Here is a 144,179-nt window from a genome sequence, read left to right as displayed (position 1 = left end):
TGTCCACTCCCTCTTAAAATGCTCAGTAACACCTTTCGTTTGATACCCATATCGTACAAACATTCTAGAGTCACCCCTGGCCCACCCTAATGGCGATATCTCGAAAAGGCGTCCACCTATAGACCTAATGTACACTCCCTCTTAAAATGCTCAGTAACACCTTTCGTTTGATACCCATATCTTACAAACATTCTAGAGTCACCCCTGTCCCACCCTAATGGCGATATCTCGAAAAGGCGTCCACCTATAGACCTAATGCCCACTCCCTCTTAAAATGCTCAGTAACACCTTTCGTTTGATACCCATATCGTACAAACATTCTAGAGTCACACCTGGCCCACCCTAATGGCGATATCTCGAAAAGGCGTCCACCTATAGAACTAAGGATTACTCCCTTTTAAAATACTCATTACCACCTTTCATTTGATACCCATATCTTACAAACACATTCTAGAGTCACCCTGGCCCACCCTAATGGCGATATCTCGAAAAGGCGTCCACCTATAGACCTAATGCCCACTCCCTCTTAAAATGCTCAGTAACACCTTTCGTTTGATACCCATACCGTACAAACATTCTAGAGTCACCCTTGGTCCAGCTTTATGGCGATATCTCGAAAAGGCGTCCACCTATATAACTAAGGATTACTTCCTTTTAAAATACTCATTACCACCTTTCATTTGATACCCATATCGTACAAACACATTCTAGAGTCACCCTGGCCCACCCTAATGGCGATATCTCGAAAAGGCGTCCACCTATAGACCTAATGCCCACTCCCTCTTAAAATGCTCAGTAACACCTTTCGTTTGATACCCATATCGTACAAACATTCTAGAGTCACCCTTGGTCCACCTTTATGGCGATATCTCGAAAAGGCGTCCACCTATAGAACTAAGGATTACTCCCTTTTAAAATACTCCTTACCACCTTTCATTTGATACCCATATCGTACAAACACATTCTAGAGTCACCCCTGGCCCACCCTAATGGCGATATCTCGAAAAGGCGTCCACCTATAGACCTAATGCCCACTCCCTCTTAAAATGCTCAGTAACACCTTTCGTTTGATACCCATATCGTACAAACATTCTAGAGTCATCCCTGGCCCACCCTAATGGCGATATCTCGAAAGGGCGTCCACCTATAGACCTAATGCCCACTCCCTCTTAAAATGCTCAGTAACACCTTTCGTTTGATGCACATATCGTAAAAACACATTCTAGAGTCACCCCTGGCCCACCCTAATGGCGATATCTCGAAAAGGCGCCCACCTATAGACCTAATGCCCACTCCCTCTTAAAATGCTCAGTAACACCTTTCGTTTGATACCCATACCGTACAAACATTCTAGAGTCACCCCTGGCCCACCCTAATGGCGATATCTCGAAAAGGCGTCCACCTATAGACCTAATGCCCACTCCCTCTTAAAATGCTCAGTAACACCTTTCATTTGATTCCCATATCGTACAAACACATTCTAGAGACACCCCTGGTCCACCTTTATGGCGATATCTCGAAACGGCGTCCACCTATGGAACTAAGGATCACTCCTTTTCAAAATACTCATTAACAGCTTTCATTTGATACCCATATCGTACAAACACATTATAGAATCACCCCTGGTCCACCTTAATTGGGACATCTCGAAAAGGCGTCCACCGATAGACCTAAGGCCCACTGCCTCTTAAAATGCTCAGTAACACCTTTCATTTGATACCCATATCGTACAAACAAATTCTAGAGTCAGCCCTGGTCTACCTTTATGGCGATATCCCTAAATGGCGTTCATCCATAGAACTATGGCCTATTCTCTCTTAAAATACTCTTTAATACCTTTCATTTGATACACATGTTATACAACCACATTCCAGGGTTACCCCAGATTGATTTTCCTTATTTTGTCTCCATAGCTCTCAACTGAGTATGTTATGTTCGGTTACACCCGAACTTAGCCTTCCTTACTTGTTAATTTTTGGCTTCGCTTTTTCCTGGATATTCCGAATGCTTTCTTCTAACTGTTTCTTATATGGTGATTTTGTTAATACTGTCGCTTTTGACTTTTTTTCTCTTCCGGTAGCTACTGGTTTTCTAATATTTGGCAATGGTAAAATCCTCCATGGTGATACGTCTTGTTTACTGATTGATGCCACAGGTTTTCGATAAGTCACTCGATTTGTATTATATGTTTGTGAAAAAGAGTACGTCCAGTCTTCGAAGTTGCATTATTTTGCTCGGAAACTTCCGAGTTTTCGGAGTTACGTGTTCATACACATCATTTGCAGCAATAAAGTCTGCATCAGTAAAAATATTTTGATCGAATTTACACCTGAAACCGTTAACTGCAACCTAGCCAGTCTTAACCTTATAATACGCTTTGGAAAAGAGACCAACTAAATCGAGTTGAGTAACTTTTTGTCCATTTTCTTTCATAAAATCCTTTAATTCGTTACTGTAATAAGTCTTGAGTGGGCTCATGAACGCTCTATCTAGCGTTTAATATTTTGGATACCGACAAAATCCCGAAGCTTCCCTCATATACGACCTTAATTGCGGCAGTCATGTCAGAATGATTCCACTTCCTAACTTGTCCGTTTTTCGGCATCTATAAGTGCTTTTTACTTCTTCGGAAAAACATACTATTTTTATGAGGGTAATGTGGTATATTACCACATTAGCCACCATCAAATGTATTACAAAAGCCGATTAGTCGCAATTTAACAAATGAACAAATAATATCACTCACACTCAAAATTTGCTGATAATAATACTTTTTTTAACAAAATATAATACTTATTTTATTACAAATTGATTTTACAGAGCACACTTCTTTTATGGAAAAAGACGTTTAGCTCAACTAAAAGGAAGCGTGTTTTGTAATAAGGTGCTACCAGATGTCACATATATTTTTTTTAAATTCCACACCAATTGTAGAACGTGGAATCTTCAAAAATTAAGTGGAACGTGAGATGTCCCTCTGTACCGGATTAGCCGCCAATACCACAAATATCGTACTTCCTCTAAAGATATATTTATGTTTTCCTCTTCCAAAACGATCCAGCGACATCTCAAATTGATACTTCTTTGAGGTCTGAAAGTAGATAGCAAAATAATATGCCTGAGCACAGTACAAACAGCAGCGAATAGCAAGAACACGTATGAAAACGGTCCCTCATTTAGAACTCCTTTGAAAAAAGGTCAACTTTCCGTAGAAAGACTGAAAAGCAATTTATACAAGAAAATCCTTGTGAAGTTATGAAATGAGGACGTCATAGTTTTGGCATGCAAAATTGTTGATTTCATATTTTTCAAATGTTTGTGTGCATGAATGTATTTATAAGCACTTGTACGTAACTAAGTTGACGTTACTACCTCATGAACTTCATAGAGCTACCCTGAGATATGAAAAATTGCGAATGGGTAATATGGAATGATGCGCTGCGCTGGCGGTATACAAATAAAGCAATTTGTATTCAAAATATGAAAACAACTTTCTTTTTGTCTTTTGTCAAATAGCAGGGACAGCAAATGACGACAACAACAATAATAACAAGAAAGCAATTGCGACCCTAATGCGACTATATAAATAGCAGCAACAATTTTGAAATTTTTTTTTTTATAATTTTTTTATTCACTTTGTTTAGCTATGAGTTAATGACATCCGTACATTGGGAGCAGCAGATGACAAGTTATTTGCAATGGCACCGGTAGCACTTTGGTCGCATTTTTAGCATTTTGCGGTTGGCATAGTTCTCAGTCAATAGGATTACAAACATACCCACTTGTGAACAAAGAAAGTAATGCGAAAAAAATCGCAATCGTCAGATATGATATTGACATCAACAACAAATTACTAGGAATGAATTTTTATATATTTAACCGGCATGCGGCCTTTGGGACTAAGAAGACTTTTTCATACAGTAAATTATTATTATTTTCTTTTTGACTTTACGCCCTTGTGCACAGAATCTTCTCCGATCCAACGTGATACGAAATAGGAGAAATGTGAGAGAAACGTAGGAGAGCCTAGACAGGTATTTCTTCGAATACTATAATCTAGACTAACGCTCCAAACCTGGAAAGAGAATATGAAAGTGTACAATTCTCAAATAACTGGATATCAGCTAACGACATCCAGGCTGCTGCAGTGCCTTTCACAAGGATGTCTTTAATATTGGAAGATATGCTCAACTGCGGCAGTATTGCATAGTAAAAACAACAAATGTAAAGACCTATGGTCCAGCAGACTTAAATGAGATACAATATCTTTGCAATACAATATCCTGAGGAAAATGAAATGGAATAGTATAGAGCAATGAAATTGGTACCTGCGAACTAGATAGTCGTGAAGTATTTAAGTATCAAAAGCCATTGATACTGGGGTGACTATTTCTTAATCGGAATTAATGAGAGTCAAGCGAGACCCCTAGTGAAGTTTCTCCTTAACGTAGGTGCAACGATTGCACGAAACTCTCTCCCTAGGGTGCTTGAGGAAGTTAGATGGTAGGTGGACAGCTCTTGGCGAGGAATAGTTAAAGTTTATTTGGAAACTCACTTTCCGAAGTGGTGGTTGCATTGAAGAGGGTCGCTAGTTATCTTCAACTCGACCATGTTCAAAAGTCTTGTAATACAAAGTTTCTTTCATTTCAGTGGTGGAGAAGAACTCTGCCGTATATTATAGCACAGCAGTAGCCCAGAGAAGGGTGATAAGGGGAACGCCGCAATGTTTTTCTATTTCCCCTGTTATGGTTCGTCATTGAAACTTCTCCAACACCACGAATGAAGGGTCCAGCAAAACTATCTATAAATTCTGATAAATCTGAGCACTTATGTATAGAAACAGAGGACTTTTTTCCTCTTTCCCCCCCCCCCCCCCCCCCCTTTCTCTTGGGAGGACTAGCCAGAAAGTTACTTACGTTCTCTTCATTTGTTTAGCTTGACGGCCAAATTACCAAAATCATTAAGAAATAATTAAAGAAGAAAGTTAGTTACAATTACTACAAGTTGAAGTATTCCTGGTTTGAAGTCATCCTAAGCGGAGTGTCGCTGTTATTATTCGAATTTCTGCCAGAGGTCTTCGGCAAGCGCTAGGCTGCACAAGGGATCTAATGTAAAAAAGCTGAAAACCGTACATAAGCACTGATTGAAATCAGCGGAGCCCTTCATGCAACACCGGCCTTGGCTTTGAATGTAGGTACTTAATTGATTTGTTTAGATCCAACTGGATGGAAAGGTGTATGGGATGTTGACGGTTATAATAAAGCTTGGCTTCAAAACTGTGCGCTCGAGCATGCCGAGCATGTCGATTGCCTGAGCTCACTCGTACTTGAATCCAGGTACTTTCGTTAAATATTATTTATGTGACAGGTGGAGTTTAAGAAATTTTGTAGCGGAATCTTTTCCAAGGGTTTCCAGTGCAATTCGCAGCTTCTCCAACCGAAATTTAAGGCTCTGGTGGCGGATTTGGAAACCCTAGAAAGTTTAAAGTAATAATATCAAATCGTTCCCGTAATAGACGTGCAAATACTTTAATTGTGTTTTTTTCCGGAATGTACTCCACGTACACCCAGCATGACCCATTGATAAACATCTATTCAACCTTTGGGGTAGCCTACTTAACGCTACAAGAATAAGAATAATAAGATGGCAGGGCATAGTAACGTCTCTGGAAAATTTAACGCAGATTTCTTAAGCCGAGCTTTTATGTGCGAACGGGTATTATACACTAGTAGAAATTTCAGAAAACCACTGGTCACTTAGGGACTCACCCAAGAAAGAAGAAACGACTTCTTACCAGATATCACTATCCTACTGGCTAACTCCAATCGCTCAGACTATCTGATAGGACTCATTTATGTCCATTTGCGAATAGTGTTTGGAGCATGACGGTACACCGTCTGATAGAAATCCATACGTTGCAGCTAGGTGGTTATTCAGCTCTTTCGTTCTTAACCAACCAGGTTTTGTAATTACCATAATTAAATATCTCGGAAGGGATGTTTAAATGGAGAAATTTTCGATCGATATTTGCCTTGATCGGAAGTGCGTACATATATCGTTTCTACCCAGCGATGATCAAAAACTAATGTCAAGAAATCTTACATCACAACAAGACTGCCAAGCTATTCAAATGAGCTTTTCCCACTCAACTTGAATAGCGGTCACTCACGCTTACATAACCTAAGCCCAGGTTTCGATAAAAGAAGGACGAGGTTTCTGCTGATAACAAAAAAAAACTGCAGGAAAAATAGTTGGGACATTAACAATTTGGCGCAGTATTAGCTAACGAACTTAAGTATTTCGGGAATCGTCTAAAGGTTAAAATGTGTGTTCGTAGGTAGAGCCGTGTGAGAATATGTGTGTATGCTTCAAGTGGCTGACATTTTTTGTAGCATTTTGAGAGGCGCATAGTTATACTAGACCGCAATTTTGTTGTTTAAAAGTGTGCTGTTTCTAACGTTCGTTGTTATTAGTGTTGTTTTTTTTTTGTTATTGCAAAACTTTCTTCGCACTGTCATTCATATAATTTCATACATACTTTGTTGTTGTTGTTGCTGCAATCAGCTGCTGGCGCCATTGTCATTTTGTCATCTAACAAAGCTACGGTTTTGTTGTTGTGCGATAAGTTTGGATATTTCCACGTTTTTAAAAGAATTTATGTTTAGTATTGTCTTATATATATAAAAATGGTTATGCTATTCGCACTTTATTATTCTAAATTAGGCAACGAACTCATTCCACAAATTTCAGTTCCGGTACATTTCTTACTTTTCGATTTGTTGTCATTTCATTTGTTACTTCTCTCATTCGAAGTTCCTAAGCACATATTTATGTATGAGTACATAGAGTATGTACATATATACATATGTATGTATGAACTTTTCAGAACTTACGAGATTTAAAATGTCAGCAAAATTTTTAGAAATAATTTAGAACTTGATAACAACACCAGAATCGGAAAATAGTTTTCTTGTTGTTATTCAATATTTTACTATAATAAAGCGAATTATGCGTTGTGAAACCATTTTGTTTTTAGGTTAACTGATTTCGGAAACAAACAACAGTTGTTTCTTGATGTGAAAACAAAAAATTTTAAAATTAACTTCGAATATATACTCAGCTGCACGCTACAGGAATAGCTCACGTTAAAGAAATATTGGACCTAATACATAAAAACTAAGAGTTTGCTCAGACTCGACGTTCTGAGTAAAACTTTGGATTTTGTTTCTATAGCAAATATAAGAAAGCTACCTTTTACATTAAAAGTTTAGGCTGAACAAATGCTCGCATTTTTTGCATGGGCATCGACATATCGATATAAGAAGCTTTAAGGACATACAATATGGGGGGACATTTTTTTCAACTAAAGGAGTTAGGCATATTAGGTGTAGTGAATACCGCTCGAGGAAATAATGCCCGCTGGTATTAAACACTTTAATGGGAAATAATGCTTTGGGCCTTTTTTCCTTTTCAAAATGTAAATAACGCCAGCTGACAAAAAAATTTAAAAAAATAATAAAATAAAAAAATAAAATAAAGTAGAATACAAGAGAATAAAACAAAATAAAATAAAATTAATAAAATAAAATAAAATAAATTAAAAAAGGATAAAAAAAAAAATAAATTAAAAAAATGAAAAGCAAATAATAATATAAAATAACATAAAATAAACAAAATAAAATAAAATACAATATAAAATAAAATGAAATAAAATAAAATAAAATAAAATAAAAAAATTAAATAAGATAAACTTAAAAAAATAAAAATAAATATATAAAATAAAATGAAACAAAATAAAACAAAATTAAATAAAACAAAATAAAATAAACTAAATAAAATAAAATAAAATAAAATACAAAAAAAAAAATAATATAAAACAATAAAATACGTAAAATAAAATAAAATAATGTAAAACAAAATAATATAAAATAAAATAAAATAAAATAAAAGAGATAAAATAAAATAAAATAAAACAAAATAAAATAAAATAAAGTAAAATAGAATAAAATAAAATAAAATGAAATAAAATAAAATAAAATAAAATAAAATAAAATTAAATGAAATACAATAAAATAAAATAAAATAAAATAAAATGAAACAAAATAAAAAAATAAAATAAAATAATTTAAAATAAAATAAAATAAACTAAAATAAAATAAAATAAAAAAAAATAAAATAAAATAAAACAAAAATAAAATAAAATAATATAAAATAAGATAAAATAAAATAACACAAAATGAAATAAAATAAAATGAAAACTTTTGATATAGAGTCGACAAAGTCAAGAAGAAAATATCTTAAACGAGCTCACATTAGCTGACAGTGAATGTAGCCGTTTCCTTTGTAATTAACAGAGACTTGTTAGGTTAGGTTAGGTTAAACTGGCCGATCTAGAAAGTCTTCATATAGACTGAATAAGTCCGTAGTGTTACCATAAGTCATGAGTCATCAGTCCAATTTTTTAAATGATAGGAGTAACTTTGTTAGTCTAAGGTTGTAAGATCTACACATGATCGTCGACACTTTACAGATGCGCGCTTGGGTCCACGCCTTTACCGCTTGGTCGAACTTATGCAAATCTCGTCTGCTATTAATCTCGCCCAATATAATGGGCGTCTGCGGAGCAAGCTTCAAGGAATGCGCCCTTTTTTGTTTGCTCATCCCCTTTTTCGTTCCCATTTATCCCCATATGCCCTGGGACCCAAAATGAATGTATGCTTCTCCCTATCTGGACTCTTTCCAAAGATTGCTTCCATTTTGCGAGATTCTTGCTCTAATTGCTACTTGGTTGTCAATATCAAAATCTGGCAGCTTCATTCGTCATAAGCTCAGTATACCGCAGACCCTACTCCTTCTATTACTTTAGAACCATAGGTGTATACATGTAGCAGCTCGTCCGCTATTTGGGCACCCCTGCGTCAAGCATCCACCTCTAGAGCCTTGTTTTTTAATGAAAATTTTTGGTATGTCTGTAAACTACACCGATGAACTTATCAAGTCATATAATTTATTATTTTTTTCTTTTTTGTAAGCCTGTAGCGTTGAAACCGACTCTGACTATAAAGTCTGTATAAAGAGACATCCACCGCCCGAACTTCGCCCATCAGATTATGAAACTATCTTAGAAATTGTAGTCGGCCTTTTTTAAATTTAGAAAAATCCCTTTCTCCATAGTTCAACCGATTTCTTTCTAGAGCTGGTAATAATTAAACTTATATCTACAAAGATCTCTGGATTATTTTGTGCTGTTAAAACCCATCGCCTTGAGATTAAGATTTGTTGTGAATATAGTTAATTCTAGTTGTTTTGCTTTTATTTGGTTGGATGTATCTCCATGAACGCAAACTGTGGATAGTGAGAAAGGCAAGGGGTATTCACCTATTGCAAAGGTTTTGGAATTTAAAAAAGTTCGCTAAGTTAAATCATCCGAATCTTACTGGGGTCATATTTACTTAGCCGTTTGCTATATTCCACCGTCTTCTGATCTATCAGTGTTTATGCACCATATTTCACTGTTACAATCAGTCAACTCGATGATAAAGCCCACGGACTCAATGATTGTTTTAGGCGACTTTAACCTGCCACATATATCTTGGAATACCGTTGATCACAATATTGTCCCCGTATCATCCAAGATGCATAACAATGACTTTTTGGATGGAATTACTGATCTTTGCCTTAATCAGATCAACTTCTTTCCGAATAAGCATGGAAAATTCTTAGACTTAGCATTTGTTGACGACATATCTAAATTCTCTATAAATCGGTGTGAACCTCTTATTTTGCCAGAAGATGTTTACCATTCTTCTCTTGAGATAACTTACGAAATCATAAGCAACGAAGTCGGATGCACTAACAAAACACGTGTCTCTACCAGATGCTTTGATTTTTCCAAAACTAATTTTAACAATTTAAGTAAAGAGCTTTCTGAGATAACGTGGCCTCGATATAAAGAGGATGTAGAGGAAAACGTTTTACATTTTAATAAAACCATTTATACTTTATTTGAAAAACATGTGCCCAAACGCACATGCTCGTACATTGAACCAGTGAAAGCTTGGTTTACTAAAGATTTAAAAGCTTTAAAAAATAAGAAATCACGTTTATTCAAATTATATAAGAGAACTGGTTTACATTCTCATTATGTACAGTACGCTATTTTCCGTCATAAGTATTTTGAACTTAATAAAAAGTGTTATAAAGCTTACATATGTAAAATTAAAAGAAACATTATTTGCCACCCGAAGTCTTTTTATGATTTCGTAAATTCTAAACGCAGAACTAACGGGTTTCCTTCTGCCATGAAGGTTAGAAATAGCATTTCTAGCGACGATCAAGAGATTGCAAACTTCTTCGCTCACTTTTTTCACTCTAATTACTTGCTGTGGTTGATTCATCACCTACAAATTATCCGTATGAGCTCCATTCTAGTAACTCAATATATTCCCCATATTTGCTGCCTGAAGATGTTCTACTACATCTAAAGACCCTAAAAGAATCCTTCAATTACGGTCCCGATTTGATCCCAACATGTTTTCTTAAAAAATGTGCGGAATACATTTACCAGCCCCTTACTGATCTGTTTAACCTCTCTTTATAAAATGGCATTTTCCCGACGGCTTGGAAGGAATCTTTTCTTATCCCACTCCATAAAAAAGGAAGCAAGTCGTCTATTGAAAACTATCGTGGAATACCAAAGCTCTCCGCTATCCCTAAGCTTTTCGAAGCAACGTTACTAATCACTTTACATTTTCGATTTCTACATTGATAGATAGTTCTCAGCATGGCTTTTGTAGAGCCAAATCAACCACAACCATTTTGCTTGAATTTACAACTCACGTCTTTAATGAGTTTAGAAACAATCATCATACCGACGTTATATACACTGATTTCAGCAAAGCATTCGACAAAGTACGCCACTCATTACTTGTTTATAAACTCGAATTGCTTGGTTTTCAACCTGGCCTAACTCGCTGGATCTCCTCCTATCTTTGCGGTAGAACTCAAAGTGTCATTTTTAAAAACCTTTGTTCGAATGTCATCGATGTTCCCTCCGGTGTGCCTCAGGGCAGCCATCTCGGTCCTATTTTGTTTTTGATCTTTATAAACGATGTTTCCACAACTATAAAATCTTCTAAAATTTTAATGTATGCCGACGACGTAAAACTTTTTAAGTCATACGCGTCGGTTGAAGAACGTTCTGTACTCCAGGCGGATTTAAATCGTTTAGTTACTTGGTGTAATGCGAATTTTATGCCTCTCAACATAGAAAAATGTAAATCCATGTGTTTTTCACGTGGGAACATACAGCCAGCTTCCTACACAATTAATGGCCAAACTCTGGAAAGCTTTGATGTTTTTGTCGACTTGGGAGTTACAATGAATTGCAAACTTAGTTTCAACCCTCATATTAATGCCACAGTCAATAAAGCGAGGGGGGTTTTAGCATTTGTGAAAAGATGGGCAAAAGAGTTTGGCGATCCCTACGTTACAAAAACCCTTTTTACATCATTGGTGAGGCCGATATTAGAATATGGATCGATAATTTGGAATCCGCGTTATCAAGTTCATGTGGATATACTAGAATCAATTCAAAAACAGTTTTTACTTTTCGCCTTGAGAAATCTTCAATGGGACTCTCCGTATAATCTTCCTCCTTACACTAATCGATTAAAACTTATAAATCTTCCTACACTTGCAAGTCGTAGAGAAATGCTAGGTGTACTATTTATGGCTAGACTTTTAAATGGATCGATTTCAAGCCCATTTCTTTTGAACGAAGTAAACTTGAATATTCCATGCCGATTTTCAAGGCATTATAAACCTATAATTCTTAAACAATGCAGAAGCAATTTCCAACTACACGAACCTTTTCTATGTTTGTGTGAAGATTATAACTCTCACTCGAGAATACTTGATGTTTCGGACTCGCTCTTTGCAATAAAAAAGACGGTTGTATCTTCTCTTAATAATTAAAAAATTATATTTACTTTTAGTCTATCGTATTTCGTGAATCTATATTTCTCAGCTGATGAGTTTCTCTGTAGCTGAGCGGTTTTAGATCTCGGCGCTTAAGAAGCCACTGCCTCTCAAAGACTCGGTAACAAAAAAATTATAAATAACACATAAATTAGAATTAGGATACACAAAAAAAAAAAAAAAACAGTATGTATGAATTAATAAAACCAAAAACAGGATTAGCCTGGTTTCATCGGGCCACTTGAGGCCAGTGCGCTGCCACAACGTCCGAGATAAAAAAAAAAAAAAAAATACGGTGAAGAATTCCTCACTAAATTTTGTAATAATTTTAATAAATAATTGTTATAGCAGAGTTTGAAAAACTTGTACACTGATTTGTTTATTTATCACAAGGCCCTGTAAAAATCCCATTAATAAATCTTTTCGTTTTTTAACTCCAACACAATTTTTTACCCTGAGTTAAACTGGTAATTATAATGAAAGCCGCATAATATTTCGCGGACAAATAAAGCACTCACTGGATCACATACATCAAATAAGCGCGACACCAACGTGCTTGCCCACATCCCAAAAAACGGAGAGTAAGAGAGAAAGTTAATGGCGAATTACAACTACAAACAACCAGAAGGCACAAAACACATAAACAAGCAAAGCAACGGACGGACGTGCGCCTGCAATTAGAACATTTCGCGGTTAATTTTTATAATTTCTATGCCGTGCTGGTCATCCGCCAAACTCGCCAACTAAAATGGGAGTAAATGGTGGTTTAAGCTACCAACAGACCTCCAAAGATAACCAGATATACAGATCATATTACTTATTAAGGACATTATAGAAGTAGAAAGAACGCAAACGGAAGGGGTAACGCGTAAAATGGTAGGAGACAAAAAATATGATTTGGGAAAGGACGCCACTAGTGCGGATGGCGGCAGTGTTTTTTTTTTTTTTTTTTGTTTTTGTTTTTGTTGATAACTGCCGGCTCTATTAGTTGGTGTCGTAGCGTCTCTGCCAATGTAAAAGCCCATAATTCTCTTTTATGACCTTTTCATGGCATCTATACGCCCGCACGCGCTCAGACAGAGACAAAGCGAAGCGTGAACGCGGAAAACGCGAATTGCCGACACGGACAACGGTGGCACATTATGACAGCCACAAAACGCGACCAAGATGCAACATTAATTTTGATGCGCCGTAGAACGAGGCACGTGGCAGAGAGGGTGTACTGTGGATACATGTTGTCACGAATGTTTGTGTATGTGGGTGTGGATGAGTTCGGGAGACAGACAATGGCAGTTTGAGAAGGCTCTCTGTGGTATTGTGGCGGTAAGGTGTTTTTGCTAATATAATCATTTAAAATCGCTAACGTTATTAGCGCGACCGGTATGCCAGAGCTATGGCTTTCACCATCAGTCAGTACGATTAGCTCGCTCTACCCACCCACTCACACCAAAAGAGCGCGAAGTTTACAATTACGTTAGTTGATCATTTATTTATTTGTTGTTTGTTATTATCATCGCTTTTGGTGTCTATAGTCTTCTTTGCGTGGGCATAGCTTGGGAGCAGCGTTGGGGGCACTGATCCTCTCCAACTCAATACAGGTTTACTTTTAAGTTCTCCGCTAACCACTCCACTTACTATTATAGAAGAATTTCTTCTGTGCTACTGTGGCGATACTATGAATTGTAGAGAGTGATCGTAAGATCGCTAGAAAGGGTCGTGTTAAAAGGATCAGATATTGTATAAGATAGGGTCATTGACTGAAGCCTTAACTCGACGCATTCAGGGTTGACATCAATTGTAATTACAACTTCCTGATATTGTGGAACATCATCACTTTCTCCCTCTCGTGCGCTGGTGGAGCTCCAGGACACAAATTAGTTCCCTCATATGTTTTAAGTTCGAAATCCTGTCTGATTTTAGCATTTTTTCTTCGTGTTTTGTACTTTGGTAGAAATTGCGATTATGTGCACAGAGTACTGGAACAGTAATGCTTTCGACGAAGTTGCCTTAATTAGTTCGGTACGATGAGCTGATTTAATCTACCTTTAAGGATATATGCGCAGCGATGATAAAGTTTCAAATATGGTAGATTTTGACTTTATATACATTTTCCAGGGATTCAAGGAAAGCGTGGTGGAAATACTGCAGCCTAATTATGACAAACCTGGACAGTTAAGCTTGAAGTGACTCGATGATTCCACCTCATAATCGTCAATGCAGTTGCAGTTGAGGCGTTTCACATGTACTTCCATTACACAATGACAGATCAGAGGGTCAATTATCTAGGAGAAATAAGCCGTATTGACTTAAGTTTCGGCAGACCTATGCTATCCATTTCTGACCGGAAAAATCTCGCAACTTTACAAGGCGAGGTATCTGTACAGCATTTGCATCGCTGGGGAATATTTGAGGGTAGAATTCGCGCATAAGATTTTTACTGCTTGAAGTACAAGAAAAAACTGATTGTATACATGAGCGCCGCATAGTTTCCCGAAGCTCTACTAAGCTTTCAAATGCACTACTGACCTAAACCAACATTTATTTGCCTCAGCTTAGCTACGCCTATGTACCCACATTTGTATGTATGTATGTAGGCGCTCACTACACGATGTTGCACGTAGCCAATTATTTGCCTTCGTTCATTGTCATTGCTTTAGTTGTATTCATAACATTATTATTGTTGTTTCTGCTATTACTATTAACGTTATTACCGTTGTAATGTTCTTCTGTTTCGTTATCAGATGAAGTTTCGGCCACACTGACTACCGTTTGCCGAAAATATTGCCGTTATCGCAGACATTTACGATAATTTACGTATGGCGGCGGTAAACGACTGCCGACAACATAAAACAGGTGTTCGTTATTTATTGATTTCGATATTCTGTTCCAGCAACATCAGTGGGTATTAATTTATATAAAGAGGACAATAAATGATTTTTTTTTCAAATTTCACCATCAACATTGCAAAGTGGCTAGAATGCTTGTTTTCTTGCAAAACCTATGTACTTATTCGTGGAGTTATATTTGTGTACATTTTGGGTCTAGGGAGGTAGTAGTCGCTCAAAAAGTTTAGAGAGACTAGAGCGATGCCGATGAAAGAAGTAAAATTTAATTAAATATGTTTTTTCTTACTTTCTGACACAGAACCGAATTTATTGCCACCACGTCTACATAACTAAGCGGAATATCCATACAATAGTATAACCGCAAGGCATGCCTCCCGTTAGAGGTGAATAAAACATACATTAATCCTATATGTACCCGCTTGCGCTGGCCTCAATACTTGCGATGCTGATGACCACGGCAATATTTTTGAAGACTATTATTGGAGAACATGTATCTGTATCGTCCTAACTCTTTCACTAGAGGATTAAGCAAAGCAAAAGGGCAGTGGGCTTGGAAATGTCTGCCGGAGGGGGCCGATACAGGGATCTTTTGTGATATGAGGGTCGCTGGTGATATAGGTACCTTTGATGATACAAGGGTATTTGGGGATATATGGTTCTTTAGTATTATAGTCGGTTTTTGTAATTCAGTCGTCTCTGGTAATTCAAAGATCTGGGAATACATGGTTATTTAATGATACAGGAGTATTAGGTGAGCCACGGCGAAACCAAATCGATAACATCATGACGATCAGCAAGCATAGCTAGATTCCTACACGTGGGTACTCTACGAGGTTCAGATATCGACTCGAACGATAACCTTGTGCTCCATTACCTGCACGCGGATCTCCCAGTGAAGCTGCTTACAATGCAGGCAACTGATAGTTACTCCACTCGGCTTTCATACTTGCTCACTGAGATAAATCTTTGACCTGATAAGGTAGCGGAACTGAGGGAGCAGACTTTTCGCGTATTACTAACCGCCAGTATAGGTTTCCAACGAACATGGATAAAGCACTGGTACGATGAATGCTGTACGATGAATACAGTAAGATACTGAGAAACTCTCTTGCAAGAAGGATACAAGACGAAGAATTGTAAGGAGCTGCCGGCGCTGGGTGATTGAATTAATGTCCAAAATTTCAAGCACAATGTAATCTTGAACGGGTAACTGACGTAATAAAGTTGCGAAGGGAGCACTTTTCATTGGTCCCTGGCGCCAAAATATCAGGTCAGAGAGAGACGTTATTTCCGTCGAACTTTTCAACAAAGCAGGCGAAGTGTTGGTAAAGAGCATGTACCAACTTTTAATATGGTCTGAAGGGCGCATGCACCAAGATTGAAATTTAAGTGTGCCATGGCCAATTCAAGATTGAGACGCTACGACAAGCTTACTACTTCGGTAGCATATTTTGCAAAATACTAAATCCCAAAGTAAATGAAATGGTATTCAGTGCTTCTTTAGCCTTTTTTACACTTTGTAGCCATTTTTGGCATTGAGAAAAAATGTTGCTTGCTGGAGAAGAAAATCCTAGTAGCAGATTTAACAGCGGTGGTACAATATTTTAAAGGAGCATGCACCTGCCCGCAAATTCTTTAAAAATTTTCCGTATCTCGATTGAATGAAAAGGCTAAAAAATTTGAAGAACAAATGCTCAAAGGCTTCGCTGGCTAGGGCATTTTATACAAATGAAAGAAGATACTCCAGCTAAGAAAATATTATTATCAACACCCGTTTTTGGAAGGGGCAACCATCACTGTGTTAAGACGGATAGATATAGAAAAACTGGAGTTTACCCTGTGCTCCTAATTGTCATCAGCAAAGGCGCTACAAGAATAGCCGATCAAGGCCAAAGGCGCTGGGGCGTTTAATTGTCCATGATTATTTTTTATATTAATTAATCATGAATACTGCATATGAGGTGGAGCTTTTGATAATTGACTAATCGATTAGTAGATTAACAAAACTTCTTTAATAAAATATTCGACATGGCAAGCCATTTGCATCTCACATGTTTTGCACTTTTCTTCTTTGGCATATTCGGAACTATAATATAAATTCCATACCCAGCCACATTTCCGGAAATTAATTTGCAACAACAAATTTAATTTTCTGAACTTTTATTACAAAAAATTCTATCTTTGCGATTTTTAAATTTTAAATTTTAAATGACGAAATATTGAATTTATGAAACCATCAGTATTCGAGTAATGACAGTGAGTGGATTATGTTGAAATCGAATACCAACTAGTCCATTTTCATTCGGTGAAAAAGTTCCTACAAGATTAGTCGATTAGCCGAATCGTTGATTGTAAACGGGGGTCCTACTGTTATGACTTGAACATGAATAATTATGAGTTTGATTTATTTAGATTTAATTATTAGCACGAGTAACTACGGTAAATTACATTAGATAGTTCTTCTCGATATATGTACTTATGCCACTTATGGCCTAACGGAGTCAGAAATAAACCCAAACGAGTAAACATGATGTCAAATATTTAAAAATTTATTTTCCTATGGGTGTTTATGAAACAAGATGATCACGGCAAAATTCAAAATTTAAATAAAGCTTTGATTGCATTTTGATAATTTAAAATATTTTTACTGCACTTACATAAATTTACAACCTCAGTCCAAACATATCCCAAGCATCACTAGATATTCATCAACCCACCTCTCTTACCCTAACATATATCCTTACTTACATAAATCACCCATTATATTTAAAGCAACAACAACTTGAACCAATTTCATGCTGAATTAAAGTTGGAACAATAGTTGAAGTGTCCTGTCAACAATTGTGCAATTGCGTTTCCCAATCCCATAGCAGCGAGCTCCATATTTCTTCAGAGCGCAATTATTGTTGTCTTTGTTGTATGTGTTACCGTTGACGTCTGTTGACACCCTTCGCACGTGAGTGTTGGTTTTATTTTTTATTTTTAACTCACAAACACCGTACTTCATAAACGAAAAAACACCTTTAGGCTATTTTTAAGAAACTTTTGTATGCTGCTCATCATCAACACCGTCGACGGTATAGCACAGAGGATGTAGTCGAACGCAACCAAACAACAAAACTGCAAGCCAAATAAACCAGGCAACAATGCACTAAAGGACCTTTTGCGGTTACAGCCACTACAGCCCAAGAAGGTATTCAGTGTTTACTTGGTAGTGAATGAAATTGAAGGTGTATGTGTAAGTAGTTGACGTGTCTGTTTTGTGGGTTGTTGCATTTGTTGTAGCGTGAAATGAATAACGAAGCGAAATGAAGTGCGCCTCAGGCGCATTGATGTCTCACCTAAGATACTTGTCTGGCATATTTCAAATTGGTTTGCGCAATCATGATGGCAGGGGGCTAAGATACTTGGCTTTGATATCATAAGTGGTTCCAGGCTCTGGATCAGTCTTGACGAAATGTAACGCGCGATTAGTTATCACGTCCTGCAGGAGGTGCCCCTGCTTCTACTGATAATGGCGGATCTAGAGTGGACAACTCGATAAAACCCGCACCCATGAGCTATTGTGCCGAGCTCAAGGGAGGGAGGACTCTTTAAGAGTCAAGATCGGTACACAATGGTGACGAACTGGATTGTTAGGGCTTTTGATTATTGACATTGAATTTTTACCTGATGACTTTGGGCTGTTAGGTGCAGTATTCTGCCACCTTAGTAGGTCGGGGTGAAACCCTACCGAAATGGCTGGTAGGCTAATGCTGCACCTGCCAACGTCCCGTTAAAACCGTGGCGGGCCTCAAGGTATGTTTCGGCTCCATTACCCATAAGGTAATGCGTCAACCCTCGCAAGGCCTCCCTGCATAGCATAGATAACAACGAGACCGTTGACAGGCGACTACACAATCTTCTCCGGATAGCGGCCTTGAGGGGGACTTTTTAATATGGACACGACTAACAAGAACCCGCCAAGGATGGAGTGCGGAAGAAGAGCGGTTTTGATGGAAATCCGTCAAATCAATCCTCAGCACTCTAAGGCGATTTCTGCAAATTTGGTGCTCTGCCTTGAAAAGGCAGAGTGGATATAGTCCTTGTCCAGGAGCTGTGGCTGAGTAGTAACGGCAGTAAGATTTCTGGATTAAGGACTGGAAAATTCAACACCTTGGTTCATGGGGAGGCAGGTAGGCCTAGATCCTGTGTGCTTGTTAGAAAAGATATTAAAGCTTTTATTCTCTCTAATTTCTGGAATGCTGACGTAATCACGGTCTGCCTCGAGCGAGGCAGTAATGAAATATGAGTGGTCTCAGCGTAAATACCCCATGGGGACGTAGCGGGACCACCACCTGCGAAACTGGGCGAAATCAAAGCTGAAGTAAGGCGGAGATGTGTTGGCGTGATCATCGGTGCCGATGCTAATGCCCATCATAGCATCTGGGGAAGCTCGGATACCAACACTAGAGGTGAGTCTTTATTTTCTTTTATTGTAGATGAGGGGCTTTGTATATGTAATAGGGGGACTGACCCGACTTTTATTATGCGGTAAGGGAGGAGGTCCTGGACCTTACTCTGGTTAGTAGAGAACTTGAAGGTCGGATATCTGGCTGGAGGGTTCTCAGCGAGCACTCCTTCTTTTATCACCGATATATTCAGTTCTCGGTGAACGAAGAACGTCCCGGTAAAATATATTTTAGTAACCGTAAAAGTACTAACTGGGACTTGTATTGTAGGAAGCTCGGAGAGCTATTGCCTGCGGCGCCTACCGTTAGTTCGGACCTGTCCGAATCTGAGATGGACGTTCTGGTGGAAAACTTCACCTCGGCAAGCAATAGCGCCTTTCAACTGTCCTGCCCATTGAAAACTTACAGGGGAAAGGGCAATCCGGCCTGGTGGTCGGATTCTCTTGACAACCTAAGAGCGTCCAGTCGGCGGCTCTTCAACAGAGCCTGGAGGAGTGAATTACTCTCGGACTGGGAGCTCTATAAGGTGAGTCTGGGGATTTATAAATATGAAATAAGGATAGCTAAGCGAGATTCATGGCGAAGCTTCTGCGAAAATGTAGAAGGTTGCAATGAATCCACGAGGCTTAGAAAAACACTCTCTAGGAATACCGCTCCTCTGGGGTATCTGAGAGATGATGGTGGGGACTGGTCGATGAGTAGCGAGGAGTCCCTAAAGCCTTTATTGGACAATCATTTTCCCGATGTCCCAATTGCGCAGGGATCTTCGCCTGCATGGTCGGCAGTCGTTGGTCATTCCACTACGGGAAAGTCAAATAACCTAGGCTATAGGGTCGTCCAAGCCCTATAAGTATCCGAGCCCGGATGGAATCATTCCTGCGAAACTTCAAAACTCTTTAGGGATTTCCTTCCGCTAGTTGGCCATCATCTACATTAACTTAGGAGTCCCTAAAGCTTTTATTGGACAATCATTTTCCCGATGTCCCAGTTGCGCAGGGATCTTCGCCTGCATGGTCGGCAGTCGTTGGTCATTCCACTACGGGAAAGTCAAATAACCTGGGCTATAGGATCGTCCAAGCCCTATAAGTATCCGAACCCGGATGGAATCATTCCTGCGAAACTTCAAAAGTCTTTAGGGATTTCCTTCCGCTAGTTGGCCATCATTTACACTAACTGCCTCAGGCTTAACTTTATCCCGAAGTCTTGGCACACGGTTAGGATTATCCTCATTCCGAAGGCCGGCAGAAGCTCTCATGTATCACTTAAGGATTTCAGGGCAATCAGTCTCTCGTCGTTTCTTCTTAAGACATTTGAGCGGTTGATTGACCTGTACCTACGGGGAAGGATACCTCGGGGGTTATTGTTGGCTTCACAGCATGCGTACTGAAAGGGCAGATCGACGGAAATGGCTCTCCACTCGATTGTAAAGCAAATACAGGGGTCCCTAGAACACAAAAAGTTTGCTCTGGGTGCGTCGAGGGGGCTTTTAATAATGGGTCCTTTGTCAAGAGCTAAATGTAAGCCGCAAGTATAAGTTGGCTGATCGCTGCAGTGTATTCCAAGCGGAAGTTGCTGCGATTAAGGATGCGGTGGATGAAATGTTTTGCTACTACGGTTAGGGAATTTAACATCTGCTCTTATAGTCAAGCGGCTATCAAGGCCTTGGGCCTTGACCTCGCTTGCGATTGCATCGGATTATTTTAAAATTAAGATTATCTGGGTCCCGGGTCATAGTGATATCTTGGGCAACTCTCAAGCGGATCTCTTAGCCCGCACCGGTACAATTGAACCGGATGTAAATGGCTGTACGGATTTCGGGATTCCGCCAGCCACCTGTGGATTGCTCCTCCGTAACTGGGCCTCGAGTCAGCTCAGCAAACGTTGGGCAGACAGAAAGTGGATGGCAGGAGGTCTGCTGAAATAATTGGGTTCACTAAGGCTCACCTATCAATGGTCATTGGGGTTTTGACAGGGCACTATCCCATGGGTATCCAAGCGGTTCGTCTCAATATACTGGAGACTCCATCCTAATGCAGCTGTATAGAGGATGATGAGGCGGAATCACCAAATCACTTTCTGCTTGATTGCCCAGCTTTTGCAAGAACTAGGCGAAAGTACTTTGGTCGCGACTCATTTGGATCTCCCGAGGATTTATCCAAAGTTGAGATCGGTATCATTCGGAGCTTTATCGTTGCTACCCGACCATTCTCTAAGTAGCTAGATCTGAGTCACCGTTAATTTTGGTGAATGTGGTATCACAACGGACCTTCGTGTTGTCCAAGTGAGCTTTCCTTATCAGGGCAGCTACCACCTAACCTAACCTAATCTAATCATGATAGCAAAGAAGGCAGGAACGTCTTTAGGGGAGGAGTAGGCATGCTTAAAATGACAAGAAAAGAGAGTTAGTGAAAAGTTACGGAAAATAATATTTAAAAAGGTTTTGCTGGTTTTGTGTTTAACCATTTTTAAAGCCTACATATATCTTATATATAAAATGCTTACTCTGGGATGGACCAGCAAGGCGCTAGGTGGAATTACGCTCCATTGATTGGAAAGTATAGGCTCCATAGACTGGCAACTAGAGAAGGTCTCCATCCGCTGCTTTGGGAGGTGAGCGTTAACCAACTGCTATGATTCATCGGATAGAAGGACCATACGGCGATCGCCTACGCGGACGGTAGGTATTTTATTATGCAGGGAAATGTCGCCCCAAACTCTATGCAGTCTATTGAAGATGGCATTGACAACAATTTGTAGCTGGGCAAGCAGTTCAGAACTCGGGATAACCCGGAAAAAAATTAAATGGTCCTCTTCACAAGAAAATACAAACCACCTAATCTTATACCGCCCCATATTTTATAGCAAATTTCTCTGGATTGACAATATAGTAGAGCGAATAAAGAAAGCAAAAACTGCATAGATGTTAAGTGGGGTTTTTCTTTCAAAGTAGTACACTGAATCTATACAGCCATTGTATGCTCATTAAACTGCATATTATTCTGGTTTAGAGGCCGCTTCTTACATAGGCCACGAGCCTCAAATGCTAACAAAAAAAACCAGAGGAATTTAGAGCTCTGTATTAGCACTCCAAAAGAAGGCAATCAACACTATCCTACACCTACCTCACTGGAATGTTTATGAAGCAAGTAACCGTTATCGCAGCTCTGCCAATTAGAGAAACCGGCTGTAGGAATAATCGAGAAAGTGGTCATAATACGATTTTGGGTAACCAAGTTTCAATACTATCGATGATCCTTAGCTCGATGAGAAGTTGGGGGTGGTATCTTTTCACTGGACTTGGGACGAGAGATCTCCTTCCGCGTTGCAGCGTATATCAAACGAAAATGTTTGGAATACGCGAAGCGCTAAATTGTTTGGATCGTATAGGTTCAGCACGGGAAAAGGATTGTTTTTTTTCAGTCAGCTAGGTGGCGGTTGAGGCTTTTGACTCATGTGTTGACAACATAAAGTCGATCACTGAATGCCGCTGATGTCTCTAGACTTCAGTACCAGCCTTATGTGGGTACATACACGCAAGGATATTGATGGGAACTTTTTCAGTATGTATGCCTATGGTACCTTTTAAATTCAGTGCGAGCACGAACACTATATTAAAACAAATTCCGCTTCCTACATGCGAGTCATCTTGGCCCTAAATAGGTCAGGGAATTGTGCCTGGTAAGTGCTCTCACTGGTCAGTGTTTGACAGGTATTCCTGCCACTAAAATCGGCAGAGAAAAATTGGGTTTTTGCTGCAGCTGCACAGGTATTGAGTGAAGAAAAGCGTGCAGCATATTCTGTACCACTGGCCGACACTAAGTAGGCAAACGCTGGATGTTCTCGGCCAACTATTTTGAAATGATCTTGCGGAGGTATCCAAGCTCAAAATAAAGGCAATAGAGGCCAGGAATTACAGTGCCACTTCTTTTAATCTGAATATACCTCCGTTTCTCTTATTCTAGTAATGGCAAAAAAAATTAGAGAAGTGATGTCGATGTGTGTGTGTTATCAACTCGGCTACAGGACGAGAAATATCTTTTACCCCGATATGTTCGAAGTTTAAAATGTAGCCTTAAATCAAGAATATATATATTTACATATAAGGAGAGTGAAAGGCGTCACATTTGCAGATCGGCCACCAAGCTACAATGTGTCTACATGTGCGGTACCCACAGCTGATATACCGTTGCACAGTGGCGCCTTTTGAGTTTTTTCTTTGCAAAAATCATAAATTTTGAATGAATGAATATATTTTTAAAATTTTACATGTTTTTTTTTTTTTAATTTACAAGCCAAATATGTATTTTATTAATAACTAAAAGTTATTGAAAGTGGTTAAATGAAATATTATTTAAGCTAAAGATTAAACAGCCCACGAATTTTGGAAAATGGGGGTGGCACTGCCCACATATGCTAAAAAGTTTGATCTTAGTAACCGCTTTACAAATTTGTACCAAACTCGATAGACGTATAGATTTCTATAAAAATTTAATACTCGTTTGAAGGCGAAATGCCCAAGCTTTAAAATAAAATTGATAATCTTCAGAGAAATGCAATAACGAAAAGTATATATTTATAAATTACTAAATTAATTATTTCTTTTATTTGAAATAAAAAATTAAATTGTACATAGATATTTTATTTTTCAATAAAGTAACAAAATTGATTAGTAAATCTCTTTTTCATTGTTGTGACAAAAAGTGAGACACTTATTCTATCTTAACATAGTCATCGTCACTGGAACATATATCTCACAAAGGAACCATTTCTGAGCTATACGCATCTGTAAGATCTTTTTATGTTCTTACATACCTCATAGATGATATGACTGGATCAGAAGAGATAGCTAACATGTTGAAAAGGTCTTCGTTTTGTATAACTCGTGATACTTTGCAGGTGTTCATACATCTATATCTTTTGTAGACCTTGTTCTTAGATTCTTGAGCTCTTTCGGACAATTCTCCTAATGGTAAGCACTGGTACTCTATTAAATCTTTTCCATGTGTTAAAATTGTATGTACCGTTGGTGTAAGTTTCTTCTCAGGATACTTTTGATGCAGCAACTCTGTAGTTTTAGATGCATGTTCTCCAAATTTGGGTCCATTAACTTGTTCATGGCAGTTTAAGATATTTTAGATTACTCCCAATCTTTTCACAATATCTCTATCAACTTCTTTTATGTGAGCAGTCACTTCATCGTTTTCAAAAAATCTTCTTGAGGAGTTACCATCATTTGTATTTCCGTATCCATACTATGGACAGTCAACTCTAAGGCCAATCTCTTTATAGAATGCATCCTGAATTATTTTTTTTCTCCTGTTTTGTTTCTCCTTACATGTTGTATTGTCGTCGAAAACTTCTCCTTGTTGTGGTAGTGTATAAGCCAGCTTCAAAACAAATTCCATACATCTTATCCTAGCAAAGGAGATATTCCATACTCATTATTTAGTCAGTTATTGAATCATCACGATTTTCTAAGTCCTTTTGGCTCTAACAAATTGGATACTTCATTGTATATGTCGTATTTGTTATTAAGTTCAAAACTTTTCCATCGACCAATGTTAGAAGAAAATCATGGTTTATTTTAATGACATTCCCCTCTTCAATTTAAATTATTGTTAGTTCTAATTTGGCAATTTGATTTTTTATATCACTCACTGTAGCTTTTATGAGTTCCGAAGACTCCTTCTCGTATTTAGTATCGGGTGGCACAATATAATTGACGACGGACGTTGATTTTTCCAATATTCTGAAGCTTCATCTTTTAGTCGTAATGGAACTTTAGAAGCCATAAACATATCACTATCTGTAATTATTTCATCGTCTACATTTTTTCTTTGTTTATATGCGCTTTGTACTGATGATCCATCACATCCCACTTAGTTATCAATGCTAGCTCCTTTGGCAGGAATTTCAACTTTCCTTCAGTAAAACTTTGAAGTAGTCGTGTAGACGTATGATCCTATAAGTTTTGTAGCTCAATTTCCTCTGACACTTCTGTCATTTTGGGACTTAGAGGAACTGCTTCTTTCTTGGCTTAAGTAATTTTTTTGTATCCAGGTAAAATATCGGCATTACGTTGCAATAATGACTTACGCAATATAATATATTTTTCTTCGTTAAGCCTAGATCTATAAACAGAGCCAAAGCTTCTTCGGGAGTGTATTTCCTAGGTAGCGCATTTGATGGTGTGGGAATCCTGTTTTTGATCCCCATCAGTCGCACTGGACTTGCTACCACAACTGTTTCTGTTATATGAGACTTCACGTTTTCTTCGTCTTTCTTATATTTAATAGCCAGTACTTCTGAAAGATGAGTCGTGACCATTGCTTTTGTGGTATCCTTTTCCTTGTGTAGGTAGAACACTCTTCTATGGGTTTTGTTGGTCTCCCTCTAGTTGGATTGGTTGACGTGCTAGGCGTTTTTTTGTCCAAAAAATTTTGTCGGCTAGCCACTTTTCATGCTTACTTAGAAATTTTGAATTGTTACGATAGACGTGCTTCCATTTTCTTTCTATCATAATGTATTGTAAACAAATTTTTTCTTCCAGGCCTTCCTTTTCTTTAATGTTTGTTTCACTCGCTAATTCTCTCATAATAGCCTCAACGAAGTCCCAGCTTGACTTTGTAGATTTATAAACACCGCAAATAGTTTCGAGTTTTCTAGATACATATTAGAATTGGCTTCGAGTGTATCTGACTAAATATTAAACTGTGAACTATATTTAAAAATACTATTCACTTTATTTAAGTAAACAGAATACTTAGTTCCTTAATCTCCAAAAGACGAATGATAATATGCATTGTATGGTGGATAGTTTTATATACCTACTCAAATTTTTAAAATGAATTTCAGGTATACAATTCGTAACTAAAAAAATGTATATTTTTAACAAGTTCCAATAACACAAACGACCATACGGCCGTACCTAATTATATATACCTGCTCAGGAGCGTATTTATGCCCAAGGTTGTTTAACTTTATTTGATGTAAAAAGTGAAGTTGCAGCTGGACGCAGGTAGACTTTATGAATTTAGGTAACTGAATTTTCACAAATAGCTACTGTTAATTTGACGAAGCATATATTTTAACATTTTTTTTTCCATCAAAATTTTAAAAAGGGCCTAAAAATAGGCATTTCGAAAAACCGGTATATCCGCCAACTTTTAACAAAAAAAAAAAAAAAAATTACAATATTTCTTTTGTTTCAATCCTATATTAAATTATCTTTAATTGTTATACAAGAAAACGACAACCGGCCGCCTTATTTACTCACAAAACCATTTTAAATACAACGAAAAAGAAGAAAAATTTCAAATTTTTCCCAATGTTGAAAATTGGTCAATTTTGAGCGGCTCTACCTGGTAAACTATAATTTTCTGGGAAACAACAGTTGAATATTCTTGATTCCTGGAAAATTCTCTATTAGAAACATGTATTAGATTTTGCGAACGCTTTCATGATTTTTTTGATTTTTGCCATGCTTTAACGGCAGAGGCGCCACTGTGCGTTGTAAAGGATGATGTTAAGACTCCCATGATGAAAATTTGTATCCTCTAAAATTCATCAAATCTTTACCAAAAGAAGTTTTTTATTTTAGGGGAGTTATTGGAATTTTTTTTTTCGACCCAGTCTAATGTTGTTGTCGTTGTTGTATTCGGGGAGTGTTGTAGCTGTTGATGAACCTTTGCCGAAAATAGATACGGTACGTTCCGGTAACAAAGCATCATTAAGTTACTACCCCGACCATCTCGGGAACGATTAATATGACCGCATTAATCTTCTAGGCCATAACGCCCCCATCCCCTAGTTATATGAGGAACTTGGGGTGGCTCGAGCCTCGCCTGCTAATTATGTGTATGACAGATTCATATTTGTAACAGGATTCCCTTCGCGAAGGTGAGGTTGACAATTGGGTTGCGGAAGCTTTGGAAGCTATAAAGCTTTGTATTGCGCTTATAAATCCCTTGAATCCCACACAGTCTAATGTACTGTACATGCGATATGGCTGCAGAGCCTAAACATGTAGCTTGTTAAGATCCTCAGAGAAAAGCGGCATAAAAGCCAGAAGCAGTACTGGGTACCTATCTGATTGCACTTGGAGCATCAATAATTTTAGCTGTTTAGCGTGAAACTGAAGACAAGCCCGATCATATCTTTGAATAGGATAGAAGTAGGTACCGTATTATATATACTCTGAATAAGTATAACTGACAGAGTACTGGTGACCGATTTAAGTATAAACTTCATTATCCCTATTCCCCAAGCAGTCCTGGCAGTTTTGTTCTTAATGAGATGAAAAATTCGCGAAGTGCGGTCCTTTAACGATTGATGCGAGAAATCTAATCAGTGCAAAGTCCGCTAAGCGTTCAAAAAATTAGAACCAAAAGTAAGCAAAGGGCTTATTGACTAATAATGTACTGGGGCTCCGCTACCCTTTTGGTCATGACTAGTCAAGTCTTCGAATGCCATTGCTCCTGGGTAATATAAGATAAATGTCAAATTTCAGTAAGACGGTGTGACGCTTACTTTTTTCATAGCTTATAGGGGAAGGCGTATTGTGCGGGAATGTTAGGAACTTACATTTTTTTTTCTTTTTTTAAACAAACTCAAAAATAAGCGCGTTGTTTTATTAAAGCCGAAACAAATACACGCAAACATTTCCGTACCAACTGAAAAGACGGTCACCGTTGGGTATACGTAAATATTGTTTACTATTTGATATAAAAGAGTTACATTCATACAAACATACAAGTCAGGCTATTTTAAGCGTTTTAAAGACTAGCAAAGACCTTCACATAAGTTTGGAAATTTAAACAAAATTTTGTTGTGGACACAAAACGGGCAGTTTTTTTTCTATTGAACCGGAACATCGAAACTTGACCCTTTTTTACGAGCAACTTCTCTATAGAAACTTTGTTTGGCTAAAAGGACTTGTAGTTATTGTTGCAATAGTGTCGCTTCATAGAACTTTTCTTCTAATGGGAGTCCCAGGCAGCTTTCAGGTTCGACTTTTGAAAATATAGGGGAGAAATCTAGAATGCGAAACATATTTCTGGCAAGTCTGTGTTTAATGTGAATAGATAATAACTTGGAAACAGCGTGTTCCAAACACCGTGCTCTATACACCGAAGGTCCAAGGTTCAGCTCCTGGGCAAAGTAACATCAAAAATTTTGAAACAAGTTTTGTCAAATACAAAAAAGTTTTTCTAATCGAGGTCGCCGGTTTTCAGTGATTTGGCAAAACAAACTCCGAGTGTATTTGTGCCATGAAATCTTCTCAGTGAACATGTATGCCGCGTGCTTCCAAATTTTATGGAAATTTACGAGGGGCACGACGCAAATTATAAGAGATTCTCAGTCTAAATCTCTTCGGAGATAATTCGCGGCAAATAATTATTTATTTATTTTTAGTTATCGTTTATGCTGTCGGAATAGACGTGATTCCGAACAGCAGGGTACAATTTTCAATGAACAATTATGGTAGCGCTGCTTGGGAGGTTCGAAATTATAGTAATTATGGCTGCCTTTATGGCAGGTTGTTCATAGAAATTAAGGAGATCGGAAAACCTTAATTGAGCATTCTGATAGGTACATGTACTGATCTAGTGAAATGGGAAACCATGTGGCGTTCAGCGATTGCGGAAAGGATAAAGGTTATTTATGGAAAAGTTTAAACTTTTGTTTCTTCTCACCTTCACGTATAAAAAAATGTATACATTTTAGGTAGAGGTACATCATTGTGTAATCATAAGTTTCCCTACTATAAAAAAAATCTCTAGACAAACCATACCTCGCTAGCCATTGTTGCGGCAAAACCGCAGCCCTGCTGTCTGCACGCATTAAAATAGAATTCTGCATTATGCAAACGTGTTGTGCATTTCATGTTTAACTGGTTGGAAAAATAAGGCGATATTATAAATTGTTTACAAATGCAAAGACAAGGGGGGCTGAGTTTAATAGCAAAACAAGCGTTGGAAGCAGGCAAATAAATGAAGAGAGTAACAACAATGCATTGTTTCCACTTCAACTAAAATATAAAATATTAGAATTTGACGGCCTACTTGTCTGCACATTTGCACCGCACTCCGCTACTTCCATCCATCCATATGTTGAGCTAAAAGTTGCGCTGTACGCTCATATATGTACATAAATTACAAAGATGGCAATAAACACACTGGGAAACATCCGCCGTAAATTCGTGTCTTGCGCTGCTGTTTGCCGTTTCAATTGCTGCAGCAAAGCATTTTTTGGCTACAACAGCAAGGATTTCCCACCTTCGTTGCTGTATGTTAGAGTAAGCTGCAATAGGCTATAATTGTTATTATTGTTGCTATTGCTATTGTACCTTTTGATGCCATAAAAAATATTGTGTACAAAATAAAAGCAAACAAGTGAAGCGCTGAAAATGGACAAAATGGAGTGGAGGGACATCAAAATTTAAAGTCTAAGCAAAATAAGAATTATCACTAAAGTCACACAAACCATAACACATACACACATGCATATGTACGTGAATACAAACAATGAAAGATTTATGTGTGCCATTCGCATTTAAATTCACGTAGTCGTTAGTCAGTCAGTCAGTTTGGTGCTACGTTTTTCCAATGCCTACTTTATATGCCGCAACACTTGCAACGCTATATACAGTACTGTGCAATAAAATAGGTTGCTATTGGTCTGTATGTAATTTCCCTGCATTATAATTACTTCAAGTAGCTATTCAACAGCCGTTTTGATGCCATAAGCTCATCTAAACTTACTGAGCATGAAATGAAATATACGATTCTACTTTTGCTGGCTTCATATTCCTTTTCTAAGCACAAGCTTATAAGTCCTCTCACTGCTAACGATTTCTGTATATTCCGGAATATATTTAATGGTGTGGAGTGGGTGTAGGTTAAAGTTTATAAAAGTTTCTTTCATTCTCCAAGTTTCCATGTACCGCGGCTACCACAGAAGTTACCTTTGCCAATTTTATTGACTTTCAAATCTCTCTAGTGTTCGAGGGGGCTTCCGCTACTCCTAAGTCCATCTTGGAGACATTGGTGTTCACTTCTTTGCCGATAATTACTAGGATTGTTTTTCTTTTCCAAATGTTCAAGCAGCAATGGTTTGAGTTGCCCTCAAATTCCAGTTCGTGACGATAATAATCTATTCCGGAACTAGCTATTTATGCATATATTTTTATTTGTTTTTATCTCTTTTTAACGGCGTAATCTGATCCTGCCAGAGGATTTGTTTGCGTTACATTTATAAAGTAAGCCCCGCTTCCATTCTTCACTTTCTATCTAATTTTCTTTTACTTTATCTTCCATTTCCCCTCTTATTACTAACCATCTTCTGTACCTTTATATCCCTTCAACCGCCAAACCTTTTCCCAATCCCACATCCACTCCCACTCCCATTCCCACTCGTACTCTTACTCCCATTCCCATTCACATTGCCATTTTAATTCTCATTCCCATTTCCATTCACACAACCACGCCCACACTCACCCCGATCATAATCCCACTCCAAATCCCACTCCAGTACCCATTTCTATTACCATTCCCACTGCGTCTACCTTTTTCACCTCAATTGACGCATATTTGCAATTTATTTCCCAAATATCGAGTACATGCTTAAAATAATTGCGGAGTCAGAGCGAAACTAAATTGACTTAATGGGGCGTGGCATCGTCCACTTTACCAATATTCGATACAGATATACATATCAAGGACCTGTACTCAAATCTCATTAGTTTGAGTTAAGCAGACTCGGATTTTTGGAAAAAGGAAATTAATATTGCCTGGGGCGTGGCTCCTCTCATTTTTCAAACAGTGTTTCCAATCCTCCCCTGGCTAAATTTTTTTGTCGGCTTCTTATTCGCTTTTACATCACATTATATAATTGATGTCACAATGTAAGGCACACTAAACAGCGTAGGAAATATCGGCTGAGTACAGATTGAAGGGTTTATAAGGTAGAGCGGAAAAAATTTAAATAAGCACGACGAAAATTGGAGAAGGAGCTCGGCCCATATCTTATAGGAGATTAATCGCCCCATGAATTTACCTTTTTTTACCTTGAATCAAATTCTCTGGTTCTTCTGGGAAGAATAGCATCTTCGCTCGGTGATTTGAATGACGAGAAGCTATTTATTTCGCAAATAAACCTTCGTTTTCTTTTTGTAGCGATGACCATACTTCCCTAAGGTTTTGGTCATTTGCCAGATAAAGATCCAGTAGTATCCGATAACAAGCACGAAAAAGGAACAAATCCGACTATTTCAGCAACAATTTAATATGGTCACCTTGAACCTTCTAGGCCATCCCTCACTCCCTTCAGTTTTATTACAAACTAGGAGTAGCCAGAGCCTCGCCTGCTAAATATATGTATGAATCGTTCCTATTTGTAACCGGATTCGCCTCAGGTAATAGCCCTCAAGTTTTTTTTTCCTATGAAACCTTATTCTACTATTTTAGTGCACTACACTGTACACTATTCATAAAGTTGTTTGCTAGCAATCCGCTCTGTATGAGAAAATCGCATTTAGGGTTCAAAGTCACAACTAGCACTTTACCAAAGATCTTATACATACTAACTATATACATATGTAACGTGCATTTCACCTCGTCCTTTAAGCCTATCATCACTATCATGTGAGTCGTAAAAATTATGAATTTCAATGCGTTTTACAATGCACGAAAGCCAAGAAACACTAACGCCGCCTATTCTAGCCACCACCAAAGACCACACTATGAGTTAAACGCCATTATTACTATATTGGTGAGTATTATTGCAAGTGTAGCTACATAGTAAAGGGCACTTGTTGTTGTTGTGTTTTTGCACGATGCGCCTTAGCTTTGCCAACGCGCAGCAGTGCGTTCCTTCGAATTATTATTTCTGCTGCCTTCGCCAGGCCATAGCTCCTGGCTCGAGGTGGCGACTAACGACATCATGTCCCTCGATGAGCAGCGATAAAACTACATTGCAATGCATGCATGTATTAGTGCGCGTTTGTACGTTTGTATTTGTGCGTATGTAAGTGTGCACTTAAAGTCGCTGCGATGCTCTGTTATTTTTACACATTTTTCGCATTTGTGTCCCCAGTAAAGGTAATTTATAATTACTTTAATGGAATTTTAGTACAATCGTAAATGTTATTATTTTCTTCCACTATGTTGTAGTTGAAATTAATGATGCTTTTCTTTTATTTATTTATTTTATAAATATCATTTACTTGTACTACTTCGGTTAAGTTTTGAAACTTATGTTTCGTACAATTTAATTTGCAGTTTTATTACATGAATTTTTTCTATGAAGGTTTAATGTACTCAATACATAAATATTAAAGTTAAAGTAATATTCTTCTAAGATTGAAGCAGTTCTGAGTCAGGCGGGACGTACCTTGGCCCCACAAAATTTTCACAACACGCATAGAGGATAGATTTTCTGATGTATATTGGAACGATTTTCCGTCATCCTTTGTCAAATTTGTTATGAAATAAACCGGTTTCGGCATTGTGACATCATCAGTGTCGATTTTCGTTCTTCGACCAAACCAAATTTGACAAGGGATGACGGAAAATCGTTCCAATATACATCATTTATCCACCCTGTCGGAAAATCAACAAAACAAAATAAGTCATGTAGAGTTTCTCATCGATATACATGTCAATAGGTCCGACTCGGTCACCGCAAAAAAGACAAAATATTCCCGCAATTTCGCGTAGCGGTCTATCTGTAAATTTCCGCTTAAAGGAGTCTTGATAAATTTTTCCGGTTCTCAACAATGTTTCTAAGCAGGCGAGCACAGGTTATGTACATTGAAGTACATCCTGCCATAACCAGATGGATTGGATACATGTTAAATTGCAGAAAGATTACTTCGCAATGCGGATTGTATAGGGCTACGAAATCAGTAGACAGCGTCACGCCGCTGGACGTGGTGTGGTCACTTCTGCTGTGGAGGCAGGCTATCAACCAACTGTTTAGGCGGTTCGGTGAGGGACCCGTCAAACTTACGGCTTGCGCAAATGAAGTTGCAATTGTATAGTCGATAGTAGATTCTATCCCCTCTCTCTCTTTCATTGGGTATTTACATCGATCGTAAAGCCTATCGCATTCTATGGAGTCCTTGTTTGAGGGATAGCCACACAAAATAGAACCTAGCTCAAAAAATTAGATCAATGCTTAGAATTACAGGAGCCATGAAAACAACCCCGATGACTGCACTCTATGCTATTATGCACATCGCACCTGCATACCAGGTGGCAAAGACTATAGCGTTAACTACTGTAACGAGGCTCAGTTCAGGGCAGCTTGAGTGCAGACCATACGGCCGTAATAGTATAGCGTCATCAATTATCGAACAAACAAATTACCTGATTCCATATCTTCGCTTCGAAGGGGCTCTTAGAGCCACAATAGATGTGGATGGTTGGCGCAAGGTGCTGAAATGGCGAACAAGGCGATACTTATGTGTTCCAAAGTTGGGGAAAGAGTAAGGTGTGCATTATACTGTGCTGATCCGGATTAATCAGTTCCGGATCAGCACAGCATAATGCAATAAACCGCCAACTCACTGTAGTATTTTCAGGCGGAAGTAGTAGCAATACTGGAAGAAAACTGCCTAAGCTGCTGCCACGTCAACGTTTATATTGCCATCCCAGCAACAACTAATGCAATATACTCGTATAGCACAACATCCGACAGTGTTTTAGTGTCTGAGCAATCCCTGGAAATAACCGAGATAAGAAAATGCACACAATTTATATTGTGTCCCAGGGCATGTGGAAATAGATGGGAATGAAAAGGCGAATGAGCTAGCTTAAAGAGGCGCAACCCACGAAGCTTGCATACACTTTACAACTAGATTGGCTGAGAATAATATAAGGCGAGAGTTGTCCTGATCGATCAAGCAGAAAAGGTGTGAACCAAAGCCCGGCGCTGTAAATTGTCGAAGATCATGTGTAAGTCTCACAATGTTAGACCAACATAATTACTATTATCATTAAAAGCAGAGTTCCAGTCATCTCTGATGATGGGTATTTAAACTAGACACTCTCTTCGGGAGTCACGTGCTCTTAAAGTAGGTCTAGTTAATGCTAGCAGAGGTAGGAATTGCGGTTTGGAGGATAAAGCGATCAAGCACGTTTTGTGCTCGCACCCTGCGCTCGACGTATTAAGACTTTAGCTAAAAGTAGTGACACAGCGATCAGATAAAAAAGCAGAAAGTTTCGTAGGTCCTTGACAGCTTCCAATAGTTGCAAAGAGGACGAAGTAATATTATAGCTCAGATCCTAATTTTTGAATTTGGTCAATAAACGAACTTTTAGTAACACTATGAACTCATTAACGTTATGTGAGTACCTCACGGACCTTGCCTACTTTTACAAACTCTTATATCAACGCTACCGAATGGACCTATTGGATTTTTATACTCAGTTGAGCAGAGCTCACAGAGTATATTAAGTTTGATTGGATAACGGTTGGTTGTACATATATAAAGGAATCGAGATAGATATAGACTTCCATATATCAAAATAATCAGGATCGAAAAAAAATTTGATTGAGCCATGTCCGTCCGTCCGTCCGTCCGTCCGTCCGTTAACACGATAACTTGAGTAAATTTTGAGGTATCTTGATGAAATTTGGTATGTAGCTTCCTGAGCACTCATCTCAGATCGCTATTTAAAATGAACGATATCGGACTATAACCACGCCCACTTTTTCGATATCGAAAATTTCGAAAAACGGAAAAAATGCGATAATTCATTGCCAAAGGCGGTTAAAGCGATGAAACTTGGTAGATGGGTTGACGTTATGACGCAGAATACAAAACTATTAAGATTTTGGACAATGGGCGTGGCACCGCCCACTTTTACAAGAAGGTAATTTAAAAGTATTGCAAGCTGTAATTTGGCAGTCGTTGAAGATATCATGATGAAATTTGGCAGGAACGTTACTACTATTACTATATATGTGCTAAATAAAAATTAGCAAAATTGGATGAAGAACACGCCCACTTATTAGAAAACAATTTTTTTAAATTCAAATTTTAACAAAAAAGTTAATATCTTTACTGTATATAAGTAAATTAAGTCAAAATTCAACTCCAGGAATGATATGATGCAACAAAATCCAAAAATAAAAGAAAATTTCAAAATGGGCGTGGCTCCGCCCATTTTCATTTAGTTTGTCTAGAATACTTTTAATGCCATAAGTCGAACAAAAATTTACCAATCCTTCTCAAATTTGGTAGGAGCATAGATTCTATGACGGTAACTGTTCTCTGTGAAAATGGGCGAAATCGGTAGAAGCCACGCCCAGTTTTTATACACAGTCCACCGTCTGTCCTTCCGCTCGGCCGTTAACACAATAACTTGAGCAAAAACCGATATATCTTTACTAAACTTAGCCCACGTATTTATTTGAACTCACTTTATCTTGGTATAAAAAATGGCCGAAATCCGACAATAACCACGCCCACTTTATCGATATCGAAAATTACGAAAAATGAAAAAAATGCCATAATTCTATACCAACTACGAAAAACGGGATGAAACATGGTAACTGGATTGGTTTATTGACGCAAAATATAACTTTGGAAAAAACTTTGTAAAATGGGTGTGACACCTACCATAGTAAGTAGAAGAAAATGAAAAAGTTCTACAAGGCGAAATCAAAAGCCCTTGGAATCTTGGCAGGAATACTGTTAGTGGTATTGCATATATAAATAAATTAGGAGTACCCGACAGATGATTTTCTGGATCACCTGGTCCACATTTTGGTCGATATCGCGAGAACGCCTTCACATATACTTCTAAGGGCCACTCGCTTTTAAAACCCTCATTAATACTTTTAATTTGATATCCATATCGTACAAACACATTCTAAAATCACCCTGGCCCACCCTAATGGCGATATCTCGAAAAGGCGTCCACCTATAGACCTAATGCCCACTCCCTCTTAAAATGCTCAGTAACACCTTTCGTTTGATACCCATATCGTACAAACATTCTAGAGTCACCCCTGGCCCACCCTAATGGCGATATCTCGAAAAGGCGACCACCTATATACCTAATGTCCACTCCCTCTTAAAATGCTCAGTAACACCTTTCGTTTGATACCCATATCGTACAAACATTCTAGAGTCACCCCTGGCCCACCCTAATGGCGATATCTCGAAAAGGCGTCCACATATAGACCTAATGCCCACTCCCTCTTAAAATGCTCAGTAACACCTTTCGTTTGATACCCATATTGTACAAACATTGTAGAGTCACCCTTGGTCCACCTTTATGGCGATATCTCGAAAAGGCGTCCACCTATAGAACTAAGGATTACTCCCTTTTAAAATACTCATTACCACCTTTCATTTGATACCCATATCGTACAAACACATTCCAGAGTCACCCTGGCCCACCCTAATGGCGATATCTCGAAAAGGCGTCCACCTATAGACCTAATGCCCACTCCCTCTTAAAATGCTCAGTAACACCTTTCGTTTGATACCCATATCGTACAAACATTCTAGAGTCACCCCTGGCCCACCCTAATGGCGATATCTCGAAAAGGCGTCCACCTATAGACCTAATGCCCACTCCCTCTTAAAATGCTCAGTAACACCTTTCGTTTGATATCCATATCGTACAAACATTCTAGAGTCACCCTTGGTCCACGTTTATGGCGATATCTCGAAAAGGCGTCCACCTATAGAACTAAGGATTACTCCCTTTTAAAATACTCATTACCACCTTTCATTTGATACCCATATCGTACAAAAACATTCTAGAGTCACCCCTTTCCCACCCTAATGGCGATATCTCGAAAAGGCGTCCACCTATAGACCTAATGCCCACTATCTCTTAAAATGCTCAGTAACACCTTTCGTTTGATACCCATATCGTACAAACATTCTAGAGTCACCCCTGGCTCACCCTAATGGCGATATCTCGAAAAGGCGTCCACCTATAGACCTAATGCCCACTCCATCTTAAAATGATCAGTAACACCTTTCGTTTGATACCCATATCGTACAAACACATTCTAGAGTCACCCCTGGCCCACCCTAATGACGATACCTCGAAAAGGCGTCCACCTATAGACCTCATGCCCACTTCCTCTTAAAATGCTCAGTAGCACCTTTCGTTTGATACCCATATCGTACAAACATTCTAGAGTCACCATTGGTCCACCTTTATGGCGATATCTCGAAAAGGCGTCCACCTATAGAACTAAGGATTACTCCCTTTTAAAATACTCATTACCATCTTTCATTTGATACCCATATCATACAAACACATTCTAGAGTCACCCCTGGCCCACCCTAATGGCGACATTTCAAAAAGGCGTGCACCTATAGACCTAATGCCCTCTCCCCCTTAAAATGCTCAGTAACACCTTTCATTTGATTCCCATATCGTACAACTAGAGACACCCCTGGTCCACCTTTATGGCGATATCTCGAAACGGCGTCCACCTATGGAACTAAGGATCACTGCTTTTCAAAATATTCATTAGCAGCTTTCATTTGATACCCATATCGTACAAACATATTCTAGAGTCACCCCTGGTCCACCTTTATGGCGATTTCTCGAAAAGGCGTTCACCTATAGAACTAAAGCCCATTCCCTTTTAAAATACTCATTATCACCTTTCATTTGATACCCATATCGTACAAACACATTCTAGAGTCAGCCCTGGTCCGCCTTTATGGCGATATCCCTAAATGGCGTCCATCCATAGAACTATGGCCTACTCTCTCTTAAAATACTCTTTAATACCTTCCATTTGATACAGATGTCATACAACCACATTCCAGGGTTACCCTAGGTTCATTTTCCTACATGGTGATTTTCCTTATTTTGTCTCCATAGCTCTCAACTGAGTATGTAATGTTCGGTTACACCCGAACTTAGCCTTCCTTACTTGTTTCAAATATTATTAGTTTCGCTGAAATTTTACCTGACTCACTGTTACCACAAAATCCGGTGAGTTTTTGGTGTCCCGTACATACCCATGCTTACTTATACAAATATTTCAAAAGTAGGTTTCTTTAGTTAAGATCGAAAGCTGGGAAAATGTGTACGATTTGCCCCGTACCAACAATGAAATTCTCCTCTTGTATTTCAGGCCCAAGAGTTTATTTGCTTTAAATTATTAATTATATTTTTCCATGGTATAAAATTAAAAGTTTCTAAAACTTGTACTTTAAATGAATTATCTTTTTTTGATTTAAAGTATTCGATATATGTTTCAATGCTTTACTTATTTTCCGAAAATATTTTTAATTTATTTCCATCTCCTGTAACTGTGTTGGTGTTTCAGCTTGCTTGTATGTATTTAGCAAGTCTACAGTATATTATATGAAGATATCTGTGTTTGAAAGCCGGTTTTGTTCCTGTTTTTATATCACACTGTCAGATATGTTGTTTTTCAATTAGGTACGTAAAGGAAAGTGAAAGCAAATTAATTAATACCCCAACATAACCAAGCCATTCATATATTAAGTAAGGCAATTGAAAGAATATGTATCCTAACAATGCTAAATCAACCTACAAATATGTCCTGACATGTTCATATTTATATACTCATATACAACCAATTACCTCTCGCTTGTCGAGCTTATAAAAGTGACTTATACATATATAACACATATATAACAAGTAAGGAAGGTTAAGTTCGTGTGTAACCGAACATTACATACTCAGTTGAGAGCTATGGTGACAACATAAGGGAAAATAACCATGTAGGAAAATGAACCGAGGGAAACCCTGGAATGTGTTTGTATGACATGTGTATCAAATGAAAGGCATTAAAGGGTATTTTATGAGGGAGTGGGCCATAGTTCTATAGGTGGACGCCATTTAGGGATATAGCCATAAAGGTGGATCAGGTTGACTCTGGAATGCGTTTGTACAATATGGGTATCAAAAGAAAGGTGTTAATGAGTATTTTAAAAGGGAGTGATGCTTAGTTCCACAGGTGGACGCCGTTTCGAGATATCGCCATAAAGATGGACCAGGTGTGACCCTAGAATTTGTTTGTACGATATGGGTATCAAATTAAAGGTATTAATGAGGGTTTTAAAAGGGAGAGGTGGTAGTTGTATAGGTGGTCGCCTTTTCGAGATATCGCCATAAAGGTGGACCAGGGGTGACTCTAGAATGCGTTTGTATGATATGGGTATCAAACGAAAGATGTTAATGAGTATTTTAAAAGGGAGTAATCCTTAGTTCCAGAGGTGGACACCGTTTCGAGATATCGCCATAAAGGTGGACCAGGTGTGACCCTAGAATTTGTTTGTACGATATGGGTATCAAATTAAAGGTATTAATGAGGGTTTTAAAAGGGAGAGGTGGTAGTTGTATAGGTGGTCGCCTTTTCGAGATATCGCCATAAAGGTGGACCAGGGGTGACTCTAGAATGCGTTTGTACGATATTGCTATCAAATGAAAGGTGTTAATGAGTATTTTAAAAGGGAGTTATCCTTAGTTCCATAGGTGGACGCAGTTTCGAGATATCGCCATAAAGGTGGACCAGGGGTGACCCTAGAATTTGTTTGTACGATATGGGTATCAAATTAAAGGTATTAATGAGGGTTTTAAAAGGGAGAGGTGGTAGTTGTATAGGTGGTCGCCTTTTCGAGATGTCGCCATAAAGGTGGACCAGGGGTGACTCTAGAATGCGTTTGTACGATATGGGTATCAAACGAAAGATGTTAATGAGTATTTTAAAAGGGAGTAATCCTTAGTTCCAGAGGTGGACACCGTTTCGAGATATCGTCATAAAGGTGGACCAGGTGTGACCCTAGAATTTGTTTGTACGATATGGGTATCAAAGTAAAGGCATTAATGAGGGTTTTAAAAGAGAGTGGTGGTAGTTGTATAAGTGGTCGCCTTTTTGAGATATAGCCATAAACGCGGATCAGGTTGACTCTAGAATGCGTTTGTACGATATGGGTATCAAATGAAAGGTGTTAATGAGTATTTTAAAAGGGAGTAATCCTTAGTTCCACAGGTGGCCTCCGTTTCGAGATATCGGCATAAAGGTGGACCAGGTATGACCCTAGAATTTGTTTGTACGATATGGGTATCAAATTAAAGGTATTAATGAGGGTTTTAAAAGGGAGAGGTGGTAGTTGTATAGGTGGTCGCCTTTTCGAGATATCGCCATAAAGGTGGATCAGGTTGACTCTAGAATGCGTTTGTACGATATGGGTACCAAATGAAAGGTGTTAATGAGTATTTTAAAAGGGAGTAATCCTTAGTTCCACAGGTGGACTCCGTTTCGAAATATCGCCATAAAGGTGGACCAGGTATGACCCTAGAATTTGTTTGTACGATATGGGTATCAAATTAAAGGTATTAATGAGGGTTTTAAAAGAGAGTGGTGGTAGTTGTATAAGTGGTCGCCTTTTTGAGATATAGCCATAAACGTGGATCAGGTTGACTCTAGAATGCGTTTGTACGATATGGGTATCAAATGAAAGGTGTTAATGAGTATTTTAAAAGGGAGTAATCCTTAGTTCCAGAGGTGGACACCGTTTCGAGATATCGCCATAAAGGTGGACCAGGTGTGACCCTAGAATTTGTTTGTACGATATGGGTATCAAATTAAAGGTATTAATAAGGATTTTAAAAGGGAGAGGTGGTAGTTGTATAGGTGGTCGCCTTTTCGAGATATCGCCATAAAGGTGGACCAGGGGTGACTCTAGAATGCGTTTGTACGATATGGGTATCAAACGAAAGATGTTAATGAGTATTTTAAAAGGGAGTAATCCTTAGTTCCAGAGGTGGACACCGTTTCGAGATATCGCCACAAAGGTGGACCAGGTGTGACCCTAGAATTTGTTTGTACGATATGGGTATCAAATTAAAGGTATTAATGAGGGTTTTAAAAGAGAGTGGTGGTAGTTGTATAAGTGGTCGCCTTTTTGAGATATAGCCATAAACGTGGATCAGGTTGACTCTAGAATGCGTTTGTACGATATGGGTATCAAATGAAAGGTGTTAATGAGTATTTTAAAAGGGAGTTATCCTTAGTTCCATAGGTGGACGCAGTTTCGAGATATCGCCATAAAGGTGGACCAGGGGTGACCCTAGAATTTGTTTGTACAATATGGGTATCAAAAGAAAGGTGTTAGTGAGTATTTTAAAAGGGAGTAACCCTTAGTTCCATAGGTGGACGCCGTTTCGAGATATCGCCACAAAGGTGGACCAGGGGTGACCCTAGAATTTGTTTGTACAATATGGGCATCAAACGATTGGTGTTAATGAGTATTTTAAAAGGGAGTGGGCCTTAGTTCTATAGGTGGACGCCGTTTCGAAATATCGCCATAAAGGTGGACCAGGGGTGACTCTAGAATGTGTTTGTACGATATGGGTATCAAATTAAAGGTATTAATGAGAGTTTTAAAAGGGAGTGGTGGTAGTTGTATATGTGAAGGCGTTTTCCAGATCGCGACCAAAATGTGGACCAGGGTGACACAGAACATCATCTGTTGGATACCGCTAATTTATTTATATATGTAATACCTGCCAAGATTTTAAGGGTTTTTTATTTCGCCCTGCGGAACTTTTTCATTTTCTTCTACTTAATGTGGTAGGTGTCACAACCATTTTATAAAGTTTTTTCTAAAGTTATATTTCGTGTCAATAAACCAATCCAATTACCTCACCATGTTTCATCTCTTTTTTCGTATTTGGTATAGAATTATGGCATTTTTTTCATTTTTCGTAATTTTCTATATCGAAAAAGTGGGCGTGGTCATTGTCGGATTTCGTTCATTTTTCATACCAAAATAAAGTGAGTTCAAGTAAGTACGTGAACTAAGTTCATTAAAGATATGTCGATTTTTGCTCAAGTTATCGTGTTAACGGCCATGCGGAAGGACAGACGAACGACTGTGTATAAAAACTGGGCGTGGCATAAACCGATTTCGCTCGTTTTCACAGAAAACAGTTAGCATCATAAAATCTATGCCCATACCAAATTTCAAAAGGATTGGTTTATTTTTGTTCGACTTATGACGTTAAAATGTCCTAGACAAATTAAATGAAAAAGGGCGGAGCCACGCCCATTTTGAAATTTTCTTTTATTTTTGTATTTTGTTGCACCATGTCATTACTGGGGTTGAATGTTGACATAATTTACTTATATACTGTAAAGATATTAAATTTTTTGTTAAAATTTTACTTAAAAAAAATTTTTTTTAAAGTGGGCGTGGTCCTTCTCCGATTTTGCTAATTTTTATTAGGCGTACATATAGTAATAGGAGTAACGTCCCTGCCAAATTTCATCATGATATCTTCAACGACTGACAAATTACAGCTTGCAAAAGTTTTAAATTACCTTCTTTTAAAAGTGGGCAATGCCACGCCCATTGTCCAAAATTTTACTAGTTTTCTATTCTGCGTCATAAATTCAACTCATCTACCAAGTTTCGTCGCTTTATCTGTCTTTGGTAATGAATTATCGCACTTTTTCGGTTTTACGAAATTTTCGATATCGAAAAAGTGGGCGTGGTTATAGCCCGATATTGTTTATTTTAAACAGTCATCTGAGATGAGTGCTCAGGAACCTACATACTAAATTTCATCAAGTTACCTCAAAATTTACTCAAGTTATCGTGTTAACGGCCATGCGGAAGGACAGACGGACGACTGTGTAAAAAAACTGGGCGTGGCATCAACCGATTTCGCCCGTTTTCACAGAAAACAGTTAACATCATAAAATCTATGCCTCTACCAAATTTCAAAAGGATTGGTTAATTTTTGTTCGACTTATGGCGTTAAAAGTATCCTAGACAAATTAAATGAAAAAGGGCGGAACCACGCCCATTTTGAAATTTTCTTTTATTTTTGTATTTTGTTGCACCATGTCATTGCTGGAGTTGAATGTTGACATAATTTACTTATATACTGTAAAGATATTAAATTTTTTGTTAAAATTTTACTTTAAAAAAATTTTTTTTTTTAAGTGGGCGTGGTCCTTCTCCGATTTTGCTAATCTTTATTAGGCGTACATATAGTAATAGGAGTAACGTCCCTGCCAAACTTCATCATGATATCTTCAACGACTGACAAATTACAGCTTGCAAAATTTATAAATTACCTTCTTTTAAAAGTGGGCGGTGCCACGACCATTGTCCAAAATTTTATTAATTTTCTATTCTGCGTCATAAATTCAACTCATCTACTAAGTTTCGTCGCTTTATCTGTCTTTGGTAATGAATTATCGCACTTTTTCGGTTTTACGAAATTTTCGATATCGAAAAAGTGGGCGTGGTTATAGTCCGATATCGTTCATTTTAAATAGCGATCTGAGATGAGTGCTCAGGAACCTACGTACCAAATTTCATCAAGTTACCTCAAAATTTACTCAAGTTATCGTGTTAACGGACGGACGGACGGACGGACGGACGGACGGACATGGCTCAATCAAATTTTTTTGCGATCCTGATTATTTTGATATATGGAAGTCTATATCTATCTCGATTCCTTTATATATGTACAACCAACCGTTATCCAATCAAACTTAATATACTCTGTGGGCTCTGCTCAACTGAGTATAAAAATCTACATATCTACTGTATAACTAGACGTATCATAGAAAACACTAACATTTTCTCCGCGTTCTGATTACTTGACAGGATTTTCGTGAAATTGTTTTGCGGTGAGTGTGAGTGTATGAAAGGATTACAATAATAATTATGCTGAATTGTGGTACCATGAGTTACAAATCTATATTCTCATTCACATAGAGATATATATTTGTATGAATATGTATGTACAATTGTCAGAAAAGGAAGTTAAATCTGTCGCAAAAAAAAGTGTGACTCTAATTAAGTGCCGACACGAATGTTAACTAAAATACGACAAGAGAACAACCACAATGTGCTTAAATATGTACGTATGTAAGTACATACTTGTGCGATAGTTACTACTGGTTATGTATCCGAAGCTTCGGTAAGAGTTCATATTATATAAATATTTTAATAAATTAGTATGCAGATTGTTCATGGCTCTTTGAAAAATTTAAAGTATAATTAAAATTAAATTAAATAAAACAAATAAAAAGCATCGCATGAAAAGTGCTGATTTATCACAAACTAGCAGACCCGGCAGACGTTGTTCTGCCCTAAATTTGGCTTTTCTGCATACATTTTAATAAGCTTTTTCCGTCTAACTCTGCCTTACCCTTCTACACTTTTTCCTAATCTCTTTATACACTCCTCCCTCCGTCTTTTTCGCTACACCCTCAGCTTCGCCTCATTCTATCTCTTTCTAAGTCTCCTTCTCTCCTTTCTCTTCTTTCAAGTTTTTCTCCTTCTTCTTCACCTCTTATTGCCAGTCCCAGAGGGTGGTATGTATTTTTTTCAGTCCCATTTCGAGTCTCAGTCCCAGTCCCATTCCGAGTCTCAGTCTCAGTCCCAGTCCTAGTCCTAATCCCAGTCCCAGTCCATCTCTATTATACTTCCCGGAAAAAAGCATCGAAAATATTAATATAGGCAAATTTATATACGAAATTTCAGGCAAATCGAATAGAACCTATGCAAATAAGTATGTGGGTATTATTAATTCATGTCTTTATTTCGGCTTCGCATGCATATTTATAAGTTTTGCCAGGTTGATGCGCCTAAATCGAATATCACAATGAACTTCAGAGCTCTCAGCAACAGCTTTCATTTGATATCCATAATACACACACATTCTAGCGGTATCCGGGTCCATGTTTTGGCCTATATTTCGAGACCCTAGTCACTCAGCGGTGTAAAACTTACTCTGTATTATATCACACATCAACAGCTTCAATTTGGAACCCATAATGTAAAAACACATTCTAGGTCTATCCGGGTCCAAGTTTTGGGCTATATCTTGAGACCCTAGCCTCCCAGTTGTATGAAAATTATCCTGTACTATAGCACTCATCAACAGCTTTCATTTGATATCCATATTGTATAAACACATTTTAGCCTCCCAGTTGTATGAAAATTATCCTGTACTATAGCACTCATCAACAGCTTTCATCTGATATCCATATTGTATAAACACATTCTAGGGGTAGCCGGGTCCACGTTTTGGGATATATCTCGAGACCCTAGCCTCCCGGTTTTATGAAAATTATCCTGTACTATAGCACTCATCAATAGCTTTCATTTGATATCCATATTGTATAAATACATTCTAGGGGTATCCGGGTCCACGTTTTGGGCTATATCTGGAGACCCTAGCCTCCAAATTGTATGAAAATTATCCTGTACTATAGCACGCATCAACAGCTTTCATCTGATATCCATATTGTATAAACACATTCTAGGGGTGTCGGGTCCACGTTTTGATCTCAAGACCCTAGACACGTAGCGAAAAAAAGGTAGACGTTGGCCGATTCTCAGACCTACCCAATATGGTCACAAAATTTCATGAGAATCGGTTCAGCCGTTTCGGAGGAGTTCAGCCTCTAAAACCGTGACAGAAGAATTTTATATATTAGATAGAAGTGAGCTATAGGCTATAGCATTTACTAGTCAAAAAAACTACAGTTGGGGTAGATCTAAGATGTAAATGGATTTTAATCTATAAGTAACTAGCAGACCCCGCAGACGTTGTTCTTCCAAAACCCTGGTCTATCGGTTCTAGTTCTAGTTCCAGTCCCATTCCCACTCCCAGTCGGTCCCTGTTCCATTACCTGAAAAAAAAAAGTTTTGTAAATACTAATCTTGGCAAAGGTGTACCAATTTACAAAATTTTAGGCAAATCAAACGATTAATACAATTTGTTTGAACAGATTGCTCCCTGGTCCACTTCCCGAAAAAAAAAAATTGTAATTCCTAATCTAGGCAAAGGAATACCTGAATACCAAATTTCAAGAAAAAAGAACTATGAACAAAACTTGTTCGAATGTATCGGTCCCTGGCCCGAAGCGTCGTTAATACGAATCTAGGCAAAGGTCTACCTATATACTAAATTGCACGCAAATCGAACAGTGAATAGAATTTTTTCGAATGGATCGGTCTCTGGTCCACTTCTTAGAAAGAATTTATCCCTCCGTAAGGATCATCCTCGTACTTCAAGGAATATTCTAAAAAAAGAAATAGCTAAATCGGTCCAACCATTCTCGAGTTTTGCGCTTAGCAGCGACTCATTTTTATATTATTATATTAGAGCTTTTATCGGTTCAAAACGAAAAAAGTGGAAAGGCATTTCATTGTACATTACAGTAGTTAAATAACTTAACAACTGAATAATATATAACACCCTTTATTTATGTAGGTATGTATATAAGCGTGTATATACTAACATCATAGTTAATTAAGTAAAAGCGTCATAATTTACAAAATCTACTTAAACTCAAACAAATATAGAAATATCGGTGTTTAAATGCTGCAATAATTTACGATTAAGTTGAAAAAATTGTTTAACACACAAAAAATAGAAAAAAAATTAAAAAACAAGTAAGGATGGGACTGTTTTCGGCTGTGCCAAACACTTCATACCTCTCATGAATGGGGCTGAACAATAACTATATCCCACTCGTAATATCCAAATAATCGGCTATATAATATATGAAATATATAGTGAATAGATGTACATACCTAAGCGATTTTTAAGATACATATAAATAAAAAATAAATAAGTGAAGAAGTCTAAGTTCGGGTGAAACCGAACATTAAATACCCAGCTGTACACTTGAAATGTTGTTGTTGTTTGTTTTGTGTGCTTAATAGTGTTAAAAGGCTGCGCAATAATACATATGGGGTATTCCATCCCATTTCGACCAATTTTGAACCCGACCCCTTTAGAATTGGCTGAAAGTTTTTCTTCTTTTTCTAACTTACGAAAGACGTTTTTCAGAAGTTTTTCAAATTTTTTCATCCAACTCAAAAAAAGTTATGAATTATAAAAAAAAACACCGTTTTTGTTTTCAAAATGCTATAACTTTTTCAAAAATTGACCGTTTGGCATCTTTGTTTTTTTCATACCCCTGGGTGACTAGGGTCTCGAGATATAGGCCAAAACTTGGACCCGGGTACCTCTAGAGTGTGTTTATATAATATGGATATCAAATGAAAGCTGTTGATGAGTGCTTTAATAGAGGGTAATTTTCATACCACTGGGTGACTAGGGTCTCGAGATATAGGCCAAAACGTGGACCCAGGTACCCTTAGAGTGTGTTTATAGAATATGGATATCAAATGAAAGCTTTTGATGAGTGCTTTAATAGAGGGTAATTTTCATACCACTGGGTGACTAGGGTCTCGAAATATAGGCCAAAGCGTGGGCCAGTGAATGCCCAGAGAGTGTTTATACAATATGGATATCAAATGAAATCTGTTGATGAGTGCTTTAGTACAGAGTAATATATTATCCAGAGACGGACTGGGACTGGGTTTAGGACTAGGACTGGGACTGAGACTCGGAGTGGGACTGGGACTGGTACTGGAATAAAATACATACCACCTTCTGGGACAGGAAATAAGGGACGCAGAAAAATGAGAAGAAATTGAGAGAAGAGAAAAGAGAGAAAGAGAAGAAGATTGAGAAAGAGATAGAATGAGACGAAGATGGAGATAGATGAAGCGAAAAAGACGGAGGGAAGAGTGGATATAAGGATTAGGAAAAAGTGAAGAGGGGGGAGGGCAGAGTCAGACGGAAAAACCTTATTAAAATGTATGCAGATTGGCCAAATTTAGGGCAGGGCAACAACTGCCGGGTCTTCTAGACTTTTATATAAAAGTGTCCGTGGTACTTAACCGATTTGGTTAATTTTTCTTCAAAGCATTCCTTGTTGCAAAGACAACGATTTTTGATTTTGGATTAATAATATTTGTAAAATTGATTTTATCACAAGTGGGCGGTGCCGCACCTATTTTAAATTTTTTTTTTTTAATTTTTTATCAAGAGTACCAATATCAGTCCCCACGTCAAATTTCAACATTTTACGTGTACTATTTACGAAATAATCAGGTTTTTTGTGTTTTCCAAAATATTATATATATAAAAAGTGGGCCAATACCAATCTATTCTGGGCCCAGATAAGCTTGTGTACCAAATTTGGTGAAGATAGCTCAATATGTACTCAAGTTATCGTGTTAACGGACAGACATGGCTCAATCAAATTTTTTTTTTCGATACTGATGATTTTGATATATGGAAGTCTATATCTATCTCGATTTCTTTATTCCTATACAACCAACCGTTATCCAATCAAAGTTGTAATGCCTTGTGTACAAGTACACCTGTGTATAAAAATGGGTAGGTTTTATGGCCTGCATGAAATAGCTACGACAATGAATCACTTATCTCAACAATATATGACGTAAGCGTAAGTATTTGATGAAATTTGAAGCTTCTATCTGTTAAAATGCTGTAGAAATTGCGAAAAATTTCTTATCTCAACAATCGATTGTAGGGGACATATGTTATATGTATATACGACCGATCTCTTCGATTTTTCTAAACAATAATGTGTGCAATATACGAAAGCATATGGTGAAGTTTTAAGCTTCAATCAGATAAATTGAGGAAGATTTAACAAAAATCCTCGATTCTGAAAAATCGATTATATCGGGGATATATGCTATAGTGTTCCGATCTGGCCGGTTCCAATAAATGTCTAATTGGACACCTAAATATACTCGCTCACCAAATTATATCAAGACATCTCTAAAATTGAGGGACTAGTTTGCATACAAACAAACAGACGGACATGGCTAAATCAACTCAGCTCTTCATCCTAATCATTACGGTATACTTATTGATGGGTCTATCTCTTCTCCTTTAAAGGCTTAAAATTTTGAGATTCGTGACAAACTTAATATATCATTTAATTTTCATGAAAGGTATAAAAATGTTGTTGAAAAAGTGGGTGCCAACAAAATTTTGCACATTCTTCAATTTCGCCTGATTAATTTGGCCACGCTTCGGCCAACCAACCGCTGGCATGATATTGCCCCCTAACATTAAAGGAGCTTTATATGTGAGTATGCACGAAAAACAAAATAAAAGTGAATAATGAATAAGTGAATGAAAAGTGAGTTATTTTACAGTGTGCTAAATAAGCACTAAATCTGAGTATGGGTATGAGTACCATAACATGGGACAAGCATTATATGCTTCCATTCCCTAATATACAAATGTATATACATATATCTGACATGATCCTCAACTGTCCGGTTTGTGTCCACTTTGTAGCTATGTACCGTTACTGTCACTGCAGGCTGCGCAAACGTAAGCGATCGTTAATTAAAAAATCCTTTTTCCGTTGAATAATTTTTGTGCTGCTTTAGTAAAGTAAAGCTTTTGGAAAATGTAAAAGAAAATGTTCATACCAGTGTTTTTAGAAGGACATTGAAATGCCACGTATCCACATTCATGTAGTATGTATAAAAGTACACGTGTGTGGGTTGAGGTAATAGGTTACAATGAATTTGTGTGGCAAATGCAAATTAATTATCGCGGTACTTGAGGACATGTATGAGACCACCTACTGACAAAGTGCTTTATGTACTGGAGATCATTTAATTTATTTCGGGCAACTGCAGAGATATTCTTACTTGAGGTGAGCACCCATTTATCGATGGTCATACATGAGTAGGTCGCAAATTGATACAGAAAGGAAAAAACAACTTACGTTAGAAATTTAAAGATACTTGCATGGAATATCTAAATAATCCCAAGGTAGGCAGACGTTCTGATCTTTTTTCTTTCAATATCTTAAGTAATGCAATAGTTTATGTAACAACCCAGCAAAAAAAGAAGCCAACGCTTCCGCGGCAGGTACGCCTGTCATATGAGGCGAATAAACTACCCATATGATTTAAGGGGTTGCCAGCGCAATTTATAGCTTGTCGTATAGATTTGCCAAACTTACCTATCCGTGTCGAAACCTGTTTATTTAACAGCCGAGGCCCTAGCGATCCCATGCTCCTCGTGGAACTAGGGTGTGGTGAGCGGGATGACCTAGAAGATTCAAAGTAGTCATATTAAATCATTCCCGGGATGGGCGGGCTTGTACCTTAATGACGCTTGTTACCAGAATGTACCGAATCCATATCCGGCAAAGGACAATAACATCGACGGCACTCTCCAAACCCTTCGGGGAGTGTTTTTATCCCTACAGTAACAACAAGCTAGCTATAATCTTTTTACTTTCTTTGAAAAAAGGCTAACCAATTTTGTATAGCCATGGCCGAATAAAAGTCAAACATGGTTATTTTTCCACTAATTGTCAACTAACTGGGAGTCGGCTAATTCTTGTCCAAATATAACCTAGCCTGATACCTACCAATTTTTACATGTAACTGTTATAAAAAACATTTAAATCCAACTAAGAGCCAACATATACTTATTTACTTAGGTAATTTGCGCTTAACTTTTAAACGGTTATGGCCATCCAACAAGACACGCCAGTGGGTTCTCCGTTGGGCTAACTAGAGCCAATTGGTCACATCAAGGGCGTCACATAGACTGCATAGCTCCACCGGGGTACCAGAATTTGTTTGACCTCAATTATATACCAGGACTTATGTCCTCTAGAATTCTGATTACTCAGCCCCTTCTAGTAGCAGAAGCCTTGAGCTTGCGAGTACCGGTTACGAACACAAAACGTGCTCAGCCGTTTACTTTTCTAGGGTTCATGAGTGATGCTAACCATTTTTTTTTTAAATCAGATGAAGGAAATCTTACAACTGTATGTAAAAAGACTAAGTTTTACACCCTAGCGTGCGCCGTCTATAGCAGGGAAGTGTTCCCACTTAGTACTTTTTGGATCTCGGTTACCATCGCAGATTTCGTTTTTGCGGAGGTTGCCAAGAGTTTTTTGATAAAATTTTCTGACAATATTCTCGCAGCATATGCAGCGGAACTACTATATCTCATTACCCGCCGCATTGTGTCTGTTGCGTTGTTCAATATAAGATATATATGGACTAGGCTCTAAGCTGTTGTTTATTGGCTTTTAATTTCATAACAAAGGAACGACTGGCTTTGGTTATACAATCCAGAATATTTCGTTGTTTGGGGGCTAATGTAATAGGAAGATAATGGGCTCCACATATATTAGGAATTTCATATAAGGGAATTTTATTTTCCGTGTTGGGATGGAAAATTCCTAACGCACAGGGCAGCGTGTCCATCTACTATAAATCACAACTTTTGAGAGCATCGCTTCATATATTCTCGTTTTTTAATAGTCTTCTGTTACTCCTGCGCCAGATCCCGTTTTTATTGGTCTGAGTGTGATTTCTACGAAGTTACTGAATTTTTTCCACTCCTCTGTGCTGGACAGCATTTTTGCTGTAAAATTATATGCAGGGATTTGTTTGACTCGCTCCTCAACCAGTTGTCGGTTCTGGCTCGCAGTAAACGGACTTAGGTTCTTCGTTATATTATAATATATTGGTGAACGCTGGCAGCGAAATCTTCAAGTATTTTTCACACATTTCTCCTGAATGCCAGCGTGATATCCGGTGTTGTTTCTTCGCAGCCTGGTCTCCTAAAGGAAACCGATGAGCCAGAGTCAATGACTGGTGATCTTAGCCTAGCCACAATGTCCACTATCCGTCTTCCACTTGGGTTAGTCGTTGATATTCCCTATTCAATAGCTGTCAAATTGAAGTCACTTGCTGACGGATTACACTGGACGGACCTCCATTTCTCGGGCCGTGTCTTAGATGTCGTCAAGCTTTTGTTAGAACTACAGTATGCTATGGCTGGCTGTCAGGTGGCAATTGGTTATTGTGGCGTTCTGATATTGGGACCAGACGTAGCTGGTTCCACTTCCTTTCCTAGTATAGAAAATCCTGCTTTAGGGCGGAATTCAAAGTGCAACGGTTCCAGTGCGGTCTTCCAGCCATCAGACGGCGTCTTTTCGTTTATACTGCCTGCTGATTATAACAACATCTGCGCTTCTCTACTTTACCAGTTGCGCCAGGAATGCAATTATACTTCTGTGCATGTTGTCTTGTAGTACATTCACTTTGGTTTTCCGTGACTTTCGTACATTGCGCACATCGCTGAGCACGGTATATGGTATCTCCTGTTTAGTTCAGCTGCAATATACCAGCAGGTGACCTCAGAAGGTCAGGGGCCTTAGAATATACCCGCGGTAGGTATGCCTGTCGTAAGAGGCGACTAAAATACCAAATTGATTCAATGTGTTGCTGGTGCAAAATATTGCTTCTCCAACCCAATTGTCAACCTCACCTACTCGTGACGAATCCTGTTACTTTAACAGCCGAGGCTCTGGTGACCCCAATTTCCTCACGGATCTAGGGGGTGGGAGGGCGATATGGCGTTCAAGGTTTCACGTGGTCATACTAAATTGTTCCCGAAATGGTACCCTAATGGTGCTTGTTACCGGAACGTACCAGATCTGCATCCGGCAAAGGACCATCAACATCGGCAACACTCCCCAAGGCCTTCGGAGAGTGTCCTTATCTCTACAACAACAACAAGCAGCATTTTAGGGGTTTTATGAACTCTTTCAGTTTATGTTTGGGTTTCCCTCACCGGATGCAAAGACCTTGGCCTTTTAACAGCATTTTTTCCCTTTCAAGTGATGTGATTTGAACCAAAAAAGGTAAGCAGCGCTGTATACATTCATTTTGCTTCATTGTGCAATACACCTAGCCGGTTTTTATTCGGGATTTGCTGATGAGAATGTTCGCTCATCTGTGGTAAGTTCCATATAGACTGGCTCCTCTTCTATAGCATTTGGTGGTGTGATGTTTACTTTTACCTCTTCCGTCTACGTACATTCCTTAATACTCATAATAGCGAAAAATTAGTTGATTCTTATTCTTTTGTTTGCTTTTATTTCTATCGGAATATAATTAATTGGTTGGACAGGACCTACTTGTTTTATGCCGACTCAGAACTTCATCGCGAAGGCAGATGAGTTTTCACTGAGCAACTTTTTATTTCTTACATATACTCGGAGTGCTTGCCAAATCACTGCCGAGGGGCGACCTCGGATAAAAAAATTTCTTCTAATTGAAAAAACTTCTTTCTAAAATTTTGACGTTGCTTTGCCCGAGGTATGAACCCAAAATCTTCGGTGTGGTAGGCACAGCACGCTACCATCACACCACAGCGGCCACCAACTTTTCTTATTCTTCTTTTATATCAAAATCTTCACTTCACAAGCCCCCCATTCCCCCATTTATTATAAAATATCTCCTAATTAAAAGTTGTGCGCCACTAATGAGCAAGAAAACAACGTGTTGCCCGCCTATTAAACGCTGATAACCAACTAAAGGTACTCAGTCCAATTCATTGCAACCAACTTCAAGGCAATTATTCCTGCGATTATACTTTTTTTTTGCAAAGTAATTGGTTAATGGAAGGTGATTCAAGAAATCTTCAATCAACATCATCACAAACGCTTACGTCACCTTTTTTTTGTAATTTTCTAAATTGCTTTGCAGGTTTTTACTTTTCTCTTTTATTTCGTACTTAATGGGGTGGCAAAGCAATTCAGTAGGCACTTGTACACTTCAACATTTGCCGCCATCCTCTTTCCTTTTCTCACTTACATAACAATCTTTGGGTTAACGAATGCATCAATTAAAAATCAGATTTAAAACTTTTCTTACATTTTGTAAAACTTTTATTTTTTTTATTTTTGCTGCCAAAAAAAAAGGTTGTTATTCTTATGTTTTTCTACTTTTTAAACTCATCTATTTCGTTTGAATATTCATTCAACTCATCACTTTAAATGGCTTTTTAGTTTGGTAAGGCAGCAAAAGGGTGAGTTTTCTCGTTTTTATTTCCCTTCATTGCTAAATGCCAAACGTCAGTCATTCTGAATGATTTTAAGATGACCGTAAAGAATTGGATTTTATTGCTGGCAGCAAGGATGATGGGATAAGATTTTAATTTAAGAGGAGTACTGTTAAGCTATTGGTTATCAGTCGGTAACTGTAGATTGGCTTTTTCGCCATTCAATTAGCATAATTAAAGGAGTTATTTTTGTGTAATTGAGTGTGACTTAGAATTTGAGAACTTAAAATATTTTAGTGAAATAAAAAAGCCCTTTGAATGTTTTTAAAGAAATCTGAACAGAAGTCCATTGAATGCCATGCGCAGGAGTTTAAAATTACTCAGAGGGCTAAGAATCGTATCTTGTTAATTTTTGCATCTCATTGGTGAATAGAAAGAATAATGAATTGTCTTCAAAATTCGCCCTGCTAAAACTTTTCTTTCAATTTACCTGGCATTCGAATCGCTGATCTGTGATATGGAAGAGGAACATCAAAGTAATCTTTTTTGGAATCAGTCGTTTTTGCAATAACTTACGCCGATTGTGAGCACCAAGGAACATTAAGTCATCCTCCATAAGTCACTCCCAACTCTGGTTAGGTCTTCCCGTTCCTCTGCTTCCACACTGCGGTGTCCATTTAAATACTTTGTTGGCCGAAGAGTTTTCGTTTTTGATCTTTTATTCATTGCATTCAAACACTCCAAGCGCCATCTCATCTTCTCTCGACACCGTCCATGATTCCGATCCATATATCAAAACATGTACGATGATCGACTTGTACTTTGGATTACTTCAATGGAGGAGGCTTTATTGCCGTAACCAAACACCTGGACTGTGAGATTGACGTACGCAAGAGATTGTGAAGCGCATATTTTTAAGGGGATTGCCAGCGTAATTTTAGGTTTCTCTAACCAAATGTAAAACTTTAATTAACAATTTCATATCCTGTTTGTTTAGCAGCCGAGGGTCTGCCTATTCTAAGCATCTCACGAAAGGAGAGGGTTGGATGACCTAGAAAGTTCAACATAGTCATATCAGATCGGCTGACTGTTCGTTTAGCAACTGTCAGCAACTTTTTGTTACATTTGAGCAAATGCTGCTGCATTGAAGAGATTTGATTGCCATCGAGCAGCCTCCTTTATGGCTATTTGTCTACCTGAAAGATATTTAATACTAAAGGAAACCGAAAGATCGTTTGAGTATATACCACTGCGTGCATTGCCATTAAATTTGGAGGCATCAGTGAAGAATACTGTGGCTTCTGATTTAACAATTGGTCGATCCCACTCCATGTAAAATAACGAACCGACTACGGCTTGCGCATAGACCGTGGTAAATGCTTCCTCTTTGTTGAGAAATATACTTAGAGTGAAGTCCTTGAAAGCTTGAATTTAGAGAGGTTGACCTTAATTTAGGCGGCCACCGTGGTGTGATGGTAGCGTGCTCCGCCTGCCACACCGTATGCTGTGGGTTCGCACCCCGGGAAAAGCAACATCAAAATTTTAGAAATAAGGTTTTTCAGTGTTTGGCAAGCGCCCCTAGTGTATTTCTGCCATCAAAAGCTCTAAGTGAAAACTCATCTACCTTGCCGGAGTCGGCATAAAATATTAATATAATTTGTAGGGAAAATCAAGAGGAGCACGACGCAAACTGGAAGAGAAGCTCGGCTTTAGATCTCTTCGGAGGTTATTGCGCCTTACATTTATTTTTTTTTTTATGACCTTAACTTCGACGATTCAGTTTAAGCTCGGAAAGTGTTGGGTAAGCTAGTCGGTATATTATTATATGTTTTTGTTCACTACTATGATCATTGATTGACACATAAACTCCGAAGTAATTTTTGCCGTTTCGAAAGAAGTAACGCCAGCTATTCTTGTTTCGCGATAACTGACGCTAATTGTAAGCTCCAAGAGCGGTTAAGTCTCAATTGAGTGCTCTCTGCTTTCAAACTGTGGTCTCTGTATAAATACCTTCTTGGCGGGAACGTCTACTTCCCTATGCCTTTCATCGATCCTATTGACTTATTAGTAGGTATGTCCATTATAATTTCTGCCTAAAATATAGTTATCCAGCTGCCGTGTCTATAATATCCAAAGAAAGTGAATAATTTAATTGAGCAATAACAATAAGTAGCTCAGCTCATAATTACGTAGTACATAATAAAGTAATTGAATTAATGTGAACTCTTGCTTCTCTATTAAATTTTTTCACACAACTTCAACATTTCCCCCTACTAGTTCGAACACTAAACTTTTCACCTCACATTCTATCAACAGCGTAAATAAATTACGAAGCTAAGGAAAAATTGCACACTATTTGGAATCAATTTTATTGCCAAACTTCTCATCCTGTAATGGCGGGATTTTTAAGCTTTAATTTTTCATCTTCCAACAAGATACTTGAATCAACTTATCGAGCGGCGAATGTTGGTGTAATTGAGTAAGTAAGATGAGTATGTGAACTTAGATGTGGTGAAGCACTCACATATGTATGTGTATGTGTGTATTTCACGTTTTGTTGTTGCTCGTAAGTTTTTCTAATTGCCTTTTCGACATCCATTTAATCCCTATTAGTCCTTTACCTATAACATCAGTGGAACTTTTGTGCTATGGAGCTACGTGCATATGTGTAGGTGTATGTACTTGTGTATAACTTATCAGTAGCTATCTATTGGCAGCGAGGGATTTCCACTAAACTAACTCAACAAATGTCGGCTTATATTACCTCTCCACCTCTCTGTACTCAAAAAACACATTTATTTACCTTTTTGGGGTTTGATTTTTGTCCGAACAAATGCTGTGGCCGTGTCGTTTCGACACTTTAACGAATTGCTTTGTGTACTTCGATTACTTATTTGGCGTATAAAAAAAACCAAATTAACAACAGAATTGTTGTTAGAAACAACAAAAATCATACGTACATTAGTGTGCAGTACGTCACATGAGCAAATAGTTTAACATTGTTTTAACACCAAAGTGTTTTGATACGTACTTGAGCATTGCTGATGTACTGTGGGTTATTTTCAAAAAATTTTTCCTTAAAATCCAAAACCAATGTCGTGAAGTGATAATTAAGCGCTGAGACGTCAAGACTATATGGAACAAGCAGAAAACAAAGCTATTTCTGAAGTAAATGTATTCGTTTTCGAGTGCAGATTATTTCATACAAAAGAAAAAACATTCAACGAATCCACTACCTCTCATCTGGTGCAGGGGTATACTCAGTATATCCCCAGTGGTCCTTGTAAGATTTATGTATACTTTTTTAATTCGCTTATCTATATCTGATAAACTTCCGAAATTCTCGATACCTCTCTCCTAGTTTAGAGGCTCGCCTCACTGAGCAGTTGAATTAATGTACTACAAAATATTTTACAACAAAATTCTTTTTATTCACCACAGATATGGTATTATAAAACTTTACAATTGAATGTACTAAAATTAAATTGATTTATTAACCAACTGAGTGCCGATATTATTTTCCCCCAGGGTGTATGTAGACTTTTCGCGAACAGTCTCCCTGAATAGTTGCTCAAATAATTATTTTCGAAAGATTTGTGGTATCAGTTCGTGGTTGTTCCAAAATTGATAAATAATATATTTTGGCTTTTTTTTATTATTTGACGATTGATTTGATGATAGTTTCAGCAAACATGTTGGAATAATTTTCTGATTATTAAGAAATTATTTTGTGACAGTTTTGAGCTAGTGATTGTTTTCAGAAACATTCTGGTGCAATTTCAGAACAGGTTTAGTATTCTGCTGGTTATTATAATATTTTTGGCATTTTTATACTTTTGTAAGTATTTTAGTAAAATAACCGAAATCGGTTGTGTGGCGAAGGGATAAAAAAGTGTAGTAATAAAAATATGCCACTAATAAAAATTATTTTTGTAGAAACGTATAGAATGATATCTACTATCTCGCCTTGTCACTCACTCTGCTTCTTCGTTTACTTGACTTACCGTATTAGTTGTTTCTATCATTCAAGATAACATGTTGGTGGATATTTGTGATGGCATTTCTGTTATGCGTGGTTCCTGTGCTTCCATCTTAAATGCTGCTGTCGATGTTTGTGCAGATACTGCAGCCAACATCATGTTCAAGTCTGTATTCGCCATTGTCTGTGGTTTTTCATTTTTCTCCTCCAATTTTGTTGTCTCCTCACAATCAAGATGAAAGACATAATCTTCCACGTTAATTCCTTCTGTTTCCATTTTCTCTCGTAGTCGTGCCTGAAGTTCGAGTTTATTGCCGGTTGTATTCAATCCACGGCTCTCCAACTCCTTCTTCAGTTGTGGGATCTTCAATTCACTCCACTTTGCCATGTCCAATTTGTATTCGAAGTCTTCGGAATTTATTTATTAAAGAATTCCTCTTCTAAAATCAATTTTTAGGAATTTAGGGAAACTCCGCTTATTTTACAACTTCTACTAACGTTCGTATCGCTAAATTGTTGAATAACTAACTCCAATATTGAATAATCCAAAATGGTCTTAGACTTCTTTGCAAATACTTCACAATAACACTTATACTTCGCAACCAATAGCGTGCTTAAATCAAACTGATTACTGACCACTCAGCTTTCGCTGCTATTATACTCTCTGTTGTCTCGTCCACCCATTTCTCCTTAGGTCTAGTAACTTCTCGAAATTCATGATTCGTTATAGCCACAATGTACATGTATAATTGTAGTTTATAGTCTCTCGCATAGCCATATGCGTGCGTATATATGAGTACTACTTCTGCTGGTGATTACATCTGTGTGTGAGTTATCTCTTCGTTGCCTTAGATGTATTTAGTAAATGATGATTAATATGTTTATGTAGCTTGCTTTAATGTTGCTTGCTCGCTGTTGTGATTAGTTTTAAGTCCGAAGTTATTTGATAATATTATAAAGATCAGAATATCGTTACAAATATGTAAAACTCCCAAGTTAGTGGGTCTGTCAGTTTGCAATATATAGTGGCCAAAGTTATACATGTTTCTCTGCAGGAATATTTCCATAAAAAATTAGCCTGTTTCAAACTATCTGAACGGTCCAGGTCTACTGGCTATGCCCCACCTGTATATGTATATAAACACATTAGCATTATATGCATCAACATCATACCAATGGAGTTTACGAGATGCGAATTTAATTTGTAAGCAAATTTTCTCAAACTATACCACTGCATTCGTATGAGTGATGTGATGTCCTTGCTCGTATGTGTGTCGTGGTGGGAGTGTGTATTTGGTATTTTGTCTTGCCACCCACTTTGTGTAGTTGGCCAAAGAGCACACGTGTGTTGGAAGATAATTTAGTTTTACTCGTATCTATAGGTATCGATGAAATGCTGCAGCACATATAAATAGATATCAATTCCAACTTGCCTTCAAAACCTCCATCATTCCAACGATGAAAATGCTATTTGTTAAGTTATATATGTAATTTTTATAGCATACTTGTATATGGGAGTAAAAGATATTGTGTTGGTGGTTGTTGCTGCACAGAAGCTGTGGCAATAGTTGATGACCTTATAATTGAAGTTGTACACTTTGCACCAAACGTGATTCCTAGTCAGTGTGTGTGTGAATGCGTTGTGATGTATTTTTAAACTGCAACAATTGCTGTGTAGGGAATTGCCCAAAAGTCACATACGGATGGGTGTTTATCATTTCCGAAACGTTCAAAGCACCAAAATCAAAATAACTGTAAGTATTCGTGCAATTATTTACTTTAAGCGTGGCAATATTTTCATTGAAGCGTGCCTTTGTTGTTAAGACATGAGATCACGTGACATGTTCCCCTACTTTCCTGTAATTCATCTTCATCTGCCATCAATGATCAAAAGACATTGAAATGTATCCGCAATTGTTCTATTAACGTGATTATTTATAAATTTTGCAAATAATTTAGCTTTGCATTTTGATTTGATATTATCGTAACTATGCATAACTTATTTTTGTGATTTCATTTTAAGTTGCTTAATTTGAAAGAAAGTATCATGCAAATCAAGAATTTTTCATAAACAAAATTTTTGGCTTATCTTATTTTATCTCACTAAAGGTTTTCCTAGCACTAAATTTTATGTGGGTTAGGTTGAACTGGCCGGTCCATGAGGCCCTCACATAGACTGAATGAGTTCGTAGTGTTGCCATAAGTTTATTTAAACGACCAAACTGAAAAATCTTATCAAAAACCTGGACTTATGTTGTGGCAAATATTACAAGCTTTCTAGTCCCTATGCCACTTGCTGCTTCTAGATCTGACAGCTGTATCACTCTCAATAGCTGGAATTTTAGCCCGGCAAACGCACGAACACAGAACGGGCTCGATCGTTTCCTCCTCCAACTCGAACTTCCTACATCTGCTATCACTGACCAGACCTAATTTAAAGGCATATGACACCAGAAGACAACGTCCAGTCAGAATACCCATCATGAGTATACAGTCCTCTCTTTTTAATGATAGATGCAACTTTGTTAGTCTAAGATTGTAAGACATAATTTTCGACATTTTACAAATCCGCGCTTGAACCCCCGCCTTTCTCGCTTGGAACGGAGCAAGCTTCAAGGCATGCGCCTTTTTTAGCTAGTTCATCTGCTTTTTCATTCCCATCTATTCCCATATGCCATGGGACCCAATATAAATGTATGTTTCTCCCTGTCCCGATTCTCTCCAGAGACTGCTTACACACTAACATGCATTTAGATACTGTGGCTATGCGAGATTATTGCCTGAACTGCTGCTTGACTGTCAATATAAAAGTTAACACGGTTGCAGCTTTAGCTATTCTCTTCCAGTGTTTCTACTGCTTTGCTTACGGATTGGAAAATGCTACAGTAATCCGGCAGCCTGTAGGGTCTGTTTATTTCAGGATCAGCACGGTATACCGCAGACCATACTCCTTCCACTCCATTGGAACCATCTGTGTACACATGTATCGCCTCGCCCGCCATTTGAGTATCCTTGCGCCAACCGTCCACTTCTATTTTGGCCTTAAAATCTCCCCTGAAACGCAGATAGGGAATCATGTAGCCTGTTCGTCCTGTAATTGATGACGTTATAATACTATGGGTATATGGTAAGCTGCACCGAGGCACCGAGCCTGGCTGTAGTTGTTAACGCTATGTTCTTTGCTACCAGGTCTACAGGTGGAATGTTCAGAATGGCATACGGTGCAGCCATCGGGGTTGTTTTCAGGGCTGCCGTAATGCTAAGCATTGATTTTCTGCATACTCCGTATAATTTTTGGGGTAGGTTGTTTTTTGTGTGGGTTACCACCAAACAAGAACTCCATAGTTTAGAATAGGGCTTACAATATCTGTAAAAATCCAATGAGAAAGAGGGTGATAAGTCCTACGTACACCCAACATTCCTTTGCATGCATAAAGTTCCGTTGACGCCTTCTTCACCCTCTACTCCGCGTTGGGCTTCCATGGCAGCTTACTGTCTACGATGATTCCTAGATACTTGTGCAAGGTTTCTCCTGTAGTGTCACCCCTCCTAACTTAGGTTTGGAACAATTTGAGACCTTTTATGTAGCATGCATTTAATTTAAAAATTAACGCTAAGCAATATTTTGAGGGGGCATAACTCATTTATTGAACAAAAGTAGAGAAAGAGGAGATTTTAGACCGAGCTTTTCTTGCAATTTACGTCTTGCTCCTTTTAGTTTTTCCTACAAGTTGGCGGGAGGAGACCTAAATGTTTTATGCCCATGCCGAAGGACAACCGCAAGGATCATGAGGTTTCACTGATAAAATTTTCATGGCAGAAACACACTCCGAGTGTTAGCCAAATCACTACCGAGGGCGGCGACGCTTAGAAAAACTTCCCTCTAAATGAAAAAACTTGTCTTAAATTTTGAGGCTGCTTCACCCGAAGCGTGAACCCAGGATCTTCGGTGTGGTAGGTGGGGCACGCTCCCACTACACCACGGCGATCGCAAAATTTGCTATAGCCAAAGGAATATCATGCATTACAAGACACTTACGGTCTGAAGAACATTCAATGATAAGCTTCAAGAGCGTTATGCATACATCAACATAGCCAGAACTAAAACACAGCGGCTACGCAGGTAAGGTCATGTTATGCGCTAATGGAAGCAGAGGAAGAGGGTAGCTCTGACTCCATCGGCAATACTAGGCGAAAATTATCTAGGTTCCCTTCATATTACCAACTGCCGTCAGTTTACCAAATTAGGAAGTGATTGGGGCCGTTTAAGAGACATTTAAGTAAATAAGTAACACAAAATGTGCAGATATACATATAATGCCGAATCTGAAGGTCGTCTACAAGGGTCAACGATTTTTACACCCAGCTGTACTTGATATGGGAAAACTTTCGGGAGTGTGTACAGATGGTGCAAACATTATGGTCTGTAGGCACGAAGGCTTCGTAGGTCAACTAAATTATAATGGAATTCCAGTTTCAAGGTTTCAGTGCCTTATACGAGGTGTGTTCAAAAAGTATCTCGAATTTTGTGTTTTTTCAAAAATTATTTATTTATTCATGAATATCTATTTTCAAAGTAATCCCCATGAGATACTATACACTTGTACCAACGGTTTTTCCAATCTTCGAAGCACTTCATAAAATCACTTTTTTTATCTTGTTCAGTTTCTCCTTTGATGCCGTCTTTATCTCGTCGATCGTAGCGTAGCACCGTCCTTTAATGGGCCTCTTCAGTTTAGGTAACAATAAAAGGTCACAGGGGGCCAGATCTGCGGAATACGGTGGCTGCGGCATCATTAGTGCGTTGTTTTTGTTCGTACGAATTACGCGGCGACCCTTGTCATGCCAGAATCATTGATAAATATCGAATGGCACGAGCCAATCGATATGCCTAGCTCCTCAATAACTTCTCTAACGGTGATTCGACGATTGGCCAATACAATTTTATTCACTTGATCAATTTTTTCGTCTGTTGTTGAAGTGCTCGGGCGTCCGGCATGCTCTTCGTCGTTCACCCCCAGAATGTTGAAATTTGACGTGTGGACTGATATTGAGACTCTTGATAAAAATTTGAAAACATTTTTTAAAATGGGCGTGGCACCGCTTGTGATAAAATCAATTTTACAAATATTATTAATCATAAATCAAAGATCGTCAAACCTATCGTAACAAAATTCGGCGGAGAGGCAACATCTCTATAAGAAATGCTTTGAAGAATAATTAACGAAATCGGTTAAGAACCACGCCTACTCATTTATATAGAAGAAGGGTCGTGGACGAATAAAATTAGCTGCATATTTGCAAAAAAGAACTTTATATCAAAGGTATTTCATTTCCCAAGTGGATTTATAACTGAAATAAAAAATAGAAAAAAAAAACTAAATTGGAAAAACCTTTTTTAAAAAATGGGCGTGGCATCGCCCCTTTAAGGACTAAGCAATTTTCTATGCTTCGGGAGCCATAACTCGAAGAAAAAAAAGTTCAGAATAGAACCATATGTATATGTATAATTGCGCAGCTTTGTAACACTATTAAGCACACAAAACAAACATCAACAACATTTCAAGTGTACAGCTGGGTATGTAATGTTCGGTTTCACCCGAACTTAGACTTCCTTTCATATCTATTAGTTGTAAGTTAGCAACTAAAGTAGATCCTATTTGAAGGAGAGAAAATGGGCTTGTTTTAAAATTTTTTGATGGACGAAGAGAAATAGTTCCGCGCTTTACCGAATTTTATTGTACTAAAATCACACGAAATCTGTATAAGTTGTCTATTTGCGATGGCGATGTCATTTCGTTCTAATCGCCCGTGTTCGATCCATGGAGCTAAGAGTGCAAAGTTTGGTTAAAAAAGGGAAAAATATACTAACTGGGGGAGTTCCTCCTGTAACATAATGCCACAAATGTCATCTCAAAAAACCCATCTAATGGGTAAGATTATTATTGCATTTAAAGGACTTATGCCTTAAATTAAAGCTAGCAATGCCACCCCCCCCCCCCCCCCCCCCCCGCCCATAAAGGTGTTAAAAGCTTAAGGAAAACTTTTCAATAAGTATTTTCAAATAAAATTGTATGGGTGAACACGGAAAATGTGTAAACGTGAAACTTTCAACTTGGGCAATACCTTTTAATAAGCCCAAATTCTTGCGAAATGCCGTTGGGCATAAATGTTCCAGCATAATTGTAATTAACAACAACGACAACAGCGCTACATACATATAACGCGGCAAGGTAGAAGCAATCACAGCGCGTAAGTAAAGAGAAAGGGAAGAAGCGATTGAAACCATGGCACGCGGAAGCTATTGGTGATGCGAGTTGAGTTTATGATATTAATTAACCCTTCAACAATAAAATCAGATAACTAATACGTATAGCAAACCACAAATAGCAAAACGGTATTGAGGAATGCTTTTCCTTCACATCATGAAAAGTTAAAGCATTATATGAAAAATCCGCAGGAATGAAAAGCGAAAAGTAAAAATTTATGAAGCGTTTAATTGAATAAATTAAAGAAAAGTTATATAACGAAAATTTCGAAGGAAGCAATAAATGGTGAGTTACAGACGAACGGACAATTTTGATAGAAAGAAAAGTTTACATGGACGAGGTGTGTGCAAGAAATTGAAAAAGTTTAATTACAAATGAACAGATTTAAATGATAAAAGTCACGAAAGTGAGTAAATTCAAGAGGAATACGTAATTAGCTGCAGCAGCGAGTGGGGAGCGGTGGCGTGGAAGAACGTTACATGCAAATCAATTTTTCTTTACTTATAACGAAGAAGAGTAAGAGATTTGCGAAACGCATACAAACGCAAAACACACAAATCATAAGTCAAATATGCGCAATGAAAAGGACTGCTCTAGTAACATAAATCAATAAAAAGGACACTGGGAAAAGACTCACATATCTACACGAACCAGTGAACGCAAATAGCAGTCCTGAAACCGTGTTTCCAATTAAAACAGTTACTCATGGTGAAAATATAATGATGGAAAGGAAAATAAGAGGAGAGGAAAGATGAAAAGGAAGGGAATGGATAACAAGCATCGTCGACGAGTTATCGGATTGTTATCGATGGATTGTTGGCGATTTAAAGGCGACTTAGCGATTTAATATCGATGGAGTAAAAATTTTTTTTGATAGCAAATGTTATTGATAAGCTACTGGTTTATTATCAAAAAGTAATCAATTTGTTATCGAAAAATATCGATTTTTTATCAAAATGTAATGTTTGTGTTATCGAAAAATTACCGGCTTGTTATCAGGAAGTTATCGAAGTTTTATCGAAAAATTATTAATTTGTTAATTTTTCGATAACAAGTTGATTCCAAATATATATTTTTTCAAAAGCCGATATTTTTTCGAAAACAAATCAATATTTAGTTTCGATAAAAAATTGAAATTTTTTAGATTATAGATAGAGTTAATTTCGATAATAAATCGATATTTTTACGATAGTTAATTGAAAACTTTTCGCCAAAAAATCGATAGTTTGTGAATAACGCAGCGAAAAAATATCGATAATTAAGCGATAACTCGTCGATAATTCACCTGTAATAACCCGATATCTCTTCGACATCAGTTATTATCGATAACAAACCGATAACTCTTCGATAACACAACAATAATATGGCAATAAAAACAGCCCGATAATTTTTCATATTCATAAATGAATGTTTCCGAAATCTGCCAAAATATTAACTAACACATTCTCGTAATTATTTAGAAATGCCTCCAGAATGGTCTTTCATTGATTCTGTAACGATACCTAAATAATCACGAAATAATCCCGAAATGTTCCCTAATACGGCCGTTGTGGTGTGGCGGTAAGTTGCTCCGCCTATCACGCTGATGGTCCTGAGTTCAAATCCCGAACAAAGCAAAACGGAAAATTTAAAAGATATTTTTTTGTTCAATAAGAAGAAAGTTTTTCTGAACGGAGCTGCCCCTGGGCAGTGATTTGGCAAACACTCGTGATTGGCAGCCAATGTGTTGGAAAAAGTAAAAGGAGCACGACACAAATTGGAAAAGAAGCTCGACCCAAATCTCTTGGGAAGTAAGTAGCTCCAAAACGATCTGAAAATAGTATCTAAAACAACCCCGAAGTGATCACAAAGCAGTCCCGAAATGATCCAAAATTATAGCCGAACAGTCCAAAAGTTATCTAAAATTTGTACTGGAGTTAGTCTCGCATAACACAGAAAATATACGATCGGGACGAAGTGTGGGCTTCTGCTTAAAATTTTGGTGAATAACAGCTAATTTACATTAAATTTGTTTATTTTAGCAGTGTAGACAAAATATTTACTATTGTAAATGTAAGGTGCGATAACCTCAGAAGAGATTTTAGGCCGAGCTTCTCTTCCAATATGATCCTTTTTTTTAATTTTTCCTAATTTGGCGGTACAGGACCTACTTGTTTTATGCCGACTCCGGACGGCATCTGCAAGGCAGATGAGTTTTCACTGAGAGCTTTTTATGGCAGAAACACACTCGGAGTTCTTGCCAAACACTGCCAAGAGGCGACCCCGCTTAAAAAAATTTTCTTCTAATTCAAAAACTTGTTTCTAAAATTTTGATCTTGCATGCCCGGGGCGAGAACCGGCGAAACCTATTTCGGTCGCATAATAACAGTTTTATAGAGAAAGCGCTTCAAAATTAAAATTTATATCTTAGAAAGATCGAAAAGATTCAAAAATAAACATATCTCACTGAAAAGGCCCTTTTTTGTTATTGGATATTCCCTGTTGTCCATTATAAACCGAATTGCTTATTCTGGTTAACTGTTAAATGCAATCTCTGACACAAAATATAATTTTTGATGACCAACTAGCATTTGCTGCTTCCGTAATAAAATTTACGCAAAAGGACACACGAAGTATGCGAAAGAAATGTGTAGAAGCAAAATGGATACATAGTAATGTCGGAAGAAGAGAAACAACGGTGTTGTGTCACAATCACACACGGCGTATACGTAACCGCAAAAGCAAGGCGAATCTTCGTGTGTGATGCGCTCTTATATCCCTACAGACAAATACACAATCATACCAAAACTTCATTCTCATAGTTACAACGTAACAAATCGCCAACGTTGTGAGCATTCACTGCACGGGCATGAAGTAAAAAGTGTCATAAGTCAAATTTATCAACAAGCCAAAGCTCTGCATTAGAAGAATTATGCTTGAAAGTTGGATTGAGAGCAAGATTGAGATTAGAATGTGTGAGACAGCATATGCGCTATGTAGTCAACATACATATTTATATCTGAAACACATTCTTGTCAAGTCAACTCGCCGGTGCGTTACTGCGTACATTCTGGTTGACTTCTGCTTTTGCGCTTAAAGATGGATTACTTGGCATCACTTGAGCGATTCCAAATGCGAAGTGTCGTTAGCCAATTCAACTAAATCAACGCGAGCCTAAAAGGGTCACGTACGTTGCGTGCTATATGCCGAAAAAATATGCTTGTCTTTGATGTCATAAATCAATTAAGGTTTGATTCTGTAACTGAAGCTCAATTTGAAGTAAATATTACAGAAGTAAAAATTGTTAGTGTAGAGAATGATTGCGATAGTCGGGGGAATGCGTTAAGAAATAATGAAGTAGAGGATATGAGGATTATATTGGGATGCCTTGCATTTAAGTTTTGCTGGTTTTTTAAAGAAAATCAGTTTTTTTTTTGTTAATTTCATTATTAGTCTATTCAGTGGTCGGTATATTATTTTAGAAGAACGGGACGTGGTTATCTCCTGCTGCACCTTGGATTTTTTTTAATGGGGCGAGGACCGCGATTTAGGTTACTAAACTTCAACTATGCCTTAAAAGTATTTTATCAACCAGTTGAGAACTGCAAGCAATGAAATAAACTAAAGAAAAATGTTCACAGCGTAAGTTATTTCAACATACTCGTCTGCCTGTACCGCTAAAATGTCTAATATAACTTCCAAAAAAGCCGGTTGTTATGGCTCTCTCTAAGGTTCATAACTAGACAATGGGGGTATGGAGGTTAGGCATTTCTTTGCCACAATGTATAAAGTTTGAATACATAGTACATACATAAATACTACCTCTGGCTAAGAAGGTGCGCTAATTGTGGTCGGCTACTCATTAAAGACGGGTGAGATTCCACACAATTGACAAATTTTATTAAGATAAAACCTTTAGATAACTTTTTTCCGAAGGGTAACCATCATCAACCGTTTTGCTTTGGTCCATATACATATTATAGAGTTTTTAAGGAATGCAATCCTTGCACTCTTAATCCTGGATAACACTTTTATATTACAGCCCTTATTCCTTTTTTTTTGAATAATGACCCATTTTTTAGTCACAATTCCTTTTGGTCATTCGGGACTAATTATTCCTTTTTGTACTCCTCAATCTGAATAAATAAATTTAAAAGCATTCCACAAGGAAATAATGACATTTAAAGGCAAAAGGAATGCACAGGATTACGGAGTGCATTCCCCCGGGTCTTTGAGCCCAATAAATGTAGCCCATGGAATAAAAAAAAGAGGATTGCAAAAAGGAATAATGAATAAAATTTTTCATTCATTATTCCGGACTAACAAAAATTTCAACATTATATGAGCCGCCTCGATTTACAGCTTGCAAAACTGGCGGCAATCAAGGTGTGGTGGTAGCGTGCTTCGCCTAGCACACCGAACACCCTGCATTCAAGCCCCGGACAAAGCAAAATCAAAAATTTAGAAACAATTTTTTTTAATTTAAAAAAATTTGTTCTAAGCGAGGTCGCCCCTTGGCAGTGATTTAGCAAGAACGTCGAGTTTGTTTCCGAAATAAAAAGCTTCTCAGTGAAAATTCATCTGCCTTGCAGATGCCGTTCGGATTCGGCGTAAAACATGTAGTCCCATACCAACAATTTAATGAAAAAATTAGGAGGATCACGACGCAAATTGGAAGAGATGGTTGGCCTAAAATACCTTCAGAGGATATCGGGCCTTGCATTGATTTATTTTTTGCAAAAATTTTAAGTCCATTTTTCAAAACTATAATTTAATTTTTTTTTGCTTCATAATGTCAACCCATTTACCAAGCTTTATTGCGTTGTGAGTATTTGGTAACAAATAATCCATTATTCTTAACTTTCAATACCGAAAAAGTAGGCCTGGTTATCATCCAGCTTTCAATACCAATATGTTCTGAGTTCAGATAAGAGTTGTTTTTCCTTTGGTTAAAGCATTTAAATTGTTGCTCAATGTATCTTGTAAAGAAACAGAAGACTGGGAATCAAAAGTGGACGTAATTTCCAACTGATTCACACCGTTTTCACAGGAAGAGGTTATGCTTTTCAATGGCACTTTTACGCGTAAACCTTAAGCTGACTATAAAAATGTCTCGCAATCCGGAAGTCGTTCGAACTATATCCAACTGACGTTCAGGCTGACTTTTGCAACTGTGAAGCCAAAAGCACCTTCCTTGCTATAGTTTAAATAAAACTATTTATTTTTAATTTTGAATTTAGAAAATATTTAACTTTATTTATTTTAAAAGATGTTTTTTTGATAACTTCCAATATTTTCATTTTGAAATATTTTACAAAATAAAATGATTTAAAAATAATTTATAAAAACAAAGTGTATGTAACTAAAGTAGATAACCCTATATTTACTCCCCCTCCAGTGAAACGAAAAATTAATTTTGCTTGGAAGTAGTTGTGTAAATATTAATTACGGTGTATATTAATTACTGTAAGAATTTTGTGTTGTAGTTTGAAAAACATTTGAATTGTGTGTTAATTGCGTTAAAAGTTTATGTTAGTATTGATATAAGTACTCAATCTTTTGATGATTCGACGTACTTGATAGTTTATTTTAATTGGTGTGATGTTTAGTTATTGTATTAATATTTTACGTATATCAATATTTGGTTGTTATTGCTGTTGTTGAGGTTAAAAATAACGTAATAGCTGTATGTTAAATATTATTGTTGTTGTTGTAGCAATGTTAAATATTGTAAATTATAATTATGATTTTCAAGAACCTAGAATGAGGTTGAATTATAGTAGTTGGCAACTTTGTGTGCACAATTACTCAAAAATTAAAAACTTGTATTATGCAGAATATATGTTCAATATATAATTGTACTCTGCATAATGTATGTCCAAGTTGTTGATAAGGAATCAAAAGTTGATTCCTTTATTCGTTTGAGGTTGACATGAAATTGTTATTGATTCATGTCATGTTAATGAGTATAATATTGAGTTTTTAATATGATTTTAATTTCAATATGAAATAATTGATATATGTCAATAAAAATAATTTTAAGAAATCTTTTGAGATTTTTTAAAATTGATTGTACTAATTAGTTTTATTTTAAAAATTTAAAGTTGTTTGTTGTTTTGAATTGGATATGAGATTGACTAAATATGAATTTGAGTTTATATGTCTGTTGTTGTAAATTTACTTACATGTGTTAATGACATATATTTTTTGATTATAAAATGGAGAGAGAGTGTATATAATTAAAATATATTTAATATAACTGTAATTTTAAATATTTTAACGCTTGTTTTTTTTTTTTTTTTTTTTTTTTTTTTTTTTTTTTTTGTATACATTTTGTAACTTCACTAATAATTCATATAAAAGAAATATAATTTGATTATTTTGGTTGTATATTGATTCAATGAAAGATTTAGATAAAAAAATGTTGAAGGTGGGAAGACGGTAAACTTAATCACTCACACTGACACTGCAATAATGTGTAGAAAATTTATCAATAATCTGCTTCATAACTTTTGTGGTAATCTTAAATTTAAGTAAATTTTTATATGTGCCGTTTTGCTATCACTGACGTATGACTGAAAGAAACTCGATGCAACTTAAATGTCAAGCGTCTCGTTGGTCATGCACGTATTGGTTTGTGGTGCAATGCTGGTAATAAAATGGAATGTACCAAAGAGTAACACTAATAAACGTTGAGTGTATTTCGGCAGTGATGTAGATAATTAAAGCGTCCAAAAATTCCATTAAGTATTGTACGTAGAAAATTTTTTTTTTTTTTTGTGTAAACTTGTAATTGTATAAACGGAGTAATTGTCCACATTGACTAACTGGCCAGTTTGCAGAAAATGTATTAACTTTTATAGTTCCTTTATGATTCGAAGCGGGATCGCCAATATAGTTTAAATAAAACTATTTATTTTTAATTTTGAATTTAGAAAATATTTAACTTTATTTATTTTAAAAGATGTTTTTTTGATAACTTCCAATATTTTCATTTTGAAATATTTTACAAAATAAAATGATTTAAAAATAATTTATAAAAACAAAGTGTATGTAACTAAAGTAGATAACCCTATACTTGCCTACCCTGGCGTTGAAGTCGCCAAGCACCACGAAAATAATCTTAAAAAGATCCTAGAATGATAAAAATATAGTTCCAACAAGTAAGAAAGGTTAAGTTCGGGTGTAACCGAACATTACATACTCAGTTGAGAGCTATGGTGACAACATAAGGGAAAATGACCACGTAGGAAAATGAACCGAGAGTAACCCTGGAATGTGTTTGCATGACATGTGTATCAAATTAAAGGTATTAAAGAATATTTTATGAGGGAGTGGGCCGTAGTTCTATAGCTGGATGCCATTTAGGGATATCGCCGTATAGGTGGACCATGGGTGACCCTAAAATTTGTTTGTACGATATGGTTATCAAATGAAAGGGGTTAATGAGTATTTTAAAAGGGAGTGGGCGTTGGTTCTATAGGTGAACGCTTTTTCGAGATATCGCCATAAAGGTGGACCAGGGGTGATTCTAAAATGTGTTTGTACGATATGGGTATCAAATTAAAGGTATTAATGAGAGTTTTAAAAGGGAGTGGTGGTAGTTGTATATGTGAAGGGGTTTTCCAGATATCGACCAAAATGTGGACCAGGGTGAGCCATAACATAATCTGTCGGATACCGCTAATTTTTTATATATATAATACCACGAACAGTATTCCTGCAAAGATATCAAGGGTTTTTTATATCGCCCTGCAGAACTTTTTCATTTTCTTCTACTTAATATGGTAGGTGTCACATCCGTTTTACAAAGTTTTTTTCCAAAGTTATATTTTGCGTCCACAAACCAATCCAATTACCATGTTTCATCCCTTTTTTCGTATTTGGTATATAATTATGGCATTTTTTTAATTTTTCGTAATTTTCGATATCGAAAAAGTGAGCGTGGTCATAGTCGGATTTCGGCTATTTTTTACGCCAATACAAAGTGAGTTCAGATAAGTACGTGAACTGAGTTTAGTAAAGATATATCGATTTTTGCTCAAGTTATCGTATTAACGGCCGAGCGGAAGGACAAACGGTCGACTGTGTCTAAAAACTGGGTGTGGGTTCAACCGATTTTGACCTTTTTCACAGAAATAAGTTATCGTCCTACAATCTAAGCCCCTACCAAATTTCACAAGCATTGGTAATTTTTTGTTCGACTTAGGGCATTAAAAGTATCCTAGACAAATTAAATGAAAAAGGGCGGAGCCACGCCCATTTTGCAATTTTCTTTTATTTTTGTATTTAGTTGCACCGTATCATTACTGTAGTTAAATGTTTATATAATTTACTTATATACTGTAAAGATATTAAATTTTTTGTTAAACTTTGACTTTAAAAAATGTTTTTTTTTTAAAGTGGACGTGGTCGTTCTCCGATTTTTCTAATTTTTATTGAGCATACATATAGTAATAGGAGTAACGTTCCTGCCTAATTTCATGATGATATCTTCAACGACTGCCAAATTACAGCTGGCAAAGCTTTTAAATTACCTTATTTTAAAAGTGGGCGGTGCCACGCCCTTTGTACAAAATTTTACTAATTTTCTATTTTGCGTCATATGTTCAACTCACCTACCAAACTTCATCGCTTTATCCGTCTTTGGTAATGAATTATAGCACTTTTTCGGATTTTCGAAATTTTCGATATCGAAAAAGTGGGCGTGGTTATAGTCCGATATTGTTCATTTTAAATAGCGATCTGAGATGAGTGCTCAGAAACCTACGCACCAAATTTCATCAAGATACCTCAAAATTTACTCAAGTTATCGTGTTAAAGGGCGGACGGACGGACGGACGGACATTGCTGAATCAAATTTTTTTTCGATCCTGAAGATTTTGATATATGGAAGTATATATCTATCTCGATTCCTTTATACCTCTACAACCAACCGTTATCCAATCAAAGTTAATATACTCTGTGAGCTCTGCTGAACTGAGTATAAAAAAAAATTCTTTAACAGTACTGGCGTAATTCCGAAATGATCCGCAAATTATCAAGGAGGGGTTAGGCAATCATCTCGAAAGCAAAAAAAAATGTCCTTGAAGTTATACTGAAATACTTCCAAAATGATTCCTAAACAGTCCCGAATTTATTCTGAAGTAGCCTTGAATTGTCCCCCGAACTAGAGTTCCGAATTGATCTAGACAACAATCTTGAGAAGGCTCCGAAGTGATACGGAAAGAGTCCCGAAATCATCGGGAAATAGTCCTGAAATCACTCCAATACAATATTAAATTTGTCTCGAAGTAGCCCTTGAGTGTTCACGAAATATAAAATAATAATGATAATAATATCAATTCCGTCACCAAAACAATCCCAAACAGGTAGCAACCTAAAAGTTTTTAGTTAAAGACGAAGCAAATGACCTTTTCAGCTCCCTCGGTGAAAGGGTTTTGATTTCAGTAGGTATAGCAAATATTTTCACACTTGATTTGAGAACTGGATAATAAAGTCTTGCGTCATAAGTTCAACATCAAAATTCAAGTATCTAATAATATTTTCTGGTTGTGTAAACAAATAACTTTCCTTAAAGAAAAAAAAACATAAATTTCTTGCTTAGTGGATACCCTGCAAAAAATTGTGCGCTTAATCCCTAAAGAGAGTGGTCTGCGACTGGACTCTTTTAGATACATTGGGGTATAATTGATCAGCTCTAGTCCCTTTTGGTTACAGATGGGTATAATAAAAAAAATTCAAAGTGACTCAATCGAATTATTTAAAAAACCAAACCAAAAATACTAGAATCCTATGTTCCATAGTCGTAGTATTTGTTTTATTTTTATACAACACCAATATGAAAGAAATAAAAATAAAAATATTGTATTAGAATTTAAAGAATTATTAAATTCTTAAGAAACCCGTACGGGTCGAATGAGGACTTGTCCGAAAGTACCCATAGGCGAACAAAGAAAACTTGTCCCAAACTAATTGTAGGGTACGAAGAGTATTTGTAGTGATACAAAAAAGACCTATCTAACACTACCTGTACGGGTACAAAAATGCTGCAAAGAGTGGCTGTCCGAAACCACCCGTAGGGTTACGAAGAAGACATGTAAGACATTATCCATAAGGAAAAAAAGATAGTAGAAAAAGGATTTGTCCGATAAATAGAACTCGTCCGACACTACCCGTTCAGGCATAAACAGGTGCAAATGGCCTCTCCATAAAACATGCTCAAACAAACGTTAATTCCAACACACACACATATATATAAAGATATCAAATTTAACTATAGTCGCATACTCCTCTGCGACTCATCTCGGATTCATTCTAGACTTATTGCATTTTTTGCAAGGTATGTTTGTATGCACCTTTAATATAAATATATGATATAATTTCTATTCTTCTTATTACGTTGGTATTATGTTCATTCAAAGATTCCTGTTGAATGTCAACAAACGTCTGGCTGTCATCTTGCAGGCATCTGTCGTTGGCATTATTTAAGAGTAACTGTTATTTGCTCTTTCTTCACTTTCATTTGCACAATAAGAATTTCTTAATTATACTTCAGTACTTCCATACCTACATTGGGAAATATTTAAGTATCATTAAGCCATATGTATGCATGTTTATATTTAACATATGTTTGTATATTTGCGCTTCAATGTCACTTATCAAAGTCAGTCTGACATATAACAACTGGTAAATAGATTTATAGGAATACCATATTCACATACATACATACATACATACATAATACAATGCATAATGCCTAACAATCTTAGAAAGTACTTATATATGTATTATATGTAATAAAATATATACATATATACATTGTATGACAAAGGTATTTTTACTAAATACACAATGATGAATTTAACTTTTGTCTAAGCTTCTTCATTTCTGATGTGAAAATTATTATTTATCATATGACAATAAGCCAAAGGGTGAAAAAATATTTGAATGAATTGAAAAAACGGTGGTTGGTGGTGGCAAGTTAATGATGCATATATGTTGCGAAATTGTGTGTTGCTTTAATGAATATAGTACATACATACATATAAGTAAATGTAATGTTGTTGCACGTGTATGATCATAAGAGTTTGTTTCCTCAAGGGAATTGAATATGACTTATGTACATATACATACATCATTTTAAGTTTTTAACTATATATCCATATCTAACTGAAACTACTTAGATAAATACCGAAATTTATGCAGGTACCGATACAAACTTCTTTTTTTTTGCGTACTCCTAAAAGTTCCGGTATGACTCTTAGTATTTTGGGAAAAGTCATCGGACATCACTAATGCAATCTTAAAGTCATACCACAAAAAACAAGAAAAAAACTTATAAGGCAGCCCAAGCTCGTACGAAACCGAACATTATATACCCAGCTGTGTGCTGTGTATGTTTGTAAATTAACGATACCATTAGAGAGGAATATTACGAACATTAAAAAAAAATGAAATATTCCGACTAAAAAATCAGAAGATGAAAGACTCAAGCCCATAGTTATAAAACTAATTGGACCTAATCAGTGCTGCTTCATACTTGTTAAATCTACTATCGATCAAATTGTCACGACGCACCATATTCTTGAGAAGATTCGCGATAAGAGAACCGGCGCTCATCATTTTATTGCCGAATTTAAGTTAGCTTTTAACAATGAGAAAAAAGGCTGCTTGTATGCTAATAACGATGAGTACCACCACCGGGTCCGTAAGGAGCGAGAAAGACCTCTCTGAGCAATTAGAAACCAAACGAGGTTTCAGGCAAAATGAGGTTTCGTGTAACTTCTTATAAGATTTGTTCTATTAGTGGCGTATGCTGATAATATTATTGGCTTGAACAAACGCGCTAAGAGTTATCCTTCTTTCATCCAAGAAAGAATCGGCGCCTTGTCAGCAACGTTACTGTTGACGGACATTACATCAAGACTATGAAGAATTTCGCCTATTTGGGAGCCAGCATTAACAGCAAAAAACAATGTCAGCTTAGAAATTAAACGTAGGATAACACTTGAAAACGAGTGCTACTTTGGACTGAGTTGGCCATTGAAAAGTAAATTCCTCTCGCGACGAACAAAAATCACGCTCTACAAGTCGCTCATCGTATTTTTCCTGATGTATAACTCGAAACTATGGACGGTGACGAAAGACGATGATATGGCTCTTGGAGTATTCGAGAAAGAAATTCTACGGAAGGTTTATGGTCCTGTTCGTGCTGACGACGGTGAGCATCGAAGGAGGACGATGGTGCAGCGGATAAAAACCCAAAGACTTCGCTGGCTAAGCCATGTTATGCGAATGGACAAAAACGCTCCGACCAAGAAAGTATTTTAAGCTACACGGCAGTTTGGAAACAGAGGCAGGGGGAGACCTAAACGGATGATGATGATGTATTTGCGAAATAATTTCCTAGGGGTGACCCCACTTTGGAAAACTTTTTTCTAATTGTAAAAGCTTCTTTCTAAATTTTTGATGTTTCCTTGCTTAGCATTTGAACCCAGAAACTTCGGTGGATTAGGCGAAGCACGCTACGTACAAACCATGGCATATTATACAAACAAGTAAAAAATAATATATAAAATTTGGCTTTGATGATAAAAGTCAAGAAGTAACTACTAAATTTTCCTTTTTATTTTAAAAGTCATAACCGTTACTTTCACTCCTTTTTTCTTATTTTCTCCCAATATAATTTACTCGTTTTTGTAGATATTCTCTAAAATTACTATAATTAACATAAATCAAGTAATTAGTCACACTAACAGCAATACGTTAACCCTTTTTTTCCACATACATATTTTCTACACCAAAAATATAAAAAAATTTCATATTTTCACTTCGGTAGCAAGTTTTCTTATAATTTTACCAATTTTTATGTTTCCCAAAGGAGACATATTGCTGTCCATTTGTGCCTAGTTTCGAAACTATTAATTTAACACGCTATGTATATATTGATATTATGTTTGTGACTTGTAGCTGTGCCAATGGAGGCTATATATATAAAATTTAATAAACTTCAAGTTCAATATACTTATTTATATATGTAGGTATATGTGTATGTGATCAGTATAAATTGTCTCCTAAGATATTGTGTACTCTAACATACAAAGAACAAAGAAGTTCGGTGATAACTTTGAATTTACCTTCATTTTTCTGCTCATAACTCTATTGGGGCTATTTTCACAAGTTTTAACCCTAAGACGTAAGAAGTTTCATATGAACCATTAACAGCTTATGTCCACCGCAAAATAATTTATGGCTATACCTTACATACGTAGTGGGAAATTAAATTTGTCATATAAATAAAATGTTATAGTTCACAGCTGGGTGTACATTCTCCAACCAATAACTTCTCCATTCCTCCAACTTATGATACCAATGGCATTCACCACTCCTACTTTGGCTAAAGTAGAAAACATCATATCATTTCATGTTCATACAAGTTCATTTTTCTTCATTGCACACGGAGGATGGGCAAATTCATATGGAAAATTAGCACAATTGTGAAATGAGTATCATACGATTCCATAAAAAATCATGTCTCTAATATCTTATGATGTAAAATACTCTATAAAAATAAAATCACTGCAAATAATTGCAGGTCACAAAAAGTTTTTTTAAATCATATGAATTTGTTGAAACTTAACATAACGCTATAAAATCATGTTATAGATAATATTGTAACGATTTTACTGCAATTCCCCTTATTTGCAATCTTCTGCCCACGTTCGTATCGCTAAACTGTTTAATAAATAACTCCAATCTTGAATAATGAAAAAATGGCCTTTATTAAAGTACTTCACAATAACACTTATACTTTGCAACGAATAGCTTGCTTAATAACCAAACTGATTGATAGCTCAAATGACACTCTTCTATTGCCCGACAGATTGCGTGCTTGATCAAAACTGCTTGATAGCTCAAATCAAACTGAATTCCAGCGCCTCTACATTTGCTGCCTTTTATACTCTCTGATTTCAACGTTCGCATCTTCTAGGCGCTTCCATTTCCAGAATCTACTAGTTGGCCATCAGCTCTTAAATTTCTCAGCTGTAACTACAATTGCACGATTTTAAAGCTTCTCTCATTGCATACTTTCAGGAGTATCTCAGATATATGCATGTGTTTGTGCATCTCTTCGCTGCGTGTACCTACATATGTGTAGACATAATGATTGATTCGTTTATGTAGATACAAGTGACTGTCTGCTTTATTGTTGTTGTGACTTCATTTACTTAGCATCAGGCTAGGGATGTGAGCATCACTTAGTGTCACTCATAATCGTCACAATATCAAATTGTACATGAAACATCAAATCAATGAATACGAAGCATGTGCAGTCAAACATTTAGTTATCATGTGGCACAATAACATAATAATAAAGTAATAATATCATACCACCAATTCAAATACATCATATTAAGTCATACGAAAATTATTCATATTGTACAGATCTTTTTTAATAATAGCAAGTCGAAAATACATTACATGTAGCACAAAATCGTATGAACTCATATTCGATTACATCAAATCATATGAAGAAACGTCAAATGAAATTTAGTCATATCAAAATATACAGGTAAATATCAAATGATATTGATAAATGTGAAAACATATACAATCCTATAGAAATATATTATATTATAACCAGCATTTATGATAATATCACATCACGTTATTTATGAATCATATAAAGTTTCAAGAGAGTAAATCATGTAATGCTATTAGTTAAATATCACATCATCTTTGATGGAAGAATACATCAGCGCTAGCGCAGATATATAATTATATTAATAATATGTCATATAAAGATATATTTAATGGAATTCAATTATGCTGTAGCCTGGAATGTCGCATTGATGAGTATCGGCCAAATCACAGCACATTTTATCAAAAAGCTTATAGCAATATCGACTTTTTAAGATGTTAAACTATGTGAGGCTATGTAGCTGAATATCACATTATATTTTATGATCAAGTAGACCGAATATGTTATTTATAAGAAGTAATATAAATATATATCTCATGAAATTTAATCAAACCAAAGCATGTGATATCATATTGATAAGTATCTTAAAAATCACATCACACCAAATCAAATCGACACGTAATATTACATTATATCATATCATACCCGATTACACGAAGTTATTTAAATGAAAAATCAGATCTTTAAAAATCGTATCAACGCACTTTATATAGTGTTAAATATACCATACAAGCAGACGTACCTCACTACCGCTCGCCTGCTTTTTTACCTAGGTTACCTTGAGCTCCGTATATTGTCGGAACTCAAAGCTATTTATTGTGAAAAAATACTTTGTGAAATGAGAGTTCAAACCTACGAGATAACTGAGAAAAACTAACAGGTTAACATCATTTCCAGAAAAGAATTTTGCTAACAGTATTAGACAATCACATCACCTTATCAAACTATTTAAGATCACATAAAAATAACATCCGTTAACGTTAAATCATTGCAATTGATACAGTAACGTGAACTCATATCACATAATTTCAAATGACATCATATCAATTATATAAGATCACATAAACTTATCATCTGGTCACGTAAAATCATATCAATTAATATAGTTGCATGATAAATCGTATCACATGATATCAAATTAAATCAAATCATATCACATCATATCTAGTGATTATATCGCACCAAATAATATGAGATCATGTCATTTCAAATCAAAACAAATAACTTCCTAAGTAATTAATTTGTGACATCAAATCAAGACAAAGACAAATCATAGAAAATCATATCAAGTACAAATTAACGAACTAAATCATATGACATAATATCAAGTATGGCATCATATCGAATCAAAACAAATATATTCTGAAAGAATATTTTGTGAAACTTTCACACAAGAGAAAGCGCAGAAAACTAACACTGTTAAATAATTTCCAAAGAAAATATAAAACAATCTCATCAGCATAGCAAACTATATAAGATCATATCAACATAACATCTGGCCACTTCAAATCATATCAATTAATATAGTAACATAAAACCATAGTGTAACGAATTTACTGCAAAACCCCTTATTTGCAATCTTCTGCCAACGCTCGTATCGCTAAACTGTTGAATAAATAACTCCATTCTTGAATAATGGAAAAACGGCCTTTATTAAAGTACTTCACAATAACACTTTCACTTTGCTACTTGCTGGCTTAATAACCAAACTGATTGATAACTCAAATGAAACTCCACTATTGGCCGCCAGATCGCGTGCTTAATCAATAACTGCTTGATAGCTCAACTCAAACTGAATTCCAGTGCCTCCACACTTGTTGCCTTTTATACTCTTTGATTTCAACGTTCGCATCTTCTAGGCGCTTCCAGAATCTACTAGTCCATCAGCTCTCAAACTTCTCAGCTGTAACTACAATTGCACAATTTTATAGCTTTTCTTATTGCATACTTTCAGGAGTATCTCAGATATATGCATGTGTTTGCGCATTGACTCTCCGCTGCTTGTATACGTACATGGTACATATGTGTAGACGAAATTATTGTTTCGTTTATGTACATACATAAGGATTAAATTATTGATGTGAATTCGCGTTACTGCTTAGCATCGGCTTAGAGATAGCAGCACCCCTTAGTTTTGCTAATATTCGTAACACTGCGCTCCACCTAAGTCTGATCGTCCCGATCAGACAAATCTCTCGATCTAAACGCTGCTACCATCGCCAAATGTACCACTCTTCTATTTCGTGATTTCCCAATTGCTTGTATGCGGTAGACGACTTCACTTATCGTCTTCACAACTCTGTACGGGCCTTCACAACCGCACCGATATTTGGATGGAACACCTTTTCGCCGGTGAGGGTTGTATAGCAGTACCAAATCTCCCTCCCGGAAACCTTCCAAATTATTTTCCTTGTCGTACCTGTGTTTCATCTTACTACTCATTATCCTGGATTGTTCCCTCGCACTCTGTTGCTTGGCCAATGAACTACTTCGTAGAGCTTGCGCTTGACGGATTGGCTTCGCATAATCAATATCGTTCCTACATTTCACAAGAGTAGTGCGCTCCGGCTTGGAACTATCCTCGCATTCTTCCTGGGAAATTCTTTGCTTCGTTTTCCTGCGTCTTTTAGGTTTTGTCAATGCCAGTGTTTCTCTCGCAGGTACTTTTGGTTTTGCTTTATTTAGCCCATTCGATCTATTAACCTTTGCCTTTGAATTCCGTGGATTTGTCGAGTCTTCTCCACCAGTACTCGATTACTACTGAATCCTTTCCGCAAACTGAAGTTAAGTGGTATGTCCTGATTCTCATAACGCATCACCCTTCTCTGCGTATCAATCTTGATGTCATGGTCAACCAAGAAGTCCACTCCCAATATGACTTCTTCAACGATTTTCGCCACAACGAATTAGTGTAGAACCGTGACCTTTCCAAACAAGACTTCAAATATCACTTCTTCCTGAACTTGGTTATACTCGCCAGTGACCGTACGCAACTTTGCTCCAGGTAACGGCTTTATTCTCCTGTTGACCAAGTCATATCGGATCAAAGAATGAGATGCGCCCGTATCTACAGTCAGTACACGTTCTTTACCATCCACATTCCCTCTGACGGTAAAACTGCTTGATTTCCTTCCAATTTGCGACACAGATATCACAGGACATTCGGGCCAGCTTTGCGTTTACAGCCACCCACATTGTTGGAACTATTAGGACCAAGATCGCAATGACGTGCAATGTGATCTGGGTTGCCGCACTTGAAACATTTAATAACTCCGATATTCTTCTGTTGAGATCCCTTCACTGCTTCCAAAATTGTGTCTACCCACTCTGGCCTTTCTGTGGATTTCGCTGTGTACGGACGTGTTTTGTAGTCGCGGACAGTTGTGTTAAAAAAAATTCAGTGTGTATACCAAGAGAGTGTGCTTAGTGCGTTGTGTAGCAAAACAAAGTAGTAAAAACCTTTGTTTGTGTTATTTACTGTAAGCAATTACAGCAATTACTGTAAGTATTGGACATTTGGAGCCCCAAGTTAGCGGTCAGCCGAAGGTCAATCTCCGGCGGAGCCCTAATTTCTGTGCGCGTGTTTTGGTTGTTACCAATTTTCACCCTAACCTCAAAGTGCTTGCACGTGGAGGTATACTTGTGTGTGTGCGCGCATTAAACCGGTTGTGAGTGAGTACCCAGGTGAAAACTTGTGTGTGACTATACACTGTTCCGCTTGGGACCAGTGTTGGTCTACTCGCTCAGTGAGCAATTGTGGACTGCCTGCGTAAGGGGGCATAAACCCATACTCGAATTAGTGGCAGTATCAGCTGTAGCGTTTATAGTCTGCCCGTTCAGCTCGGCGTAGCTTCGTGCCGGTCGACTCGTCCCCGATACGGGGAACAGTGTTCCGTCCGTCGGGGCGTTGGTAGTGACCACGTCAGCATTTTGCTGACAAACAGCGTACGAGCTACGTCACCGCGTTTTGCTATAGCTGACGGGTTGGGCTGCTACTGCTGCTGACCACTGGTTCTGAGTGGTTATAGCCCTCTAATTTAGGACAGCCTACATTCGCCCTGTGGGCATCGGTCTTCTCCTGGTGATTACTTCCACATCCGTGTCGTGTAAGTGTGACCAAGTTTATCTCTGGCGGCAGGCGCTTTGGGGAAATGAAGGGCGGTACAAGGGGCGGTGTAAGGAAGCGTCCGGGGCCGCGCTCCGCCGGAGGTCGCTCTTCTGCGGCCGCCGCTGATGGGTCGACCTCGGGGGATGAAAAAGGAGTAAGTTCGCGGCAGTTCTTGAAAACGAACACCGGGAAGGCTACCGCTGTGCAAGTCGGTCGCAAAGCGGTAAAGGAGACGGGTAAGTCGGGGATACCGGTGGCGTCGGGGAGGGCGACCACCTCAAAAATCGCTGAACGGGGAGGCAAGGGCGGGCCGAGTAAGTCCGCGAAGTCAGAGGATGAGGAGAGTGTTCTCCCGAAATCCGACGACGACGCGGATTTGCCCAGTCTGCCCGAATCCGGGGTATCCGGGGTATGTCCCTTAAGCTGGGACAAATCAGACGTAGTGGGGGGTGCCGGATTCGCTGCTGAGTCCGTAGTGACTACTGTCGCTGGCTCCTCAACCGAAGGTAGAGCAGCCGATGGCGTGCCAAAGACTGCCGCCGACGTTGAGGGTGCAATCGACGGTGGTAAATCTGCGGGCAAGGACGCAAATGAGCCGGCGAAGTCTTTAGGGGGGGAACTAAGGGGAAAGAATTCTGTAGAAAATTCTGGGGAGAAGGGCGCTGGCGCTGTTAACAGCTGTGGACCACCCGCTGGCACCGAGCTTTCCGGCGGCCAGTCCGCTGGAGGTAAGGTTGCGAGTGGGGGACCCCCTGCAGCTCCCTCCAAGGAGGAGCGGGATAAAGTCCTCGCCAACAAGAAGTTTTCCGAGGTGGGATTAGAAGTGTGCGAAAACCGGAAGCAAGGCACTAGGGTGATCATTCGGGGGGTTTACGCGCAAATCTCCCCTGATGAATTCATGGAGGAGGTCTTCCGTCTGAACCTCGCGAAGGTTGACCCTGAGTGCCAGAAGTCAGAGGTTAGGCTGATCAGTCGACCTTGGAAGGCAGACGTCGAGGGAGCAACGGTGACTGTCACCCTGGAGGGACCGGACAAGTTAATGTCCCCCCTCTTGGATGCGGGCCGTTGCTACGTCAAATGGTTTTCCTTCCCGGTTCGGCCGGAGAGTCAATCCTATAGCTGCTTCCGCTGTCTGAGTTTTGACCACCAGGTGAGGGATTGTGGGTTGAAGGCTGCCGTCTGTCGGAGGTGCGGACAGGAAGGGCATATTGAGGCAAAGTGCCCTAACGGGGTGCATTGCCGAAATTGTGCATTCAGGGGCAGACCCGCCGCACATCTTATGATGTCGGCGGAATGCCCGACATATGCTGCCGTTGTTGCCCGTGCACTCGCCAGACATTGATGGGTTTAGTCCTTCAACTCAATTGTCAGGGAGCGTACTCCGTTGTGTGTGAATTGGGGGCGCGCATGGCCGAGGAGAGTTGCAGTATTGCCCTGCTCCAGGAACCCTACACTACCAATGGTGTGGTGAGAGGGCTTCCTGGAGGGTTTAGGTCCTTTTGTGACCTTCGGGGCAATGCTGCGGTTGTAGTGAATGAGCCTAATTATGAATGCTTGTTGTTGAATGCGTCTGAATGGGGAATATGTGTGAGCATTGAGGGCTCCTTCGGGAGAGCCGTCTTTGCAAGCATATATTGTAAGTTTGGAGAACCCATGGAACCATACATCCGATACCTCGATACGGTGCTACTACTTGCGAGTAGCACGCCAGTTATCATTGGTGTGGATGCCAATGCCGTATCCCCTATATGGCATAGCAAAATATCCAGGACTTCTCCTGGATATGCTAGTCATGGACGGGGCGAGGCGTTGGGCGAGTGGGTACTCACCTCTCACGTTCATGTTGTGAACGAACCGAGTGGGTGGTACACATTCGATGGGCCCATGGGCAGGAGTGACATTGATGTTACTCTGATGAATGAGCCAGCAGCGAGAGCGTTCAGTTGCGGATGGAGAGTAAGGGGGGTGGGGGGATAAGCGACCATAATCTCATTGAGATTGTGGTTGCTCCCCGTACCACCCCGGATATGCTTGGTACGCCTTCCGTAATGGGGTGGCGTATTGCCGGGGCAAATTGGACTCTGTACGGGTTATACGTCGAGCAGGAGGTGACTGCTACACCCCTCGATGTATTTGCAGAGCTCCCAGTAGATCAGCAGATTGCCCTCTTGAACGCCTGTATCTGGCGGGTCAATGACAGCATGTTTGAAAGGTGGAAGAAGGAGCGTTTTCGCTGTGTCAGGTGGTGGACGCGCGAACTGACCCAGAAGAGGAGATCTGTCAGGCGCCTGAGACGTCGGTTTCAACGCGCCCGGCATATCGATTCCGATGGTCTGTCCCAGCTTAGAAGTCAATTAAGTGTGGAAACGCGTGAGTATAAGAGAATGGTTGTAGAGGTGAAAGAGGAACAATGGCGCAACTTCGTGTCTGAAAATTCGAACGACCCCTGGGGACAGGTCTACAAGATCTGTAGGGGTCGCCGCCAGACCGAAGTTAATTCCCTCCGTGTGGGCGAGCGAACAATATCAACATGGAGGGAATGTTCGGAGCTGCTTATTGAAGGGTTCTTTCCTGGGGCGGAGGTCCGGGTGCCTCCCCTTGCACAAGACGTACCTGTACCTCCACTAGAAGTTGAAGAGTTGGACTATGCATTTGGCCTGGTTAGGTCTAAACGGTCTCCGGGTTTGGATGGAATAAACGGAGAAATGTGCAAGTGTTTGTGGAAGTTTATTCCGGAATACTTGGAAGCCGTTTATGACAAATGCATATGGGAGGGTTACTTCCCACGTGAGTGGAAAGCTGCTAGGGTTGTCGTTCTTTTGAAGTCGCCTGACAATATAAGATCTGATCCTCGGTCTTACCGAGGTATCAGCCTTCTTCCAGTGCTTGGTAAAGTGCTGGAGAGGGTTATGGTTGAGCGGCTTCAGGAGCTAGTTGGGGGTAACCAATCGGATAGACAGTTTGGGTTCAGGAAAGGACGCAGTATTGAAGACGCCTGGATGCATGTCCAAGACTGTGTAGAGAGAAGCTCCAATAAGTATGCCCTTGGCATATTTATTGACTTCAAGGGGGCGTTTGACTTCCTGCGCTGGGACAGGGTTATCGAGAGGTTAGTGGAGCTCGGCTGCCCGGAAATTGCTTTGTGGCAGAGCTATTTCTCGGACAGGCGAGCTACTATCGTTGGTGCCTGCGAAAGTGTGGAAAGGGAGGTGGCTCGTGGTTGTCCGCAGGGATCCATCTGTGGTCCATATATATGGAACATGATGATGGACTCCTTGTTAAGGCAACTCGAGCATCTTTGCAAATTCAGCGCCTATGCGGATGACCTCCTCTTATTAGTAGAGGGGGATTCTCGCGCCAGCATTGAGCGTACCAGCGAGTCACTATGTCAAGTAGTGGCTGGCTGGGGCGCCCATGTTGGCGTAGAGATTTCGGTGGACAAAACTGTGATGATGCTGCTCAAGGGCAGATTGTCACAGAATCGCCCACCGGTTGTCCGTATCGGCGGGGTTAGCATCAGGTACGCGACGAAACTCAAATACCTGGGGCTGACAATGGGTGAGCGAATGAACTTCCTGCCACACTTGGATGCTGTCAGGGATAGGATGCAGAATGTTTCGGGGCAGTTACGACGAATCATTCGGAGTGACTGGGGCCTGAGTCGCCGTGCCGTTCGTACAATATATCGTGGCCTATTCGTAGCATGCGCTACTTTTGGTGCCGCCATATGGTACCGAACGGTCATGACTGCTCATGGTCAGAGGCGCGTGCTGAGCATACAGAGGTGCATGATGCTCCCATGCTTGCCCTTGTGTCGTACCGTTTCCACGGATGCGATGCAGGTGCTTCTTGGTGCACCCCCTCTCGACCTGGTGGTTATACAGCTTGCTGTTTCCTTCAGGCTGAGAAGGAGGGCAAGTTTGCCGCTGTTGGAGGATGAATGGGCCGCCGACGATAATGTGGAGAGTGGATGGTTGGAAAATAGGCGTCGATTAGAAGGGGTGGTTAGAGGGAAGTGGCAGGAGCGCTGGGGCAATAGTCCCAACGGCAGGGTAACGTACGGGTACATCCGGGACGTTTCATTTGTGGCGGAAAATCCAGACTTCAGATTTAGTCTGAGCCTGGGTTTTCTGCTTACTGGTCATGGTCCTCTTAATGCATTCTTGCATAAGAGGAGCTTGAGCGAAACGGAGGGGTGTGTATGTGGGGCTGCATATGAGGATTGGTTGCATGTGCTGTGCGAGTGCCCGGAGTACTCGGACATAAGGGATTTGGGTAGTTTTGGGGTTAATGCTGATGAAGGTAGAGTTGATGTGAGTGGAGCGCTCTCCACTAGTCGGACTATTGATTTGCTCAATAGGTATGCTTTTGAGGTGTTTAGACGGAGGAGACGTGGTGGTGACCGTGGTGGTTAATTTGTGTGTGTGTTCGTGGATGTGGGGGGGTTCTAACCCCACCTCACCCCTAGGCGGCCGGTCCGGAGTAGGTGGATACTCAACCGGAAGTGGCTTCAGCTGCGAAAGTCAGACCAAGACTTTAAAGTGGTACCACGGGGAACAGATAGCCCGCGGAGCTTGCTCCGTTTCTGTTCATTGCGGTTGGCCCCTTTGGGAGCATCGTGGTGGCTGTGGTTAATATCCGAATGCGGTAAGAGTTGGTCAGCTCGAATGTGGAGTTGCATTGCAACCGGGTGCCATGACCCATAGAATGGAAGAGGTGTTAGATAGGCCTCCAACCCCACCAAGGTGATGATGTGTCCACTCACATTATCGATTGGTACCAAGGTAAGCGAGCCTTGGGGGCTGGTCAGACCTGCTTTGACCTGTGTACTTGGTACATGCGTGAGGTTAGGTCTTCGAAGACAGGCACTCACGTAAAACCTACACTCGCTTTCAACATCCAATGCAAACTCCTGCAAAGTCTTATTCGCTCGTTGGTGACGGTTTTGCAACTCAATTTGGAATATCTGTTTTCTATACTCGCTTCCATAACGTCTCTCGACAGCGGCCATCTATGCTTCATAGCTGTTCCGTTCGTACTCTGGAATAGTCTTTAAGATTTCGGCAGCTGGTCCTTTCAAAGCTACGAAGAGTGCAGCAATTTTATCTTCAGCATTCCAGTTGTTCACTGTTGCGGTCTTCTCAAACTGTAACTTAAAAACCTGGAAAGGAACAGACCCGTCAAAGGATGGTGTTTTTACCTTTGGATTACTCGCTGAAACTGCTGGGCGATTTAGTTGTAACTGCTCCATACGACCCTTGAACTCATCGACTTCTGCTTGAAATTGCGCGATTTTTGTATCCTGTGCTTCCAGCTTTTATGATATACGGACTTCCTGCTTTTCAAGTTGGGTAGAGATCTGAGAGGATATCTGCGCTGAAATTCGCGCCGACATTTCGAATATACGTGTCTCTTGCGCTTCCAGTCGAGATGCCAAATATGTCTTCTGTTCTTCCAATTGTGAAGTTATACGTGTCTCCTGCGATTCCAATTGTGATGACATGTTGGTAGATATTTGTGATGACATTTCGGACATTTGTGCCGATATTGCTGCCAATATCATGTTCAGGTCTGTGTTCGCCATTGTCTGCGGTGTTTCATTTTTCTCTTCAATTTTTGCTGTTGTCTCATCCTCATCAGGATAAAAGACATACTCGTCCACATCAATTCCTTCTGCTTCCATTGCCTCTCGTAGCCGTGCCTGAAGTTCGAGTTTAACGCCGCTTGTATTCAATCCACGGCTCTCCAACTCCTTCTTCAGTTGCTGGATCTTCAATTCACTGAACTTTGCCATGTCCTTGTTGTCCTCTGGAATTTATTCAACAATTCCTCTTCTGACACCAATTGTAACGATTTTACTAAATTCCGCTTATTTGCAGCCTTCTGCTAACGTTCGAATCACTAAATTGTTGAATAAATAACTCCACTATTCAATAATGCAAACCGGCCTTTATTAAAGTACTTCACAATAACACTTATACTTTGCTACTCGCTGGCTTAATAACCAAACTGATTGATAACTCAAATAAAACTCCACTATTGGCCGCCAGATCGCGTGCTTAATCAATAACTGCTTGATAGCTCAACTCAAACTGAATTCCAGTGCCTCTACACTTGTTGCCTTTTATACTCTTTGATTTCAACGTTCGCATCTTCTAGGCGCTTCCAGAATCTACTAGTCCATCAGTTCTCAAACTTCTCAGCTGTAACAACAATTGCACAATTTTATAGCTTTTCTCATTGCATACTTTCAGGAGTATCTCAGATATATGCATGTGTTTGTGCATTGACTCTCCGCTGCTCGTATACGTACATGGTACATATGTGTAGACGCAATTATTGTTTCATTTATGTAGATACATAAGGATTGAATTATTGATATGAATTCGCGTCACTGCTTAGCATCGGCTTAGAGATAGCAGCACCCCTTAGTTTTGCTAATATTCGTAACAATATCAAATATGTAATTTCAAATCAAAACAAATCATATCACATCGTAAACTAGATAGATCGATCCAAATCATATGACATCATATCAAGGGTATATCATATTACATCATATCAAGGATATAAGATCACATAAACATAACATTTGATCACGTCAAATCACCTATATATTAATACGCTAACAAAATTTCCATATAATCAATTGACAGGCTGTTTCGCATAGTTAGCGTACGTAAAATCATATAAAAGTTATATCAATCGATTCGTATGGACCAGCCGCAGTCGTAGGCCTATTCTTGTTAACACTTGTTACTCTATTTGTTTATAATTAATAGAAAAAGTTTTCTGTAAATTCGAAAATCTGTGCAAATATCGAAACTGCCCTCTGTAGGATCCATTATGTTCACAAACCCCGCTGAATTCGAAATTCCAAAAGCTGCATTGTCGCGTTGCTCAAATGTTTCATCTACATATGTACATATTCGTACGCGCCAAACGGTGAGAGAACTACTGCCTCACCCATTTTCAGTTCAAATAAAATATTGTTTCCCATTGTTGCCACTTATCTATATCGGTCTTTACCAAAATCCTTAAAAAATTGTTCTAAAATAATTGTTAGCGAACAAAAAACTTTAAAGAGAAGGAATAACTTAACCGGCCTATTTTTTTGGACAAATTTTACTTACACGTATATGCATAGGTTTTTATTTAACAGATTCTTTGTTTTTTATTTTAGTTGCTTTCAAAAAACATGAAATCACAAATAATGAGTAAACTTTAATTCAAACTCACTACATTTATTTATTTATAACAATTAATTGCAAATTTGCATTTCCAGATTGTATGCTCATTTTAGATATAGTACGTCTTATACTGAACAAAAAATAAATAAATTTGCTACAAAGATATTAAATTAATATTTGTATATTGTCTTTTATGCCAATTTATTTTGATATTTCTTATTTTATTTTATTATATTATCTTTTATTTCAACTTAGTTTATTATTATTTAAATGCAACTTGATTGTATCGGAAAGTTTCACGTTGTATATTAAACGAAAAAAACCACCCAAAAACATTTTCGGTTTTAGGTCGAAATATTGCATAGGCAGTATATTACCCACTATATTTATTATTAGGCTAACTTTGTTGGATTATATGCCCCTTAATCGGATGCTTAGACCCCATAACCTTAATTTGTTTATGTCGCTTAAAGTTATGAAATCAATTTTATTTTAGTATGTTTGCGTGAATAATTTCAATGTTTTTGTTTGTTTTTCTTTTCTTTCTAATTTATTCTGCTTTGTTATATCTTAGTATTATATCGTTCACAAACGATATTTTATGGTAGATATGGTCATATGTATTCATGAAATGGAGTGTTTACAAATTTAATACATATTAATTACGTACATAGATCTTAATGGGAATCCCAACATTAAATATCTGAACATTAGAATCTTCATATTTTCACAATGATCACATTAAAACCCGGAAAAAAGTCTAAGTGCACTTATTGCGTTTTTATATGGAACTGTTTATTCACTTCACTTAATTTTTTCGCAATTTAAGTACTTTATTTTTTTCTTTCCTTTAAAATTTTTAGTAAACTCTGCCTTCTTTCGTATTACATAATTTTTTTATATTTTTATTTTATTTTTTATGAAGGTATCCTCTATTCTATTCGAAATTTTCATTTTGTGTCACACTTATGTACATATTACATATGTATTTATACAAAATCAAACTCGGTAAAGCGCTAATTGCATACCCAACGGGTGACGTGAAACAGGCTAAATTCCTTTAGCACATTTCTTTGTTTTTACTAAAAGTTCGTGTTTTTTGAATTATGACACTATTGAAGTAAATGGGCGATATATGTGTTTGGGTAATATAGGTCTACTGGGGAACTGAGCACCCAAACTAACTTCGGGAGCGCCCCAACGGGGACCTCCCGGGTGGTGTGGAAAAAGCTATTTTTCAATTCAATTTCAAGTAATTTCGCCATAATTCTATGTCAATTTCATTTGGTTTTACATATTTTTTATATTTTTGTTTAAGGAGCTCCATACCAAAACGTTATAATTACATTTGAAAATTTTGTAGAAAATTTAAGAAAATACAATCAAAAACGTCTTAGATCAAATTCAAAATTTAAATGAAAAACTTAAGCAAGTTAGATCAGTTTGCTATATTTCTACTCACCACTTAACTATTAACGCATTATTGCGCTACCCCCAACACTGGATGCATAGACTGAGTTGAAAAAAAATACAAGTTGTTCGAATTTCGACCAAAGGCGATACTAGTATTAGTTAATATAATTGCATGATTAATCATATCATATTCTATATAATCAAGACAAATCACGTCATATCATATCAAGTAGAAATTATTGAACCGAATCATATGCATCATATCAAGTATGACATCATATGGAACCAAAACAAATATATTCAAATGCCGTCACATCATACTCAAAAATAGCACACATATCTAGTAAATAATATCAAATTATAGCAAATATTATAAGCAATGTACCGGTATACCATATTCTGTTTATAATATAAATTATACGTATGTAATCGCTTAATGCAATACTACCCAATAATAATGATAAAGGTCAACGAAAGTCAGCAACACATATATAGTAATATTTACATTTTATTATTTTTAATGAAGCTATTTGTAAATCTTTAATACCGGACGCAAATTTTTGTGTATGGATTAAATGCCTTAGTAAGCGAGTCATCACGGCGTTCGGCTGACATAGAAGATTATATGTTGCTTAACATTGTTGCATTTTACCACGTAAATGTGGAGAGCTTACGTATGAGGAATCGTAAAAATTTTTACGATTTCACAGTATCACCAACACTTGTATGTAACATGTATGTATGTATATCAACATTCAAGTTGATATTTAAAAAAAATCGTTTATTTTTGGTTTGAAATATAAAAATTTATTTTTGTTTATTTTTGAGTTTAGATATTTTCCAACTAATTAGAATTTTCTTTTTTTGAAGTTATTCAAAAATTTTAAGTTAACACGAAAACTCAATTAAAATTATTTTAAAAATTAAAGTAAAGAGTACAAAGTAGTTAACACTATATTTACTCCCCCTCCAAGAAAATTTGAAACAAACAAATTATTAATTAATATTAAATGTAACCTTTTTTTGTTTTTTGTTGTTTAATGTATTTGTATTTAAATTAGTGTTAATAAGTATGTTTGCTGGTTTAAGTAAATCAATTGAAATATTTTTGATAGTGTTTTTGTATTGAATTGTAAATGTTTTTTGTTTCTTAGAAATAACTTTAAAAGGTCCTTCATAAGGTGATTCTAAATTAGATTTACGAAGAACTTTAACAAAAACATACTCACAATTTTCTAATTGTTTAGGAACGAAAAAATTTTCTTTGTTATGATGAAAAACTTTAGAACGAACAAGCGAAAAATAATCTCTTATTTTATGAAGAGCGTCATTAGAAAAATCATGTTCTTTATTACTATTTGAAATAACTAATTCACCAGGTATTCTAAGTGTTTGGCCATAAACAAGTTCAGCAGATGAACATTTTAAATCTTCTTTAATAGAAGTTCGTAAACCAAGTAGAATGAATGGTAAAATGTCAGACCAATGAACCGAGTCGTTTGATGCTATAATTGCTGCTTTTAAAGTTCGATGAAATCTCTCTATCATGCCATTTGCTTGGGGATGGTAAGGAGATGTATGAATTTTATGAGAACCTAAAAGTTTAGTTAATTCCGTAAAAAATTTTGAGGTGAATTGTGAACCTTGATCTACTGTAATATTCAATGGTATACCAAATCGTGGTATATAATTTTGAATAAAAGTTTTTACTATAGTATTTGTTGAAATATCTTTAAGTGGATAAGCTTCAGGCCAACGTGAAAATCTGTCAATAATTGTTAAAATATAACAATTTCCATTTGAAACTGGAAGAGGTCCAACAATATCCATATGAATATGTTCAAAACGGCCTGATGGTATTTGAATTTTTTGGATAGGAGATTTAGTATGTCTTGAAATTTTGGATTTTTGACAATTGATGCAAGATGAAGTCCAATCGTTAATCTCTTTACGCATGTTAGGCCAATAATATTTATTTTGAATTAATTTTCTAGTTGTTCTTATACTTGGATGAGATAATGAGTGAATTTTGTCAAATATAATTCTTCTCATAGAATGTGGAACATAAGGTCGAAAAGGTTGTAGAGAAACATCACACCATATATTTAAATTAATAACTGGAATATGAATTTCCTTTAAATTATTTTTAGAATTTTGATCAGAGATGGTTTTTTGTAAAAATGTATCAGTTTGTTGTTCTTTATATAAAGTTTCTAAATTTATATCTTGAGTTGAAATTGCATTTATTTCTGGAATACGGGAAAGTGTGTCGGCAACTATGTTGTCTTTTCCACGTATATATTGAATATCATTTGTAAATTGAGCAATATATTCAAGATGACGTAGTTGACGAGGAGATCTATCTACTTTAGAATTTAGAACATGAATTAAAGGCTTATGATCAGTATAAATTGTAAAAGTTCTACCTTCAAGAAAATGTTTAAAATGTTTAATTGAATTATAAATTGCCAAAAGTTCACGATCAAATGTTGAATATTTAGTTTCTGTTGTAGTTAATTTTCTTGAAAAATAAGCTAAGGGTTCTAGTATATTATTGCTAGTTTGTTGAAGAACTGCTCCAATAGCAACATTTGATGCATCTACTGCTAATGATAAAGTACCATTTTTGTCGAAATGTGTAAGTAAGGTATTTTTAGCAAAAAGTTTTTTTAACATTTTCGAAAGCTGTTGTGGTTTCATTTGTCCAATTTAATTGTTTGAGTTTGTTTATAATTGCATGTGTTAACATTTCATGCAGAGGACTAAGTTCTGTTGCTAACATTTTAATATATCTGTGATAGTAATTTATCATACCTAAAAATTTTTGTAATTTATTTATAGAAATTGGTTTTTCAAAATTTGTTATAATTTCAATTCTATCTAAAGATGGTTTAATACCTTCGCCTGAAATTTCGTAACTTAAAAAATTTAATTTATTTACACCGAGAGTACATTTTGAAGGTTTGATATTTAAATTATATTCTTCAAGTCTTTTGAAAACTGATTTTAAATGATTTATATGTTGATCTTCATTATCACTGGCAATAAGAATGTCATCAATGTATGTAAATACAAAATCGAAATCAGAAAATACTTCATTAATAAAGCGTTGGAAAGTTTGAGCACTGTTTCGTAAACCGAAAGGCATTCTTACGAATTCAAACATTCCAAAAGGGGTAGTTATTGCAGTTTTATGAATGTCTTCTTCTGCCATTGGAATTTGGTGGTAAGCACGCACAAGATCAATTTTGGAAAAAAATTGTTTGTTTTTTAAATCAATTGTTAAATCGTGAATATGTGGTAAAGGATACCGATCTGGTGTAGTAATAAAATTAAGTCTTCGATAGTCTCCGCAAGGTCTCCAATCATTTGGTTCTTTTTTAGGAACGAGATGAAGTGGAGATGCAATAGGAGAATTTGAGGGTCTGCATATACCAGTTTTAACTAAAAATTCAAATTCAGCTTTAGCAATTTTAAGTTTGATTGGATCAAGACGTCTGGGTTTCGAATATGGTAAAATACCTTTTGTTTCTATCCTGTGAACCGTATGGTGTTTAACTTTTTTAGTATAATCTGGTTCACAGGTAATAGATGGAAATTCATTAAGTAATTTTGAAAACTTATTTTCGACAATAGGAATTTTGAGTGAGAAAATATCAGAAAATCCAGAAGATCCAGTAACTTTAATTTTTGTAGTAGAATCCATTATTTCTTTATTTTTAATATTGACAATAATTCCGAATTTTTCTAAAAAGTTTGCTCCTAAAATTGGTGTATCAATATTCGCAATAATGAATGGAAATTCAAAATCTCTTCTTAAACCTAAATCAATTTTAAGTAGTTTTGTACCGAAAGTTTCAATTGAAGAACCGTTTGCTGCAGTCAAAGTAAGATCCGAATTTCTTTTATAAATTTTAAATTTAGAAAAAGGAATAACTGATACAACTGCACCGGTATCGATAAGAAAATTAAGTTTATTGAATTTATCAAATATGAAGAGGCGACGAGTAGGTTTAATAATAGTTCCATTATCCGTCACCGTCATAATGGATCGTTTCAGTTTAAATTTTGATCGTAATTTGAATTATGATTTTGATTAAAATTGCATGGGGGTATACATTTGAGAGCGTTATTCTTAAATTTTTTGTGATACCAACAAATAGTTGTTTGTGAATTAAAATTACGATTGTTTGAAAAATTTCTTGATCCTGAAAAATTTCGAGATTTAGATCTATTTCTATCTTTAGATCCTGAACGGATTTGTAATTGATTAATATCATTCGAAATTTTATTTAAATTTTGATAAATAGCCGTAGTTAATTCAGTTAAATTTTTAACACATTGTTCTAAAATATTATTATTTATACTTGAGACTACAGGAGATTTGGAAGAATGAGGTTTATTGATTAAATCAAAAAGTTTGTCAGCTAAAATAATAATTTCATCTCTGTTTTGATTATTATTGGAAGTCAAATGAATTTGTATTTCTTGTGGTAATTTACGAATCCACAATTTAAAGAGTAATTCTTGGCTAACTATGGAGGCAGAACCTATAAGTGATTTCATAAATCTGAATAATTCAGATGGTGAACGATCACCAAGTTCAGTTTTTGAAAATAATTGTTCTAATCGTTTTTCTTCGCTAAGAGAAAATCTTTCACATAGAACTTTTTTGATTGTATCATATTTATTAAAAAGAGGAGGAGGGTTAATAACATCTAAAATTTTAGATATAGTATCTCGTTGAAGAGTAATTAGAATATTTTGAAATTTTAAATTATCATCATTGATATTGTTAATTTCAAATTGTCCTTCAACAAGCAAAAACCAGGCATCAGGACAATCTTGCCAAAATTGTGGTAATTTAATAGATTTAGTAGAAGGAAAATTTGTAAAGTTATCTTGTGTTGAAGTATTTTGTGTTGTATTAGAGATGTTGTTTTGTGTTGTATTAATATTAGAATTTTGAGTTGTATTGTGAGTCATGATGTTATTTGTATGGTTGATATTTTGATTTTCTGAATTTGTAAATTTACGAGTTCGTATTGGTGAACGTAGAACCATATGAAAAGAAATTTAAATGAAAAATTTGAAAATAAGAAAATATTTAAGAATTTTTTGGAAAGGGAGTTAACAATTTAAATACAATATTTAATTTTATATAAAAAATAAATAAATTTAAATAACTTATATTAAAATTTTTAAGATATAAAAATAATCTTAAAATAAATTTGAAAGTTAAAAGGTTTAAAATTTTAATTTAAATTATAATTGAAAAATTTAAATTTAATATTAAAATAAAAATTATACTTACATAAAATTAAATTTAATAAAAAAAATATTAAAGTTAATAAGTAGTTGATTGATGATTGTTTAAAAATATCTTGAAATTAATATCTGGATTGTTTGATATCGTAATGCTTTTAAAATATGCAATGGCTTTGTTGTTTTCTTTGTAAATCTCTTAATTTTCATCGTGATGTCTTCATTTTAAATCTGTTCTTGTGTGTATTGCGTGCAAAATTGTTGTTGTGGCTTGGATAACTCAATCGTTGCTTTTAAGAGTATTAGGTTGTAAATGTCTTTATTTTGTTTACACACACGTTTTTAGAGTTTTTTATGTTTTTAATTTGATTTTCAACATTTATTCTATGTTTTATTGTTTCGTATATATAATTTACAGCGACTGTTATATGAAATTTGCACAGAATGTTGTTGTATTGCTTCCTGTTCACAAATGTATAGGGAACACAAACATAGTTATATTACCTGCACAAGAATTTCAATAGTGCTATTTATAATTTTTTTTTTTTTTTTTTGATTTAGTTAATTCTTCAAAACTTTGAACAATACAGCTCACTAAATGGTAAGATCATTATACTGGTACTACTAATTTATGTTTTACATTTATTTTGATCTTTTTAAATTTAAAAAAAGTTGAATTTTCAAAAATAAATTGTTGTACGTTACACTAAGTTTAGTATAGCTTTTGAGAAATTGAAGCGATTCAGGCAATGTTTCGAGAAGATTTTTAGATAAATTAACGTATGTACTAATATGCTCTCCTCTGATTTCGTTTGGAATACCTCATCAAGAATTGTTGAAAGATATTGCATTGTCATTACAGTCGTCAGTTGGACGACGTGGGCTATTCAAACTATCTGCACTCATGTTATATGAACTATTTGGTATAAATGAAATTGTCGATGATGTCGATGATGTATCACTTTGATAAAGATGTTGTTGTTTTTCGATAGAGGCACACGCACGTTCACGTAATGTTCATAGATTACGCGTAGTATGGATTTAATCGAATTGCCGTCGATTTGTAAGTTAATTAAATGTGCCAAGGAGGTCAATGACAATGGTAGATTAGTTGTTGAATTATTTGTAAAATCAAGTTTTATTAGATTTTTTAACAGCGAAATTTCATCCGGAATTTTCGTAATTTTGTTATCGCGTAAATCGAGAGTAGGTCAGAAGGATCGTTGGTAGGATCGCCAATATATCAACATTCAAGTTGATATTTTAAAAAAATCGTTTATTTTTGGTTTGAAATATAAAAATTTATTTTTGTTTATTTTTGAGTTTAGATATTTTCCAACTAATTAGAATTTTCTTTTTTTGAAGTTATTCAAAAATTTTAAGTTAACACGAAAACTCAATTAAAATTATTTTAAAAATTAAAGTAAAGAGTACAAAGTAGTTAACACTATAGTATGTATGTGCTTCTAAGATTTAAATTCCAAATGCAAATTCATATGTATTAGCGTATAGTTGAAATTAAAAGTGCCCACGATTTGGCATATTTTGGCTAATGAAATTTCAGCTGTTTTGGCAAAGTATGAAAGTTAAAAAATTATGTCTGTGATATCATTTGATTATTTGTCTGTATGCGTGAGCAAAGGTATTTGGCCAAAAATCGCCATCGTAAAAAATATTGCCACATTTAGATCTGATACTAAAATTAAAAATTGTACAATTGTACATGTAAAATTTAGATAAGTAATTATGACGTTTATTTGGGAAAATAGCTTGGCCACAAAATAGTAACACACCTTTAGTAATAACTAGCGGAAAGTAAACTTCTTCTTCCGAAAAAAATACGGATTTAATTGTATTAGAAGACTTGAGTTATTTTGGAATGGACTATTGGTCGTAAATTTATAAAAAAAAAAGCTGCCTTTAGATGCATAGAAAATTATGGTTGCCGACGAGTTGGCACAGAAAGGTGTAGCACTCGCTGAATTGAGGGTAGAAGTCCCAATCCGTTTGAGAGAAATCAAAGGACTTTCATGTAATCCATCAAGCAGGAGAGACGTGAACAGAAGCGAGCGGCTGCCAAACGTCTAAGATTGTGTGCAAATTCTACGACATTAAACTCACAAAGTTGCTCGTATTGCTAAAAAAGATAAGATTTAAGGCTCACGATGGGCAAACTAACTGAACAATGCCTTCTGGCGTCATATGTTCGTAAGTTAGGCCTCGTCAGTAACAGCAGATGTTGGAAGAGCGAGCTGCAGTAAGAAACAGTTGAGCACGTACTGTGTTCGTGTCCTGCACTTGCGAGGTCAGGGAGCGGCGGAGGAGCCAGATCTCGTGGCAGCATTTAAAATAGGTCCTAGAAAACTTCTTCTGTTTGCCAATAGGTCAGAGTTATTTAATAACGTTAGTCAAATAAATTATGTTAACACTAACTATGGCCACATTAAGTCTATGTGGGATCGACCGGCTAGCTCTACCAAACCATACGAAAAAAACCCGATCAAAAAAACCACTCGTGTAAACACTTAAAAGCCTAGCTACCACCTATGAGCTACATGAATTATTTTTGCTAGGCGAGAGAGGCTTCATTGACCATAGTATTTCTATTGGTATCATGTTTAGATGAAGTAAAGAGACCTTTATCGTCTATGCTATGAAGTGTCAGTCAATCAGTCAGTCAATCAGCCATTACTTTAGCAATAACTATTCGTCGGGTTAACAGGATATTAAAAACAACAAAGTCATTTTTAACTGGATTCGTTGCGGTACACTGGACACGTGTCATTTGTTCAAAGCGAGCAACGGCAAAGTAAACATTGCAAGTTGCCCTAACTCTACGTATGTGCATTAGGGTGGGTGATTTTCAGGCGATTTTGGTTTTTCTACTCTCTTTTTTTTTTAATCGTGTTTGTGTTGCTTGCCATACATGAATTGAAGGAAACGAGATGCCTGATGAACATATATGTATGTATTTTGGGATGCTGATTTTGAACTTTTAGTAATTTCTGCCAATATAGCCTCAGAACCTTGATAATGGCAGAAAAGTTAAAAGCACAAATTTGAATTCATTGAAAAATATTTTTATTTTAAAATTTTTTTTTTACGTTTTCGGTTGGCCCCTGAATAATTATACTCAGCTGAGTAGAGCTCACAGAGCATAGTCATTTTTTCGCATACCATTACCCCGTAACGACATAAACTAATCGAGATAGATGTAGCCTTCTATATATCAAAATGATCTGGGCGAAAAAAGAAATTCATTTAGCCATATCCGTCAGTCTGTCCGTAAACACCATAAATTGAGTAAATTTTGAGGTATCTTAATGAAATTTGGTATGCAAGTTCCTTGGTACTCATCTCAGATCGCTTTTTAAAATGAAAGAAAACGGAATATAACCACGCCTACTTTTTCGATATCGAAAATTTCGAAAAATCGAAAAAGTGCGATAAATCATTACCAAATACGGATAAAGCGATGAAACTTGGTAGGTGGGTTGACCTTATGATGCAGAATAGAAAATTAGTAAAATTTTGGACAACAAGGAAGGTAATTTAAAAGTTTTGCAAGCTGTAATTTGGCAGCTGAGTATGTAATGTTCGGTTACACGCGAACTGAGCTTTACTTACTTGTTTTGAAATAGTTTGTGTTTTGTAAAATTTATTAAAAAAAATAAGAGTTTGTTGCAATTTTCCCGAACAAAAAAGTAATCAAACAAAACTTCAAAAACAAATCTCAATTTAGCTGGTTTATCACAAAATCTCAAAAATCTGCTCAAATCGAATGACAAGTGAGGTATGTAGCGTGTACGGAACCATAAATTCTAATGTTGAAATAATCTGAAGCGGTGCCAAAAGTAAAACCAATAAAAATACCTTCTCATTTGACTCTAACATAATCCAAGTTCGAATAAAAATACATAAGTACTTGGCATTCCTATTCGGGAAACCTAAACTAAGGATCCAGGTCTGTTTAAAGTACCAAAAGTTCCGGTATTATTTGACTTTAATCACGAGATTATTGAAAATAGCATTCTTGTAGGCATTTCAATAATTTAAAACGGGTTCCAAAAAATTATCTCGTTTTTAATCGAAAAAGAATTTTATTACTTGAGAACAAAAAAATCAAAACTTTTGCTAATGGGTTCTAAAGGCTTTAATTGCATATTACCTCAAAATTCAGCTCTTTTGTACTTTGAGAAATCGTCCATTGAATTGGCTGAGTTTGTAAAACCCGCTAATATTTGGATTTTTTTAATATCTTGACACCAGCGCAAACCCCTGTAAACTCAATTGACGCGTTTTTGTAGAAACAAAAAAGATTTTCCAAAAACTCAAAATGAATTTTTAAGAGTAGCAGTGGTACTTTTAGGTAAAGGAAAGATCTAAAGGAAAATAATAAACTTCTAGAAAAGACATGTCTTCAAATGTACACTGTTTGAAATTTGAGTTTAAGTTTTAAACTATTCATCGGTTTAAGCATTTTTCAAAGTTTTTATATTCAAACTCAAAACCGCCCAATTAGCTACACTGTATTCTAATTTTATTAGGTTTATGTTTTAAACTTAAATTAACGTATACATTTTAAACTTCAAGATTGTTTTAAAAACAAACCCAACAAGTTTAAAAAAATTTACTAGAAACTTGTACACACTTCTGGTTTAGTAAGAAAACACCAAAGTTTAAATTCATTGCTGAAACTCTAAAATAAACAAGTAAGGAAGGTTAAGTTCGGGTGTAACCGAACATTAAATACTCAGTTGAGAGCTATGGTGACAACATAAGGGAAAATAACCATGTAGGAAAATGAACCGAGGGAAAACCTGGAATATGTTTGTATGACATGTGTAACAAATGAAAGGCATTAAAGAGTATTTTATGAGGGAGTGGGCCATAGTTCTATAGGTGGACGCCATTTAGGGATATAGCCATAAAGGTGGATCAGGGTTGACTCTATAATGCGTTTGTACGATATGGGTATCAAATGAAAGGTGTTAATGAGTATTTTAAAAGGGAGTAATCCTTAGTTCCATAGGTGGACGCCGTTTCGAGATATCGCCACAAAGGTGGAACAGGGGTAACTCTAGAATGTGTTTGTACGATATGGGTATCAAATTATAGGTATTAATGAGGGTTTTAAAAGGGAGTGGTGGTTGTTGTATAGGTGGTCGCCTTTTTGAGATATCGCCATAAAGGTGGACCAAGGGTGACTCTAGAATGCGTTTGTACGATATGGGTATCAAATTAAAGGTACTAATGAGGGTTTTAAAAGGGAGTGGTGGTTGTTGTATAGGTGGTCGCCTTTTCGAGATATTGCCATAAAGGTGGACCAGGGGTGACTCTAGAATGCGTTTGTACGATATGGGTATCAAATGAAAGGTGTTAATGAGTATTTTAAAAGGGAGTAATCCTTAGTTGGCGGCCACCGTGGTGTGATGGTAGCGTGCTCCGCCTATCACGCCGTATGACCTGGGTTCAACTCCCGGGCAAAGCAACATCCAAAATTTTAGAAATAAGATTTTTCAATTAGAAGAAAATTTTTCTAAGCGGGGTCGCCCCTCGGCAGTGTCTGGCAAGCGCTCCGATTGTATTTCTGCCATGAAAAGCTCTCAGTGAAAACTCATCTGCCTTGCAGATGCCGTTCGGAGTCGGCATAAAACATGTAGGTCCCGTCCGGCCAATTTGTAGGGAAAAATCAAGAGGAGCACGACGCAAATTGGAAGAGAAGCTCGGCCTTAGATCTCTTCGGAGGTTATCGCGCCTTACATTTATTTTTTTTATAATCCTTAGTTCAATAGGTGGACGCCGTTTCGAGATATCGCCATAAAGGTGGACCAGGGGTGACCCTAGAATTTGTTTGTACAATATAGGTATCAAATGAAAGGTTTTAATGAGTATTTTAAAAGGGCGTGGGACTTAGTTCTATAGGTGGACGCCTTTTCGAGATATCGCCATAAAGGTGGATCAGGGGTGACTCCAGAATGTGTTTGTACGATATGGGTATCAAATTAAAGGTATTAATGAGAGTTTTAAAAGTGAGTGGTGGTAGTTGTATATGTGAAGGCATTTTCCAGATATCGACCAAAATGTGGACCAGGGTGACCCAGAACATCATCTGTTGGATACCGCTAATTTATTTATATATGTAGTACCTGCCAAGATTTTAAGGGTTTTTTATTTCGCCCTGCAGAACTTTTTTAATTTTCTTCTACTTAATATGGTAGGTGTCACAACCATTTTATAAAGTTTTTTCTAAAGTTATATTTCGCGTCAATAAAACAATCCAATTACCTTACCATGTTTCATCCCTTTTTTCGTATTTGGTATAGAATTATGGCATTTTTTTCATTTTTCGTAATTTTCGATATCGAAAAAGTGGGCGTGGTCATAGTCGGATTTCGTTCATTTTTCATACCAAGATAAAGTGAGTTCAAGTAAGCACGTGAACTAAGTTCATTAAAGATATGCCGATTTTTGCTCAAGTTATCGTGTTAACGGCCATGCGGAAGGACAGACGGACGACTGTGTATAAAAACTGGGCGTGGCATCAACCGATTTCGCCCATTTTCACAGAAAACAGTTAACGTTATAAAATCTGTGCCCCTACCAAATTTCAAAAGGATTGGTTAGTTTTTGTTCGAATTATGGCGTTAAAAGTATCCTAGACAAATTAAATGAAAAAGGGCGGAGCCACGCCCATTTTGAAATTTTCTTTTATTTTTGTATTTTGTTGCACCATATCATTACTGGAGTTGAATGTTGACATAATTTACTTATATAATGTAAAGTTATTAAATTTTTTGTTAAAATTTTACTTTAAAAAAATTTTTTTTTTAAAAGTAGGCGTGGTCCTTCTCCGATTTTTCTAATTTTTATTGAGCGTACATATAGTAAAAGCAGTAACGTTCCTGCCAAAGTTCATCATGATATCTTCAATGACTGCCAAATTACAGCTTACAAAACTTCTAAATTACCTTCTTTTAAAAGTGGGCGGTGCCACGCCCATTGTCCAAAATTTTACTAATTTTCTATTCTGCGTCATAAGTTCAACTCATCTAACAAGTTTCGTCGCTTTATCTGTCTTTTGTAATGAATTATCGCACTTTTTCGGGTTTTCGAAATTTTCGATATCGAAAAAGTGGGCGTGATTATAGTCCGATATCGTTCATTTTAAATAGCGATCTGAAATGAGTGCTCAGTAATCTACATACCAAATTTCATCAAGATACCTCAAAATTTACTCATGTTATCGTGTTAACGGACGGACGGACGGACGGACGGACGGACATGGCTCAATCAAATTTTTTTTCGATCCTGATTATTTTGATATATGGAAGTCTATATCTATCTCGATTCCTTTATATATGTACAACCAACCGTTATCCGGCCATAGTGGTGTGATGGTAACGTGCTCCGCCTACCACACCGGATGCCCTGGGTTCAAACCCCGGGCAAAGCAACATCAAAAATTTTAGAAATAAGGTTTTTCAATTAGAAGAAAATTTTTCTAAGCGGGGTCGCCCCTCGGCAGTGTTTGGCAAGCGCTCCGGGTGTATTTCTGCCATGAAAAGCTCTCAGTGAAAACTCATCTGCCTTGCAGATGCCGTTCGGAGTCGGCATAAAATCATGTAGGTCCCGTCCGGCCAATTTGTAGGGAAAATCAAGAGGAGCACGACGCAAATTGGAAGAGAAGCTCGGCCTTAGATCTCTTCGGAGGTTATCGCGCCTTATATTTATTTATTTTTAACCGTTATCCAATCAAACTTAATATACTCTGTGAGCTCTGCTCAACTGAGTATAAAAATTTCACTTGTAAAAAGTGCTGCAAGTCATAGATTTTTTTCGATATCTTTTATACATAAAAGGCGTTATGATAAGTTTTTTCACGCAGATCTGGTGGCTCAGTAGGCAGGGAAATCTCTTTCAATCAGGGGCGCGTCGGTTCGAAACCAGGTCAACGCCCACTAGTCCTTTCCTCTTAGGTTTAGCAGAAAGTGTATACTTCTCTAGATTAAAATTTAAACTTAGTTTAGCGCTCTCATTTCCAGGAAAATCACTTAAATCTAAATTTTAAGCCAAATTTTATTTGGTCATATATGTATGTAGCACTTTTCGGCTCAAACTTTTAGCCGTGTACCTAAAAAACATGTTTTTTGCACATTTACGTTTGAATATCTCAGAAAGTAGAACCAATTTGACAAAACTAGTATTATTTTCGTATTCCGCATACTCGTTTAATGTGCAATTGATTTCAATCAAACTTGCCACAAAATGACTTGCGTACAGTGTTATTCTTCTGTGTCTACAAACTGTTAGAATAAAACAGGTGATGTAAATGTTCAGAGGAGAATTTAATTTAAAATTAAACAGAAACATATGAATTACCATAACTGGTGTTTTTATATTATATATACATATATATGTACATATGTGTTGCACTTTTTGTCAAATCCCCTTAAAGAAATGTTTATAGGATATATTTTGGGATAGTCACGTGATCCCGAGATAGAACTTTCAGATCCCGATCATCCCAAGTAGCAACGCAAATGTTCATCCCTAATCTAAATTGTTTATTTTATTTTCATGATTTTGCGCTTACGTCTTTTTTGTAATTTTCCCAATATTTTGAAGATCTGACTAAATATTACGAATCAGCGCCCCGGAGTACGTATAGTCCAAGGTACAGAACAATTTTTTCGTGAGTCGGTGCAACCGAGACATGAAGATTACAATGAAAAAGTGTGGAAAACCATCTTAGAACAAGGGTTTATAACCTTAAACAGGACTTGAGCAAATGATGTGCGCACCCTAATGTAAATATTTAATATAAAAAACGCATACATAAAGCACATGCACTGACTTACGCATGAATTATCCTTGAGTACTTAAACGTGTGTGTTGACACACGCGTACCGATACACCGTTAATAATGAATCAATGTTGGAGCATAGTTGAAGTATAACAATAAAAGTAATGATAATGATGATTTTGTTGAAAGCAAATAAATCTCTACTTTGCTATATGAACAAAATCCCACCCAATGAGCGCTACAAAAAATTGACTAAATTTCGACAAATCCTTAATGCTTAACACTTCCGAGATACAATTTAGATCTAAGATTATGGAATTGACATGGACCTCAAATGAGCCTCAAGGTTTCGATATTGGAGAAAAATTAAAGAATTGGCATGTTGCGGAAATAGTTAAAAGGTTATGTTTCAGAATTTAATTTCTTTTTTCCATTAGCTACTTTTCGGGCCCTACCTTTAAATTCGAGTATCATACGGGTTCGAGTATCATTAGGCATCTGCCTCTGTCCACTCAGCCATTTGAAATCCCCGGTGTAAGCTGTGTAATTTTTCTCAAACTTTTGCCTCTTTCTTGCTTCTACTTTTGTACAAATATGTACTATATGTTTTAATGCAAAACTTTGTGGAATATTTTTCGGCGCATTCAACAGAACTTTTTCAGTGACAAGCATAAATGTTGGTTGGGTACATATAACAATAATACAATCAAAAAATTAAACTCTTGCTGATATAATGACAAACATTTTGTCTATAATCTGCATTTAGAGCAACTTTTCAACCCTTGAGGTGATATGTGGAAATAGTTGACAAATTTTTACGGCAACCACTTAAGAGGATGCTGAAGTATACTTGAAAACTCTAAACAATTGCATTTCGGGGGTTGTTCCCAGCACTGTTTGATTATAAAATCAGTAACGTATGCAATGCAAAAGAAAAGATTTAATTACTTTCTTGATGATTGCACAATTTGAATTTATTATAATTATGACAGTTGATTTTAAATGCATTGTTGGTAAATTAAAAAAAAATGTGGTTACGGCTGATATGTCAGTGTGTCACTGAAAATTGATTCTCACCTTGTTTTTTTATTTTCTACAAGAAACCAGTTGTCGAATTGTTAATGCACTTATGAGGTTCTCGCCGAAAATGAAATATTTTTACACATGCTTACTATGTACGGAAGGACAAAATTTTCAAGTCGATGAAATGTAATTTCGAAAAACTTTAGAAAAAGCTAGCTAGTGTTTCAGGGTTTCATCCATATAAGAAAGAAATTTTATCACACTTTATGTGAAAGAAAATCAAAAACACCCTTAAAAAGAAAATGTTTATTAATGCAAATTTTGAGAGACCCATAACTTGTGCTTTGTTAGACTAAAAATGATATGACTACAAAACTTCGGACTTAAAATAATGCAAAGAACTTCTCGAGTTTCAGTTAGAAAATTCATAGAAGTTTTTCTTAAAATATCGAATTGATATTAGAGAAAAATGACAGATTTACTGAGTATATGTTTCTGAATTTCACTTCTTCGTCAGCTAGCTTTTCGGAAGCTGAGCAGAGAACTCGAAATCTCGAGATAATATTGATATAGTAGTCAACAGCGGAGTCATTAAGAATAAAAAAACACTGCTGAAAATCCAATGTTACTAGGCTCTGTTGAAGCGCGCCTGTAAATATTCCACTCAATTTGGATTAAAAAACAAATACATAGTAATCATATGTATCAAATTGTGTATAAAAATGGAATAGCAACAAAAAAGGCAATACGTAGAGATAATTTACAAAATGTGCAGCGGGACATTTAGTGGGACTGAGTTGATAGAGACATCTGCCTTAATACCAGTATGAAGTTTAAGAAATTTAGAGTTCAATACTCATCTCATAGAAACCTAGCTGACGGAGATGTAAAATTCGGAAACAGGTTCTTGTAACCATCACCGTGCGTAAATTTTATAATTTTTTCTAATATTAATAACAAAAACCATTGTATAAAGCAATATAAGCCTATCTTGCGATATCGACAATAAAAGAAAGATAATTAAATTGACGAAACTTGATAAAAACTGGCACTCCTATTTTTCTGTACGCTGCTGTATGTAAATGCTCATATGTAAATAAACATAAATAATAATACACTAAAAGAGTTTCGAATGCATAGCAGTAAACCTAATTTCGCTGGGCGAGTTCACTGTCCTAAAACTGTGACGATGTATGCTTCGCTTTATTTTTTGTTAAGCTTACTGCTTTTATTCTCACCTTGTTGGCGCATACGTTAAATTGCATATTAACTGGGTTACAAGTGGAATACTTTTAATTTTGTCTAGCAATATATTAAATAATGTGATCTCGTGTGCATTTTATGTTTAAATTGCTGTGTTATTAGATCTGATCTGTCTGAACTCTAAATGAACTAATTTTTGTAAAATAATACCACCCAATGTGATGTAGCCTGAGCTGACAGTGTGATGTGATTTTGTGAAATCTCACATGATTTGCTCTAATATGATTCGATATGGTCTTATTTATTATAGTAGGGTCTATGGAGTACGAGCTGGCATACCCACATATAATCTAAATTTTAATGTTTTTATCTAATTTGAGCAAGGGGGACGGATGCAGCAAGGTAATCGCATATGCTGATGACCTCGCGCTGTTAGTTAGCGGGAAGTTTCCGCAGACACTATGCGATCTAATGCAAACTAAGCTGAAAATGGTGGAGGACTGGACCAGGAGTAAAGTTCTATCGGTCAATTCAGCCAAAACTGAACTGGTTCTGTTCACTAGGAAATATAAGATTCCTGTGTTGCAGCTGCCGGTGCTCGCGGGTACGACGACCCTGACGCTGAGGGACTCCGCCAAATACCTAGGAGTAATTTTGGATAGGAAATTATCCTGGAGGAAAAACGCTCAGGAGCGTGTGAGGACAGCAACTCTGGCATCGTACAGCACTAGGGGAGCTATTGCACGAAGATGGCTCTACACTGCTGTGGTTAGACCAATCCGTCTATACGGGGCTTTGGTTTGGTGGACGAGCTTATATACAAAATCGAATCTACGAGTATTCCAGAAAGTACAAATAAGTCCTCTAGTCTGCGTACCGGGTGCTCTACGCACCATCCCTGCGGAGGCGCTGGATACCCTTTTTAATGTGTTGCTAATAGATTTAATGGCCAAGCAATGTGCGGTCTTTTCTGCTCTACGGCTGCGGGAGTTATCCGGCTGGAGAGACAATGTGGTTGCCCATGCAGCCATCCTTAAGAATCTGGATTCGCCTTCGTCGGACTATTGCGCTCCGACTGTATTTTTCGATACGAAGTATGGGGTTGTTATCCCGGATAGGGACTATTGGTCGAAGGAGCCCGCGAATCTGAGCGATAGGCTACAGATTTATACTGACGGCTCCGATCTGGATAAAAATGTGGGCAGCGGAGTCTTTGCATCTCAAATAGGGTTGAATCTATCCTTTAGCCTACCCGATTATTGCAGCGTCTTCCAGGCGGAAGTGGCTGCTATAAATGAGGCCGTTGATCACCTGAGGAATGATGTTCACGGTTATAATAAAATTTGTATTTACTCTGACAACCAGACATGTAAGTCCAGTACAGTGGAGAAATGCCGCAAATCTCTTAACGAGACCACTGAGCAAACTTCCCTCAATCTGGTATGGGTGCCTGGACACCCGGAAATACCGGGCAATGAGATGGCTGACGAACTTACAAGAGCGGACACATCCGTTCCGCTTTCGTGGTCCTGGAAGGGATTGAGCATGCCGCTCGCTAACAGTAAGCTCACCTTGAAACGAATTTTCCTTAGGGAAGCGGGCGTATGTGGTACGAATGGGACGCGAGACGTACAAGAAGTTTCCTTCTTCTGGTGGTTTGACTTACAACCAGCCACATAGCAATCGGGAAGCATGCACAACGACTGGGTGCTCCTTTTAATGATTACTGCAGGAGCTGCAAAGGTGAAGAGGAGATAGAAACATTTTCTGTGCGACTGTCCTGCGCTTTGTCGCAAGAGGAAGAAATCTCTGGGATCTCCCTTCTTTGACGATCTTTGTGATTTGGCTAAGTTGGAACCTAAGAAATTCCTGACATTTGCTGAATCGACCTGTTCGTTTAAATAGGGGAGAGATGCATGTGGTATCACAATGGGAACTTTTGGGCCTAAGTGCACTGGTGCTCGCACCGGTGGCCACTCTAACCTAACCTAACCTAACCATCTAATTTGGGCAGTGAATATCAAGCCTAACACCAAGTCGTAACTGAAAATTCATTAGGAACACGACTTGACATAATGTGATATGATATATCTTTGTTTAATAAAATATGTTGTTGTTGCAACCGCAAAACAACTCCTCGAAGGCATGTTTGTGTGGTTCTGATGTGGGCACTTCTCTACCCTCTGAATCTGAAGCATTAGTTAATTTCAGTGCACATTTCACACTAAGAAATCCGATCTAGATTTTAATAGTAGCTACAATGTTAACGTATGTCGTCATACCTTCATTGTCCATAACCTTTTATTCAAAGCCGCTGATGTTTAAACACCGCTGCCGCTAACGAGTTCTTGTGATCTGACTGTCAATAACCACACAATCAAGCACAAAGGATTAGAGCAACATCACCAATAGGTTGTACAAAATTCTTGTTTGAAAACATGGATGTGTACAGAGCGGGGTAGATGGGTCCACTGCCTCAGCATAAAATTTACAGATAATTCGCGGAATTTTTCGTTAATATTTTTGGTAATTAATCATCGTCGCAGACGGCACGGGGAATACAAAATGTAAGCGTACGTGTAGTCACTACATTGCAGAGTAATATGGGAACAATGAACGCTGTAGAGTAGATATGAGCAAAATGGGAAAACAAATCAGCTAATGGATATTAAAGATGGCAGAAAAACAAATTTAAAAAGGAGAAAGTGAAACGACAAAGAAAAATAAGTAAATGTAAAGAGGATGAAACATAAACAGAAGACGAGTAAGAAGAAAAAGAATAGTATTGTAATAGTGCCGAAAAGATGTGGATACTAATAACGATGCTTAAGGTTATCGTCATGCAAGGCAAGGAAAAGCAATGAAAGTAAAGGAAAGGAAATAATAGGCAAGGAAAGGAAAGAAACAGGAGGAAAAGGAAAGGAAGTGGAAGATAAGTAGCCAAACAGAAACCTGATGGCGAGTTATAAAATTGTAAATAAAAAATTAACGGTTGTTTATGGGCTAGTGTGAAATCTAAGATATAGTGGTTGATTGAATAGCAAATTGTAGATTAAAAAGTACTGTTTTAAAACACGTCTATTTTATTTGCTCGATCAACCGGAATTGTCCGACCATCATCTTTATTTCAGTAATACCAACATAATTGCTCATCCATAGAGGGTTACCATCAAATAAGCTAAGGCAACGTTCTAAATAGTTCACAGCTAGTGTAACTCCTTTTTTGTCGACAACGGCGAAGTATAGAAGAGTTATCGATTCATTGTTCAATTGTTATAGTTTTAACGATAACAAAGGTTATGAATGAGATATCCATTTTTTATCGGGAAATTATAGTTCTTGTCAAAAGGCTATGGAATTATTATTGAAAAAATTTTGATATCAAAAATTTGTGGTTTTCGGTATCAAAAATATATCGGTTTTTATCGACGTTTTGCCAATTTTTATCGGCGTGTTATCGGCGGGTTTTAATAAAACATATTCCAATAAATCTTTACCATAAAAAATGTAACACATCAATAACAAATCGTTCAGAAACCAATCAAATGCTATGATTCGGCGAATGCCAACCGAGAACTCGACGACAATTTTGCTTTAGATAATAAGCCGAAAGTAAACAATAACTTTTTGATATCAAGTGTTACCAATAAGAAGCCGACGAAGCTTTTCTCAAATAGGCCGAAATTATTTTTTTCTAATACAGCGTCTTTTGCTATGGTTTAAATTCAGCTGCTCGGTGAGCTTTGGTTTTCTAGACGTGCACCTTTAAGTTAAAACATCGAGCTTCGTGAGTATCGTTCTGAATTTTTTCGCGATAACTTTTGGCCTGGTTTTGAGCAGTAATTTCGGTACTGTTCCCGAATGATTTCAGAGCTAACTTACTTACTTAATTCACGCTGAAAATAATAAAAGGCACGATATACCTCCGAAGAGAATTAGGCCGGGCTTCTATTCCAATTTACGTCGTATCCTTTTAATTTTTCCTACAAATTGGTGGGACGGAACCTACATGTTTTACGCCAACTCCCAACGGCATCTGCAAGACAGATGAGTTTTCACTGAAAAGCTTTTTATATTACAAATACACTCGGTGTGTATGCCACATCACTGAGGAGGAGCGACCCCGCTTAGAAAAACTTTTTTTCTAATTAATTGAAAAAAATAGTTTATAAACTTTTGATGTTGCTTGCTCGGACGGTTGCGTTATAGTTTCAGAGCTATGATTATTTCGGAACAAACCACGAATCATTTTGGAGTTATCTCCGGATTATTTTGTATTGTTTCCTGTTATTTTACGGGATTGTTTCGGAACTGTTAGGCCTAGACTTCTGTGTAGCCATAATTGCCCTTGCTGGTATAAAACTATTTAAAACTATAAAAACTTATTTGCAATTGTTACTTTTGGATCAGATGCAGATCCAAGTTATTTTTAAAATGTGGTCAGTCTAATTTTCGTAATGTTTTAATTTCATGTATTAATGTGCCTTAAGTTACTTTGTTAGACCAAAATTTATTTGGCTACTTTATATATACATATGTTTCTTCTCTTGGAACTAAATTGTTTTCTGTCAAATTTGTACATTTCCCTTTTATTTTGTATTTCCAATTAGAGATAACACTCTAAAGGTGGTATTTTTTCCAGGAAATAAAAAACCGGTATCTCTAGAATTTGTTAATAACTACTGATTATCGTAGGGAAAGGTTTATATGGGAAATCTAGTTAATTAATTAACGATTAGAAGATAAGAACGAAAATTGAGATAATCTCGTTATATGTAAGTAGGTCTTAGTTACAAAATTCATAGAAGTTTTTTTTTCTTAAACTTTCGAAAAATAGACGAGAAGAAGTAAACTGATGAAAATTTGATAAAAATGAACACTGATATTTTTGTGCTCGCTGGTGTATAAACTCAATAAGCTCTAACTGTGTGTGTGGTCTCACAAATGATCTCTTTTAACACTCGCCCAAACAACAGCAAAATTTTATTATATCAAAAAAATTTATTCCATTAATATGAAGTCAAGCCGCCCTACTTAGTTGGAAATTATCTACGCCCTTTGTTGAAAAGTTCTTCAGCAAAACCATTCTTGCAACGCTGAATTTTAACAAAACTCTTTGGCTCACAACAAAGCTCTTCATTCGTGGTCAAGTATTCGTTTGAGTAAACATTCAAGTAAAGGTAGCAACAATCTGCTTAGAATTTATTAAAGCGACTTTGAGGTGTGTGGATTTTTAGAAAGTAGGGCGCATAGAAAATATGGAAATCAAACTTTTTTGTGAGTACATAAAATGTAGAAAAAAATACGCATTTTATCAAATATGCTTTTCTCTTTTGGTCGTGAATTTTTTTCTCTCTTTCTTTGTTGCAGTGTTAACTTGCCTGTGTTGCACACTCGGCACAACGCTACCCACACAAAAGACCAATGCAGATGGAGAAAGAGAACCAGCTGCTGCTACAGAACCAGCAGCAGTAGCTACAGAACCAGCTTTATCACTACCACGCTTTGCTAGCATTGCTTCACAGAAGATCGCTTTGAATATGCTCAAATTCAATGCCGATATCGATTCGAATCAAGTTTATTCATTTTTGGGTATCAGCACGATACTTGGTGTATTAGCGGAGGGTGCGGCTGGAGAAACATACGATGAGTTTACGCAAGCACTTAGCTTCCCCGCTGAACGTGCACAACTGCGTTCCTCCTTCCAGCGTATATTGGCTCGCTATCAAAATCGTGAATATTCAACAGAGCCATCATTTCAAACCTGGCTCTATATCTACCACAACAACAGTGCACGCGATGAATACAAAAAGTTGATTAGTGATAGTTATTATGTTTTGGTAAAAGACATCAGTAGCGATGAATATGATTGGAATGCGCCAAATACATCGTTGGATGTAGAAAGCAGCTCAGGAGGTAATAGCAAAGATGTGGAAGGCTTTGAACCTTTCAAACGTTTAAGAGGTGATGTTGATTTGGGTGCTGCTGTTACGGCAACAGAGACACAAACACAAACCCAAACTTATACATACGGTGAGGAGGTGGTTCATAAGGCAGCATCAAAGTTCGATCGTGTTGTAGAGGATAAGCAGTATGTGGAAAAAGTAGTAATATTAGACGAGATTAAAAAAGAAGAAGCTGAGAAGAAAAAAGAACAGCTGTTGGAGTCGGCTTATACAGAAGGTGGAAAATGTTTTGCAGATACACTAGTACCGGCTGAAGCAGCAGTAAATGCAACAAAAAGCACTAACGAAGCAAGCGAGCAATTCAAAGAAGCCGAAGCCACAGATATTGCAGAAATACCAAAGCATGAAGGTGAGCTCCTAACTAAGGATATCAGCAAACGCGAGGAGCAAACAAACTTCGAGGACAACGAAACTGTACATTCTGATGAAAAATTACAAAAGCATTACAGCGCAGATAGCGACGCGGAGGGCGTTGTTCCGATTAAGGAGGTGCTGGGCTCTAACGGACGAGAAAAGGTGTCACTGCCATTGGAAAAATTAGAGTGTGCGCTCGATACGGCTAATAAGAATGCAGGAGAAATCATGATTGCGCTGGAATCACACATAAGCTCAGTGAGAAGAGTCAGTTCAATTAGAGAAGAAGTGACGTTTATAGCATATATTTTAAAAACTCGTTCGGGACAGAGGGAGGGAGACGAAGATAAAAAGGGGAACAGAGGTAGAGAGGGATAGGGTATTGTGAGAGGCAGAGACAGAGTGGAGGGAGAGGGGGAGCAAGAGGACAAGGATAGGAAGAAGGAGAGGGACAGGAAGAGTGATAGGGGATGGAAGAGGAATAGGGAGATAGAAAGGGAGACAGAGATAAAGAGGGTTAGGGCGAGTGAGAGGTAGAGGCAGAGAGGTAGAGACATATGGGGTGGGAGAGAGGGAGAGTGAGTAGGAAAGAAGAAGGAGAAGGTGGTGGAGAAGGAGAGAGTAATAGAGAGGGAGAGATTGCGGGTAATGGAGAAGGAGGGGGAGAGAGTTATAAGGAGTGTGAGTGTCAGAGTGAGATGTAGAGAGGGGATGAGGGAATGGCAGAGAGAGATAGATGCAGATGTGGATACAGAGGAAAGCGAATATATGTACAGTTTCATAAAATAGCGAAAAGAGAGAGATAAGGAGTGGCAGAAATACTGAGAAATGGTTCATGGTTCGACCTGGGAATCGTCGATTTGTAAAACTCTTATTCATGATAAGGGAGATAGCGGGAGTAAAAAGCAAGAGGTAGAGAAAGAGGTAGACTGAGATATATATTTTTTTTCTCAAAATTGTGCAGTTTAAAGAAATTTCGAACAGAACAACGTCTATTTGTCTGCTAGTCCGTAAACAAAACTAAGGGTTTTTGAGTCCATAACATATTTGATTGTGGGGAGATGAAATAATCGGGGTTAATTAAATACCGTTTGATGTTTTTGTTGTCAGCTTAATGAATTCTTTGCTTTCGAACACACATTTTATAGCTTTTGCTTCTAAGCCTCAGAGGCCTCCAATTAATAATTTTTTTCTCTCTTTCACCGATCTTTTTTAGGCACTGAGTGCACGCAGTCTCTTCCGAAAAGAGGATGTCGCACACGCATTGAGTGCCAACTCTATAACTGGACTCGAAGCGGGTTCAAAGACTAAGATGCTACTCTTCAATAGTCTCTATTTTGCCGGGCACAACCATTTTTCAAACTAAGTGAGGAGGAAGGCAATTTCTTCTTTATGACAGCTGATGATGCTATGAAGGCAACAATTATGCAATCTATTCGAAAATTTCTTATAGCAGATTTACCAAATTTAAATGCTAAAGTGCTGTGTTTGCCTTATCAGGTAAAATTTTTTATGCATGTTTCAAAAGTTAACGCTAATTCGTAATTTTTTAAATTTTGTCATTAGAACAAAAAATTTGCTTTGCTCATCGTTTTGCCGAATGGCACGGAAGGTCTACCTTCGTTCGTCGATAAATTTCAACCGGAAGATCTTAAATATGCCAAATCGCTAACACAAGAAGAAGAGCTGCGTATCACCTTGCCACGCTTCCAAGTTGAAGAGACTTCACGCTCTGAGTCTATGCTGAAGAGTATTGGCTTGTCAAGGCTATTCACACGTCAAGAATCTGATCTAAGTTTGCTTTCCGACGATCCCAATTTACATATTGATGAAGTTCTACAATTTGTTAGTGTTCGTGTTGATGAGAGCGGTGTAAGCGCCAGTGGTATCACTGCCTCAAACCCTCAGGCGCGCACATCAGGTGCAGCGGATATGGAATCGATCGAAGTGAGTCGACCATTTTTGTATTTCATAATGGACTGTGAGGAAGAATTTGTAATTGCTCCTTGTAAAGTTTATAATCCAGAAATAAGGGAGGAATGGCCGATTACTATTGAAGTGGAGTTGGAACAGTCCTAGTTTTAAGTAACCAAAAATACTCAAAATGTCATATAGGTCCAACAATTTTAAACATACATGTTTTAAAAGTGCCTAATAAAAAAATATACAATAAGGAAAAAATATAAGAAAACATCTTAATATTCGTTATGACAAAGGTAACAAACATTGGACATGATCCATATCTTGTCCTCTTCTGATCTACCTTAGAGTACAAATTTAAACTAATTGATAAATTTTCCAATTATCTCAAAACTCTGTGCTTACGAGTAAGAGGGTACTGAAATTCGTATTAAGCTTAAGAAATATATATAGGTGCATGGGTTTAGACATGACTGCATTAATAGCGTTGGCTTTAACAAACGCACTGTGAGTTCTTCCTTCTCTGGATTTGATAAAGAAGCAAAAAAAATTATTATTGCCGTAAATGAGGAAAAATGAAGTACTTGCTGTCATCCAAGAAAGAATCGTCGCAATTGCGACTTGGCAGCCACGTAGCTATTGACGGATATAAATTCGAGACTGTTAGTGATTTTGTCTATTTGGAAACCAGCATTAAATAAAAAAAGAATGTCAACTTAGAAATCAAACGACAAGTCAACAAGTTCTATTTGGAACTAAGTAAAAAATGAAAAATAAAGTTCTCTCTCGACGAAGAAAAATCACGGTCTAGAAGTTGCTCATCATACCTGGCTTGATGTATGGCGCGGAATCTTGAATGGTTCGAGAGAAGATGAGATGGTTCTTTGAGTTTTATAAGATTTATTGTCTTGTCCGTGATACCGGCGGCGAGTATCGTAGGAGGTGTAATGATGAGATTTATGAGCTTTCCGGGGATATGATGATAGTGCAGCGTATAAAAACCCGCAGCCTTCGCTGGCTAGGACATGTTATATACATGGATGAAGACGCTTTGTAACAAAAAGTATTTCAGTCGACACGGAAATTTGGAAGCAGAGGAAGAGGGAGACCTCCATTAACTTGGGAGAGGTGCTCTCAATTGGCGCCAGTTATAGCGTAACAAGTATATGTAGCTGGCGCGATTTGTTACGAAATAGCTAAAATCAGTAGGATTTATGCAATTTTATTTGAGCCGATTTCTTGTCTATTTTTTTTTACTTTCAACAACTAATTGCATCTTATTTTGGTTGAACACTGAAACAAAATGAATTGAGTACCAATTACCGGTGAAGCTCAATGTAAAAACATGCAGATCAACGTCTAGAAGGATAATGTTTTTAAGCAAACTAGAGTGCGCCCATGAATTAAATTTTAAACGCACATAGCAAATTTTCCAAATACAAATAATTTCGGGCCTTTTGAGCAAATCTGCGTGGGTCTCTGATTTGTAACAACGGATACAATTTATTGTTTCATTATCGGCTAGTCTTCGAAAGCAAATTATTATTGTCGAGTTATCGGTTTGTTATCGGCTTTTCATCGTCAAGTCATCAGCTTTTTATTGGTTTCTTATCTGCTTATTGTAGTCGTTTTACAGATCTGTCATCGATTTTATGGTAAAGTTTTAGCGGTATCTGTTCTATAACAATCCGATGAGCCGTCGATAACTAATCAATAACACGCTGATGACTAATTGGGAACAAATCAATGACTTTTCAATAAAAAATCTAGAGCACACTGACAACAAGGTTTTAACACTCCGAAAGCACATCTATAACTTTTTTATAGCAAATTGTTTACCTTTTGAAAACACATCGTTATATTTTCGATAAATGATCGAGCAGAGATCACAGAGTACATTAATTTTGTTCGCATAACTGTACCCCGTAACGGATTAAACTAATCGAGGTAGATATAGACTTCTATATATAAAAATGTTCTTGGCGAAAAAAGAAATTCATTTAGTCATGTCCGTCCGTCCGTCCGGCTGTCCGTAAACACGATAACTTCAGTTAATTTTGAGTTATCTTAATGAAATTTGGTACGTAGGTTTCTGGGCACGTATCTCATATCGGCATTTAAAATGAACGAAATCGGACTATAACCACGCCCACTTTTTCGATATGGAAAATTTCGAAAAATGAGAAAAGTTCCATAATTATATACCAAATACGACAAAAGGGATAAAACATCTCATACAAACACAACTTTTTGTTGCAGTAATATGCGCTTGCATGGAGAATGTCTGAGTTTAAAGTTCACGCATGAGATGTTTACTTGCTTGAAGTACAAGCTGAAACTGTTTGATTGCCTGATTTACTGAATGTTCTCACACGACATGTAGGCGAATTCCATGATTCAATTGCTAGATGTTTGTGCTCCAGTTATGAAGTAAGGAAAGCGGGGAATAATTCAATACCCTTCAGCGAAAATTGTAGTAGAAAAGTTCCTTTAGTAGTATATTAGTACCTAGTGATAATAAATTTGTAAATGCCAACAGGTTTTATTCAAAAATACACTATCTATGTCAAAGTTTGTTTCAAAAACTTCCTCTCTGAGCATAAGTTAAATGAATTTTGACATAAGAGAAAGATACTACCTCACGAATATTCCAAATATAACACGATTCCACAAATTCTTAAATGGAGACGAATGTTCCGAAAATACGGAATGAGTAAGTTAACATACTCAATGAGTATGAGGTGTCCATTGTTTCCTTATGAAATTTTAAATCGATTTACTATTCGAGTTTTTGACGTTGAAGTATGAATTTTAAATTGGTTTAGTATCTTCATAGGTTTACGAAAATGCACGATTTCGTGGTGTCCGTACTTTTCAAAAAATTACCTATATTCAGCCAAACTGATAGATTATGGCATAGTTAATAAATTCATCATAAAATTAACAAGTAAGGAAGGTTAAGTTCGGGTGTAACCGAACATTACATACTCAGTTGAGAGCTATGGTGGCAACATAAAGGAAAATAACCATGTAGGAAAATGAACCAAGGGTAACCCTGGAATGTGTTTTTATGACATGTGTATCAAATGAAAGGTATTAAAGAGTATTTTAAAAGGGAGTGATGCTTATTTCCATAGGTGGACGCCGTTTCGAGATATCGCCATAAAGGTGGACCAGGGGTGACCCTAGAGTTTGTTTGTACGATATGGGTATCAAATGAAAGGTGTTAATGAGTATTTTAAAAGGGAGTGATCCTTATTTCCATAGGTGGACGCCGTTTCGAGATATCGCCATAAAGGTGGACCAGGGGTGACCCTAGAGTTTGTTTGTACGATATGGATATCAAATGAAAGGAGTTAATGAACATTTTAAAAGGGAGTGGTCCTTAGTTCTATAGGTGGCCGCCTTTTCGAGATATCCCCATAAAGGTGGACCAGGGGTGACCCTAGAGTTTGCTTGTACGATATGGGTATCAAATGAAAGGAGTTAATGAACATTTTTAAAGGGAGTGGTCCTTAGTTCTATAGGTGGCCGCCTTTTCGAGATATCCCCATAAAGGTGGACCAGGGGTGACTCTAGAATTTGTTTGTACGATATGGGTATCAAATGAAAGGTGTTAATGAGTATTTTAAAAGGGAGTGATCCTTATTTCCATAGGTGGACGCCGTTTCGAGATATCGCCATAAAGGTGGACCAGGGGTGACCCTAGAGTTTGTTTGTACGATATGGGTATCAAATGAAAGGAGTTAATGAACATTTTAAAAGGGAGTGGTCCTTAGTTCTATAGGTGGCCGCCTTTTCGAGATATCCCCATAAAGGTGGACCAGGGTTGACCCTAGAGTTTGCTTGTACGATATGAGTATCAAATGAAAGGAGTTAATGAACATTTTAAAAGGGAGTGGTCCTTAGTTCTATAGGTGGCCGCCTTTTCGAGATATCGCCATAAAGGTGGACCAGGGGTGACTCTAGAATGCGTTTGTACGATATGGGTATCAAATGAAAGGTGTTAATGAGTATTTTAAAAGGGAGTGGTCCTTAGTTCTATATGTGGACGCCATTTAGGGATATCGCCATAAAGCTGGATCAGGGTTGACTCTAGAATTTGTTTGTACGATATGGGTATCAAATGAAAGGAGTTAATGAACATTTTAAAAGGGAGTGGTCCTTAGTTCTATAGGTGGCCGCCTTTTCGAGATATCCCCATAAAGGTGGACCAGGGGTGACTCTAGAATTTGTTTGTACGATATGGGTATCAAATGAAAGGAGTTAATGAACATTTTAAAAGGGAGTGGTCCTTAGTTCTATAGGTGGCCGCCTTTTCGAGATATCGCCATAAAGGTGGACCAGGGGTGACTCTAGAATGCGTTTGTACGATATGGGTATCAAATGAAAGGTGTTAATGAGTATTTTAAAAGGGAGTGGTCCTTAGTTCTATATGTGGACGCCATTTAGGGATATCGCCATAAAGCTGGATCAGGGTTGACTCTAGAATTTGTTTGTACGATATGGGTATCAAATAAAAGGAGTTAATGAACATTTTAAAAGGGAGTGGTCCTTAGTTCTATAGGTGGCCGCCTTTTCGAGATATCCCCATAAAGGTGGACCAGGGGTGACTCTAGAATTTGTTTGTACGATATGGGTATCAAATGAAAGGAGTTAATGAACATTTTAAAAGAGAGTGGTCCTTAGTTCTATAGGTGGCCGCCTTTTCGAGATATCCCCATAAAGGTGGACCAGGGGTGACCCTAGAATTTGCTTGTACGATATGGGTATCAAATGAAAGGAGTTAATGAGTATTTTAAAAGGGAGTGGGCCTTAGTTATATAGGTGGTCGCCTTTTCGAGATATCCCCATAAAGGTGGATCAGGGGTGACTCTAGAATTTGTTTGTACGATATGGGTATCAAATGAAAGGTGTTAATGAGTATTTTAAAAGGGAGTGATCCTTATTTCCATAGGTGGACGCCGTTTCGAGATATCACCATAAAGGTGGACCAGGGGTGACTCTAGAATTTGTTTGTACGATATGGGTATCAAATGAAAGGAGTTAATGAACATTTTAAGAGGGAGTGGTCCTTAGTTCTATAGGTGGACGCCTTTTCGAGATATCGCCATAAGGGTGGACCAGGGGTGACTCTAGAATGCGTTTGTACAATATGGGTATCAAACGGAAGGTGTTAATGAGTATTTTAAAAGGGAGTGGACCTTAGTTCTATAGGTGGTCGCCTTTTCGAAATATCGCCATAAAGGTGGACCATGGGTGATTCTAGAATATGTTTGTACGATATGGGTATCCAATGAAAGGTGTTAATGAACATTTTAAAAGGGAGTGGGCCTTAGTTATATAGGTGGTCGCCTTTTCGAGATATCGCCATAAAGGTGGACCAGAGGTGACTCTTGAATGCGTTTGTACAATATGGGTATCACACGGAAGGTGTTAATGAGTATTTTGAAAGGGCGTGGGGCTTAGTTCTATAGGTGGATGCCTTTTCGAGATATCGCCATAAAGGTGGACCAGGGGTGACTCTAGAATGTGTTTGTACGATATGGGAATCAAATTAAAGTTATTAATGAGGCTTTTAAAAGGGAGTGGTGATAGTTGTATATGTGAAGGCGTTTTCCAGATATCTACCAAAATGTGGACCAGGGTGCCAAGATTACAAGGGTTTTTTATTTCGCCCTGCAGAACTTTTTCATTTCATTCTACTTAATACGGTAGGTGTCACACCCATTTTAACAAGTTTTTTTCTAAAATTATATTTTGCGTCAACAGACCAATACAATTACCATGTTTCATCCCTTTTTTTCGTATTTGGTATAGAATTATGGCATTTTTTCGTTTTTCGTAATTTTCGATATCGAAAAATTGGGCGTGTTATAGTCCGATTTCGGCCATTTTTTATGACAATACAAAGTGAGCTCAGGTAAGTACGTGAACTGAGTTTAGTAAAGATATATCAATTTTTGCTCAAGTTATCGTGTTAACGGCCGAGCTGAAGTACAGACGGTAGACTGTGTATAAAAACTGGGCGTGGCTTCAACCGATTTCGCCCTTTTTCACAGAAATAAGTTATAGTCCCAGGATCTAAGCCCCTATCAAATTTCACAAGGATTGATAAATTTTTGTTCGACTTATGGCATTAAAATTATCCTAGACAAATTAAATGAAAAAGGGCGGAGCCACGCCCATTTTGAAATTTCCTTTTATTTTTGCATTTTGTTTGACCACATTATTACTGGAGTTGAATGCTGACATAATTTACTTATATACTGTAAAGATATTACATTTTTTGTTAAAATTTGACTTAAAAAAATTTTTTTTTAAAAGTGGGCGTAGTAGTTCTCCGATTTTGCTTATTTTTATAAAGCATAGATACAGTAATAGGAGTAACGTTCCTGCCAAATTTCATCATGATATCTTCAACGACTGCCAAATTACAGCTTGTTAAACTTTTAAATTACCTTCTTTTAAAAGTGGGCGGTGCCAAGCCCGTTGTCCAAAATTTTACTAATTTTCTATTCTGCGTCATAATTTCAACTCACCTACCAAGTTTCATCGCTTTATTCGTCTTTGGTAATGAATTATCGCACTTTTTCGGTTTTTCGAAAATTTCGATATCGAAAAAGTGGGCGTGGTTATAGTCCGATATTGTTCATTTTAAATAGCGGTCTGAGATGAGTGCTGAGGAACCTACATACCAAATTTCATCAAGATGCCTCAAAATTTACTCAAGTTATCGTGTTAACGGACAGACGGACAGACGGACGGACGGACGGACATGGCTCAATCAAAATTTTTCCCAACCTGATGATTTTGATATATGGAAGTCTATATCTATCTCGATTCCTTTATACCTGTACAACCAACCGTTATCCAATCAAAGTTAATATACTCTGTGAGCTCTGCTCAACTGAGTATAAAAAAATTGTTCTAAGGAATTATGCAGCTCAGTACTTATCGGGTATTTTTATACTGATTGCTTCCCATTTCTACTACTAATATCTTTCGAAAAATCGGAAAGAAACAACACAGTTAACGGTTGTCAATTCGGTTTGGGAGCAAAATGGATGCAATTTTCAAAAAATTGCTTTTCGAAGCCCTCGAGTTCATCACTGCTCTAAGTGAGTGTTAAATTGCTGCTGAAACGGAACTTGGAATGCACGAGTTGAATTTTTGGAGAATATATCAAATCCTACGATATAAAAGGCCCAACGTATGTTTAAAACTATCTATCGTATTAATTATTCTTGATTTTAATTCCAAAAACGCATTTTTCATGATGTTAGTGACAATTCCATGGTATAATATTCCGTTCCAATACAAGCTTTCCTTATGTCTAATCTGAGTAAAAACATGTGTTGTATGGCGCCCCGCCCTAATTATTTATTCGCTCCCCATTCACTAACGATTCCAAATTTGGTGTGAAGTGACACACCACAAAGTGTCACCAATCACGAATTTTTGTTGCTTTTAGAAGTTTCTGTATGATTCAACCGCACACATGTAAATACTACGAGTGCAGTCTAACAAACTTATCAAAAGTGTTCTATTTGGCTTTTTTCTTCACAATTAATTACTCAATTTAATTTGCTTTCTATGAAAAACAGCTGTATGACAAGTAGAACAAGTTTACTGAAATTATCCACTTTTCCCATGCCAAAGCCGCAAAACATTAAAAAATACTTTTTGAGTGTTGATTGCGTCATGTTGCATGTTTACTTTCCCCAAACAGATATTAATGTTGGATATGTTGCATTCAATATTCTATGCAACTTATGAGCTATGTACCCTCACTAGGGTAGGCACCTTGTCGTTAGTGTTAGGGCTTAGTCGAACTCCATAGCGCCTGACTATGAGGCGGAGCTGTTTAGAACTGACATCTACGCCGTATCGCCTCATAGGAGGGCGGCGGGATGTCGGTGAGCAAGAACTGCCAACCCCCTAATTCAGGGTGTTATGCGGACCGTGCCTATTGGATGATTTGCAGCCAGGGGATAAATTCGGCTGTATTCGAAAGGAGCCTTCCCGATACCGAGCCACCTCGGGAAGTATTGAAGGCCTTACTACAGTAAGGGGCGCTGCTGTGGTGGACGGTTCTTTCCCCTTATATAATACTGGATCGCTGAGCCCGCCTTGTCGGGCAGGTGGTCGTACGACCAAGATGAACGACTCATTACCTAATTGTAATAAGGTCGATGATAATAGGAGGACTGAGTCGCAATCCAAGGACGACAAATACGCATTAAGCGATGCGTCAGACTAGGGGAGCAAGAGTAGTGCTGATTCAATGAACTCCGTGTTGGAAAAGCACACAAATGAAAACGGAGTGGAGAAGGGTACGGAGCAGAGGAAGTAAAAGAGCTCTCTCGCAGTACCGTGCAACGCTAAGAATTGTACAACGCTTGGGAGCAGTGGTCGACCCAACAGAAGTGGAGATCAAGCGCTTGGAATGGGCCCATGAGGCGGTAGAAGTAGGTCAAAGGCAGTTCAAAATGCTTGCTGCGAGAAACTCTCGGTTTGCAAACGGTATGAGGAGGAAGAAACGTCGAATGGCAGAATGAAAAGGCAAAGTTCGGCGGAAGACGTCAAGTCTACTTTCAAGAGGCAGAAAGGACCCAGACAGGGCGCGAGGCAGGGCAGCCGCATAGATAAAACAAGTAGGCCCAAAGCTGTAAGACAGATGGGCTCCAATAGCGAGGTAGCAACTACCTCGAAAGCTGCGAGTCAGAGGGAAGTTCCAATTACGGAAGTAGGAGATAAGCCAAAGGGAGATAACGCTAAGACTCCGGCTTTCTCGGAGGCGCTAAAGGGAGTTAACGCTAAGTCTCCGGCTTTCTCGGAGGTGCCAAAGGGAGATAACACTAAGACTCCTGCTTTTCCCGAGAAGATGAGTGATGTGGCAAAGCAGTCACTGACTGTGGAGCTGGTTGATCGTAGCAGTCCTTTCGGACAAATGACTACTGAAAGGTGGAGATCTGTGGAAAGGGAGCTTATTAGCTTAATGCTTGATATGATGCGGGAACAACCAAGTAAGCCCCTTCCAACCTTTGATTCGGGGGGATGGTATAATGGTGTGAAGATGATAGCGTGCGACAACACCGCGAGTTTGCAGTGGCTGGAGGAAGTGGTTTCAAACCTCCAAAGGCAAGACATGAACTCGCGGTTTGAGGTCGTGGATAAAGCGCAAATCCCACGGTAACAAAAGTTAAGGTTTTGATACCATGCGTGATGAAGTCGGAGGATACACTGCGACTTCTGCAGAATCAGAATCCGAACATACGGACACAGGATTGGAAGGTACTTACTGTATCTCGGCCTACCGAGGATGGTCAGTTCTACATCTTCCAAATGAACAAGCAGGCGGAGGATATATTGTACACGCAGCTTGAAAAAATGTCCTTTGGGACAGGCAAAATTTATATGCGACTCAAGAAAACAATTCCCGAGGATGAAAATCCGAACACGCTGGAAGTGGGCGAAGTTGAAAAGTACCTCAAAAGCCTAAGGGAAAACAGACAGGTGGAGGTAGCCGATGTCACCACGAAGGTGTTAGAATAGGAGCCAGATGGTGCTGAGAGTCGCACAGAGGAACACCCGGCACAAGAGTTACAAGAGGCTGAAGGGGGCTTCGAACACTCTAAACCAAAAGGGCAAGGGGAGGACGACGACGTCACGCCGAAAGTGCTGGAAGGGGACAAACAGCCCAATGGCTTCTCTTCCAATTTGCGTCGTGCTCCTCTTAATTTTTCCCTACAAATTGGCCGGACGGGACCTACATGTTTTATGCCGACTCCGAACGGCATCTGCAAGGCAGACGAGTTTTCACTGAGAGCTTTTCATGGCAGAAGTACACCCGGAGCGCTTGCCAGACACTGCCGAGGGGCAACCCCGCTTAGAAAAATTTTCTTCTAATTGAAAAATCTTATTTCTAAAATTTTGATGTTGCTTTGCCCGGGAGTTGAACCCAGGGCATACGGTGTGATAGGCGGAGCACGCTACCATCACACCACGGTGGCCGAAAGAACTAGAATATCGGGAAGAAAATTAAAAATAGGAATCAAGGTTTAGTGATTTCGAATGATATAAGCCACATGATTATTAGCTGGCGACTATCCATGCTAAAGAAATGAAAACTCAGTCTGGAGCTCTACCTCTCCTGTAGATTCTAGTATGCCCTTCTTCATATTGAAAACCAATGGGTTCAAAACACAAGGGTAAACGAAGAAACAATATCCGATTGCATGCCAGAAGCTCTACGTATCCCAAAAACAACTGTGATAATAAAGGACTCTCTTTAATCTCAACAAAACTGGCCTAGCGACTTTTACCCGGAGAAGAACACTATTAATACAGGGACCAGCCCCGAATGGCATTAAAATCCTACTTTTAATCGTAGCACTGAACAGAACTCTCATATGGAGGGCTCATCAGATTCTATCTCAAACTTAGCAACAAGAACTTTCTCTGCCTGCAATTGACTCTATCGCAAAACATGGGTGATATCTCCCAAAACGTTACACTGACTATTAAATGTTATCAAAAGTCACCCATGATTCCTTAGTTTCATGGTCGAAGACCACACAAGGAACCGCAATAAAAAACTAAGCAAACTGCATCTTGTAGTTTGTATTGGAATAATGGGTGCGATAAGAACGGCTGCTGATGCATTTCCTTTCCTCTCTATTCGTATACAGAAAATAACAAGACTTGCTGAACTAAAACTCCCAATTATTTCTTAGCTTAAGATCGGAAAAGTGGCAGGGCATATGAAGGTAAAAGAAAATTCACTGAAAATCCCGTATTACAACTACGCTCATAATCTTACGGAAATTTGTGTCTTTAGTGGACATAACTCTTTGGTAAACATGGAATCCATACAATGACTCTGTATCAAAAGTCGGGTTCACGGATGGACCGAAATTTGATGAGGCGATGGTATGGATGGCACCTATAGTATGTATATATTGACATAATAGCGGTAATCCTGAATATTGACGGCTGCGTGTAGGAAAATCGATTAGAATTTGAGAACAGTCTACCCACTCCAAACTAAAAACACATAATCGACGATTTGGTGGAAACTTCATATTGATCATATTTTAATATATATCTTTCTCAAGAGACATAAAAACAAAATTGTAGAACCTTTGAAGGTCAAATGCGGTACTCCCTATTACACATTATTTTCATCCGGAGTACTCAATTCAACCAGCAGAAGTAAAGAACTGAAGGACCTTATAAGTGGTACTAAAACAAATCACATATATCAGCATAGAACTGAAAGTCCTTCGGGCCCCCGGCCACACCATACTTTGTGAAATCTGGTAAAACATCTAACACGATTTGCTGCACACGAAGAAAGTGGTTTAGTACATTAAGCGCCAATAAGAAGAAGAAGAAGAGTATCATGTTAGCTGTGTAAAACACTAAAAAGAAACTTGACAGCTTTTTCAGCCAATTGTGATTAAGCATAGACGCTATCCTAATATTGTACACAATTTATTTATAATAGAAAAACTTTCAATAGATTACAAACAATTTAACTCTGCTCAAGCCACACTACTTAACATACTTTCACCACTCACCTCAATTGCTGCCAACAGCCAGCAACGTAAAAAATTTATACATAGCTGCACACGTTGATTCCACTAACAAGAGCTTGTATAGCATTGAAAAGCAATAAGATAAAGGAAATTACAGACACGCAGAGCTTTCACGAATATATTAGAATAAGAAACTCTGAAGGAAGGGAACTAATGGCGCCCGACTGTCGCGCGCCAAAAAACAGAGGTAAAATCAGGATTTGTTCAAAACTGTGATTATGGTGATGACGATTACAAGAACAAACATACACAAACAAAAGTATATAGGCAGGAAAAAGTTACGGGATGGTGCACGTTGAACTGCTACGGCTGTTGTCCTTCATCAGCTAGAAAAGCAGAGCAAAATAATAAAGCACGTAAAGATGCCGGGGACGATGATGTTTCATCTTTTCCACATGAAAACTCACGTAACAAAAATTATGATAATCATAACTTTTTTGTTGTCCTTTTTTTCTTCAGTGCAACTGCATACCTACAAAGATTGTGTAACTAAGAAAAAAAAATGTACGTACATTCTACCTTGATCAACTGGACAAAGGACTATGTCCTTTAATATTCCTATACGCTGAGAGCAGGAGAAATCCGTTATTTGAGTTGAGCTATAGAAAGCGAGTATATGAATAGTGTGAGGTAAGTGTGTGCAAAATTTTTTGAAGGGTGATTGCACGCACAGATACAGGATAGTTTAGATGAATAAGAGCGCGCGACAAGCGACTAGTGAAAGCTTAAACGACAAAAAAGCACAAAAACTTTGTTTTTTCGCTTGTGTGCTTTGCAGAAAGGTGATTTCGGCAGTAGAGTGAGTTTGGCATTTTTAGATAAAATTGTGAATAAATCACAACGAAGAAATGAGATATACACCATGATTTATGTTGATTTTGGCAACTGGAGTATTTTCTTTGGTGTATAATGTTTTTGCTTATGGAATTTGGAAGCTATGTTATCCTCAATGCACTATAAGATATTTACATCATAGTCACGTTTATTTATTTATTGTTTATTTATTTACAAGTGCTCAAAGGAAAAAAATATGGTTAATAAAAATAAACTATAAAAAATAAATTAAAATCAAAAGTTGTTGAATATAATACCGTTTTCACACAGAAACTTAATCGAATCACAATTCTATTTAATGAAATAATTAAGTTTCCCTTTTCACACAGCGCCTTTTCCTTCATTAAGCGAACATCTGTCAGCAGCCCCAAAAAAATATTTCGTTTTTACTAAAAAAAATAGTTAAAATGGAAAGCAGCCGTTTCCTTCTTAACTATGAATACAATCAAAATAAAATGCATGAGCAACTACCCATAAATGTCGCACCTAACCAAATATGTGTCTATTTTCGAAAAAGTCATATTATCTTTTGCAGCAAATGCAGCGAAAATTAAATTTTGAGTTTTTTCATGTTTTTCTATTTTTCGTAATTTATTGAAAATAATTTACTTTTTATTGTCATTTGTTACATTGAATATAAAAATAAATAAAATAAGAACCAAGCAAAACCGACTGGATTATTTACCCGATTAGGCATTGAATAAAGCAATAACGAGATAATTAAGAACTTGTATTTTGTATGGAAGATTGAGTTAAATTAGGGCTTTAATGTAGAAAACTTGGCTAATTATATTATAAGCCTCTGTTGAAATTGGCATAAGAAGTTTTCACTACACTCAAAAGAAAAAAATCCTAAAAACGAAGAAAATAGTTATTAAGATTAGAGAAAATGGGATTGATTTGCGCCAAAGAAATCCTTCTCAATCAATATAGACAACTTTTTTTTAATGATTAAAATTATTTTTTCTATGGTAACAGCAATCATTAGGAGTCAGAAAAGAGTCCTTATTCGCATCGTTTACGCTCATTTATGAGCCACGAAAGATTGGGCTTCCCTTTTTGCGCTGGTTGCTCTATATGAGCCTTTCTTATACATTATGTGAGCCTAAATAGGAGTCAGTTCAGACTAATATTACGTTCATAAACAGCTTATAATTATCTTTTTATATGTCTTTTCGGAGTCATATGCTTGATATGAGGAATTATGATTGGCAAAATTAGGGCGGCTTTTGAACGTATCAGTATTAGTTGGAAAACAGGAATTTTCAGAGGAATCCCATAAAAGTAGGGCATACCGGCGTCAGTTCTAGTTAAAAACAGGCTCGACAGACCAACCAGGGCATAACACGGAGACAATTTCGCTCGACATACTTACATTGTTAAAATGCTGATCATTACCCAGACGATTAGATAGAAGTGACCGTGCCAATTTAAATTGGAAACAGCAAAAGATATTATATACTATAATTTTATTCAAATTTAATATGAAAGAATATGTTTTCAAAAATAAAATATGAATATTTTTTCTAAAGTTGCTTTGTTTGCTAAACGCTCAAAAAGCTCATAATTTTCATTATATCTGATTCTCGAAAGACACCTTTATGATCATATTTCAGAGGCTCTTTTTTTCACATACTTCGGACTTCGAAACTTTTTTTGGTATAGCTGATTAAGTTTACTTTGATCGTGGTTTGAAAAACGCCCGATATTCCAAGCCTGGTTCGTAGTTCCAGCTTTACGCTCGGCAAACGAGTATCCCCATATCATATATAACGAATTTCTAGAAATATTCTGTAAAGGAGCAAAATGGGAAATATTGCAAGTATGATTCTAACCGCTCTGCTGTTGACATTGTGATCTATTATTGGCTTAGCATATGTATATATTGTGTTGGAGAGCTGCCGTGAATGCTGCGCTGTATTTATTTAACTATTTGTCATATACAAAGCTTTACCTTCGAATAGATATCGACATAAGTTTGTGCATACTTCAGCATATAAAGGTCGTCCCATATACCATTCCTGAATCGAAATAAATCTATTAGAAAACTACCAACTTATGTACTCTTTGTTGGCATCATTTATCAAATAGATGTTAGGTAATATTTCTTACTTTTACGTTGAAATGCTGGAATTCGTCAAGAAGTCACGCTGACAAATGGCACACGTACGTAATAATATACAAATAGATATGCCGGCAGGAATAGATATATTATCAACAACAACATACGCATATACTTAAACTAACAAATATGTTTGTATATTTGTTATTTGGCAACCGGAAAGGAGCATTTCACACAGCAATTATTCTTGCAGAAATTTGTCAATCCACCTTGGCTTTGTTTGAGTCCTAATGACATTTGTATTAGGTGAGCCACTTTGTGTGTGCGGGGTAATTGAAATGTCGGTCAAAATAAATAGTTCATTTCAATAGACATATTATTTGTGAGTGGAGGAGTGGAATGTGGGACAGACACTATTTACAATACCCACTGAACAATTACTGAAAGGAAATTAATGGAGTCAACTAAAAGGATGATGTGGCCGCAAAACGAAAAAGTTATGTATGGAGTGTATGAAATAGCTTGGGCATCACTATACAAAGAGCAAATTTTATGGAACTTTAAGTTCACTGACTCATGAAATGACTCTTTTAAAAAATATGATTTCTACAACAAGTTGCTGGGATAGCTGTTTCATTAGGAAAGGTGAGGATTCTGTGCAAATGATCCAGCATTACTGCATTATCATGAAACGACCCTATTGTGCGAAAACAAGTTTTCGAGAATAACGCGTTTAAAGTTTTTTTTAGCTTGATTATGTGTAGCGGCTGGCCGTTGCGAACGAATTTTGTTATTAAAATTTAATTAGCTTCCTGATAAGCTACAAGCTTGAAACTTGGAATATAGTTCAGAACCCCATGACAATGCAATACTAAGAAAAAAAAAACTCCAATAGGTGGCGCATGGATCGAAATATTTCAAAAAATCGTATTTATGGTCCGATTTGGCTTTAAATGCGATTTGTGAAGAAACTAAAAACTGCGGTTTGTTCCATTGGAAAGAGCGTTAAATTTCCTTTAAGAATCACTCAAAAAGTGAAGATCGGTATTTTCGCGCAAGAGGGTCGTTTCATAATTCCAGCTCACATATTTACACAATACACCAACAAAATATTCAGCTATGCATTTCCTATGTCCAAAACTGTCAATTAAAATATGCAAAGAAAACACTTTAAATAAAGAAACTTGTTCATGATCCGTAGTTTATATTTGCTTTTCCAACACCAACTGCACAAAACTCTGAACTGCCTTCTAATTTTCTTCAAAAGGTGTTGAACTACGAGTCAGTGAAAGAGTTTTTATTATTCCCACAAATCTAATCAGTAATTTGAAACATTCTTCGCCGGTGCCCAAAAAATGATCACATCCGTGCATCACGACTGTACCGCAAACGAGAAACACACTACCAGATCGAGATGGCGATGGATATGCAGACGATTCTTTATCCCACCATTGAGTCGAATCACGATTGCAAATGAAATCAGCGCCAACGTACTCTAAGTAAGCACAAATTAACCAAGCTGAATGCACGAATAGTGGGAGCGTACCTACAGGGCATTTCGTACCGCTGCCGAGGGAAAATAAGAGACCGTCGATCATGAAAAATGTTGCGTATTAATCGAAAAAAACAAGCTGTCATCAGAGGTAGGCGCACGAGGAAGAAAATTTGCTTAAAATTAAGAGGGCAGCAAATCGATGTTTTAGAACAAAAGTAGGCAAAGAAATGCGAGAGTTTGAAACACCAGCCAACAGAAACAGCGCGTTATTTGTACAAAAAGTGCGGCGTACCTTAGCTTTGGTAGTTTCGAGGCGATTAGTTTATTTTACTATTTTTTTTTTTTTCATAGATTTAACGTTTTTTTTTTTGTTAGAAAAACAGGGGTTCATAGCATCTGTTACATCAAGTATTTAAATAGGTTGGGAGCTTGTGGCTCTGAGGGAAATCTTTCACACTTTGCTGTGAAAGCCCCCTCTGTTGGACATTATATATTGTTACGAATATTAGCAACACTAAGGGGTACTGCCATCTCTAAGCCGATGCTAAGCAGTGACTGTATGCACATCCATAAATCAATCATTATGTATCTACATAAACGAATCAATCATTGTGTCTACACATATACCCATAAGAGCAGCGGAGAAGCAATGCACAAACACATGCATATATCTTATCTGAGGTGGTCACGCGCATATGAGAAGCTATAAACGTAGTTGTGGCTGGTGATTTTGTAGCTGATAACTAACTAGCAAGTTCTGGAATAGAAAAGCCTAGAAGTATGCAACGAGAAATCAAAAAGTATAAAAGGCTGCGACAGTAGAGGCGCAAAAATCAGTTTCGTTTAAGCTATCAATCAGTTTGAATTAAGCAAGCTGTCAGTAAGCGAAATATAAGTGTTATTGTGAAGTACTTTAATAAAGGCCATTTTGCATTATTGAAAAGTGGAGTTATTTATTCAACAGTTTAGTGATTCGAACTTAGCAGAAGGGTGCAAATAAAAGGGAATTGCAGTAAAGTTCGTTACAATTGGTGTCAGAAGAGGAATTGTTGAATAAATTCCGAAGAATGCGAATACAGAGTGAGTTGAGGATCTAGCAACTGGAGAAGGAGTTGGAGATCCACGGATTGAATACAACCGGCAATAAGATCGAACTTAAAGCACGGCTACGAGAGGTAATGTAGTCGCAAGGAATTGATGTGGACGAGTTGTCTTTTATCCTGATGGGGACGGGACAATAACAAAAATTGAAGAGAAGAACGGAAGTCCGAGTCAAGTCGCAAGCGGCGAGAATAATGCGATATTGGCTTTTTTATCACAGATATCGACAAAAATGGAAACCCAGGAAACACGCATAACAGAAATATCATCACAAATATCCACAAATATGGCATCCCAACTGGAATTGCAAGAGACACGCATAACATCTAAGATTGAAGCACAAGAAACGCGTGTGTCAGAAATGTCGACACAGATAACATCCAAGATGGAAACTCAACTAAAAGAAGAACAGAAAACGTATATATCATCACAGATAGAAGAGGCACGAATAATATCAAACATGGAAACACAACTGAATGAACAAGAGGCACGTATAACAGTACAACTCGATGCGCAAGAGCCGCGTATATCATCAAAACTCGAAGCGCGTATGGACGAGAAAATAACGCAGTTTGAGGAAAATTTCGAAGCTAGGTTGGATGCTTTGAGAGGTCGTATACAAGAGTTGCCATTAAATCGCCCAGCTGTTTCAGCAAGCAATCCAAAGGTAAAAACACCATCCTTTGACGGTTCTGTTCCTTTCCATGTCTTTAAGCTACAATTTGAGAAGACTGCAGCAGTGAACAACTGGAAAGCTGCAGCTCTATTCATAGCATTGAAGGGGCCAGCAGCTGAAATCCTACAGACGATTCCCGAAGGAGAGCGGAACAACTATGAAGCATTGATGACCGCTGTCGAGAGACGTTATGGAAGCGAGCATAGAAACCAGATATTAAAAATTGAGTTGCAAAACCGTCACTAAAGAGCGAATGAGACTTTGCAGGAGTTTTCCTGGGATGTTGAAAGATTGGCTCATCTCGCAAATTCGGACGCACTCGTGGAATACACCGAGAGGGTAAAAATCCAGAGTTTTATAAATGGCAAACGGGACGTGGAAATGAAGCAAGCTACATCCGCAAACCCAAAACTGACATTTGCTGAAACGGTATCACATGCATTAGCTCAGGAAACTGCCTCCCTGTTGAGTAACCCAGCATATAAGGCCCATCGTATGGAAGTATAAAGACCAGAGTGGGTAGACACAATTTTGGAAGCATTGAAGGGTAAGCAGCAGAAGATTAATGATGCAATCAAATGCTTTAAGTGTGGAAAGTCAGGGCACATTGCGTGTTATTGCAACACCAATCCCAACAGTTCCAACAATATGGGTGGTCGTAAACGCAGAGCTGAAGGAGATGATCAGATCTCCAAGACCAATCAATCGTTAAACTAAAGCGAGTCAGCAGCAAGGGGCGACAGCTGGCTCCCTCAATTGAATGCCCCATAATCTTTATCTCGCAAAGAAGGTCAAAAAATCTTACTGTCGGAGGACATGTGGATGGAAAGGAACGTTTACTGACTGTAGATACGGGTGCATCCCATTCCATCATTCGATCAGATTTAGTCAACAAGAAGATAAGACCATTGCTTGGAGCAAGATTACGTACAGCCACGGGAGAGGACACCCAGGTAATTGGAGAAGTAGCATGTGAAGTAGCAATTGGGAAAGTCACGGTACTATACAATTTTATAGTGACAGAGATTGTTGATGAAATCAAAATTGGAGTGGACTTCTTAATCGACCCAGGCATCAAGATCGATATACAAAGCAAGACGATGCGATATGAGAACATGGATATGCCACTTAATTTCGGCTACGAGAGAGGCTATAGCAGTAAACGAGTGCTGGTGGAAGAGATCCAGCAAATACCACTAAAATCTGAAGCAGTCATCTGGGCAAAGGTTGATGGAGATTGTACGACAAACAAATTGTGGGTTGTCGAAGCAGCACACAAATCAACACTGAACGTACTTGTAGAAAAACCCTGTGAGCATCGGAAAGGTAGTGCCCATGGGAATGCCGATGCAATGTCACGAAAACCATTTAGTTTGTAATGTAAGCACTGTTCAAAGGCCGAGGCTAAAGAAGACATTATAGATGTCCGGCCAATGACTATAACGTGTGCGAATAAATGGGACAAGGAACAACTAAAAAGTGTCAGCTAGAAGATACAGATCTGTCACATGTTATGCAAGGGCTCGAACGAAACGAAAGACCAAATAGAGAGGAGATGTCAGCAGAGAGTCCGAGAGAGTTGCGAAGTCATATTGGGCACAGTGGAACAGTTTAGAATTGACATCCGGTTGCTTGCATCGAGTATGGGAGAGTGAGGATGGTCAATGCAAGAAGAAATTGATAGTTGTTCCAAGAAAGAGGATTCCTGACGTGCTCAGCGAGCTGCATAATGGTCCAAGCGGAGGTCACCTTGGAATCACGAAGAAGTTCGAGAAGATTAAACGGAGATTCTATTGGGTTGGTTGCCGTCAGTCGGTCACTGAGTGGATTGCGAACTGCGAGGTTTGCAGCAGAGCGAAAGGGGCCAAAACCCGAAGTCATGGCCAGATGAAGCAATATAACTCAGGTGCGCCATTTGAAAGATCGATATGGATGTCGCAGGTCCATTTCCTACTAGCAACTGCGGAAACAAATATGTACTGGTGGTTATGGATTATTTCAGCAAATGGCCAGAGGTATACCCAATCCCAAATCAAGAAGCGGAAACGGTAGCAGAAGTGTTTATAAACAATTGGGTTGTAAGGTATGGTGTACCAATAGAGTTACATTCTGACCAAGGCAGGAATTTCGAATCAGCTGTGTTCCAGGAAATGTGTAAATCATTGGGCATTCGAAAAACATGGACAACTGCATTACATCCTCATTCCGATGGTATGGTGGAACGTTTTACTAGAACCTTGGAGGAGCATTTAAGAAAAGTAGTAGACAAGTACGATAAGGAGAGGGATACCCGCATACCATTATTCTTGATGGCTTAACGATCAGCAGTGCACGAGATAACGGGCCAAACCTCTGCAAAAGTAATTTTTGGCAATGACCTTCGACTGCCATCTGATTTAAAGTTTTGGATAGATGCCGATGTGGAGAGAAATGTCAAGAAATCCACTGGTGTATTGGAAGAAGAGCTGAGAGAGATACACGATCTGGTAAGGCAACGGTCAAAGATTATGAGTGACAAGATGAAAGTCAGATAGAGGGGGCAATAATTTGTGCAAGTATTACTCACGAGCATATGAGAAGCTATAAACGTAGTTGTGGCTGGTGATTTTGTAGCTGATAACTAACTAGTAAGTTCTGGAATGGAAAAGCCTAGAAGTATGCAACGAGAAATCAATAAGTATAAAAGGCCGCGAAAGTAGAGGCGCAAAAATCAGTTTCATTTAAGCTATCAATCAGTTTGAGTTAAGCAAGCTGTCAGTAAGCGAAATATAAGTGTTACTGTGAAGTACTTTAATAAAGGCCATTTTGCATTATTGAAGAGTGGAGTTATTTATTCAACAGTTTAGTAATTCGAACTTAGCAGGAGGTTGCAAATAATAGGGAATTGCAGTAAAATTCGGTACAATATATTAATTTGTAGCAAAGATCTGGACTCCGAGGTATTGGCTGCATGTTGGTCCACCTGATTTTGCAGTGAAAAATTTCGATTTGGTATAAAAAAAATTCAACTATTCCTTTGGAATATTTCACTAACAAGTTGGGAACTACAAGCGCACTCAATGAACAAAGAAACAAACTGAAGAAAATTTTGTACAGCTAAAGTCATTTAAAAGCGGCGAAATATGGAAGGTTTTAAGCTCTATGTGAGTTTCGGTAGGAACGTCATGCCCATAGAGTGCCTAAATTACATAGGAAATACTTCTCTGCCCTCCTTATCAATCACAACGAAAATATCCTAATACTTCGCCGCCCGAATATGTCAACTGTCTTTAAACTACGGCAGCGAGAAGTTGGCAATATATGTATACGCATCTATTTCTATAGAGAAGATAATCAGTAAATTTTACTCCTGACAACAAGAACCTAAGGACTGTATGCCTTACCCACACGAACGTGATTCTGCAAATTATACCAACTACCGCTGAACCAGCCTTCTAATGCTTGGGTCTTATAATTGCGGTTGGTAATTTTTCCAAATTTAAGAAAAGCCCTTGAAAATAGAAAAGACACTTCACCACCAGTATATTCGTAATTGGGATGGAGCTGTTCCAAACTTATTGAGGTCTCAGGCAGGGTGTCTGCCTAACGTAACAGTTCAAGCTGCGGGACTTGCAGGCTCCGAAGCCGTTTCCCTCCCGCTCTTAACAGCTCTGAAACAGTAACGCCACTATGTTTATATGAACACACTTACGTAATGAAAAATCGAGGCAAAGAAACGATCGACAGTAGCACTAGCTTCAGAATTGGTTACCAAGCGTTCACACTCTAGAATTTGTGTTATGGTTCTTACCTGTGCGTTTAGAACGCACTTACAGGAATTTGTTTGATGTATAAGAATGCAGATCCTTGACTTCATACCCAAGAAAGGAACCAGAAGAAATCATTGGTAACGAAATCGAGCTTTGTAACAAACTACACTTAGTTTAATCGTGTTCCTTTTCTAAACCTACATGCGCTTTCCAGCCACACTATTTACTCTCCTTGTTTGCGGAATATCGCCTAAGAATCTAAACATTTTTTGCAATTAAACTAATTCGCTGATACTTACATAATATGCTTTCCATTAGTAATGAGGTTTTGTTTATGTAGTTATTTGGTAAAGACACTTTAAACAGTGATAAGATCGGAGGGCAAATCAAAATCTACTCAACGAATCAATACTAGGGTCGTTTGCTTAAGCTGTGGAGTTGAATAACTTAAAATGCAATACTGTTACTAAAAACTACAGTAAAACATATACATATCTGAAAATCTGCATAGCCAGGCAAGCTCTGTGTAAATTAAGTTTATACCATACCAACAAAAAAAATATGATCATATGTATTTAATTAGCGAGCTTTGCTCATATTGCTTTATACAATGGTTTTTGTAATTGATATTAGAGAAAAATTGTAAGTTTACAAACGGCGATGGTTACTAGGACATGTTTCTGAATTTCACTTCTTCATCAGCTAGCTTTTCGGGAGCTGAGCGTTGAACTCGAGTCTCCAACATTCATATCAGTGCAAGCCTTTTTAGCTGCTACGCCATATGAATGTTCCGTTGTTCGCTGTACAATTGGTCTCTAAGAGTTGCCTTTTTTGTTTATATTCCTTTTGATCACCATGTAGGCACATACACTCTGTATGTAGTTTATTCCTAATGGTGTGGATATGATTTTTAGGCGTGCTTTTGAAAGCTTAGTAACATTTGTTCGGATTTTTACAGTATTTGTTTTTAATACTTCCGCTGTTACTATTATATCAATATGATCATATGTATTTAATTAGCGAGCTTTGCTCATATTGCTTTATACAATGGTTTTTGTAATTGATATTAGAGAAAAATTGTAAGTTTACAAACGGCGATGGTTACTAGGACATGTTTCTGAATTTCACTTCTTCATCAGCTAGCTTTTCGGGAGCTGAGCGTTGAACTCGAGTCTCCAACATTCATATCAGTGCAAGCCTTTTTAGCTGCTACGCCATATGAATGTTCCGTTGTTCGCTGTACAATTGGTCTCTAAGAGTTGCCTTTTTTGTTTATATTCCTTTTGATCACCATGTAGGCACATACACTCTGTATGTAGTTTATTCCTAATGGTGTGGATATGATTTTTAGGCGTGCTTTTGAAAGCTTAGTAACATTTGTTCGGATTTTTACAGTATTTGTTTTTAATACTTCCGCTGTTACTATTATATCAATATGATCATATGTATTTAATTAGCGAGCTTTGCTCATATTGCTTTATACAATGGTGATCAAAAGGAATATAAACAAAAAAGGCAACTCTTAGAGACCAATTGTACAGCGAACAACGGAACATTCATATGGCGTAGCAGCTAAAAAGGCTTGCACTGATATGAATGTTGGAGACTCGAGTTCAACGCTCAGCTCCCGAAAAGCTAGCTGATGAAGAAGTGAAATTCAGAAACATGTCCTAGTAACCATCGCCGTTTGTAAGCTTACAATTTTTCTCTAATATCAATTACAAAAAACCATTGTATAAAGCAATATGAGCAAAGCTCGCTAATTAAATACATATGATCATATTGATATAATAGTAACAGCGGAAGTATTAAAAACAAATACTGTAAAAATCCGAACAAATGTTACTAAGCTTTCAAAAGCACGCCTAAAAATCATATCCACACCATTAGGAATAAACTACATACAGAGTGTATGTGCCTACATGGTGATCAAAAGGAATATAAACAAAAAAGGCAACTCTTAGAGACCAATTGTACAGCGAACAACGGAACATTCATATGGCGTAGCAGCTAAAAAGGCTTGCACTGATATGAATGTTGGAGACTCGAGTTCAACGCTCAGCTCCCGAAAAGCTAGCTGATGAAGAAGTGAAATTCAGAAACATGTCCTAGTAACCATCGCCGTTTGTAAACTTACAATTTTTCTCTAATATCAATTACAAAAACCATTGTATAAAGCAATATGAGCAAAGCTCGCTAATTAAATACATATTATCATATTGATATAATAGTAACAGCGGAAGTATTAAAAACAAATACTGTAAAAATCCGAACAAATGTTACTAAGCTTTCAAAAGCACGCCTAAAAATCATATCCACACCATTAGGAATAAACTACATACAGAGTGTATGTGCCTACATGGTGATCAAAAGGAATATAAACAAAAAAGGCAACTCTTAGAGACCAATTGTACAGCCAACAACGGAACATTCATATGGCGTAGCAGCTAAAAAGGCTTGCACTGATATGAATGTTGGGGACTCGAGTTCAACGCTCAGCTCCCGAAAAGCTAGCTGATGAAGAAGTGAAATTCAGAAACATGTCCTAGTAACCATCGCCGTTTGTAAACTTACAATTTTTCTCTAATATCAATTACAAAAACCATTGTATAAAGCAATATGAGCAAAGCTCGCTAATTAAATACATATGATCATATTGATATAATAGTAACAGCGGAAGTATTAAAAACAAATACTGTAAAAATCCGAACAAATGTTACTAAGCTTTCAAAAGCACGCCTAAAAATCATATCCACACCATTAGGAATAAACTACATACAGAGTGTATGTGCCTACATGGTGATCAAAAGGAATATAAACAAAAAAGGCAACTCTTAGAGACCAATTGTACAGCGAACAACGGAACATTCATATGGCGTAGCAGCTAAAAAGGCTTGCACTGATATGAGTGTTGGAGACTCGAGTTCAACGCTCAGCTCCCGAAAAGCTAGCTGATGAAGAAGTGAAATTCAGAAACATGTCCTAGTAACCCCATCGCCGTTTGTAAACTTACAATTTTTCTCTAATATCAATTACAAAAAACCATTGTATAAAGCAATATGAGCAAAGCTCGCTAATTAAATACATATGATCATATTGATATAATAGTAACAGCGGAAGTATTAAAAACAAATACTGTAAAAATCCGAACAAATGTTACTAAGCTTTCAAAAGCACGCCTAAAAATCATATCCACACCATTAGGAATAAACTACATACAGAGTGTATGTGCCTACATGGTGATCAAAAGGAATATAAACAAAAAAGGCAACTCTTAGAGACCAATTGTACAGCGAACAACGGAACATTCATATGGCGTAGCAGCTAAAAAGGCTTGCACTGATATGAATGTTGGAGACTCGAGTTCAACGCTCAGCTCCCGAAAAGCTAGCTGATGAAGAAGTGAAATTCAGAAACATGTCCTAGTAACCATCGCCGTTTGTAAACTTACAATTTTTCTCTAATATCAATTACAAAAACCATTGTATAAAGCAATATGAGCAAAGCTCGCTAATTAAATACATATGATCATATTGATATAATAGTAACAGCGGAAGTATTAAAAACAAATACTGTAAAAATCCGAACAAATGTTACTAAGCTTTCAAAAGCACGCCTAAAAATCATATCCACACCATTAGGAATAAACTACATACAGAGTGTATGTGCCTACATGGTGATCAAAAGGAATATAAACAAAAAAGGCAACTCTTAGAGACCAATTGTACAGCGAACAACGGAACATTCATATGGCGTAGCAGCTAAAAAGGCTTGCACTGATATGAATGTTGGAGACTCGAGTTCAACGCTCAGCTCCCGAAAAGCTAGCTGATGAAGAAGTGAAATTCAGAAACATGTCCTAGTAACCATCGCCGTTTGTAAACTTACAATTTTTCTCTAATATCAATAACAAAAAAAATATATACTGAACTATGTGCTTAATTACAGTTAGGAAATTCACAAGCTCTCCTACTTAACGTATGTGCTATGTTTTAAACTCGTCATGTGTGCTTTGTTTTTGTAGAAAAAAAAAAACGATTTCAGCAGCCTATGTATATTGGACCGAAACGCAAGAAAAAATTCGTCCCTAAGTTTGAAGATTTAGTTAAGAGGACCTCGTAGAAATTAAAAAAAAAATTGTTTTAGTCCTTGAAAGTACAGTATAAATCGTTCTTTTCTTGTAACTTGGTTATTTTATATCAGATTTTAAAACTTGTGCCATAATTTTTGTTCTGAGAGCTTCTATATTTCCTTTTGAGCTCCGAATTTGTTTTCTTATATACATATTTATCTGCTAAACCAGCTGTAGCGTGGAAGTCAATGCAGAGCTCAAAAGTACATTAAAAGAAACTAAGTCTTTGAGGCAAAAACAATGACATAGCATTATTAAAAGCAGGATGTTAAAGAACAAAGTTACAACAAAAGAAACATTTTCGAGACTCTTATAATATAACTTCAAATTTAGGGGCGGACTTTTGCAAAAAATTTTACTTCTTATGGGGAGCAACCCAGCCTAATGTATATCAGGTATGTTAAGCAATTGTTAAACAAACTACTCAATTATTTCGATAAATAGTATTTCCGTAACAAAATGCTAAAAAACTACAAAAAAAATGGTAGGTATTATGCGGTACTCGGTACGTCACTATTACCTACTTACTTAATTGGCGCTTAACCGTTTAAATGGTTATGATTGTCCAACAGCGCGCACCAGTCGCTCCTTCTCTCTGCCAACCGGCGCCAGTTGGTCACACCAAGGAAGTATAAATCGTTTTCATCCTGGTCCTTCTAACGGAGTGGGGACCTCCCTCTACCTCTACTTCCATAGGAGGGTTCCGATAGAAACGCTTTCTTGGCCGGAGCGTCATCTTTCGTTCGCATAACATGGCATAGCCAGCGTGAATTTTTGTTCTCGTCATACCTGCGTTTCATCTTACTACTTATTATCTTGGATCGTTCCCTCGCACTCTGTTGTCTGACCAATGAACTACTTCGTAGAACTTGCGCTTGACGGATTGGCTCGCATAATCAGTATCCTTCCAACGGGTCACAACAGTAGTGCACCCTGGCTGAAACTACCCTCGTATTCATTCTGGAAAATTCATTCCTTCGTTTTTGTGCATCCATTTGGTTTTGTCAGTGTCAGTGTTTCTCTCTCAGGTACTTTTGATTTCGCTTTATTTGGCCCATTCGGTCCATCAATCTTTACCTTTGACTTTCGTGGTCTTTGTCGAGACTTCTCCACCAGTACTCGATTACTGCTGAACGCTTTCTCCAAACTGAAGGTAAGTGGTATATCCTGGTTCTTATAACGCATAACCATTCTCTGCATATCGATCCTGATGTCATGGTCAACTAAAAAGTCCACTCCCAATATGACTTCATCAACAATCTCCGCCACAACGAATTTGTGTAGAACAGTGACCTTTCCAATTAAGACTTCACAGATCACTTCTCCCCGAACTTGGTTATACTCGCCAGTGGCGACCGCAACCTTGCTCCAGGTAATGTCTTTATTATCCTGTTGACCAAATCAGATCGAATCAAGGAATGAGATGCGCACGTATCTATAATCAGTACACGTTCTTTGCCATCCACATTCCCTCTGATGGTAAGACTGCTTGATTTCCTTCCAATTTGCGACACAGATATTACAGGACATTCAATAGCTGGAGTTAGCTCTCGATATCTACATTTTAATCGCTCTTGCTAATGTTGTTGTTGTTGCTGTAGCAATGTTTCGTCCCACCTAATAGCCGCGACAGATCACAAATTGTTATCAATATCCTCTAACGGGAGTCCAAAGAATCTTTCTTTTTCAGGGGTGGACCATAATGAAAGGGGTGTTAGAGGCGTTGGTTCCACATTACAATTAAAGCGATCTTTGGTGTCATGTGGGGAGACATTGCAAGCGGGGCATACATTTTGTTTGTCGGGGTTGATTCTGGATATGTAAGAGTTTAACCTGTTACAGTATGCAGAACGAAGTTGAGCCAGAGTGACTCGCATTTCCCTGGGGAGTATTCGTTCCTCTTCCGCAAGTTTTGGGTACTGTTCCCCGAGTACTGAATTCACTGGGCAATTCCCGGCATAAAGGTCCGACGCCTGTTTGTGGAGTTCACCAAGGACCTGCTTCTGTTTTTTTTCTTCATTTGGCTGAGTTCTCAGGTGTCGCATTTCCTCAAAATGCTTACGGAGATGACTCCTTAAGTCCCTAGGCGGTGCTGGCTCATCAATCAGACGTCTGTTGGGATGCCCAGGTTTCTGGGTATTTAACAAGGACTGTTTGGTTAGCATCTCATTTCTCTCCCTGATGGTGAGTATTCTCGCCTCATTATATAGATGGTGTTTGGGGACATGAGAAGACAGCCCGTGGCGGTTCTGAGGGCAGTATTTTGGCAGGCCTGTAGCTTCTTCCAGTGGCTAGTTTTTAGGCTCGCCGACCATATAGGGAAAGCGTAGCACGAAAACGGCTGACCAATTGCTTTGTGTATGGTAATGAGCGTTTCTTTGTCTTTTCCCCAAGTACTGCTAGTTAGGGATTTGAGGATTTGATTACGGCTCTGTATTTTCGGAACAATCGCGGCTGCGTGCTCACCAAAATTTAGATCCTGATCAAACTCCACACCCAAGATTTTGGGGTGTAGGACAGTCGGTAGCGTAGCGCCATCGACGTGGATGTTCAAAATGGTCGACATTTGGGACGTG

At 37.5% G+C, this 144,179-nt stretch overlaps 1 pseudogene; it reads left to right on the top strand.

Moving 5' to 3' along the window:
* The first annotated feature begins 112,969 nt into the window (after positions 1–112,969).
* LOC137235620 (uncharacterized) lies at positions 112,970–116,188 on the top strand (annotated as a pseudogene).
* Positions 116,189–144,179: the final 27,991 nt, after the last annotated feature.

This window comes from Eurosta solidaginis, unplaced genomic scaffold (assembly GCF_040869045.1).
Source record: "Eurosta solidaginis isolate ZX-2024a unplaced genomic scaffold, ASM4086904v1 ctg00000120.1, whole genome shotgun sequence".
Lineage (NCBI taxonomy): Eukaryota > Metazoa > Arthropoda > Insecta > Diptera > Tephritidae > Eurosta > Eurosta solidaginis.
The sequence above is the reverse complement of the archived record's forward strand: the minus strand, read 5'-3'. Positions and strand labels throughout refer to the sequence as shown.